General features: G+C 44.4%; 2 protein-coding genes across 3 annotated transcripts in view; both read right to left on the minus strand.

Moving 5' to 3' along the window:
- COX20 (cytochrome c oxidase assembly factor COX20) overlaps nt 1–7,198 on the minus strand; it is an 11,305-nt gene extending 4,107 nt beyond the window's left edge. The window contains exons 1-3 of the mRNA XM_088474364.1: nt 6,993–7,198; nt 2,985–3,099; nt 1,957–2,020 (exon numbers count right to left, since the gene is read on the minus strand). Coding sequence (XP_088330490.1) covers nt 1,957–2,020; nt 2,985–3,099; nt 6,993–7,028 — 215 coding nt within the window. The 5' untranslated portion in view covers nt 7,029–7,198. The remainder of the gene's footprint in view (nt 1–1,956; nt 2,021–2,984; nt 3,100–6,992) is intronic.
- Nucleotides 7,199–21,975: 14,777 nt separating this feature from the next.
- On the minus strand, nt 21,976–81,101 carry DESI2 (desumoylating isopeptidase 2). Of its 2 annotated transcripts, none has more exons than XM_088474477.1 (5): nt 58,437–58,524; nt 49,051–49,123; nt 47,026–47,119; nt 38,115–38,256; nt 21,976–23,053 (listed from the first exon to the last, which is right to left on the minus strand). In XM_088474477.1, exons 1-5 carry the CDS (start codon nt 58,461–58,463, stop codon nt 22,823–22,825), a joined length of 567 nt encoding a protein of 188 aa, XP_088330603.1. In that variant the 5' UTR covers nt 58,464–58,524; the 3' UTR covers nt 21,976–22,822. The 2 variants fall into 2 exon arrangements, with proteins under 2 accessions (XP_088330603.1, XP_088330602.1); XM_088474476.1 differs by lacking the exon at nt 58,437–58,524 and adding an exon at nt 80,645–81,101 and having other exon boundaries at nt 21,977–23,053.
- Between the last annotated feature and the right edge of the window lie 63,078 nt (nt 81,102–144,179).

Genomic DNA, 144,179 nt, shown 5'->3' on the forward strand with positions numbered 1-144,179 from the left:
GGATTGGCTGCAAGTTAGCCCAAAGTACAGGGTTTCCTTAGTCGAAAGTTTAGAAAAGAGCTAAAATGTGCAAAACGTATATAAAGAACAAACTGAAGAGAAATAGACTTAGACTGTACTCCACCCATAAAAGACCAAACCCATCACTGAGAAACCTGTTAATCCAGAGATTCCCCAACTTGGTCCTCAAAGCACCCTAACAGTACAGCTTTTAAAGGATATCCATGCTTGATCACAGGTGATCACCTGAGTCAATTTGATTTAACCACCTGTGCTCAACTATGGATATCTGTAAAACCTGAACTGTTGGGGTGCCTTGAGGGCCGTGTTTGGGGAACTCTGTGTTAATCCATTTCCTGGGGGCAAACAAGGAATCCAGATTAAAAGGGTAATACATTTAATGGAAGTTACAAACATGCACCATAAGGGGAGTCCTTATAGTCCCATGTAAAATTAAATGTTCAAGATAAACAGGTGAGGTGTTCGGTTTTACTTTATATTTGTATATATTTATTATGTTGTTGCCATTTGGTGTTGCTCTCTACATCTGAACATGGCCACTGTACAATTTTACAGGAATATATTCAAATATACAAAGACAGTTAACGCAAAGAACGATTCCCATCTAAAATGGTTAAAAAAAGGATTACATTTTGCTTCTAGCACTGATCAAAGTCCATTTGAATTATTTATAGAGCTCAACTATTATAGTGGTACATTGGGCAGAAAATATTATCTTGTATGTAATCAAGTAGTTAGAATGTACACAAGTAACTCATAAATAAGATTTGATGTGCCTTTCTAAAGTAGAATCATTGTGAAAATTGCTTCTTAGCGGCTATGAATGAATTAAATCCAATCTTTCATATACACTGTCCATTACATCCAATCTTTCATATACACTGTCCATTACATCCAATCTTTCATATACACTGTCCATTACATCCAATCTTTCATATACACTGTCCATTACATCCAATCTTTCATATACACTGTCCATTACATCCAATCTTTCATATACACTGTCCATTACATCCAATCTTTCATATACACTGTCCATTACATCCAATCTTTCATATACTCTGTCCATTACATCCAATCTTTCATATACACTGTCCATTACATCCAATCTTTCATATACACTGTCCATTACATCCAATCTTTCATATACACTGTCCATTACATCCAATCTTTCATATACTCTGTCCATTACATCCAATCTTTCATATACACTGTCCATTACATCCAATCTTTCATATACACTGTCCATTACATCCAATCTTTCATATACTCTGTCCATTACATCCAATCTTTCATATACTCTGTCCATTACATCCAATCTTTCATATACACTGTCCATTACATCCAATCTTTCATATACACTGTCCATTACATCCAATCTTTCATATACACTGTCCATTACATCCAATCTTTCATATACACTGTCCATTACATCCAATCTTTCATATACACTGTCCATTACATCCAATCTTTCATATACTCTGTCCATTACATCCAATCTTTCATATACACTGTCCATTACATCCAATCTTTCATATACACTGTCCATTACATCCAATCTTTCATATACACTGTCCATTACATCCAATCTTTCATATACACTGTCCATTACATCCAATCTTTCATATACACTGTCCATTACATCCAATCTTTCATATACACTGTGCATTACACAATTTAGGTGCTACTAATGTAATAAAAGATGTATTGTCCCTTTTATTCACATGCCCCATCTATACGATTCCCACATGCTGAAAGGAACACTTACAATAATATACACAAGATGGAGCAGATCTAGCCAGGATTAAAACCAAGTGATGAGAGATTTTCTTGCATAAAGGCAAGAAAAAAAAAAAAAAAGCCTTTTTGGCTTACACTATGAAGTACCTGTTTTCTATGGATTTCTATTTAAAATAACATTTGTTCTCATCTTACCAACTGCCCAATGTACTAAGAATGAATCCTCCAAATGCCCAGTCACAAGAACGTTTGACTCTGCCTGTAAGCGAGAGAAAAGTATCCTGAACGGTATAGAATAAATTTAATAAAAATTACCAAAAGTATACAGAATTGGAAAAGGAAACACTTTTAATAAGTTATGAGTACAAGATACAGGTGAAGGGCAGGCTATAACTGGTGCATTAACAATTAACTGGAGAAAAATAAGTCCTATGAGAGTTCTATGAATATGCCTTCCTACACCCGGAAAATATATCATCACATTTTGAGTCTAAGAGGTCTATTTACTAAGCAGTGTTAGGAGACAGAGTGAAAAGGGATAAGAAAGGGATAAGGTACCAGCCAATCAGCTCCCATATCTTGCAGGCTGTGTTTGAAAAATGACAGTTGGGAGCTGATTGGCTGGCACCTTATCACTTTTCACTCTGTCTCCTAACACTGCTTAGTAACTAGACCCCTAAGTACATTAAAAAAACAGAAACCCAGTCTTGCTATGAGATGACCACATACCTAAAACCACTACACATTTACGGTTCAATTGAAATGTACTCGCTCCGCAAGCCTGTACGCCTATATGCCACACTTACAGTAGCCCTGGACTTGCCGATTTTTATTCACAGCTTAAATTAGCCACAAGTCAAGGCTATGAGGGGAGAGAGATGAGGTGCCATTGCTGGTGTTTACACGCCAGTGCAACTCGCCCCCTAGTGGCTAATTGAATCAACCCCACAAGGGGAGAGTGAAAAGATTCCCTTTTTTTTTTATTAATTGCTCATAAAATTGGAAACAGAACTTTTTTTAAAAAAAAATGCAGTCCGATTAGTAGCTTTCATCTCCATTTGAAACTACAAAATTGCTTTTAAAGTGGATCTGTAATTACTTAATCTTTATGAAAATAGCATGGGCAAGCTTATTTGTTATTCCATTTCTACATTTCTGCAATATCAGCAAAGAAAAGTGAGCAGGCCAAAGAAAATATAAGATTTTCACATACGATCACTTACTTGTTGCAAGAAAATGGCTAACACCAATCAGTAATGAGCCAACAGACCCGTAAAGAACAGATTCTCGTGCACATGGCGTCTTTTTCACGTCAAGAATCCATAACAACCTGAAAGACTAAAGGACCAAACAACAGCAATTTTTCTAGCAAAAAATCTAAATCCTGCATATCTGTATTAGAGATGAGCAGTTTGGTTCTACTCTGTTCTTTTCGCCAAATTTGGATTTATCTTATTCGCTATCGAAAACGTATAGCCAAGATGCTGTTTTAAGATCCGAATGTAACAGAGTAGATTCAAACCACTCATCTCTAATCTATAGATTATTATACACAAAATAACACTTTAATATGTAAGACCTTAATATAAAAACAACCTTCATAATGTGATATTTTTTATTGTATTTTAAGTTTAGTGGTATTTTATCTATAATATAATCTCCTTAGAGGTCTGTCTCTACAGTAGAGCTAAGGGGAGGCCACACCGACCTCACAGCTCTCTACGGCTGCTGCTAGGCACTGAGAAGGCTGGAAGCTGCAGTGAAAGTAGAATGAAGGTTTCTAAGGGATCTATTTATCATTAAATAATTGCGGCATATTCTATATGTGGTACCTCCATTTCCGACAGCAGCAGCAACCCCCATAGGTTTTTATGAATCAGTCCGATTTGGCTGCTGCAGCTTACGCCATCTGTATGCAGTCTCTTTACTACAAGCACATCGCAGGGACAGGCTCCTGTCAGCGCCCCTGTCCCTGCATGTGCTAGCTAATACATTCAGGAGGCATTATTGCATACTGCTATTCGATCATGGGTGCTAATATCGCAGATCTCATTGAGTATGTGACTTGATAAATGGGCCCCTAAGTAACCGGTCATGACCCACAATCGACACGCCAAACGACGTCCCCATCTTCCCCCCAGAAATCATGGTAAGAAGCAGGGCATTTTAAAAGAGGAGGGGGCCTGTGTGCAAACTCAGTGCAGGCCCCCCCCTCCCTCTCTGGCGGTGCTGCGGCGGCTGCCGGTGCAGTAGATTTTGGAAGTGCCAGAATCTACTGCGTATGCGCAGGTTTCAGGGAAAAGTTTTCCCGGGGAAAGCAGTACTGCGCCTGCGCGAGTCACTGGGAAAATGGCCGCCGCCATTTTCCCAGTGATTTTTGCTGCTCTTCCGAGCAGCACTCTGGAAACAACGGACAGGTAAATATAAAGACTATAATGGGTGCAGGGTGTGTGTCCCTGGACCCAGGGGCCCGTGTGGACTGCACACCCTGCATCCATTATAGAAACGCCCCCCCTGGTAAGAAGAGACACCAAGATGACACAGGTGGGAGGCAGACAGAGATAAAAGGTGATAGACTAGGGGGGTGTAGAGGTGAGCTAGATACAGGTGGGGGGGACAGATGAGAGATGCAGATTGGGAAGGAGGAGACAGATATGAGAGATGAGAGGAAAGTGGAATACAGGTGAGACAGATATAGAGGATGGAGGGAGCAGATGAGAGAGAGACACGCAGATTGGGGGGGGGGTTGGTATGCAGAGATGAGACAGAGCTCGTGGTCTAGCGATTGATGGATCCAAATTAGCAGTCATTACATTTTGTACTTACAATTAATATGAGTAAAGGGGTTTCTATCCCTCATCCTTTGGGACCTTCCAATAGTGGAAATGATTATATTAACACCTAGGAAGCAGCATATGAACACTAAACGGTTCAGATCCCTAATTATAGCTATAATGTAACAAATACGACAGGTCTACCTGTTCTAATGTGATTTTCCTGTCTCTGTAAAACACTGTAATGCATGTGTGGGCAATAAGCGGCCCCCCAGCTGTTTATTTTTACCCGTTATTTATATAGCGCACACATATTCTGCAGTGCTTTAGAGACTATTTGGCCAATCACATCAGTCCCTGCCCCAGTGAAGCTTGCAATCTATATTCCCTATCACATACACACTAGGGTTAATTTGTTGTTGGGAGTCAATTAGCCTACTAGTATATTTTTGGAATGTGGGAGGAATTCGGAGTACCCGGAGGAAACCCACGCAAGCACAGTGAGAATATACAAACTCCACACAGTTAGGGCCGTTGTGGGAATTGAAACTACCTCAGTTTTGTGAGGCAATAATGCTAACCATTACACAGTCCGTGCTGCCAGCTGTTTTAGAACTACACATCCCAGCATGCCTTGCAACAGATTTGATATTTGCCCATGCTAAGATGGGTGCAGGGCATGTTGGGATGTGTAGTTCAACAACAGCTGGAGGACCTCTTATTGTCACCCCTGCTGTAATGTCATATAAGCACAATGTAGCTAAACCAAGCAAAACTGAAAGCACCATCTCAGTGATGCAGCATCTTGTGAATGCACAAAAAAAGTTGTTATACCAATTCCACCTTTCAGTGACAAACACCACTCTGTTTTGTATTATACTGATATATACACCTAAGGCCCCTACACAATGGACAATATTTTGAACAATTTGGCCTATTCCCGACGCATTGGAACAAATCGTCCAGCATGTACGCACTATGCGCGCTCCTGCGGCATCATTCGTTGCATCTTTAGATCTTTTGTACATGCAGGAAGATCTGTCAATCTCGTTAGTGATTTGCCGCAGATCGTGCAGTGTGTATGCACTGCTGAACGACCAGGCAATAAGGTTATATTATATAGTTAACGATGTAACCACCAAACGATGCACAATATATTGTTTGGTCGTATGTTGTGTATGCACTAGATCATTTGCCTGGGTGTTCAGGGGAAATCGTTGATGACATTGCATCGTTTGCAAGTTGTTTAATATGTACCAACTTTAGACTAGGCCCGTATTCAATTAGAAGCAAAAAGCAGAGATCCGCAAAATAGTATTGCCGATTGCGACTTTTTGCCAGGCGGAAACTTATCTCCGTATTCAATCCATTCGCTTTTCACGTACGCGGAAAGTCAATGCAATGTAAATAGGCAAAAAAGATTCGCCTATGAATAGCAGGAGAAAAGTAGTGCATTTTTTTTTTATTTTGGGGTGCAAAGGTGGGGAAACTACTCAGAACCCTTGGGACAGCACTCCAAAGGATAACTGCGTCAAAAAATCCCTAAAAATAGTGAGGGACACCCCAAAAAAGTACTTTGAAAATGGGGGTACAAGCTTTAAAAGTAGCTAAATAGACTTTTGGGGAGGTCTGCAAGTAGTGGTGAGGTGTTTTTTGATTGCAGGTGCTTGCTTAAGGTGCATTTTTTACATTTACTTTAGCGACTTTAAACCATGCTTGCACCCATTTTCAAGTACCCAAAATTTGACAGGACTACTTATTTTCACCCCAAAAAACCTGCTTAATGCTATTCTTCACCACTTGTGCAAAGACGCTAATTAGAAGAAATTGACACACCTGAAATACCCCAAATACCTTTATTAAGGCTGTTCGGGGCATGTACATTGATCCCCAATGTTAGTACATCTTTGGGGAGTGTCTGGCTGATTTCCCCAATTCTGTCAGCACTTTTTACCTTGCTTGCATTCGCCGGGTCACGTTTTCGCATCTTTTGGAATTGAATAGGGCAAATCGCGGGCACACACACGCGAGTTTCCGCAGCTAAAATACGCAATGTAGGTGAAAAGTCCGGCAGGTGAAAAAGTATTGCGGGTGTAAAACTAATTGAATACGGGCGTAAGTATGCAATGCTATTAATGCTATCTAGCTGTCCAGGAACTACAAGTCCCATCATGCCATGCAAGCATACTGCAATATGTAAACTGGAGGAGAAAGGCACAGGCTGCAGCACACTGGAGTATATTTTCTGGTAGTAGATAGACCCCCTTCAGCATTTGTACCCTGACGTCATTCCTCACTATCCACGTTAATACACAGCAGCATTGCAGCACTGACCCTCACATACAGGATATACCCTGCAAAACTAAATCATATTACACGAGAACCACAGGCAAAACATTCAACGCATACAGTCTATTTATAAAATCTTTACACAATAATAATAATAGCTCATATCACCTCATCCTTTGCTGCATCTCCTTCCCCGTCCGCCATGTTGGTTGGCGCGATGCAATCGACCTTCAGCAACTAAACCAGCTAAGTACAACAGAGCGGACTAAAATGAATCCAGAGCGCCCCTGCGTGCAGTACTCTCTAGAAAGTGCTGTCAATCCTCGCTGGTCAGTACAAGGAGAACGGGAGGGCGTGTACTGCCGGCGCCATGTTAGGGCTTTGTAGGGTGGGTGATGTAGACTGCAATGACATTATAAAATGGGTGATTTCACCTAATAGCACTTTCCATTCAAATGAAACGTGAAAGTATCCGGCTTATATCTGTGCTGTATTAGTAGTCACTATGCGCTGTTACTCCTGTCTCATACATAGTTGCTACTCAACAGTAACGAATATTCAAAGTAATTGTATAATGTATGTACCTGACACTGGAACTTTGGGTCCCATTTATCAAAGTGAATTTGAGGTAAATTCCCCGAAAACACCTGTTTTCGGGGGTTTACCTCAAATACTAACGGGTATTCAATATGAAACGTTAACTTCACTGTCGAAGTTTATGTTTCATATCGGAGTTTTTTTCTGCGTTAAAGTATCGGGCGCGCTCCCGCGTATCCCCGTATTCAATTTGAAATAGTCGAAAACGGGAACCTCCGAAGTTGGATTTGCGTAAAGTTACGATTTTTTCCATAAAAAATTTGTAAGACCCCCCCCTAAAGTTGTAAAATCATGGGGGATCACTATGGGTACCACCGTTTTAGCCTTTAAATGAAAGTCGGGGATTTAAATAGCTGCAGCAGGTGTTTTTTTCCCGACATTGAAGAAGTGATGCAGAAGAGCACTTAGGTTATTTTTTTTCGTTTTTTAAGTGGTCCCATCAAATTTGGGGTACATGAAAATGGGTACTAGCATATTTTTAAGTCCCTAAAGTAAGTTTTTAAAAATTCTGCATTTGTGCACCTGCCGCTATAATTCTATTCTAGAAAACACCTGCCGCATACTTGCAGAATAGCCCTGAACCTATTTCCCTATTGTTAAACAATTTTTTCCCATTTTTTTCTTTTTTCACCCCAATTTCTAAATTAATTTTTTGGGGTGTCCCTATTTTTTTTTAAAACCCAAATTTGTTTTTTTATGGGTGTCCCGATTTTTTGTAGGACATTTCCTTTTAAGGGGACATTCCCAAAACTACAGGCTATTTTTTATAAGCCTACACCCCCAAACCCCTATTCTGCTTTTTTTTTCACTTGCTATAGTGCTTAGAAAAATTATACCTGTTTTTCAAAAAATGACCCTTGAGCCCATTTAAGGAAAAAAACGGGAATTTTCGGGAAATATGCCTGGGACCCCCCTAAAGATGTCCTGACATGCTGTATCACTATGGGTAACCCCGTTTTTGCCTGCTTATGCTGAAGCCTGGGGCTCTTCCCCATACCCCTTGCTTGGTGGGTATGGGGGTAATAGGGGGGCCAAATAATGTAAAACTATTGTACTTTACAGTGGAACTACAAGTGCCAGCATGCCTGCCATTTTGCACTTGTGGAACTACAAGTGCCAGCAGACATGCGGCACCTGTAATTTCACTGTAAAATAGTTAAAAAAGACAAAACACACACATCGTGCCCAGTATAAGTTTATTACATACAACTACCCATTCACACATACTTACCTATACCAGAAGTTTCTGTCCCCTTGTCCAGTAGTGATCCATGGTAGCTGGCCCTGCAACTGATTGGCTGATGGGACTGCAATGCCCCGTGAAGTCCCGGCAGCGGCCATTCGGGAGCTATGTGTATGTGTGACAACACACATACACATAGCTTGTATCGTGGATCGGGTAACTCGTTTTTTTGTTTTAAAACACCCATGGATTACTGCGGAGACCAGCGCTGGATGTAGGTGAGTATGAAATCTTTCTTGCAGGGCCAGCTACCATGGATCTCTACTTGACAAGGGGACCGAACATCTGGTATAGGTATGTGTGAATGGGTAGGTGTGTGTAATAAACTTATACTGGGCACGGTGTGTGTGTATTGTCTTTTTTTAACTATTTATTTTACAGTGAAATTACAGGTGCCGCATGTCTGCTGGCACTTGTAGTTCCACAAGTGCAAAATGACAGGCATGCTGGCACTTGTAGTTCCACTGTAAAGTACAATAGTTTTACATTATTTGGCCCCCCTATTACCCCCATACCCACCGCTCCAGGGGTATGGGGAAGAGCCCCAGGCTTCAGCGTAAGCCTGTGGTGCTCGGGAGAGGGGGGACCCTTTTTTTACAGCGCCGGACCCATGCACAGATGTGGGACTTCGAAGAGGTAAGTAATATTATGGGTGCAGGGCCCCCCTGGACACAGGGCTCCCGTGTTCCCCGCACACCGTGCACCAATTATAGATACGCCCCTGTCATGCACCATGTGTATATTTATTCCATGCAACTAATTTGCAGGGATGTAGCTAGAACTTCATGGGCCCCATAGCAAATTTTTTTCTGCCGAGGGCCATTTTGATATATTTATAACATTATTCGTGGGCCCAGTGCAGGCCACACCCCCTCCATGTGACATCATGTGGGGGCAGGGACACATCCTTGTAATGTAAGCTCTTGCAAGCAGGGCACTCTACCCTCTTGTGCTTCTCTGTACCTTATTTTAGTCTACTTCTTACTCCCCACTAGGGCACCTAACACTTGGCTGCTTATGCTGTGTTGCTTATTTGGGTGTTATGGTCACCAATGTAGCAATGTATATTAGGAGAGAGATAGATTCCCTTCCGTAGATATACGATGATGTCATCTGCCAGTGTCCAACGTCATTCCCTACCATCCAAGTGGGCATAGAGGGGGAATATATCCATGTGGCGAGCAAAGCGAGCCTGCAAGGGGCCAACTTTCTTATTTTCGTGGAATGTGAGAGCAGAAACCTCCACTTCTGCCCTCACTCACATCACTTCCAGCTACGGCTACTGAAGGGGTTTTATGCTTTGCCATGTATATTATACCTGTCCTTGTCCTCCATTGTATTTGTAGTGTACTGTTAGTCACTTTTTTGGTCCTTTGTAAGGTGCTGCAGAACACTTGTGGCGCCATATAAATAAACGATAATAATCATAAGGATGCTACAGGGAGCTGTATTGCAGCGGTATGACCGTCTCTACAGTTAGCAGCCGCTAATTGGCTGGCGGCTCCTGACAGTTCACACTGATCAGTCAGGAGCCGGTTAGCGATGCATGTGGTACTGCTAATGTAAGTATATGGTTCGGGTACCAGTTTGTTTCTTTTGCCAAGAGCCGTGGATGCTACAGAGACCAGCTCTAGGATGGAGGTAAGTAGATCTTTTTATTCAGGTACTCCAAACGGGATCTACAGGGACAAGTGGACATGAACATCTGGCAGTAGGTATGTGTGAGTGAGGTAGGTGTGTAAGAAAGCTGTCCTATATACGGTGTGTGTGTTCTGTTTTTTTCAAAACTTTTGTATTTCACAGTGGGGGTACAGGTACTGGCCGCCTGCTTGCACTTGTAGTTCCACAAGTGCCAAAGGGCAGGCATGCTGGCACTTTCAGTTCCACTGTAAAATACAATAGTTCTCTACTATTTTACACTTTATTACCTGTGTACTCACAGCCCAGGGGTGCGGGGAAGAGCCCCAGGCTTCAGACCAAGCCTGAGGTTTCAGGAAAGGGGGGACCCCTATTTTGGGGGGTCCCCTCTTCCCCTAAGATCCCCAGCTTGGGGTGAGAATGCTTTGGCCATAGAGACCCGGTAATAGGGTCTCCTGGCTGTGGCATTACACCCCGGTCGGTTTAGGTCTGGAGCTGGTTTTAAGTCTAGGGGGACCCCTACGCATTTTTCCCCCCTATATTTAAAACCAGCACTTGCCCTGGTTCCTAAATTACAGGGGAACCCTACTCGTTTTGTTCCCCATAATTTTTGGAACCAGAACTGGCTGACCAGTCCAGGGCTGGTTATGGCCCAGAAACATACACTGATCTGTGTATGTTTTTGGCAATCTCGCAGGTCAGGATGGTGAGTGTGTTTGAAACTTCAGTTTCTCTGCGAGTTTGCTGTAATCTCACCCAGGATTGAAATCTCGAATCTTAATATATTTGCAAACTGCATCTTTTTCATGAAAAATACTTCAGAGTTTGCCCGATGGTGAGAAGATTCGAGTTTGCAATCTCATCCAAGTTTTACGAGTGAGATTAAAGAACTCTCACCCAAACTCACCAGTTTGCCTTTAGTAAATTTGCGAGATGAAAAACATGCTTAAACTCACCCGAGATTGCAATCTCGTCCAAACTCTAATCTTAGTAAATTTACCCCAAAGTGTGGGATACATCAAGCATCACATTTTGAATGCAATACATCCTGCCACTGATCACATGCATAGCGGCGTTTAGTAACACCTCATGCATGTAGATATATTCAAATGACAGCTCTACTGATAAGAGCTATCCTTTGCGTTGTAAGGACTGCCAGGTTTATGACATGCGCAAGCTGTGGGGGGAGGAGAGATCCTTCTGGATCCCTCTTTGGAAAGTCTCTGCAAAGAAACCAATAGGCTTCTATTAGGTAATGCCGTCTGTAGATGCCGTTGTCTATTGGGAACAAGCTCTGGAAAGTTTTGCTTTCCGGAGCTTGATTAATATAGGAAATTCAGTGATACCTCCGAAAACTGCATTTTTGGAGGTTTGACCATCTTTTTTAAGGATAGCATATCCCATCCTCAGTCTCTCTCCCCCAACCAAACAGCATTATTCCCGAGCTCTCCTTTGTCACATGTGCTCTGTCCTCCATCCTTTACCTCCTGCTCTTTCCCTTCTTTATCTTTCTGTTCTCTCCCTCTTTTGTCTTCCTCATTGCTCAACCCCCCGTCCCCATCAGCTAACTCTCACTGTTCTTTTGGCTGTAACCACTATGCTGCTGCCTTTCCTTCCCCCAGCTACCCCTCTCTCTCTTCTCTTGTAATGCTGGTTACAATTGAACAGCCAATATATTGTGGGCACGTCAGCGGCTGTGTACGAACGATAGGTCTGTAAATTACGTTGTTCACAGACATATTGCTGGTACACAGCCACCGACACGCCCACGTCGGCTGTGCAGCACAGCCGATGGCCGATATATCTGCACATCGTGCTGTATGGGCGGTTGCAGATGCTGCTAGTGACTGACATCACAACTGGGCGGGCACATGTAAATGCCTGCCCATTTGTGACGTCAGGAATGACACATCAGGCTGACGATTGGGAAGTGTGTATGCACTTACCAATCGTGAGATAGGATGCTGGATCGGCAATCCGTCGTCCTAGTGTGTACCCAGCTCAAGTCCCCTGCTGCTGCTGCTGTCCTTCCTATGCCCCTACAACAGCTAACCCTCTCTCTCCTCCTGTAACCCTGGCCCCAACAACTACTTTAATGCAGCCCGCACTTACCTTCCTTCTGGTCATTTCATTCTCTTCGTTCTCTCCTTGTGCGCCGCGCCTGGCGTCATGGTGCATAACAGGCAGAGACAACCTGTAAATGGGGGCTTCTTGAGAGATGGGACACATGCCCGTTCCCCCTTGATCTGGCACTGCTGGGGGAAGAGGCGTGGACGTCCCAGCAGAACAGGCAGCATCGCAGCAGCTGGATCTGTTTTGAATGAGAAAGCCTGTGCCGTGCAGTGTGACTCAGTGCAGGGGGAGCGGCAGCCTATACCCCATAGCAGCCGCACCCCCTGCACCAACGGTAGTTACACCTATTCTAATTTGTTTCTTTAATGTAACCCGGAATGTATACATATTTATTCCATGTATTACTAATTTGTGGATGTTTAATGTAACCCACAATGTGAATTTATTTCAAGTCCCATACAATGTGAACTGTATATTTATTCCAGGTACAACAAAATGGGTATGTTAACCAATACATGTTTTGAAATGTATTCAAGAATAATAATTCTAACTAGTATTTTGGAGTTTATTGTATATTTTACAGTGCACAGCAGCTCTATTCAAAAATAATACTAGTTTATACACAATAATTGAAAACAATACTACAAATAAAAGTACAAACCATATTTATCTTTATCCTTGTCTCCCAACACATTGCAATCTTCTTTCCATGCAAGGGACTTCAACACACCACCTTACAGTATATACCACAGTCAGACACAAACTATTTGCACCTGAATAGGAAGCTTTTACTTCTAGTTGGAACCGTTCGTTTAAACCAGTGGTTCCCAAAGTCAGTCCTCAAGGCACCCTACAGTCCAGATTTTAAAGATATCCATGCATGATTATAGGCGACTTAATTAGTACTACAGTCAATTTGATTTAACCATTTGTGCTCAACCACAGATAGCTCTAAAACCTGACCTGTTGCAGTGCCTTGAGGACAGTGTTTTGGAACCTCTGGACTAGGCTATTTAGTTACCCAACTGTAGTTAATAGTTTAAGAAAGTTTTCTTCTCACTATAAGGTTATCTTCACTTTCCAGAAAGAAAAAGGTAAGGTTTTGGGGCAACCAAGGTCAATTCATCCTTTAGCAGTGTTCTCAAAATCAGTCCTTAGGACCCCAAACAGTACATGCTTTCCTGGTCTTCTCATAGAATCACAAACTAAATAATTAGCACCACCTGTGAAACTTTTAAAAGGTGTCAGTAATGACTACAGACTACACTTGTGCACCTGCTGGGTGATATGGAAAACATGAACTATGTGGGGTCCTGAGAGCAAAGTTTGAGAACCACTGCTTTAGCAGGAATGCTATTAAGACCATACAGTTAGGGTGCCTTGAGGACAGAATTTTGGAACCTTCAACAGTCCAGGTCTTAAGGATAGTAAGATAACAAGACCTCTCTCATGTGTGTAATGTTCTCCATTTCAATTTCCCACGAAGCCAGAGCAGAGAGACCACTGCTTCCCCTCATGGTCATTAGGCTGCGCCTCATATCAGTCCTAATGTCCTAACCTGGCCAAACACTGAGGTGCGCAGTGTGATGAGTTTCAGCTGCTGATGTGCCATTTAGACGCGGAAATCTGAACGCCAACTTGTTGAGGTGTACTGTGATAATGTCTGGTCACAGAAACAGGTTTGGTGCACTGCCTTTTTACAGCAGTGCAGATGTTCAAAGATGAGCCAGCCAAGCACATCCACCCTTCTGGAGGTACTAGACCATCCTCCCTATAGCCCTGACCTGGCACCAAGTGATTTCCATCTCTTAGGACCATTGAAGAAGCACCTGGGTGAAAGATGATTCACAACAGACTGAAGTTCAGCAAGCAATCATGTCCTGGCTTCAGGCGCTTGAAACCGATTTCTTCTGTCGGGATAGAGGCCTTGGTGTACTGTTGGAACAAATGCTTAGACAGGTATGGGGACTATGTGGAAAAATAAAATGTACAAAGGCAATACTATTGATTTATACAATGAGAGGTCTTGTTACGTACATTAAAGTGATATTTAGAACAGGTATTGCAAGATATAAGGAGAGAGCTGGAACTAACACTCCAACCATAATCTTGTTTACACAGCTTCAATTTCACTCTATAAGAATTTGAGCCCCAAATGAGAATGTGCACAGCTGTTTATCTCCAGGTCTACTTTTCTAATAACATAGGATTGTTAATTTGTATTTATGTGTGGAAATAGGTGTCGTTACCACCAAGATATTGATGGGCTACAATAATATTCCACGGAAAGATAACAGATGTGCTAACATTTGTGCATGCAATTCTCCTCAAATACTAGATTTGAAAATGAAGACACTAGATTTGAAAATGTAATGGAAATATCACAATCACCATTTCTAGTCAGGTCTCCAAAACACTGGGGAAGATGTATGAATGCCCGAATCGGTATCAGCGTATGTTATGTGCGCTGATACCGCTTCTCCCCCATGTATTATTGGGGGGCTGTCATTATTGGCGTTGCTATCTACAAGATAGCAGCGCCGATAAGCTGGGCAATGTATGAATGGTCAGTTTGCCTGACCGTCCCCGTCAGCTGCAGCTATCGATATCGACAGACAGCTGCAGCTGACGTCGCCCTAACATCACAGCAGGGACAGCACTGTCCCTACTGCGGTGGCTGCACGCGGGATCTGGCCCATGTCTAGTGGAGCCGGCTGGGAGTGAGACAGCGCATCAGCAATAGGATGGGATCCCCGGAGGGGGGCACTAGCGATGAGATGTATAAACATCTCATCTGCCCCCATTCCGGCAGAGGAGATGTTTATACATCTCGTTAGTGCTTCCTGCTTCGCCTTGATAAAGAGGCGAAGCAGGAAGAGTTATAGCGGCACGTTATGTGCTGCTATAAATACATCATCCCTACTATTTGCTATACTTTAGAAAGCTCTGAATTGGATGAATTAAGAAAAGAGACAAAAGCTTTGGTTAATTCTGTTCAAATGTATTTATTTAACCAACACATTTATTTAAAAAAATACAGTTTTATTTTCTCTTCTGGTGGAAAAAAGCCAGTTAAGGACAGTTTCTGCACCATATTATCAAAAAAGTTATTTGTTAAATTTAAATAAAACCATAAAAAGGGCTAACAGGTGATAAAGCTGTGACTTGGAAAACAGCAAAAAAATCTCAATAGATATGAAATAAAATGACAAAGTAGCTAAAACATTGTAAAACACAGTATTCTTATGGATGAACTACCACGTGTCAGTTTAACGTAAAAGAAACTGTAACCTAATTTTGCAAAGGTCTGATGTAGATGATGCCTAGTGTATCAAACAATATAGACTAGTTGTAAACATAGCTTTTACCATCACTAAGGCCTGTTTGTTAAAAAACATTTCAACTGCCAAATATAAAGAGATAACAATTCATCAGCACACTGAAATATAAATGTAGCAATCTGTACAGCACATGCAGTCAGTCTATCAGATCAGGTTCTTTTTCATAGTAATATGCAAAATTACTAATATGTCTCTTCCAAAGTATAATGAAAAAAATACTACAATAGTAAATGGAAATAATCATGTGACTGTGAAAATGGGATACATTAAATTGTATAGAGTCGGTATGCTGCTTTTAAAAGTGTAACGATTGTAAACCTGCTGCAGCTTAATACATATAAACACAAAGTTATGGCAGTGTATTGGAGCGTACACACGGTCAGATTTGTCAGATGAACGATTGAACGATCTGAACGATTTTACCAAAGTTTTGAACGATCTGAACGATTTGAACGATTGAACGATTTTTGACTGCATTAAAATGAATGGAATCGTCCAAGTCTGACTGCAAACCCATCAGATGTCAGATATCGTTATCTGACAAACGGGAACGCGCATCGTTGATCGTCCAGGCATGTCAGATATGAACGATTTTCCTTCAGATATGAACGACTGAACGATATTTAAATCGTTATCGTTCATATCTGAAGGAAAAATCTGATCGTGTGTATGCACCATATTTTCTGTCACCTAAGAACCCAAATATGTCCTAAAATAAGTTTCCATCAGGAGCTAAGCTAGCGTATGCTCAAGGGAAGTCTAACTGCATTAATGCGATAACATACATGTAATGGACTGTCCAACACTTCATTTTATTGTTAGAGAACAATAATACTGCAAACATTTGACTTTAATAACTTAGCGAAAAATAAAAATAAATGGCTTCAAGACTAGGAAAAATTGTTACATCCGATTGTCTAAGTAGCAAGCAAAAACTCTAGAATTTATATTGCACCATATAATTTCTACCTAAAGAAACTCGCAGTCACTTAGGCAGCACCCAAAGACATTCATCATTCTGAAATTATCAGAAACACAATGATATTTCACATTTCCAAATTCCAAACATCCAACTGTCCATACCCATTTACCCAGTTTGTGACAGTTATGTAACAAAGTAAAGGAACATTAGGACATTATAAAACCTGGAAACCAAAACACCTAACTGTAAAGCTAGCTGGATGGTGACTCAAAGAACAAACCTTAAATCCCCCCTCTATAAAATAGGAAAGATTGTCAAAAGGTTAAGAATTTAACCCCAGAAAATCAGCAGCAGGATCAAAATTTCAAGGCAGGGTTTATACATTTAAAACATGAACGTTCTTACTGGCAATCATTACTATTCCATAACATACCAAATGAAAAATCCACATAAAATCATGAGAAAACTACCTCATGATCTTTAGTTTCTGACGACTGTCCAAAGAGATCAATATGGCATCAGACAGACGTTACGGGGCCAATTCAACTAGACGCAAGGGGGAGAGTGGTCATAGTAATGGCGTTTAAACAGCATAATTCTACAACTGGAGCAACATTATATACCGTATTACTCACAGAACACACTAGGGTTCTTATTCACAGTTAGGTGTAAAAGCCAAAAACGGAATAAACCATGTTACAATGACTGGGGTGCAAATGCATTATTTTTTTTGCATGCAGTGAAAATATTGATGGCGTTTACATGCATTGAACAAATACTGGGCAGCTTTGTTTTTTTTACACTGCAATGTAAAATTAAGCTAGGATATGCCATTCCCAACTATAAATCTCTCCTTATGTGCTCCACCTGCAGTGCAAAGATGTTTTTTCCTCTCTCTGCTCTTATGGCCCCTACACACTAGACCATATTTTGAACAATAGGGCCAATTCAAATGCATCGGAATGACAAATCGCTCAAATCAAGCGTGTATGAACTATGCGCGCTCCCACTGCGTCGTTAGTCGCATCTTCAGATCTTTTGTACAGGCAGGAAGAGCTGTCAATCTCGTTAACTATTCCCCTCAGATCATGCAGTGTGTACACACTACCAGACGACCAGGCAATATGGTTACATTATCTAGTTAACGATCTAACCACCAAACGATGCACGATACATAGTTTGGTCATTTGTGAGATTGCACAGTGTGTATGCACTAGATAGTTTGTCTGGGAGTTCAGGGGAAATCATTGACAACATTGCATCATTTGCAAGTTGTCTAGTGTGTACCTAGCTTACCGCCAGCTCTGAATGAAGGCCTTAAGGGAGGGGACTTACATGCATGTTTCTGGCCCATCTTGGCAAATCTTTCATTCCATGCAATTAATCATGGCAAGAGAAAATAATCCACGGTTTGTAATTCCTTCAAACAAGGTTTAGATGCTAAAAATGAATACAGATCTGCCAAACTGGGGTAGAACATCTCTAGTTTGAAAACTGCCATGTGGAAAAGATACAAGGAGAGAAAAAATAAATAAATCACTTGAATATGAAGGCTAAAGCGGTATTACAAGTATGAAATAAATAGGTGCTACATGTCTGGTCACCAACCAAAAAAAACAGGTTGATCAAACTAAGCGAATCCCAATACTCATTTAAAAAGAGAAGGCCATGGCTGAGCAGTGCAAACAGAAGCAAGTTAGGCAATGATTAACACAATACAAAAGCACATTAGAGTAGGTGTCAGAGACCCCATGTAGCTAATGTGAACTGCTGAGGATACCGTAAGTGTAATAGAAGCTGGCAGAGCTATATTCAGTCATTAAAGGTTAACACATCCAAAATCTCATTTGGTTCCCTTCGCCTTTAACAAGTGGCAAGAACTACACTTATCTATTCCCCCCATCATTAGAACGCACACAGGTTCTGGCTTTGAGGAAGAGCAACATTAAAGTCTTCAGCATGCTCACTGGCCATCCCATATAACTGCTACATTGATGGCACATTTTCCACTCTAAATAGTTTTATAAATGTAGATCATAGTGAGTCAGGTAAGGAAGCACAATGAAGACAGGTGCATCTAACCTAATTGGGGACAAGCATAGACCGCTTAAGCTGGTGTAAATAAAATGTACATCTTCAGCAAATCTGGTTTTACCATAGAAAAAAGTAACACGTGACTGCATATATCGGAGGCAGCTTATGACTGTGCTCTTAGGTGTTTGCTGACATATTAGTAAAGAAGGCAAAAGTATGGATGTTTATTAAACACAGATGATGAAAATGTGGAGGAGAGGAAATAAAATGACTGTTATATGGTTTGAAGTGTCCCTCTACCAATTACCTCCACCCTATACAGTCCACACATAACCTCATATTTTCCCTTTCTTCACTTTCCTCCTAACCCTAGGCCAACATTCCTGTGATTGCAGAGGTTCTTGGTGGGGTGTATGATCCAATCTAGCTGGACCAATATGCAATAGGTAGCACCTATCCTTGTGTATCAATGCCTATTTCACTAAAGATTGCAAGCAGGGCCCTCATACCTCTAGGTCTGTTATTACCCAATCTTGTTTCATTACGGTTTGTTCCCAATTGTAAAGCACAAAGGCATATGCTGACGCTATACAAGTAACTTAATAAGTCAGATGATGACCTGCTGAAGTAATGGTTCACAAGGTTTATGAGGCACATTGTATGAAATTATGGAGAAATGTGGGGAAGACAAATAATCAGTGGGATGATCTCACATTACAGCAGTCACTTCCACTCACAGTGCAAAAGGTATAAACGCCCAGACTCAACACTCTCTCTAGGTCATTCATAAAGCTTATCCAATAGCTTCCCCTTACAGTTTTCAAGTGTTGTACTGACCCAAACAAATCAGAATATGCAGAATGGCTTCTGGAATTAAAAAAAAATAAAAATATCCCAGAAAAGAAAATCTTTCAATCAAAGGGATAATGCAGAATATGTTAAGTATTTAAAAGATAAATAATACTAAAACACATGGCCCTGTAATAAATGATCATACCAGTCTGCAATGGTGCAAATATGCCCAATGATTATGTTCAAACAGGTTTAATGCAGCAAGAGAGGAGTAATAGGCTACTGCTGGAGTATGCAAATGTGGATTTATTACATACTTTCTTACCAGGGAACACCTTATGGCTGCAAGTTTACTCTACACCCACTTGTATAAATTATTAGTCGCCTGTTTTTGAATTACGGTATATTCTGATAAATTTAAATCCACCAACTAAGTACAACAGGCTGAAGTATCCCTGCTGCAGCCCTGGGCATCACAGTGACAATTAGGGACAGCCGGTATCCTGCCCCTTTTAGCACCAAAAATTATGGCAACAGGAAAAACTGCACTTTGTAGTGAAATATATATGTATATATGCGCCTATTTTTATCCTACATATTGTTACAGTTATAGGAAAACCAAAATATTTTTTATTTATTTTTTTTTCATTCAGGATTCATAATCTCAGTCATATCCTAATGCGGTGGTGCGCAACCTGTTATTAGCCTGGAAGTGTGAATGTGCCATTGTCAGAGCCCCAAACCAAAATCAAGGATTCTTAATAAAATGTATAGTGTATCTGACTGCCAGGCACCATACAAGTTTCACATATCCACTGCAACGAATACTAGGTGCCAGTGACCATATCTGTGCTAAGGGTCTTCCATATTTTAAAACATTTTAAGTGAGGTTATAGTAAGAATTCCCCATTTTATTATATGCAAAACAAACAAATGTTTGTATATCTTTACCCCAGAGGATAAGAAGCTGGAGGGGAATATAAATAAACATCTAGAGTAAGCAGTGACCCTGTATGCCATGTAGTAATTTATTCACATGTCCCATGCTCGTAAACTATGGTTACAAGAGAGATTTAAATAGGGACATCAGTGATCTGCACATCTGTTTAATTCAGACAGCAATAAAGATTGTTTCAATTCATTGTAGAGATGAGCGGTTCAGTTTTGACTGTTCTTTTCGCCAAATTAGCTCAGATTTATCTTATTGACTATCTAAAACACGTGAGAGCTGGATAGCCAATATGATGCAGTTTTTGAGATCCAAAACATAACCAAGTAAAACCGAACCACTCATCTCTAATTCATTGTAGTTTCTTTTTTGTCGATCATGTATACACACACTGATGGGAGTGGCTATATTGAGAACATGAAACAAGCTCATAACGTAACCTGTCACAAGTATAGTCAGGGGAAGAACTTGGCACAGCCATAGCAAGATTGGTGGAGCTCACCGCTTGGCTCCTTGAAGTATGGTTCGGGACCAGCATATAAGCAAAAAAGCCGAGAAGAAGCCTTGGGAGGGTGACCCAGCATTACAGACCCTATAGTTAATGATAGGATCCTCTGCAGTAGCAGTAGTTCTGCCATTGGTCACATTTCCATTCTCCCCAAAAAAAAATTGGGGTCACAGAGTAAATACATCCACCTGGATTACACTGACTACACTCAGTCTCAGGCTGGCCTGTCAGCTGTTTAAAACTGTCCCAATATGGTCAGCGTAAAAGCTGAAGAACCGTTATCTGCAAGAAGTGAGGACAGCATGGCAGATAATAGCTACACTTCACAATGTGTATCCAGACTTTATGTATCTCACACAAACATTTACCACCTTATCAGACCAAGCACAGATTTGTGAATGCCGAAGTGCACATCCCATATAATCTTACTGTAGTTTTCTGCGCTGAATATGAGACAATACAAGAAATAAGCCCAAATAATATACACATTCCCATCCTTCCATACAGGTATATGTTCTGTGCTATTTGCATTAATCTATAAATATGCATAACATGCTTACTAATGGTCGTTGTAGCCAATGACATGAAATACATAACTGCATCTGTAAGGGGGTGGGGAGAAAAACAATTATGCATGTCATTATACCAATTGTGTACACATCACAAAACTGGGCAAATGTCATGTAATTGACCAGTATCTGCTTAGAAAGAGTAACTGTAGTGTCACGTGATTACTTTACTAGTAAATCATGATTTATCTGGAGAGACTGGCATATATGTTATCAGGCCAGTAAATCTACACAAATCATTAGAAAAAAAAAAAAAATTCTATAAAAAAAACATCATGTAACAAGACCTTGGTGTAAAATTCCATTCAAAATCCCTGATCTAATAGAAGGTGAACAGTACTTGCTGGTAGACTTCACTCAACCACTTGTAGTTGTAACAAAGCATCTCTGCCATGTCAAGTAATAACACCTGCAAAGAAGAGACACGGCAACTACATAGGTTTTGCACCACAACACCTGAACGGTGATGTTAGTAGGACAGAGGCAAGAACCAAAGACTGTTCCGTCCATTAGTGGCCATAAACCACAAGACCATCTACTTGTACAAACATATGTACTACAGCAGCTCCTTCAATAAGTTAAATGGTCATCTATATATTACCCTAAAAAAACATATGAACACAAGACATTTAATAAAGCTGGTGGAGTCTCAATTCAACATCATCATTCAGGTATAATTGGTTTACACATGATGGTTTCCATTCTTGTCAGTTAACAGATGGGAAACCAAAAAGTTTACACTGTATCAATACAAAGGGGGTCAGTGGCTATAAAGAATGTAAACAACCGAAGTGCAACATGTCATTTTACTGTCACGTTACAGATGACCAAGTCTTCTTGCACCGAGGAAAAGCCCTAGAACCCCCCCATAAAATGTATGTACTTGTATGAAAAACACGTGAAGACTCCTGAGGAGTATGTGCTGCATATAGGTGCTACTGGATTGCACAGTTGAGGTAAAGGACCATACCATTCAGTCTAGTGATGAAGGGAGTAATAGTCCTTTGTCGGTAGCAGGCAAGAAACAGTTTGTAAACCAGGGAGAAGGAAAAATAAGAATAATATAGAAATGTATGCAAGACATGGTTAGAAAGTAATCAGCAGTGGCAGCTAGATGTGAGTGTACAGGTAACTGTATCATACTATCATGTGGATTCTTCAGAATACAACCATGATCCTGAGTTGGAAATACTTGAATAGAAAGTGGGCTCTTGTGTCCCAATGTGGAAAGTAGGTCCACTGTTGAACAGAAGAGTGTCGGTTGCTGGAGATCAAATATAAATACTTATTTGAAAACAAATGCATTTAATTAAAGTTCTCCTTAAATATTTCTTATAGCTTGGTGTGTCGCCCAGGTCTGGGCATTGCTGTTGTGGAGCAGGAGGCTGTAGCAGCTGCATCTTCGGCTTCTTCCAGCTCTTCTTGCAGCTCCTGGCTTACACTGGACTGGAGGGCAGCAGGCGTCAACCATTCCCTAGGTAGACAGCTTTGTAGAAAAGGTACACAGGAACTAAAGTATGCTAACCGGTTCACCCAACGTGGGATCTCCTTCCCGCAGAGGATCTGCACAACAAATGAAAAGATCTGGTTACAAAAGGCTGGGTGTATAATGAAGGCCGGATGAAGCGTTGCACCAAAGTCTGTATTTTTGCACTGCACATGCACCGTAGCCGAGCGCACACATATACAGGCGATGTCAAATCACATCTACCCTTGCAACTGAAGGGTGTAAATAGTGGTAAAGGGGAATTTGCACGTAGGCCAAACTTACAATGGGTGTGTAGGCAGAATCACAGGCTAAGCCAAATTGTGCATACTCAGATCCATCCGATTTCATACAGATTTCTTACACCAATGATCGGGCAGGTGTGCCAAGATACTGATGACTGCTATGAAACCAAGCATATGCATATGGGAGGTGCGAGCGCATATATGGGTACATCTCTGCATTTGGGCGAGTAAGCCTATTTAGTTCCATTGACGCAGTGCAAGGCAAGTTATGACCGACTGGGATGAAACTCTAAATTGCCCACCAATTGCTATTAGAGCTACTTTTTATTTTTATTACAACTAGGCTCTACATTAAAACAATGAATAGAATATTTGGTCCACATACTGCAATGCACGCTAAGTTGAGCAACTCACACAAAAGTCATTCCCGCTTTTTTTTAATGCAGAGAACATTTGTAACTAACTATAATATACCTTAATAATGTGACCAAGAAAAAAAAAAAAAAAACACAAAAAGAACAAGATATGGTAGGAACTTACCTTAGTTAGCTCTGTTTCTACGAAGTCCCTAGGGACCACAGGGATACCTTGGGGGTATAGGCATGGGCACCACACAATAAAGCTGTCATCCCAGGATGCACCGGGACCCCTCCTATACCCCGTCCCCAGGCCACGGCACCTCAGTTTTGGTAGCAAGCCAGAGGAGGAGAATAAAAGGAAGAAGAAAGTCTGGAACACACAAGGATCACATCCTCACAGAAAAGGAGACAGAAACTGGTGACCAGAATAACACCCTACAGAAGCACAGGGCGGGCGCCCTGTGGTCCCTAAGGACTTCGTAGAAACAGAGACAACAAAAGGTAAGTTTTTACCATATCTCTTGTTTTCTACTCCAGGGTCCTTAGGGATCCACAGGGATACCTTGGGAATGTCCCAAAGCAGTATCCTTCAAGGGTGGGGACGCTCCTGTGCCGAAAGGAGAACCCGCCACCCGAAGGAAGCATCCTGAGAAGCAAATGTGTCAAAGGTTACGCCTTTGACACATTTGACAAAATGTGGACAGAGGACCACGTAGCCGCCTTGCAAAGCTGAACAGCCGAGGCGCCACGGCGAGCTGCCCACAGAACTCGTAGAATGCATCTTCACAGAGGGTGGCACTGGAAGACCCTCATGAGCGTAAGCCTCAAAGATCACCAGGCAAATCCACCGCGCCAAAGTCTGCTTATTAGCAGGCCAACCCCTCTTTTGAAAGCCATACAGGACAAACAAGGAGTCCGATTTTTGTAAAGAAATTGTACGGTCCACATAAATTCGCAGCGCCCGTACCACATCCAAGGAGGCCTCACCAGCCAAGAGATCCGAGGAATTAAAGGCCGAGACCACAATTTCCTCATTAATATGAAACTAGACACCACCTTAGGAAGGTAGTCAGGTCGGGTCTGAAGAACCGCCTGGTCCGAATGAAAAAATTCAGGAAGGGAGGGCGACAGGAGAGAGCCCCCAGATCCGACACTCTTCTGGCCGAGGCAATAGCCAGAAGGAACATTGTCATTGACCTTGGAGCACCCTCAGAACCACAGCCAAATGCCAAGGAGCCACTGGGGGAACAAAGGGAGGCTGGATGCGAAGGACGCCCTGCATAAAAGGTGCAGATATCAGCGTAGCAATCCTATGCTGAAACCAAACTGACAGGGCAGGGATATGCACCTTCAGTGAGGCGAGGCGCAGACCAAAATCCAAGCCCGCCTGTAGAAAAGCCAGCACCCTGGATATCCGAAACTCCTGAGGATCCTACTCTCTAGGGCAACACCACTCAAAATAAGAATGCCACACCCTGTGGTAAATTCTAGCCGAAGGTGGTTTCCGAGCTCGTAGCATGGTATTCACCACAGATCTGGAGAAACCCTTAGCCCTCAAGAGGGAAGTCTCAAGAGCCACGCCGTCAAAGACACGACTCAGGTCCAGGTAGAGGCAAAGACCCAGAGACAACAGGTCCGGGCGCTGAGGCAACAGTAATGGAGCGTCGATGGACAGACACTGAATATCCGAGTACCAATGTCGTCTGGGCCACGCAGGAGCCACCAGCAGGATCTTTCGAAGTACTCGAGGCAGAATTGAGAACGGAGGGAACAGGTACGCGAACCAGAAAGTCCACCGTACAGACAGAGCATCCACCAGGAGAGCCTCTGCGTCCCGAGGGGCCGTAGAAAGGTCAAACGGTAGAGCCTGAACTGGTAATGGTGATCCGACACCGCAAATCTGAGATAACACTGATGAGCCCTGGCAATGGGGATATGCAGGTAGGCATCCTGAATATCCAGGGACACCATTAAATCCCCAGGCTGCATAGCTAAAACAATAGAACGTAGAGTCTCCATTCGGAACCGAAGGACCCTTAAAAACCTGTTCAGGGACTTGAGGTGGAGGCTAGGTCGGTATGATCCAATTGGTTTCTGAACCAGAAAGAGGTTGGAGTAATACCCCGTCCCCCTTAGGGGTAACGGAAGAGGCACTATGACTCCCATATGGAGCATAGAGCGCACCACCTCCTGGATCGCTAGAGCCTTCGTTGGATCTGAAGGAAGGCCTGTTGCAGGAGGCCGTCTGCCGAAGGAGAGGGCATATCCCTGAGATACCACCTTCCTTTAGTGTCTGTGATGGTCTGATAGCAGCACTGGGCATATTGCAGAAGCCGGCCTCCCACCCTGGGGTTCCCCAAGGGGAGGCCCAGCCCGTCAGGCTGAGGGTTTGTCGTCTGGCTGGACATCTTGTAGTCCAAGGTTGTTTCTTGGGCTTGGCGGTCTTTTTGGGACCGGAAGGTCTCGGAAAGGACTGCATCTTAGATTTGCCCTAAGAGTCGAAAGGACGGGTTCTTAGACCCTGTCTGAGTCGGAGCCGAAGGCAGACATGCAGATTTGGCTGCCGCCAGCGTGTCCACAATTTTGTCCAAAGCAGGCCCGAACAGGACCTGACCATTATAAGGTAAGCATTCCAAACCCTTCTTCGATTCAGCATCCGCCCTCCAGGAACGTAACCACAAGAAGCGGCGAGCCGACAGTCAGAAGAATAAGGTCCAAGGCCATTTGTTAATGTACGTAGCAGAATCCCAGAGATTACCCACTAACACCACCTGTTTACTGTAACCTCCGAAGCAAACGATGCTTCCAATGCGTCTGCCCATCTTTCCATGGCCTGGGCCACCCAGCGGACTGCCACAGCTGGCCTGGATGCTCCCCCTGCAAGGGAATAGATAGATTTAAGACACCTTCCACCTTACAGTCTGTAGCATTCATCAGAGAAGACATTGACGGCATAGGCAGAGTCGCGCTCTTTACTAAGCGCATCACATGAGAATCCACCTGAGGGGGACTCTCCCATTTAGTGAAATAATCCTCCGCAAAGGGGTATGCACGTGCCACACCTTTTTGAGGCTGAAACCTCTTACCCGGAGATTTCCACGCCTCCTCCAAGTGATCCACTAGCTGACCAGATAGGGGAAAAACCGCTGCAGCACCTTTAACATCTTTAAAATAAGCATTTGTAGGTGTTGAAGGTAGCATGTCGTCAGTAATCACCATGGCCATACGGACTGCCCGTATGAGACCTGGAATATATATTTTGGACTTAACTTCCGCCCCTAACTGAGGAGTGTCAGTGTCAGACATATCCAGAATCTCTCCATCATCAGACAACCAGTCATCATCATCAAACTCTGTAGATGGAAATTACAGTAGGGGTCTTTTAGCAGGTATTGGATCCTATTCTGCGCCGTAGCGGACACAGACTGCGCCCAAACAGGTTCTACCGGAGGAAGAACCTGCTGAGGGGGACACGGTGCCACCATCATCTGTCCAGGAACCCCTAATACGGGGGAAGGGACAACAGCCTGCTGTGCGAACCCTAATTGGGGAAACACGGGGGGGGGGCTGTTAACCTATTCACAAGGATATTCCAGGCTTGTGCATGGGAAAGCCCGTGGGGGTTCCTGTGAGGTGCTGGGTACAGCAGAGGTACCAGGAAGGGTCACCCCCACACTTGCCTTGCACCTAGAGCAGGAAAACAGGAGAGGTGCTCCCATAGACACAGAGTCCTCAATGGACATATTTGGTATGTGACCTTCCCACAGTAATAAACACTTAAAAGTGTGAGACAAATTCCCACCCTGACAGTACTGCACAGAGAGGGCTGAACAGGGAAAAATAGGGATAGTAAAATGGCTGACAGGAGAAGAATCAGACACACAGCGCTAGCATAATAGTCACATACAATGCAGAAAATTGCCTGCACTAATTGCAACTACACAGACCAGCAGCCCGGTAGTAATAGCGCTACATACACTGACCAGAAATTATGGAGGAGCGCTTCCATAACGCTCCAGCCCCATATCCCTGGTGGTCTAGTGTGAGCGCAGGCTCAGTGCCTGGCTCCACTATACTGCCGTCGCCAGGGAGCCCCCAGCCCTGGGGACATTGGTCTGTGTGACAGCGGTCACCTACCGCAGATGGCCGCTGCTTACCTTGCTGTTCCTCGTAGATCCGGCCACATTCCCAGACTACCGGGGGTTCCGCCAGCTGGAACCCCCAAGAGCCCGTCGAGTTCCCCGGATCGGTACCAGTGGTCGGCGCCGGCGGGGGTATCGGAGCGGTAGCGCAGACGTCCTCTGGACTGTCCTTGCTGCCGCTCTAATACTGTTAAGTTCTTCAGGGGCTGTGAACACACAGACCCCCTGTGTGGTGACCCAGCTCCAGCCGGGCACCTACTGAAACTGAGGTGCCATAGCCTGGGAGCAGGGTATAGGAGGGGGCCTGATGCATCCTTGGATGACAGCTTTAACTGTGTGGTGCCCATGGACAAGCCCATGTCTATACCTCCAAGGTATCCCTGTGGATCCCTAAGGACCCTGGAGTAGAAAGACTAAAAATTTACCCCCACACTCTGCAATGGACCAGCAAAAGAGACATGCCTCCTAGATAATAGAATGCAGAGGACTCAGTTGCATACATTTGCAAATACATAAGCAACCACTCACGTCAAGGTGTGTCTGCTCATGTGTTTCTAAATTTGAAAACCCACTCACCTGGAGGCAACATAAGATCCTACCGCCATGGTAGGATGTATGTAGTGTATGACAAACCAGAAAGGTGAAGCACTACTGACCTGCGCCAACAATAGAAACAGCTCTCTAACATTTCTTGTGCAAGTCATTAACACTGCTTATTAGGAATAAGAACATTTGCAGTGCATTCCACCTTTAATATGGACTACTACTTCCAGCAGGATGGGTACAGGATGCCGGTGTTCGGGATACCAGCAGTCAAAATCCGGACTCCGGCATCCCAACAGGGTTAGGATACTGACACCAGTAGGTAGGTATCCTAACCCTCCCCCCTCTCCCTACCCAATGCCTGAACCTAGCTTCCCCTAGTGCCTAAACCTAACCCCCCCAAATGCCTAACCCTAACTCTTCCCCCAACCCAGCTACTTACCTTCGTGATTGTGGCGCCGTGTTTCTGACAGGTGTCGGGATTCCAGCGACGTTATTCTAAGTGCCGGCATCCCCATGCCGGGAAACTTAGCAGCATGAGGATACAAAGGATATATCTACCATCTTGCTATATACCATTTGGACAATTTATTTGGAGACACTAAAAGCCCTATTCCAATTTTTTACAGAAGGTTAGGAATGGTAACCATCCCGACTTAGTCAGGTGATTTGATCAATATAAACTTTTCCTCTTGGAATAATTGGAAGTTGGGTAGTCCTAATATTAAGTAGGTACCTTATATGCGGAGTATATGTCTGATGCTTATTTATAAGCCTTGTCTATGTATTTTTGTATGTTCATGAAATTGTAATTTGTTTTTAATGCATGTATTTTGTAATATTCTAGTCAACCTAATGCCGGATACACACTAGGCCAGGAATGGGGAACCTCAGGCCCAGGGGCCGTATAAGGCCCTCGGAATAATTTGGTCTGGCCCTCTGAGCTTTTTTCTGCTAGCCTCATCTACAACAAGACTCTATGCAGCAGTGCTGTCTGGAGCGTCCTTAGGACGCTTCAGAGGGTCACACCACGGCCTTTATAACTCCCGAGAGCTTTGTAGTAATCACCGCCAATTATGGCACCGCCCCAGTGTGAAGTCACGCGAAGGGGGCGTGGCCTGCAAATAATGTTGTAAACATCAAAATGGCCTTCGGCAGAAAAAAAAAAAAAAAAGGTTCCCCACCCCAGCACTAATGTCGTCCGATCCATATTGTCCACATCAGGCAGTGTGTCCGGCTACGTCGCGGAAGATGCGCGCTTCCGTGCGTCGTCAGCGGCATTGCCCGTTGGAACTGGATATCGGCAGCGGGGTCCATTCTGCCAAATGCAGCATGGCCCCCACTGTTGCTCCTGGCACCCCGCCGCACGACACATTGCGCTGAGTTCACATCGTTTAGCGTGTACCAGCATTAGCCTGTACATCAAGTGACATTTCTTATGTTAGTATACCTTTCTCATGATATTGAATGATGGTTAATGCACTTTTACTTTGTTTTAAGTGAGCTAAATTATAAAATTCATACAGATTTATTAGGGCAGCAGCCAAAGGTGATTTCAGTACCACCTGGGAATAGCGCCCTAGGTCTTTTCTTTGAAGAGAAAAACAAGAGATATGGTAAGAACTTACCTTTGTTATCTCTGTTTCTACGAAGTCCATAGGGTCCACAGGGTTGACCTTGGGGTTATAGCTGGAACAGGATCCATGGGCACCACACAGTTAAGCTTTTAGCTCCCAGGATGCACTTGGGTCCTCCTCTATACCCCGCCCCCGAGCCACAGGCACCTCAGTTGGTAAGCAGCCTAGGCCGGAGGAGAATATGGAACAGAGAGAAGGAAGACTGGAACACACAAGAAACCATACTCACAGCAATAGGAGACGGAAAACCGGTGACCAGCCACACAGCCCATTTGAAGCCAGGTGCGTCAGGGCGGGCGCCCTGTGGACCCTATGGACTTCGTAGAAACAGAGATAACAAAGGTAAGTTCTTACCATATCTCTTGTTTTCTACTTCAGGGTCCATAGGGGGTCCACAGGGTTGACCTTGGGGATGTCCCAAAGCAGTACAACTAAGGGCGGGGACGCTCCTGTGCTGAAAGGAGTACCCGGCGCCCAAAGGATGCATCCTGAGAGGCAAAGGTGTCAAACGCATAGAACCTCAAAAACGTTTGAATTGAAGACCAAGTGGCCGCCTTACACAGCTGAACAGCAGAAGCGCCACGTCTAGCAGCCCAAGAGGGACCCACAGAACGAGTGGAATGAGCCTTAACAGAGGCTGGCACAGGTAAGCCCTCCTGTGCATAAGCCTCACAAATAACGGAACGAAGCCAACGGGCTAACGTTTGTTTGTTGGCAGGCCAACCCCTCTTGTGAAAACCAAAGAGGATAAACAAGGAATCAGACTTCCTAACCGAAGCCGTCCGGTCTACATAAATTCTAAGCGCCCGGACCACATCTAAGGAAGTCTCACCAGCTGAAAGATCAGGGGACTGAAAAGCTGGCACAACAAGTTCCTGATTAATATGGAACTTCGAGACCACTTTGGGCAAAAACTCAGGACGAGTGCGGAGCACCGCTCTGTCCTGGTGAAAAATCAGGAAAGGAGGGCGACAGGAAAGCGCCCCCAATTCAGACACCCTCCTGGCCGAAGCAATTGCCAGGAGAAAAACCGTCTTAAATGTCAGCCACTTGAGCTCCACCGCCTCAAGAGGCTCAAACGGAGGACCCTGCAGGACCCGTAGCACCACCGCCAAGTCCCAAGGAGCCACAGGAGGCACAAAGGGAGGCTGGATCCTGAGAACACCTTGGAAAAAGGTGTGAACGTCTGGTAGTATTGCAATCCGTCGTTGAAACCACACGGACAAGGCGGACACATGAACCTTCAGAGATGCAAGGCGCAAGCCGAGATCCAATCCTGACTGAAGAAATTCCAAGATCCTAGAAACTCGGAACACCTGAGGATCATAAAGTCTGGACTCACACCACTGAAAGTAAGTGTGCCACACTCTGTGATAAATCCGTGCTGAAGCAGGCTTGCGTGCCCTGAGCATCGTACCAATAACCGAACTGGAGAAGCCCCGAGACCTCAAGACGGCTGTCTCAAGAGCCACGCCGTCAAAGACAGCCGACCCAGATCCGGGTAAAGGCAGGGCCCCTGAGACAACAGGTCCCGACGTTGAGGAAGAAGGTACGGAGCGTCGATGGAGAGGCTCCTCAGATCGGAGTACCAAGGACGTCTGGGCCACGCCGGAGCTACCAGCACGAGCATGCCGCCGTCCTGCTTGAATTTCCGCAGAACCCGAGGAAGCAGGGATATCGGAGGAAACAGATACGCCAGGTGAAACGTCCATGTCACCGACAGCGCGTCCACCAGACTTGCACCTGCGTCTCTTGTCCTTGACCCGTAAACGGGCAACTTGTGATTGTGACGGGAGGCCATCAAGTCCAGCTCCGGCAGTCCCCACCTGTCCACGAGTAGCTGAAACACCTCTGGGTGAAGCGACCATTCCCCGGGATGCACGTCGTGACGGCTGAGGAAGTCCGCCTCCCAATTGAGGACTCCGGGGATGAAGACCACCGAGATCGCTGGAATGTGACCCTCCGCCCAAGACAGGATATGAGACACCTCCGACATCGCTGCCTGACTGCGAGTTCCGCCTTAGTGATTGATATACGCCACCGTGGTGGCGTTGTCGGACTGCACCTGTACCGCCCTTCCGTGAAGAGCGGGGCCGGACGACTGCAGGGCCTTGTATACTGCCCGCAGTTCCAGGATGTTGATGGGGAGAAGTGCTTCTTCCGCTGACCAACGACCCTGAAGCGACAAAGAGCCGGTCACTGCCCCCCAACCCCGGAGACTGGCATCCGTCGTGAGCAGGACCCAGTCCGGGATCCAAAATGGGCGCCCCTCGACCAGATGAGCTGTCTGAAGCCACCAAGCCAAAGATAGCCGAACGTCCGGAGACAACACCAGCACCTGAGAGCGGATCCGGTGAGGTAACCCGTTCCATTCTGATAGAATCAGCCCCTGCAGGGGCCGGGAATGGAACTGGGCAAATTCCACCATGTCGAATGTCGACACCATGGACCCCAGAACTCTCATAGCCGAATGGACCGACAGGCGGCAACGGCTCAGGCAACTGCGTATCCGCAGCTGTAGTGAGGCGACCTTCTCCGGAGTCAGGAAGATCCTTTGCTGACGCGAATCCAGCAGGGCTCCCAAATGAACCATCCGCTGTGATGGAATCAGAGAGGACTTTTTCCAATTTATCAACCACCCGTGTGCTTGCAGGCAAGCGATCGTCAGGTGGAGATGTTGAAGCAGTACCTCCGGGGAGCTCGCCAGCAACAGGAGGTCGTCCAGGTACGGCAGCAGCCGTACATTCTGGTTCCGAAGATGTGCGGCCATGACCGCCATAATCTTCGTGAACACCCTCGGTGCCGTGGAGAGACCAAAGGGTAGCGCCCGGAACTGATAGTGGTGTTGAAGGATAGCGAACCTCAGATACCGCTGGTGTGAAGATGCTATCGGAACATGGAGGTAGGCGTCCTGGATGTCCAGGGACACCATGTAATCCCCCGGTTCCATCGCCAGAATGATGGAACGTAACGTTTCCATCCTGAACTTGGGAACTCTGAGGAATTTGTTCAGAGACTTCAAGTTGAGGATAGGGCGATGAGAACCATTGGGTTTCTGCACCAGAAACAGACGAATAATACCCCGTCCCTCGTTGTGATAGAGGAACGGGAACAATGACCCCTGCTTTCAGCAAGGACTCTATAGCCTCCTGAACCTGTAACGCCTTGGTCTTGTTCTGAGAAGGACTTGTGCAGAAAAACTGGTGGGGTGGTCTGTGCCGAAAAGACAGGGCGTACCCCTGGGAGACCACTTCTCGAACCCAGGCATCCGTGGTGGTATTGTGCCAGCACTGGGCAAATAGAAGAAGTCGGCCTCCCACTCTGAGGTCCCCCAGAGGGAGGCCCGCCCCATCAGGCCGCAGGTTTATCTTCCTGCTTGGAAGAAGGGCGCCGAGCACTCCAGGCTTGCTTCTTGGGTTTAGAGGCCGTCTTACTTGCAGACTGTCTCGGGAAGGACTGACCTTTCGCCTTACCCTGAACCCGAAAGGAACGAAAAGCCGAACTCCGAACCTTAGCAGGCAGTGCCGCCGAAGGAAGGAAGGCCGACTTGGACAAAATAGTGGACACCCTGGCTAAATCCAAGTCCGGACCAAATAGTAATTCCCCATTGAAAGGTAAGGCCTCCAGACCTTTCTTTGAATCAGAGTCCGCTCTCCAGGACCGCAACCATAAGGATCAGCGGGCAGACACCGCTGCAGCCGATACCCGCGAGGTCAGCAGACTAGCATCTAAAGAAGATTCTCCAATGTAAGAAACGACGTCCCTCATTTGTCCCAACAACGCCCGCTGGACATCCGGAGCGTCGTCCGGGAAGGTATCTTCCAATGCATTGGACCCCCCCTCAATGGCCTTGGCCACCCAGGAAATGGCCATGGACGGTCGGGCCACCGCCCCGGAGAGGGAGTAAATAGACTTTAAGCAAGTCTCAACTTTCCTGTCCGTGGGATCCTTCAGCGAGGATATCGACGGTAATGGTAAGGTGGCGCCCCGAGTTAAACGGGTGACATGGGAATCCACCGCCGGTGGAGTTTCCCATTTTTTACAATGTGCCTCAGGGAAGGGGTAATTAGAAGCCAACCGCTTCTGAGGAAGGAATCTCTTACTGGGCGCCTGCCAAGCTACCGCCATATGATCCGTCAACTGATCCGACAGGGGAAACACCGCAGAAGCCACCTTAGTTTTTTTGAAACTAGGAAACTTCGACCTAGGAACCGGTGCCTCATCCTCTATAAGAAGAATAGCTCGCACCACCCTAACTAGTGCTCGCACATTAATGGACGACTTGGTATCCATTTCCTGGACCGAGGCGTCCGAGTCAGTGTCATCAGGGACCTCCCCATCATCTGAGGAACCCTCTGAGTCCGATACCTGAGCAGCCCGTGTCATGAGTGGGCGTTTAGAAATCCTAGAAGGCATGTCAGTCTGCAACATTGACTGAAAAGCCGAGGAAGCGGCGGCCAAATTTTGCACGGAGTTGGAGAGCACATCCACCCATGGTGGAGGCGTCGCCATAGGGGCCTGAAAAGGTACCACAGGCTGCTGCGGCACAGGGGAAGCCTGTATATACATAGGCAACCCCGCATAGGGACCAACTGATTGAGACCCAGGAGGACTCCGCAATAACTGCGGGACACCCGGGGAATGGGGGATGGTCGGCTGGGGCACCGCCCTAGTAGGGAGAGCAGTCGGGACCGACAGACGGTCCGCAATAGACACCAGCACTTGAGAAAACATCGCCCACGGTGGTTCCTGCGCCAGAGAAGGTCTGGATGGGCCAGGAGCCACCTGGCATCGACTACACAGGCCATCCTGTGACAAATCCTCCCTATCTACTCCTGCAGAACAGCGTCCGCAGGAGGCCAACACCGGAGCCACTGAGCGCTCAACCTCCTCGTCTGACATGACAGAATATATTATATATCTGGCACCAGGGTAGAAGTGAAACGCACTCACCGGTGTGCTGAACAACAGCCCACAATATGGCACTGAGTAGCACACAACTGTATGTGACGGACCTCACAAATACGTGATCAATATAAGTGAGGTCAGTAGAAACGCCCCTCCCCCACACACCTGCAGGGCTTGTAGGAGAAGTAAAGGGATAGGTATAAGCTGACAGTAAGCGGAAAATAAGCACAGACAGGCAGCACTAGCAAAAAGTCACATACCATGCAGGAAGATATACTCACTGCACCTTTCCACTACAATCAACCTGCCCAGATTCAGTGTCTGGGAGGGCTATAGTGCTGTGTACGCTGTCCTTAATCAGGGGAGAGGTACACAGGGGGACTGGTCCGCATGCTCCCTGAGATCTGCGCTGCCACTGTGGGAAAATGGCCGCTGGAGACCTCAGAGGAGGAGTGGCCGTGTAACTGCAGCTCAGCGACGCCAGACTGCGTGCTGAAAGGCGCGCTGAGCTGAGGGGAGGAGCCGCTGACAGGGAAGGCTTCCTCCCCTGGCTGGCCATAACCCCAGGGATGCTGGCTTCCCGCTTGCCGGTTATCCCTGGTGGTCTAGTGGTCCCACGGGTTATGGGGGGGGCCCGCCGCCACTGCCAGCAGCCTCCGGTCTGTCCCCAGGACCGGAGGCTAAAGGACTGCATTTAAGGCATTCCGCGCGCCGCCGCTAGCCAGCGACGCGCGGCTTACCTGAATCCCCGGCGACTCCGGCAGCAGTCCTGGGAGGTAGACAGAGTCCGGCTAGTACGGACTCTGCCCTCCCGCCGCGATCCCCAGATCAGTACTGGCGTCGCGGCGCCAGTCGGGGATCAGAGCGGCAGCGTGGGCGTCTGTACAGACAGCCCTTCGCTGCCGTCTGTAGTAAAAATAGATTAAAAATAAATAAAATTTAACTTAAAATAAAAAGCTTCTGGGGGCTGCTCCTGCAGCCCCCCTGCGCGGTGACCGACTCCGGCCGGGCACCAGCTTACACTGAGGTGCCTGTGGCTCGGGGGCGGGGTATAGAGGAGGACCCAAGTGCATCCTGGGAGCTAAAAGCTTAACTGTGTGGTGCCCATGGATCCTGTTCCAGCTATAACCCCAAGGTCAACCCTGTGGACCCCCTATGGATCCTGAAGTAGAAACAACAAATTCAAACCTACATTTGCTCACACATTACCCTAGAAACCCATGCCTGATCGATGTAGACTGTATTACAGATCTTTTTTGTAGGCTCTGGTTCAGAAATAGGTGTTTTACAAGTTACAGTAATTCTCTTCTTTAGAGACAATGCAGTCTTACCTTGATGTAGATGTAAGGAAAGTGAAGGTAAAATGCTGCACGCATTGGGATCTTTAATTACTATACTGTTATACATATGGTGTTTACACAGATAGCAGCGAAAAAACACCACAAAAGTCGCAGCTCAGGTTTTGGGGACTATGTACCGAAATGGGTATGTCATGCCGGCTGACGGGATGCCTCCTGTCAGAAAACAGACAGCGGCATCCCGATGGTTGGTATCCAAACAGGGGTTGGCTCAGTATACTAACCCTCCCCCCCTCCAACCTTCTCTTCTTACATGTAGCCTAACCCTCCCCACCCTGCACCCGAACCCTCCCAGTTAGTGCCTGACCCTAACCCCCCCCGCACCCCCAAAACCCGCTATGCTGCCTAAACCGAATCCTCCCCTCCCCCTGTGGCTAACGCTAAGGGTGCCCCGGACTTACCTCGTTCGGGCTGGCGTTTTTCGGCTTCGGGATTAAGATGGGCGTCGGTATTTTGACGCCCATCTTAAGTCCCTTGTCGGGATTTCGATGTAGGTATTGAGACCGGCGGCATTGCAGCCACCGGTCTCATAACTACATCCCTATGTACCAAGTTTCTGAGAGAGATAAAGTGGATGGAGATAGGTACCAACCAATCAGCTCCAAAAGGTGCGTATCCACTTGCCGATAGAGGAACGACAGTACGATTACAGCATTGTAATTGTACAGACATTCCTCATCCTGTAAAGGTGTGTATCCACTAGGCAATTAAAATGAGTGATTGAACAATATTGTTCAATCGCTCATTAATCGCTCACAAATCGGGCATTAAAATGTCGAAAACGACCCTCTCATCCCCAAACATTCACAATCTGTCATTATCCGCAGATTGACATGCATGTTCAGGCGATGATTGATGTCAAAAACGACCAGCGGGAGCGCGCATCGCTGGTCGCTTTCGACATTTTAATGCCAAATTTGTTAATGATTAATGAGCGATTGAACGATAACTATATCGTTAAATCGTTCATTTAATCACCTAGTGGATACGCACCTTTACCGTCACTGTAAAATGACAGAAGCCGATTGGTTGATAGTTTATTTCCATCCACTTTCTCTCTCTCCAAGGGGTAAATTTAAAGCCCATAGCAACCAATCAGATTCTACTTAACATTTACATAGCACCTTCTAAAAGATAATAGCTATAATCTGATTGGTTGCTATGGGCAACATCTGCCATTCTAAAAACTCTCACTTTAGTAAACTTACTCCCAAGGCTTAGCACATAGGGCCAAATTCAATTCAGTGCGATGATGAATAGCCGCGGGAGGGAGCTGCTATTCAATACAACGCGCTGCTTGCCTGGTCGGGAATTGGTTAAGTCAGAGAACGCCGGTTCCTGTGACTTAACCTGGTTGTTAAAGCGCGGTAACCGGCATTCTCTGACTAAAGTGCCGGGCGCGCGGCTATTAGCGCCGCGCTAAGCCGGCAAGCAGCTGCGCGCCTGGCACTTTTGACGGATTTCTCCTCGCATCCCCAGGGGTGTGCGAGAATAAATCCTTTAACCGCCCAAACAGCGCACTGTATTGAATAGCTTCTGGAGCTCCCTCCCGCGGCTATTCATCATCGCGCTGAACTGAATTCAGCCCATAGACCTCTGTCTCTTGACTTTCACGTTTTAGCAGTGCATAGGTTATATTTTATTTCTGGGTGTATAATGAAGGACTCTGTAATATTAAGTACCATTTGAACGCACAATATTGCTAGAATAAAGATCAGCGTGGTCGCCTGCATGATTTGTCTCTATGCATTAATTACTTGAAATTTAGTGGTCTCTACATCCAGAAAAGAAATACGCTTTTGAACCCAGCAGGTGATATACATATCTGTAGCTGCATACATTAGGGTCCTGAAAAGCATTCATTTATAGACAACACAACAATGACAAAAAGTAACAATCTGAAAGATTTACTGCTGCAAAGTTGGCTAAGCAGGAGAATAATTTACCTCTGATAAAGCTGAGGAAAAGTGGTTACAGTTTTTGTGCATGAGATGATAGGCATTCCCTTTGAACTCCTTCCCAAGCTCTTCCACAATCTTTTCTATGTCATTCTCTGTGAAATCCGTGCTCCCTAATGCGATCGCTTCCCTGAGAAGCAATAAACAAATCATTAGATGAAATGGGGAAAAAAAATAAATAACAGCTGTATTGCTAGAGTGATTTGTAGGGAATTTCTAGACTCAATCAGGGTCAGGGCCAATACAAATATTAAAGAGCTCCCTGTGGGGGAAGACATGTTGTGCCATGTAGTGCAACATTAAGCATGCAGGAACCACTGCCACATATTAAGGCAACAAAACTATTGGTCATGAGGGGCCTCAGTAATATCACTAGATTGTAGTGTATCATGAGGATAAATGCACATGAAGCTTGTGTGAGTGTGGGTGACAAGTGCTCTAATGAAAACTAACACATAAGTCATTTCATTTTGAAATTGCACACACTCAAATACACAGCTACAAGGACCAGGCTCTTATTCTTGTTGCAATTACAGTAAATGCACAATTTTTTGGCAGACAACTGGTCAGCGGCTGATGGGAATTATGGAAGAACATATGATCATGGTCACATACATAAAATACTCTGTATCATAGCGTTACAGTTACTTGATCTTGAAAAGGATTCAGCCTTAGGTTTAGAAGCGCATTAAAAAAAAAACTGTCACCTTCAGAAATTATTATACAGAGTGCAACAAGGGTCTGCAGTGCCTTATAAAATGCATATACAGAGTAACAATTTGTATTTAAATTACAGTTCAAACAAAATAGAGCTTAGCATGATACTAAAGAATATATACAAAACAATAATTGCATTCAAATACATACATAATAGCAATAAAATCAGCACTGGCTAAACCTGAACCCTAGGGTTCATAGGTTCTCAAACTCGGTCCTTAGGACTCCAAACAGTGCATGTTTTCCAGGTCTCCTCACAGCAGCACAAGTGAAATAATTAGCTCCAGCTGTTGATCCTTAAAATGTGTCAGTGAGTAATTAGTACACACATGCACTTGCTAGGTGACCTGTGTGGGACCCTGAGGACAGAGCTTGCGAACCACTGCCCTAGTTAATGTCCACAGCAAGGGGGAGGGGGAATAATAGCATAATCCAATCACATTTTATACCATCTATGAAATTTCTCAAAAAGGTGGAACCACTATTCTACACTAAATAGCATCATAAGGGGCAAGCAACAAACAGATGCATACTATAACCATGTATACACATCATGTGTTGCCTATATAGTCAGATCCAGAAAATGACATCTCACAATGAAATCTGGTACACAAAATGCTAGTGATAGCAGGGCGACTTACTGGTGACAAGTGAGACAAATGATCAGGGCCCATGACAGATCCATTTAGGGTGGTTTCAAGCATCCCACATTCTAAATAAATGTAAAAGGCCTTTTCTAGACAAATGCGATATACAGCTGTTAAATTAGCGAGGAGAGCAGCAGCTCCTATACCACATACAGGCTCAGACTATACTAGGCTTTTATATTTAGCTGAACAAAGAACGGTAAGAACTGGCTCTACAAAGACAAAACAGCAAGTGGTGCACACATAATTATACCCCGGATTGGAACATGTAGTGAGGTGTAGGCATTAAATCCATTTCTAGCACAATGATCAGTCCTTTTACATTACATTTTGTGAAAAGGAATAAAAAAAAAAATCAAATAAAAAGAAAACAAAAAAAAAAAAACAGTTTTTAGAGCCATTGTACACGGCTGTTAACACTTCCATATTTGACACAATATTCTACACTTTTATGATATTTTATACTACATGACCAGCCCAAATGTGTGTGCTGATAACGTTTCTGTACCAGTGCCATTGGACAGAAGTGCACCTTCTCTCATCAGAGTGACTTCTGCTGCCAGAAGGGAGGTTTCCGAAGTCCTTCCACAAGGTAGATGTGTCATAATAGTAATAAGTTACTTTATTCTCACCAATAGTGGTCTTGTTCATCCCAATATTCAGTGGAGATCATGTAATTATATCTTAGCTTGTTTACAATTAGTGGTGACACTCTCTCACCTTTTGCCTTGCAAAATAAACTGAACATGAATCGGCTGAACTACAGACTGCGCTAATACAACCAGTTACTGTGATATGGCAGAACACAGGGACGGCTCTGGAGCAGCGACTGTTTTATACATGTGTATGGATTCTGCCATATCACAGTAACTGGTTGTATTAGCGCAGTCTGTAGTTCAATAGAATTTCGTGTGTTTTATGGGTATTCACAAATCCCATGTTTTAAGACTTGCCGCTATAAGTCAATAGATTTACTAATATTTTTGTACCAATAGAGCAATGTCTGATACGTTTTTTCAATAAGCGACAAGATCATTAGCTTGCTACGTGTTAACATGAATCGGTGCTGAAAATGGGATTTGGTATCATATTTCAGAGATGTACAAGACCTCTCTCAATGGTGTATTGGGAAAGAGAAAACCAAAATGTTCCACGTGTAGATATTAATTGCTCACCTCTTTAGTCCTTTCAGTAACCACAGCTGGAGGACTCGGAGGAGGACACTCAGCAGCTGCAGTCTGAGGAGCACTACATGTATGGAGTTTCTGACTGCAGCGGACCAATTTGAAACGATTATGCTGGGTACACACTTAATGTGTACCTAGCCGAAGTGCCGCGTGGTGGGTACCGGCATTGGCAAGTGGGTACACACTTGCCGGGAGCAAAAGCGGGGGCCCCGCTGACTATGCGGGAGCGCGCATAGCGGGTACACACTGCCCGATGTGGACGATATGTTGTCTTGTGCAGGGGTTACCAACCACGGTCCTCAAGGCACACTAACGGTCCATGTTTTAAGGATAGCCACTCTTGAGCACAGGTGACTCAATTAGTACCTCAGTTATTTTGATTTAACCACCTGTGCTGAAACATGGATATCACTAAAACCAGGACTGTTAGTGTGCCTTGAGGACCGAGGTTGGGAATCACTGGTCTAGTGTGTATCCGGCTTTACTGTACGTTATCACATTACTTCAGATTTTGCTATTGGAATTTGGGGGGGGGAGGGGGGGGGGTGGTTACTGGGAACAATAAATGATTGAAAGATTAAAAAAAAAAAAAAAAAAAAGGGAGGTGAGCACCCATCAATTTTGTGCTCTGGCACTGTCTCAATTACATATGCTGGATACTAGAACCAGAGTGCGACCTCCGATCTGATAAGGTCGCCGCTGGGCTACTGCACATGGTCACCTGGTGCCATCTTTACTGTGTAGTGTCACAGTACTTATCTCCTGCGGGGGAGACGACTAAATACCGCAGTTAACCACTGCAATGCCTCTATTCTGCTTACCTCCGATAGCTGGTTTTATTGACATCAACAGGGTAAGGACTCTCTGTGTGGCCTAACAGTCACTTTCACATTCCGCCCGACACCTATTGTGACTACCACCCAATCTGCTATATCAACAGAACTCAATAATATCAACACACAGGGTACACACTATGTGGTTTAGAATGATCACATAGTACCTGGAAGCCCTGTCACCGATGATGGGCATCACAGCATTAATAGAGAGAATCCCTAAACCCAGCGCAAGTGTCCAATTTTGCCATATTTAGACCCCATGTCTGTCTCCACTTTCCCAAATCAGCGGTGAAAGAGGTCTTAAACACTCCTGAAAAAAGGAGATCCCATCCTATTTCAGCACCAATTCATATAAAGTTCAGTTTTACAAGACAAAACTGATCATATTTCACCACATATTTAAAATAAATCTGATTTATTACACTATGGCCCAAATGTATAAGCCTGCAATTTGCGCTCACCATTGCGATTTCAGAGATATAAACACTAGATTTAAAGTGGTAATTAGTTTTAGAGCAAAACCAGATTGCCATTTGGGCCTATGACTGTATATTTTTATTTGCTTGATAATCTTCACTGATAACTGGATTAAACCATATTGATGCGATCATAGGTCACAATATGTTAGCTGTTCTATACGGGATTTAGTAAGTATGCCAGCGGATGGGATGCCAGACGACGGAAGCCCGACCTGGGACGAAAGATAGGCGTCGAAATCCCGACACTGGAATCTCGACAGCCGCCATCCCAAACAAAACTACACTGGATCGTCTTTAGCGGTTGGCCGCTCGGTATCCCTGTCGGGATACTGAGCATTGGGACGGCACTATCGACATTTTGACAGCAGGTATTTCATACCCAACCCGTTCTATACAATCTACATTGTTTATGTAGGTTATATACAATTATGGAAGGTACAGACTTTTTTTCCCGAAACCCGACGCTGAGGGATTTGAATTCTATCCAGTCCAAAGGGCACCCTTTTGCCATGAACTGATTAAGGTGATAACTGTAAATGCTTTGTGTAGCAAAGTAAAAATGTACACTTATACGCCACCATTTGTCTCTATCACAGCAAGGTACATAAAAAACAAAAAAACACCTTCCATTTAGAATAGTAACACTCAAATATAGTTATAGAATTTTATTTATTTTTCCATAATTTCAAGTTTTTCTTTTGTAATTTATAAAGTCACTTTTCACTACTATTGCATTTGAGTTTTGTTTTACTCTGATTTTATTAAGTGAGTAAACACCCCAAAACAGGGCGAACTGAGTTTTCAGCGAGCTTCAGTAGTGCCGGAAGACTAGCGACACCAGTATTAAACTATCTGCAAAACTAGACATCAGCTAATATATTCATTGAGAAATTTATGAATCATATTGTACATCGGGCTTTCTGTTGGTATTTCTTGGAATATATTCATTAAAAGCTTAAAGCACCAAAATAATATATAATGGAAAATTGCACATTTTGGCTTTGGGGACAAACATTTCACAGTGGCTTTTAGGTCTCCATACAGAAAGTCCTACAATATTATTAGCACCCAAATATTACTTCTAGAACACTAGATAAAAGTATTCATCTGGGGCGGAGTTTCCCAAACTCTGCCATTACATTCCAAGTTTTAAGGAAATCCATGCTTTAGCCCAGATGGTTAAATCAAATTGACTGAGGTACCGTATATACTCGAGTATAAAAAATGTGCTGAAAAAGTACCCCCTCGGCTTATACTCGAGTCAAGTGTAGCGCTGACCGGACGGAGTTCGGTCAGCGCTACACACTGCCAAACACACAGCCGCCGGAGCCGGCAGCTGCGTGTTTGGTGTAATCAGCGGCCGCTGAGAGTCTGTCAGACTCTCAGCGGCTGCTGCTGCTCCCACTGCGGGAGCCATCTTCCGGCTCCCGCAGCAGTGGGTGATGGGAGACACGTCGTCATGACGATGTCTCTCCCATGCAAAGCGGCCGGAGGAGCGGACAGCGGCGGGAGTTTCAGGTAAGTGATTTTTTTTTTTTATTCTCGTCACGTCTCTCTCTACTGGGGGGGGGGGGGGCGATTACTATAGGGGGCACTAAAGGGGGGGGGGGGATTACCACTGGGGGAACTACCAGGGGGGGGGGGGATTACTACAGGGGGCACTACCAGGGGGGGATTACTACAGGGGGCACTGAAAGGGGGGATTACCACTGTGGGCACAACCAAGGGGAATTACTACTGGGGGCACTACCAGCTGCTGCCATTTTCCACCCTAGGCTTATACTCGAGTCAATAAGTTTTCCCAGTTTTTTGTGGTAAAAGTAGGTACATCGGCTTATATTCGGGTCGGCTTATACTAGAGTATATACGGTACTAATTACTCGCCTGTGCTTAAGCAGGGATACCCTTAAAACCTGGACTGCAATGGCAGAGTTTGGGAAGCTCTGATCTAGAGGGGTATTCAATATGAAACGTTAACTTCACTGTCGAAGTTAACGTTTCATATCGGAGTTTTTTCCTGCGTTAAAGTCTGGTGCGCGCTCCCGAAGTTGGATTTGCGTAAAGTTACGAATTTTTCCTTAAATTAATTGTAAGACCCCCCCTAAAGTTGTAAAAACATGGGGGAACACTATGGGTACCCCCGTTTTAGCCTTTAATTGAAAGTCGGGGATTTAAATAGCCGCAGCAGGTGTTTTTTTCCCGACATTGAAGAAGTGATGCAGAAGAGCACTTAGGTTATTTTTTTCGTTTTTTTAAGTGGTCCCATCAAATTTGGGGTACATGAAAATGGGTACTAGCATATTTTGGTGTCCCTAAAGTATTTTTTTTTAAATTCTGCATTTGTGCACCTGCCGCTATAATTCTATTCTAGAAAACACCTGCCGCATCCTTGCAGAATAGCCCTGAACCTATTTCCCTATTGTTTAACAATTTTTTCCCAATTTTTTTTTTTTGCACCCCAATTTTTACTTTACTTTTTTTGACAGTTCTTTTTTAAATGTCACTCTCAGGGGTGCAGGCTATTTTTTTTAAGCCTGCACCCCTAAACCACAATTCTGCACTTTTTTTCGACACCTATTCAATGGTGAAAAATCACCATTTTTTATCAAAGACTTGTCAAACTGCGATAAGTCTTTGAAATTGAATAGGGTGTAAAAGTAATGGTGCATACACACGATCAGATTTTTTCTTCAGATATGGACGATAACGATTTAAAAATCGTTCAGTCGTTCATATCTGATGAAAAATCGTTCATATCTGACATGCCTGAACGATGGACGATCAACGATGCGCGTTCCCGTTTGTCAGATAACGATATCTGACATCTGATGGGTTTGCAGTCAGACTTGGACGATTCCATTCATTTTAATGCAGTCAAAAATCGTTCAATCGTTCAAATCGTTCAAAACTTTGGTCAAATCGTCCAAATCGTTTAATCGTTCAGTCGTTCATCTGACAAATCTGACAAGTCTGATAAATCTGACCGTGTGTACGCTCCATAACTGCGATAATGACGTCATAATTGCGATATTAACGCAAAAACGATGTTATCACACCCATATTGAATACCCCTGCTAATGTGTTTAGAAAACTGTGAAAACTGCATTTTGCAGAGTATATTCAACAATCTCTCACATACCTGTGCTTTGCTGGCTGGCTATGTTCAGGAGATCATTGCTATAACTTCTCTTATACTCATGTTATAGGACACCTGCACAATTCACTAGTTAATTTCTCTTTTACTAGCTAATATTTGAGATATTAAACACATTTCTGCTTAAGGATGCATTCTAGGTTTATCTTTTAATATTTTTTTTTCTCACAGTTGAAAGTCAGTTTTAAGTACCATGTTTTATATTGTTTATCCAAACTTTTCTAGGGTGCTGATTTTTGTTTTTAATATGACTTAGGAAAGGTGGGAAGTTAAACATTTTTATTTATTTTGTCCACTAGAGTTTGTGTTTTATATAGAAAAAACAACACAAAACAAAACCAGTAGACCACATAAAACCCTGCCTATGTTTTCTGTTGATCATTTTGTTTTAACAAGGCAAACTGTAGGATCAAGTCCTCATAGGCTTCTGCTGAATTACAGATGTGTTCAAATAGTCCTGTATATCATGCAACAGATTTTGCTTCTTAAGGTGCATATCCACTACACGATAAAAAATGATTGAACGATTACGACATAGTTATCGTTCCTTAATTGTGCAGTGAATATGCCGGCAGTGACCCGCTGGTCGTTGTTGGCATCTGTCATCGCCTGAACATGCAGGCCAACCTGCCGATAACGATAGGTTGTGCATGTTCGGGGATGAGGGAGGGTGCCTGCACTGAACGACATATCGCTCAGTGTGGGCACAGTATCCACTGCACAGTATGATGAATGATTACGATTTTGTAATCGTATAGTCATTCTACACTCGTGTAGTGGATACGCACCTTTACTCGCAACCACAACACTAATCCTAAATACCTAGTAAACTATTTGCAAATTAAGAAGAAAAGTTGAGTAAAAAGTAGCAGGAAAAAGTACAAAAGGCAGGTGTGACCCTAGTCGTGCAGAATTAGGATTAATCTTTTACCAATTACTTAGAGACCAAAAAAATCCTAATTCTAAGTGCCTAGTACACCATTTACCAACACAAGATTGAGGAAAGAGTACGTAGCACGGGAATAACACCCTATAGCGCAATAGATATAGGTGTATGAGGACACATCTGTAAATAGTTATTTATCTTTAAAGCTGCATACACACACACACACACACACAACGATTTAGTAAATGAATTATTTTAGTAAACGATTTCCGTTCATTTTTTCAAGGGAAAAATGAACAAAAGTAGTTTACTAAAATCGTTCATTTACTAAATGTAATGAACGATTTTTTTTTTAACTACAAACGATTTTTGCATTTTCCCTTACTGAAAATCGTTGAGTTGGTCAGTCTGACTGAACTACAAACGTGAATGCGCCATGAACGATAATCGTTTTAACTCGGGAAATGAACAATTTTTTCAACGATTAGCGATATCGTTATCGATAATCGTTCAAAAAAATCGTTGTTTGTGTATGCACCTTAAGATGCAGGTCTAATTATCTATAGATTTGGCAACACCCCCAAAAAAAACATGGCTGTCCCTATTGGAAGTCATGTGTGATAGTTGGAAATGGTGCCTAAAGCTGGGTACACACTGACAGATATATCTGTCCAATCTGTCTGGTGGAAAGGAAAATCTGGTCTGTCTTTCAGGGTTTTGGAGCAAATTTATATTGGTATTTGCTCTCATACATTACCAGATTTTCCTTCCCACCAGACAGATTGGACTGATATATCCTGTCAGTGTGTACCCAGCTTAACTCTAACCCTCCCCCTAAAACTAACCCTAGTGCCTAACTCTAACCTCAGTACTTACCATCGGGATGCTGGCACCGGAATTCCGGCAGCCGGCATTTCATACATCTCCTACAGGTCTATTTATGTATAATCACTAAAAATATATATTTTTTAAATGACTTAAGTGTCTACTTACTTAAACTTAAAGGTGTCTCCCAGTTCTGTAGAATCCCCGGGTGAAATTTCAAAGACTCCAGAGAAGGGATACGGGTGACCACCATAAGCAAATTCTTAAGAAAAAAAAAAAATATGATGATTAAGCATTTCCACTACTGACGCAGACACTGAAACACAACAGCTGTTTTAAGCCTTAAATAAGCAGGTCTCCTAATAGCGTGTATATTATATGTATACACTATACAACACTCCAAATAACACAAAATATCCTATACTGCACAATTAGAGATTTTTACATAATCGTTTCAGAGCTACAAATCCCTTACGAAGTGCACTGCAGAATTGTTATGGTCAGCCACAAGATACAAAAATAAATAAAAACAATACAACTTTATGCAGAAGTTCCTATTCACTTCAGATCCAGTATCCCTTCCCATTTCTGATTAATCTAGCTGCTCAAGAACAACATTTCACTTAAGCTCAGTGAGACTACACAGAAAATGAGCATAATGCTATAACCAACTATCACTGATATGCACCTTCCCCAAAGCCCTGGGAGCTAATCCATTCAACAGTTTTTGTGAGCCCCCTAGTTCACCTTCCATCTATGTGCAAAAGTTTAGACGCCTACTGATGCACTTGGATAGTGAGGACGAGGGGGCTGTGAAGCACTCCATGCTATGGATAAAAAACATGGCTGTGCGAGACTGCGGCATCCAACTGGTTCCCCCACCTCATATCCCCCCCAGTCATTTTGAAGTGGCAAGCGTAAATTTCTGCCTCTTTCTTAGTAATGAAACTTTAATATACACTAATAAAAAGGGAAAATATATTGAATAAGTAGGTAATATGCACAAAAATATTAATTTTAACTGGCTATTTATCTCCTTCACAGCAAGTGGTGCTCGGCCCTGTGCTGAGGCTATTTTTTACGTTTGCGCTGGTCACATTACAACATCAAATATCGCTGATTATTTTCATACAGTAACCAAACACAAATTATACCTTGTATGTGTTCAGAAGACATTGTAAAATACTAATAGTCTTATTGCTCTAAGATGTCAAAAAAAAAAAAAAAATAGCCACAAATGTGTATTTATTTAATTGAAATTTCAGTTAAGTGATGCAAAATTATTATTATTATTTTTTTTTCAAATATAAACACCAGAAGACATACTTTGTGGCTCTTGCTTTGGCATTAATACACTTTTCCAAAATAGCAAAAAATAAAATTATGCATGTAGGTTTTCAAACAAAACAATAAAAAATAATAATCTGCATTCATTTTATTATTTTAGTTTTATATATCTTTGTTGCTCCTCATCTATAGATTTTTTTTTCCTTAACACTGGTTTATATAGCCTGGCGATCACCAGACTAGAGCTGCCAAGGGGCCAAATCCTTTGAAAAATGGGAACTTCCTCATTTTTTATGGTGGTGCCCGAAAATATACAGGTGCAATTACCACCCATATACCGAAAACGGCTATTTTCCGTAGAATAGGGCAATTTTGCCTAGTAATAACCAGACAATAGCCAATAGGGGCACCACATTTGGAAGAGGGGATCCCCCTTTTTCAAACGTGGATGCTCCTGAATTTTTGGAAGCCAGCTTGGAGAATGTCCCCTATGTTTGAACCATTATTTTTTGGTAACGAATATGGCTTGGTGATCATAGGATCATCAGGCAAAACGCATCTATGGGAGCACCCTCTCAAACAAAGGTGCCCCCATCTTTCTAACTTTCTAACTGTCAGGCTTGGAGAGATAAAAGGTACTTAAATAAAGGGAATGGGTGGAGGGAATTTAACTAAAGTGATGTTGTCATGCATGTGTATGACTACATAATTTGCGATCGTCCCTGGCCAGTCCCCACTCATGACAACTGGTAATTCTGTGCATCTCCCTACACCTGTTGCTATGGTATGTATGTATGCATACACACACATATACATTATATATATATATATATATATATATATATATCTCTTTATTTTTTACTGAGTAAAACTGAGCAAGGTAATTGAAAAAAGAATCTAACATACCTCTGCCGTACACCTGAATACCAGAGTGGAAGACACCAATTCCTATGGATGACGTGTACTCATTGATCCAATACTAGAAAGAAACATAAATGTACATAAATACAATGACAAAAACAGAGAAGCAGTACGCATTGATATAATATTGTATAGACACAGGTTGAAACACAACATACAGAGTGAAGAGGAAAGGTTTCATACCCATTTGACATTAAAATGATAAAATATGCAAGATCGCTTACACTCCGAAGAATTTAGCCTGGGCTAGCTTCATAAAATATATTAAATATAATATATATATATATATATATTATTTTATTTTTTTTAAACTACATACACCATCGTCAAAAGTCTGAGAACACCCATTTTCAAGTTTATATCGAAATTTACGCAGATTAATGTCTCAATGTACTTAAAGCCTTGAATAAATGAACAATTGCAAATTTTACACATACAACAGAACACACTTGTGGCATTCTACACTGGAAAGTTGTTCGGGAAGTTCTACCCAATATTTTTGCAGAAGTTCCTAAAAATGTGCTGCACTTGTAGGTGAAGTTGCTTTCACCCTTCTGTCCAGTTCATCCCAAACCTGCTCAATAGGATGTAAGTCTGGAGACTGTGCTGGCCATTCTAGGATTTTAAACCTACTGTTTTTTCCTTGAAGGTAGTTCTAACATAGCCTGGAGGAATGTTTTGAGTCATTTTCTTGCTGTAGGGTGAACCTTGGCCAACTAGGCGCAGACTGATGATATTACACGGCAATGTAATACCCTCTTGCCTGCGCCTAGCTGGCCAAGGTTCACTCTACAGCAAGATAATACTGTGGTATTTTGTGGTGAAGGGTGCCAGTAATTTTGTGAAAGTCAATGAATTGGTATCCAAGAGCCTCAGACTATGACCCTTCCTCCTCCAGGTTTGATAGTCAGTGTCACACACTGAAGAACAATCCTTTTGCCTTCTTGATGACATGCACAAATCTTGAATGATGAACTAAAGAGTTAAAATTTTGATTAGTCGCCCTATAAGACCTTCTACCAGTCTTCATTAGTCCACTAGCCCAGGCAAGCCTCTTTTTATCATTTTGCCATCTTAAGGGCCGTACACACTGAACGATAACGTTCAAATGATATTGTTCATATCGTCCAGTGTGTATGCCCTGAACGATCAACGATGAGTGCTCCCACGGGTCATAAACGATATCTCTAGTCTGCTGTACATGCAGCCAAATCTCTGGATATCATTAACAATGCCATGCTGCCAAATGCAGCATGGCCCCACTCCAGACTTACCGATATCTGCACCCCCGCCAGGCCCACCGCTGCCGATATCGGCTCATACACACATCGGCTAGTGTGTATGAGCCTTTAGCAATTGCTTTCTTACAGTCACTAAACCTGCCAAACATGCAGCTCAAAGTCTTCTCTTCACAGTTGAAACAGAATTGCTCACTTCGGCCACTGCTAAGCTGTGCTTGAAAAACTGTTGTCCTGTAAGCCGCCTATCACAGAAGCTGTTGACTTTCAGAAACTGGTCTTCTAAATATGTTGTGGCTTCGTGTCTGCCAGACCTCTTCCCATTCTCAAGTGCCTTTTGATGGTGTAAGAAACAAACTTTACTCACTAAAACTTGGGTTTACTTTGCAATTTCTCAAGGAAAGACCTGCACTTGTAAAGGGGGTTGCATACGGTATGCTGGCGCTCAGGATCCCGATGGTCAGAATCCCGACGCCGGCATCTTGACAGGGTTAGGATATCGACAAATATCCTAACCCTCCTCCCCTAGGGCCTAAACCAAACCCTCCTCCCCTAGGGCCTAAACCAAACCCTCCTCGCCTAGGGCCTAAACCAAACCCTCCTCGCCTAGGGCCTAAACCTAACTACATACAATCGGGATGCTGGTGCCGGGATTCAGACTGGTGTCAGGTTTCCGGTGTCAGCATTCTGAGTGCCGGCATCCTGACAGCCGGGATAATAACTACAACCCTTTTAAAAGGTTATAAAGGTCCGTCTATTTTCCTTTGTTAATTGCCTTTACTTGCTATTAGGATAGCAAATTATTAGTTCCTGCAGTGAAATATTATCCATACACTGCTTTAGAACAAATTGTGGTAGGGCATGCTGGGGATACGTAGTCGTACAACAGCTGGTGGGACCGCATGTTGAACACACCCGGCTATATAGGGTGTAATGATAGTCTCTTCTAAACACTGCTTTTCTACAGACAGGGGGTTGTAATTAGGCACTCAGACGTTGGGACAACTGTAGGAATTGTTTGAATCAACTTTCCACTTTATTCCATTGTTGCAAAATAGCTGTAAGTTCTTAACCCATTACTTTTTCACTACAAAAAATATGAGATATGGTAAGAACTTACCCTTGTTATCTCTATTTCTACGAAGTCCATAGGGTTCCACAGGATACCTTGGGGTATAGGTGTGACGTCAGTCGCAGGGCACCAAAGAGTTAAGCTTTCAGCCTCCCAGGATGCACTAGGTCCCCCTCCTATACCCCGCCCCCAGGCCAAGGCACCTCAGTTAGTTACCAAGCCATAGGCCGGAGGAGGAGAAGGAAGAGAGAGAACAAAGATCTGGACACATACAAGAATCACATTCTCACCAGAGGGAGACGGAAAACCGGTGACCAGAGCAAAGCCCATCTGCAGCACAGGTGCGACAGGGCGGGAGTCCTGTGGAACCCTATGGACTTCGTAGAAATAGAGATAACAAGGGTAAGTTCTTACCATATCTCATATTTTCTACTTCAGGGTCCATAGGGTATCCACAGGATACCTTGGGGATGTCCCAAAGCAGTATCCTTTAAGGGTGGGGACGCTCCTGTGCAGAAAGGAGAATCCGCCGCCCGAAGGAAGCATCCTGAGAGGCGAAGGTGTCAAACCTGTAATACCTCACGAAGGTATGGACAGAAGACCACGTAGCAGCCTTGCAGATCTGAACTGCCGAGGCACCACGTCAAGCTGCCCACGAAGGACCCACAGACCTAGTGGAATGAGCCTTCAGAGAAGGAGGGACCGGTAGGCCCTCATGAAGATAAGCTTCAGAAATAGCCATACGGATCCAGGCTGCCAAAGTTTGCTTTGAAGCAGGCCAACCCTTTTTACAGAAGCCATAGAGGACAACAAAGCGTCCGACTTCCTAAACAAAGAAGTGCGGTCCACATAAGTCCTTAAGGCCCGCACAACATCCAAAGAGGCCTCACCCACGGAAAGACCCGGTGAGTTAAAGGCCGGAACAACTATTTCCTCGTTAACCTGAAACTGGGAAACAACTTTGGGGAGAAACTCGGGCCGAGTGCGGAGCACTGCCCTGTTCCCATGAAAAAACCAAGAAAGGGGGTCTACAAGAAAGAGCCCCTAACTCAGAAACACGTCTGGCTGAAGCAACGGCCAGAAGGAAAACAGTCTTAGCTGTTAGCCATTTAATATCCACTGAGCCCAGTGGTTCAAACGGCGGTCCTTGGAGAGTCCTCAGGACCACAGCCAAATCCCAAGGCGCCACAGGTGGAACAAAGGGCGGCTGAATACGGAGAACACCTTGCATAAAGGTGCGCACATCCGGGATTGTAGCAATCCTACGGTGAAACCAGACAGATAGGGCCGAAACCTGTACCTTCAAAGAAGCAAGGCGAAGCCCATGATCTAGTCCCGCTTGCAGGAAGGCGAGAATCCGAGACAGACGAAACTCCCGCGGTGCATAACCTCTCGGTCGACACCACTGGAAGAACGTATGCCACACGCGATGGTATATCCTCGCGGAAGACGGTTTCCGAGCTCGTAACATGGTACACACCACAGAGCTGGCAAACCCCCAGGACCTCAGCATGGCCGTCTCAACAGCCACGCCGCCAAAAACAGCCGAGTCAGGTCCGGGTGAAGACAAGGACCCTGAGACAGAAGGTCCGGTCGTAGCGGCAACCGCAGAGGACTGTCCACGGACAGACCCTGAAGGTCTGAGAACCAGTGCCGTCTGGGCCACGTGGGAGCTATCAACAGGAGCGTCCCTCCTTCCTGTTTGAATTTCCGGATTACCCGTGGAAGAAGGGAGACCGGAGGGAACAGGTATGCGAACCTGAACGTCCACCGGACGGACAGAGCATCCACCAGAGACGCCCCTTCGTCTCTTGTGCGAGACCCGTACACCGGCAACTTGTTGTTGTGCCGGGACGCCATGAGGTCGATTTCTGGAAGACCCCACCTGTCCACCAGTAGTTGAAAAACGTCCGGGTGCAGGGACCATTCCCCTGGATGAACGTCCTGGCGACTTAGAAAGTCCGCCTCCCAATTTAGCACTCCCGGGATGAAGACCGCTGATATGGCCGGAAGATTGCGCTCCGCCCAAACCAGGATCCGAGAGACCTCCACGAGAGCCGCCCGACTGCGAGTTCCTCCTTGCCTGTTTATGTAGGCCACGGTGGTAGCATTGTCCGACTGGACCCGCACCGGGTGACCCTGGAGAAACCGCTGTGCCTGCAGGAGAGCATTGAAGACCGCACGGAGTTCCAAGATATTTATTGGAAGCTCCGCTTCTGTCGGTGTCCACCTGCCCTGGAACAAGTGTGGACCCGAAACTGCTCCCCAGCCCCGAAGACTGGCGTCCGTTGTCAACAGGACCCAATTTGGAACCCAGAACGGACGTCCCTTGTTGAGGTGGGTCATCTTTAACCACCACGCAAGGGACAGGCGAACCTCCGGGGTGAGCACAATCGTCTGGAACTTCAGAGACTGAGGCAGCCCGTTCCACTTGGACAGGATCAGGTGCTGCAGAGGTCTAGAGTGAAACTGGGCGTATTCCACCATGTCGAACACCGACACCATGGAGCCCAGTAACCTCATCGCCGAGTGTAAGGACACCCGGCGGCTGTGCAGACAACTGCGCACCCTTGACTGTAAAGCAGAGATCTTGTCCTCCGTCACGAAGATCCTTTGCTGTCCCGAGTCCAATAAGGCTCCAAGATGCAGAATCCTCCGAGACGGGATTAGAGTGGACTTCTGCCAGTTAATTAGCCAGCCGTGCCGTTGCAGCAGTGCAATGGTCAGGTCCACGTGGTGTAACAGGAGCTCTGGAGATCCTGCCACCAATAACAGGTCGTCCAAGTACGGCAACATGCGGACTCCTTGCAGCCGCAGAGAAGCCGCCATGACCGCCATAGCGTCCTGTATGTCCAATGACACCATGTAGTCCCCAGGTTCCAGCGCCAGAATGATGGACCGTAGGGTCTCCATCCGAAACTTCGGGACCCGCAAAGACTTGTTGAGTGCTTTGAGGTTGAGAATCGGACGATATGACCCATTGGGTTTCTGTACCAAAAATAGATTTGAATAGAAACCCTGGCCCCTCTGGGAGAATGGAACAGGCCCTATAACTCCAGCCTGGAGCATAGTGTGCAATACCTTCCGCAGCTCCGTAGCCTTGTTTCGGTCTGATGGTAGACCCGTGGTGAAGAATCGAGCCGGGGGTCTGTGCCGGAAGGAGAGGGCGTACCCGTGAGAGACCACCTCCAGAACCCAAGTGTCTGTCGTAGTGAACGACCAACACCGGGAGAACTGCAGCAGGCGGCCTCCCACCCTGGGATCCCCCAAGGGGAGACCCGGACCGTCAGGCCGCAGGCTTGTCATCTGGCTTGGGGGCCGGACGTCTGGTACTCCATGCCTGTTTCCGGGGCTTGACCGATTTCTTAGGGCCAGCCTGTCGAGGAAACGACTGTGGTTTGGGCCTGCCCTGGGCCCTAGATGACCGAAAGGACGATGGTCCAGAACCAGAAGGAGCAGCGGCCGACGGGAGACAAGCAGATGTGGCTGCCGCCAGCGTGGCCACAATCTTATCCAGATCCGGACCGAAGAGAACTTCTCCGGTAAACGGCAACGCTTCCAGACCTTTCTTGGATCTGCGTCCGCCTTCCAGGATCGCAGCCACAAGGTGCGACGAGCAGCTACCGCTGCTGAAGAAATTCTAGACACCAGAGTACTAATGTCTAGAGCCGCCTCGTTGATGTAGGTGGCCGAATCACGGAGATTGCCAATCAACTCCGCTTGTTCGGCCGGACAGTCGGATTCAAAAGAAGCCTCTAATGAATCCGCCCAGCGCTCCATCGCTCTGGCAACCCAGCAAATGGCCATAGCCGGCCGTGCTGCCCCCCCTGCAAGGGAATAAGCGGACTTCAGGCAGATTTCTACCTTGCGGTCCGTAGCATCCTTAAGGGAGGACATGGATGGCATCGGCAATGTGGCACTACGGACAAGACGGGTCACGTGAGAATCCACCTGTGGAGGGGATTCACACTTAGCAAAATAATTATCCGCGAACGGATAAGACACCGCCAGGCGTCTCTGCAGCTGGTATCTTTTGCCAGGTTGTTTCCACGCCTCCTCTAAATGGTCCACCAACTGACCCGAAAGAGGAAAGACTGTGGCATCGCCCTTCACATCTTTGAAAAAGGCATACTTAGATTTAGCCGCTGGGGGAACTTCGTCCTCAATCACCAAGGCTGTGCGGACCGCCCGAATAAGTCCAGGAATATATACTTTGGACTTAGCATCAGCGTCCTTAGTATGGAAAGGTTCCTGATCGTAAGGATCCAGAATCTCCCCATCATCAGACGTCCCTTCGTCATCCTCATAAGGAGCGGACAGAGACGCCACCGGCCTTTTATGAGGCCGCATCACAGACTCCCCTTGCAATACATCCGACAAGTGCTGTAAAGAACTCGTCAGGGAGTTAACCCACGCTGGCTCCTGAGAACCCGGGAGCGGGGAAATAGGGAGACTGTGGGGTACCACCAATTGTCGTGGGAACCCCTGCATGGGTGACGACACCACAGACTGCTGGGACAAACCCATCGGAGTAAACGCGGGCTGCGGAGCTAACTGGCCCACTAAAGCTGTTAACGCCTGAGCGAAACAAGCCCAGGGCGGCTCCTGTACCGGTGCTGTAACCGTAATAGGCCGCGCCATGGACAACACTGCCGGCAAAGGCCCTCCGCGCTACCCTCCCCCTCCGCTAACGGTACTTTGCACGTGGTACACTGTAGCCGGAGGGGAAAATCACTTTCAGACATGATGGCACCACGTATGTGACCTCTCTCACCAATTAAGTATTAAATAGGCGAGAGACCACCCTGCAGCACCGCACCGCAAGGGCTTTAGCAGAAAGAACAGGGACAGTAATAAAGCTGACAGTTTAGTGAAGAATAGTTACAGGCAGCGCTAGCACAGTCACATACAATGCAGAGAAATAACAATTCCTGCACTAACAGCGCTGATCACTCAACTACACAGACACAGGGCCTGGTAGGACACAGCGCTGCATACACAGACCTGAGCCACAGCGGAGGAGAGGTATGCGGGGGGACCCAGACCACGATGCTTCCTTCCAGACTTCCAGCAGCGTTCACCATGCGTTGCAGAGAAGATGGCCGCCGAGGAGCAGTGAGAAGCTGGCCTGGGGGAGGAGCGCTGACACAGGGCCAGTCAGCACAGTGCAGAGAGGGCTGTGTGCAGCGGGGGAGGCGCCGGCTGTGAGACAGGGAAGGCGCGCTCCCCTGGCATGCATTTAACCCCTGGGACGCCGCAGCGCTACCGCTCTGCTGCGGTCCGCTGTCCCAGGGGGTAGTGGAAGCGCAGGTTGGTCGCCTGGCTCCACGCTGCAGCCAGTCCCCAGGGAGCCCCCTGCCTGGGGACTTAGGACCATGTGATCAGCGGGGACCCACCGCGGGACCCCGCTGCTTACCTCTGTCCCCCTTGAATCCGGCCATGGTCCGGAGCATCTGGGGTCACCGCTAGCTGTGACCCCAGACGCCCACCAGCATCCCCGGATCAGTACCAGCGTTCTGGTACCGGCGGGGTGTAGGGAAGACAGCATGGACGTCAGGACTGACTGTCCATGCTGTTCATCCAGATGTGCAGCCACAGCTGCATGAAGAAAAAGCTTCAGGGGCTCTTCTAGCCCCCACTCCAACAGGTGCACCCGACTCCGGCCGGGCACCAAACTAAACTGAGGTGCCTTGGCCTGGGGGCGGGGTATAGGAGGGGGACCTAGTGCATCCTGGGAGGCTGAAAGCTTAACTCTTTGGTGCCCTGCGACTGACGTCACACCTATACCCCAAGGTATCCTGTGGATACCCTATGGACCCTGAAGTAGAAAATGGCTTTTTTAATTTTTTTAATAACTGCAGAATTTACATTATTGTTCAGTTTTAGCTAGCCTTAACTGTTTATCATTCAACCTCTAGCAGTTTACGGCTTACCTTTGTACCATTTGGGTATAATTACTGGACTTGAATTACCTAAGTTTCAATTAAAAAAAAATAAATGGGAGAAATGGGGTTCAGTGATTGCGGTGAGCGAAAAAAATTGTGGGTCCAGGGGACCCCTCGCTTTGAAAAATTGAGGTCCTACTCCACAGTTTCTGGGTCCCATCACATATTATGGGAGCTGAGGGCAGGCATTGTGTGGGACAATGCTGTGAGGCATGTAGCATTTGGAATAGAGGGGGTTAAGAGCAAGCAGCAGTTGAGGTAGAGCTGGCGGTAAAGACGGGGTAGTTGGGGTAGAGCTGGGGTTAGAGGGCAGGCAGTGCTGGCGTAGGGAGGGGGTAAGGGAAGATACTAACTGGCGCATTACTGGGGCAAGGAGGTGGGTAAAGACAGGCAGTGCTGGCATTAAGGAGGAAGGATAGATAGCAGCTGGGGCAAGGAGGAGGCTGGGAGCAGGCAGTGTTGGGGGTAAGGAGGGTGTAAGGGTAAATGGCAGCTGGTACAGTGCTGGGGGACAAGGAGGGGGGTTGGATAGACAGTATTGGGGGTAGGGAGATTAGGGTAGATGGCAGCTGGTGCAGTACTGAGGGGCAAGGAGGGGGTTAGGGGCAGGCAGTGCTAGGGGTAAGGAGGGGGTGAGGGTAGATAGAAGGGCAGCTTTAAGTAGCAGCAGCTGGCCCATCCCACCCCTTACCTTCACTACCACTATTGTTTGCCAAATGGCAGTACCACCCCTTCTAGCCACTCATCTGTCACTCTTTACTGTTAACAGCAGCCACGGGAAGTTACCCACAACCCCTCTCTACCCGCCACAGCACCATACAGCCACCTGTTAACCGCAGCACCCAAACCTGCCACCGCACCAAACCAATCCCCACCCTCTTATTAACTTTACTTCAATAATCCTCCGGGTGCTGGGGCCGTCTGTCCCTGTAGTGCCAGCTATGAGAAGCCTGCTGTTTTGAAAGTGCCACTCCCCCGCCGTGTGCCCGGACCTACTCTCCCGCCGACTGCTGGGACCTGCCCTCCCGCCGGGTGCAGGGACGTCCTCATGCTGTGTCTCGGACCTGCGCTCACGCCGGGTGCCGGGACAGGCGTGTGTCGCGCCTGCGCTCCTACCGGGTGCTGGGGCCGTCCTCTTGCCATGTGCTGGACCTGCTCTCCCACTGGGTGCAGGGGTCACCTGACTTGTCCCTGTAGTACCGGGTTCTGCATCAAACACAGGCGCTAAGGTATAGTCCTCCCTGGCCGGGCCGGGTAGAACTCACTCATTTGTAGGAGCCAGGGGATTGGCCATGACAGAACGCGTCCCCGTGGACCCACCCACTCTCAAAAATGAGTCCCCGGTGCTCATTTTCGGGTAAAATACGCACTATAGCGCGTATTTGCGATCACTGGGGTTGTTCTAAAACTTGACAGCGTTTATAAATGCACTCTGACATGGAAGCAGAAGTTCAGTTTGATAATCCTGAAAAGGCTATGAAAACTCCCATCTAACACATCTGGATAATGAGACAAAGTCCTGAACAACTAAACACTTTTTTATTAATAATAATAATAATAATAATAATAATAGAAAAACAGGTTTGCCCATGTATAAACAAAAACACAAATGGCTATTTTTGTGCCATTAGGGTACATACACAATTGCTAAAATTCTACAATTGTATTTCGAACACGAGGCAAGCACCAGAGCCATAACTAGACTTTTTGGTGTCCTGTGCCAGAGAGAGCACATGTAAATGGATAAGAAAATAAAATCATTGTATAAAGTTTACACAGGAGCTAATTTTTTTTTAAAAAGTAAGAACTGCAATTAAAGTTAAGAAAGTGATTACATAAGCATATCTATATGTGCTTTGCTTGAATAAGATGGCTTATTGTTTTGTCACAGACACAGATGGAATGCATTTACATAAGGCAGCCTGGCTGTAAAATAAATATGGGAAATCTGCATCAAATAGACACTGCTGTATATTGCCAGCATCTTCTATGTGAACTCAGCTTAATGTTAGTACACCACACACAGCAGGACTGATCTTAGTAAGGGTCTCCTTTCTTTCCAGCCAGCTGATGACCCCACACATCCAGCAATATGATATATGGCTGCCCAGATTGTCCAACACATAAAAGGACAGTCAATATGGATGGCCAAAACTGTAAATGAATGTTGAGCATTAGAGATATGGAACAGTTTGCTGGATAAAGATTGCACATTGAGATTGTTTTGTATTTTATATAAGACATCTATGAGTAATGTACATAGAGAAGCACAAGCATTGGCATTCAGCAGCCGTGAGAGGTTAGGTTTATCGCTGCAGTGCCTCAGTGATGTTATTGTAGTGACAGATGATAGATTCCAGGAATAAAACCTTCCACGCTTACTGTTAGGTCAGTAATCAATGCGCTCTCCCCACTGCTTGGCGCTCCATCTATAAGTTATGAAGTGTGCTGCACATTGATTAGCTGCCAAAACACAGCCTCTGCACATTAGGTCTATATCCTCAGGCTGCAGTTATTGGTCAGGTAGGAGGACAGTAACCTCAGAAGGGCTGGGTCAGCACACGCTCTGTGTAGTTGTTCACACACTAGTAGCAGTGTTTGCAAATGCACCAATTTTATTTTTTCTACCTGTAGTTTGGACTGTAGCAACAAACATTTCTAGAAACGTATTTGTATATCGATTCGTAAATTCTACAGATATTAAATACAGAATAGTCATCTTATTGCCTTTTTAATAATATTTACAAAACTAAAATAATGCCACAAAGCACTCTGTAAAATAGCAGAAGAAAAAAAAGAAACCTCACGTGAAGATTTTCACACAAGTAACTAAGAATGAATTTATAAAGCGGTTTACTCTTTCTTCTGGAGCTTGATCCAATACTACCCTGAGGGGGTGGATGGATGCTGGTTGTAAAGACTAGACATGTGACACAACATTAACGCTGATTCACATTTCACCACCAGCAGCAGCAGAACAGCATCTAATTTACCAAGTAATGCTTCCTTCTGGCTGCCGAAAGCATTAAAAAGAGTTAGAGCACTACAGCCACAAAATCTGCTAGTAAAAGTACACGAAGAATAAACATTAACTGAAAACAACAGACTAGACTGACTGACCTAAGGACATAGATAAACGGGAAATCCACTAAACTCTGCATCAATAAACACGCCACACTGCTCGCAGATTTTCCAAGTTTCATTTTCAATGACACAATCATAACATTTTCACATAACTGTATATAAAAACAAATTTAACTGCCCAATGCGCTTTGTAAACATTCTTTCATTCTGCACACCTATAAGTTCCATGGGGTTTATGATCCCAGTTCCCACCCCCCCCCCCCCCCCGCTCTGCATAAGTAAGAAGAAGTATTAGCCATAAAACTCAGGACACGGAATCCTAGTAGGTAATAGCATCATGTTCCAGCAGAAGAGATTTCCATTATGAGAGTACACAGGTTACGTTCTGAAATCAAACAATTGCCTGGGATTCATTATTAGTCATATAGGGCAAGAGATTTCAGTAAATGCCCTTCCTGGATAATAAAATAATGTTTACTCCTAGAGGTTGCTGATTGAGGCCATGTACATATGAAACTCTTGGCCTAATTCAGACCCGCTCGCGAGTGCTGAGCGCTCGCAAGTGGGTTGATGTTGGCCCAGTGCGCATGCGCACGAGGGAGCCAGCTCCGTCGTGCGCATGACCCGGATAGCGACAGGCAAGCCGTCGCTATGGGTCTCGCTACAAAGGGGGCGTGCTGTCGATGGTGAGTGACAGCACACCCCCTTTGGTGGGCGTGCCGGGGGCGTGGCTGGCCAGACGGAGGCGTTCCCATGGGAACGCCTACCGTCTGGGGCCGGCCCCATTGACATCACAAGTGATGTCAGAGGGAGTGCTCTCGGCTCCGATAGAGCCGAAAGCACTCCAAGGCTTGCGGCAACGAGACCCTACCACAGGGGTCTCGTCGCAAGCCCGATGGTCGCGATGGTCTTGACCATCGCGACCATCTATTTGGCCACTCGCTATAGCTGTGGGTGGTCACCCACAGCTATGCAAGCGGCCAGGAGGCGCCTAAAAAAAAAAAAAAAAAAAAAGAGGGACGGCCCTGATTCAGAGCAAGCGCTCTGTCAGAGCGTCCGGCTCTGAATCAGGGCCTCTTCCCACTAGCTTCAGTATATTGCCCTATAACCTGCAGTTTATGCTAGATTACAAATCAACTGGAGAAATCACACATGGATAAGGAGAGACTTCAAAACCTGAAAAATATATGATCCAAACCCTTCCTAACTACATGCACTAAAAAGGGGTAGACTAGAACACATGAGTATCTCTCTGTTTGAAGGTTGGTGTCTGCCACATGTAAGGAAAGGGTGTGACTTCTCCAGAAGAATGCGAGAACCTCGCCCAGTCCTCACACTAGGTAGATTCAGGCGCTTCTTGACGCACAGCAGGAGATGAAGGAAGGACTGCAGAATACGGTGCCAGTGTAAGCACTGCTTATATTGTACATCAGTTCTTCACCCCCATCCATCACCTTCCTGCATTCGCGATGTAGTCAGCATCCAGGAGTGCGGGATGCAGAGGGGCGAAGTACCGGCGCCGAAATCCCGACAGCGTCGGGATCTTGTCACCAGAACACCGACCCGACCGACGGCATCCCGAAGGTAAGTATCGGGAGTTAGGGGGGAGGAATTTGGGTGTTGGGAGGGGGGAGGATAGGTTTATGGACTGGGAGGCGGGTGGGCATTCTGACTGTCGAGATGCCGCTGTTGGTATTCTGACCAGCAGCATCCTGACCGCTGGGAGCTCATACCTAACCCCCTGCATTCGGGAGTCTTGCATTTTGATTTTATAAACCTGATGTAGACAAATTTGCCTCCTCAGACCAGACATAACACTTGCCCTATACACTACTATACCAGCAGAGAACAGTCACCATAAATCTGCACAATGGAAGCTAAAGAATGCTGCACTGACCTGCTGGGCATGCGCTAGTGCCTAATGCATTGAATGTGGATGTGAGTGAGCCCATAACGCTTGTCTGTCAGCACGAACAATTCTGGCCAGACACCGTTGGTCACGATCATTAAGCACCCATAGTCAGCCACTGCGCTGTGCACGGTGGGTGGTAAGGCCTTCCATGATGTATTTCCGATACACAACACCATAGATCGAGGAATGTTGACTGTCGGCATAACTTCGCAAATGGAATGTCCCATCTGTTGGGCACCCAGGATCATGCCCTGTTCAAACTCTGATAATTCACAATGCTTTGCCATGAGCAGTCTAGCCGGTGTTCAAACTGACCCATCTGCTGTCAGATTACAACTGAAGCAGGTGTGGGCATTTCCAAGATGTCACATACTCTTCCTGACTCATGGGGTAATCTTTGTTCAGCTGAGATTTACACAATTGGAAGGTATATTAGACACCACCTAAGTCCCTTTTTCTTAAGTGATCTTTCAGTGTTTCTGAAATACTGTTAGAAACAGGGAAGAGAATTATTGAGGTTTTCATGGAGTTCTTCAAAGAAACCAATTTATCAGGTAAGCATAAATAGCTTATTTGTTTCTCAGACTCCATGTGCAGACCTGGCTCATGGGATATATGTAAGCAATCAAGGGGTCTATTCACCAAGCCTTTGAGAGAGAAAATGGAGAAGAATAAGTTCCAGCTCCTGTCATTTTTTCAAACAGTCTGTATACTAAAAGGTGGGTACACACTGCAAAGATATATCTGCAGATCGAATGATCTGCAGATGATGGTCGTTCATACACACTGTTCGACCATCATCCTCCTGCCAGCCACGGCTCCTGCTGGCCGTGGTTCGAGCCGCTAACCCATCCCCGCGGGTGATCGCCTGTACACACTCTGCAGATATATCGGTCCATCGACTGGGCAGCACAGCCGACGCGATATGTCTGAACGACATTGTTCACAGACATATCTCTGGTACACACTGGCCGACGGGCACCAGATATATTGGCCGATCAATTGATCGGCCAATATATCTGTCAGTGTGTACCCAGCTTAACAGTTAGGAGCCGATTGCCTGGAACTTATCTTTCTCCATTTTATCTCTCTCCAAAGCTTAGTGAATAGACCCCCAAATGACGTGTGGAGAGGTCAAACAAGTAAGTCAATCAACAATCAATAGATGCACAGGAAAAAACATTTTTGATCAGCTACATAAAGAATCTTCAACCTGGCACCAGAGGGGAGGGAGATGTTGAAAGTGGGAAAGTTTGGGATTAGGAGATATGACTCCATAATGCTGCAGCCTGTAATACCAAATAAAAGCACAATACCCATGTAAGATGATGGGGCAGGTTTAAGATTCAAATTACAACATACTGCAAGGGCTGTAATGAAATAATGTTGTTGATTCCTCCTTTCGCATTCAACAGCTGATCAGATGAGGGCCAATAGAAAAATCTGGGAGGAGGGGCCACACATGTGCACAGCAAAAAGCTGTGACTACAAAGTGAACAACAGAAGTAAATGGCTGCGAGTTGCAGCAATATATCAACAGGCAGCACACGGCCAATGTCTCATGGCCCCCTGCTCAGCAGGACTCACAGCTTGTAGAAGGGTAAAACAGGGAAAGGGCAGGACCCAAATTTCTAGCAGGCCATAATTTGCCCAGCCCTGGGCTTCAGGGAAAGTGCCATGGAGTATAATAGTGGTAGCGCAGCAGACAAACATTGCATTTTTAATCTGTGGATGAAAAAGAATATAAAAAGAAAAAAAAAAAAAAAACATTCTGCAAATAAAGTAAAAAAATAAATAAATTGCTGTTACTTATAGCAACCAGACTCTTGCTGTCAAATAGCCCAACGCATACCTGGCCACACTCCTGTTAAGGGACAACCCTGATTTTCAATCTGGCTTCTCCTGTTACTACTACCACTTTGGGTAGATGCAGGCTTTAATTTTGACCTCTTTGGCTAGGTACACACTAGACTATATGTTGTCCGATATGGCAGATCGGACATACATACAGTCTAGTGATGTGTATGGACTACTGCACGCTCCCGCAGGTCGTTCATCGCACCTTCTGGTCTGCCTGCAGTACAGATTGATCAGAAGATATCTTGAACGACACCATGTACCTGGATTTGGCCACGAACGATATATTGTGCAGTCACACAAGATATCGCTTAGTGCGTATGGCCGACAGACATATCAATATGTCGGTCGAACGATGACGGTCATGTCGTCAGCCACGATCCTGTAGTGTGTACCCAAATTTGACAGGGGATCCTGGCTTGCCTTCGAGGCCTTACAGAATTTTTCCTCTCAACATTCAACTTCTTTTTCTAAATATACGCCACTAAAAGACATGTTTTGGGCTCCCGTACTGAGTTTGAAAAGCTCTCTATACACATTATAGTATGTTTATAGTATGTTACTAAACAATGTACTGGGGTCTAAGGCCAAAGTCACCAATGACCTGCTTGCAGCCAAATCCAGGGGCCACTTCTCTCTGCTCATCCTCCTGAACCTCTCTGCAGCCTTCAACACCGTGGATCATACTCTCCTCCTCAGCACCCTTCAGACCTCTGGCATCTCTAACACCGTCCATGCCTGGTTCACCTCTTACCTCACCAACCGCTCCTTCTCTGTGTCTGCCTCTGGCTCCACCTCCCCCTCTTCCACCCTTCCCGTTGGTGTCCCACAGGGTTCTGTCCTGGGCCTGCTGCTCTTCTCCCTGTACACTTCTACACTAGGAGAACTCATCAGCTCCTTCGGCCTCCAATACCACCTCTATGCCGATGACACGCAACTATACCTCTCCTGAACTCTCCCCCTTCTGTCCACTCTCAAGTATCCAGCTGCCAACTTCGCTGTTTGGGTGTCACCCTTGACTCCACCCTCTCCTTCACATCCCACATTCAATCTCTGGCTCAATCCTGTTGGTTCCAGCTACACAACATCGCTCGCATTAGGCCTTTCCTCTCCCAGAATGCTACCAAACTATTTATTAAATCCCTAATCATTTCTCGGCTTGACTACTGCAACTTTCTCCTTACTGGCCTCCCACATTGCCATCTTGTCCCCTCCAGTCAATGCTGCATCTAGATTTATCTTCCTCTCATGCCATTCCACTTCTGCTGCTCCCCTCTGCCAAAACCAGCACTGGTGTCCCATTCCCTACAGAATCCTCTTCAAACTCCTCAAATTCACATACAAGGCCCTTTCTAACTCCACTGCTCCCTACATCTCCAACCTCATGTCCTTACATACACCCTCCCGCCCACTCTGGTCTGCCAATAACGGTTGCCTCTCCTCCACCCTGGTTACTTCATCTCATGCTCGTATCCAAGATTTTGCCCATGCAGCCACCCTACACTGGAGTGAGACCACCTCCAGATGAGGACTGCTGAGAAATAATGACAACAGACTACAGCTAGCTCAATTTCAACTCTCATTAAGCAGAACGCCTATAAAAAAAAGTTTACTATAGGTGGTACTACTCTCCTCGAAAAGCTGTCAGTCGTCATGTTGGTGTCCCTCCACATCCCTAGATTGCTGGAGGGAATTGGTAAGATTTACATGCGTCCGGCGGTTGGAATCCCGACACCAGCATCCCGGTAGCAGTGGAAATCCTGATCGTCCTCAGGTAAGTATTAGCTAACCTAATTCTACCCCCTAACCCTCCCTTAGGGGTGCCTAACCCTAATCCCCCCTCTAAGTGCCTAAACCTAACCCCCCCTTCCCCGCTGCCTAAACCCAAGTCTAACCCTAAACTCACCACAACCACCCTCCCGCGGCTATCCGCGTTCCTTCCGGACATGCCCAAGATCTCTGCATATTGGGTCATGGTCCAGGAGCTTTTGGCCTCGCTCCTTCTGTGCCTTGTTGTCAAAGATCCTGGACCTTCCTCTTCTGCTATCCAATTCTAGATTTGGATAGCTAAATTGGCCTCCCATGTGAGGGCAGCAGCAAAATGCCTCACCGGCAAGCCCTGGTAACAAGACCCACTCTTATGTCTGTCGAAGCTGGATAATTGGCTAAGACAAGATCAGTTTAAATTGGATCGCAGCGACGCCATCTTGGAAATGAGATCGCAAGACGCCATTTTGCGAATGGCCGCCCAAGCGCCATTTTAGATAAACTCACAGTTTAGTACATGTAGCGATATTACTATTAGCATCATGCGATTGTATCTTTCACCATTTCTCATACACACATTAATACGCACAATTGCGCTGTTATCTAGTCGAATATTAGCGAATGCATAAGATCCTGTATGAAAACGCTAAATATTAACTTCATGCACACGCGCATCTGCCCCAAGTTAACTAGCGTCTTTACATCAAACCCCACATACTCACACGTTACATATTTACATACAAGGTTCCATAAGCTTTAAGGTATGATTCAAGCATGCACATTTATTATAATTGCTATGAAATAAAGATTATTTCATAACTAAGGTTTTATATGTGATAAGTAAGCCATGTCTGGTATTGTTCTGATGCGTACTCTATCAATAGTATTCCGGTAATATCGATGGAGAGATCGCAACATGCATTCTCAGCTTATGGACCGCAGAGACTTCAAGCAACAAAATGTACATTATATGAACAACTGTTAGGATTTGCATGAGGCGGGAAACCAGAGACCACCAGTTCTTAGAGGCTGGACTGTGTCTATTTGAACCAACCTGTTAAATGCCTTGTAACATATGCCCTCTCCTTTAGGACCAATGGTATTAGCAACAAACTTCTCTATTGTGTCGTTTATTTCTGGGGGGTATAAATGTGTGCTCTGACCCTGGGTTGGGAGTCTTCGTGCTGAATGCTGATTCACGAGGGGTTTCTTGCTGATGCCTACATCTGGTCCAGAGCGCTGCGTATGTATACTGTACTTGGGTCTGTATAATTTCTTTGCGTTAAATTGTACTTAGATCATAGCGTGTAACTGACTGTACTTTTACTTGAATAATACTTTGTGCTTTGGAACCACAGGTACTAGGTCTGGAGTCTTTATTTACTGTATGACTGCGTACGCAAAATTAGCGTCATCCTTAGAGGTTTATAGGCAGGATATTATAAGGTATAGGCAGGAGTGTATAGAGGTTCAAATATAGATTCCTTAGGTCTTATATCTGGTATATAACGCATGTGAAATTGCGCACATACCAAAAACACAAATTAACCACCTTCACTCAGATATGGGTCCCATGACTCTTTTCATAAAGTCAATCTGCTTGGCTTTGCACACCAAACTTGGTACCACTAACTTCCGACCCATTTTACAACACTAGGCAGGCGGTCGGTCTCTCTCGTCCCCATTTCTAGACCCAGACTAAGTCACTGCTCCTCGCTTTTTTGTTTCACCCACTTTAAGGTAATAAAAACTTGAATGCTATTGAATTTTACAATTTAATTCTATTTGCTTTTGCATTGTGTCTAATAAATTTAAAAGTATAAAAACAATGACTAATTTTCTTAGGAATGGCTTGTACAGTAATAGATTAATAAAATAAAAAAAAATAAAAATCAAGTAATATAAAAGAATGGTATTTAATATGGCATTATTATTACATCTTTCTCTGTCTGCTATTACAGTCTCTTTTTATTAGTTGGTCCCAATTGAAAAATGCAACAGAATATACTGGTGCTGGGTGTGATACAAAACCTCGACAATAAAAAGGTTGACAATTTTGTTGGCACCAAAAAGGTGGACAGGTACAAAAGGTTGACATGGAAATTGTCGACAATTGTTTTTTCTAACACTAATCTTCACCCTAACCCTCCCCTTGGTACCTAGCCCTGATCATCAGGGTATGTGCCTAACACTACAATTTTTTTGTTCTAAAAACGTGTCACCCATTTCCATGTCGACCAAATCATTGTCAAACTTTTGTATGGAACCCACTGGTGCTATATAAATGTTAATAAATAGTAATAACAGAAAAAAAAACAAATAGGAAGGGAGGAGAGAAAATAAAAAAAATTGTAAATTAACTTTGTAAATTTATTTTATAATTGTTAATTATAATATATATATATAAAAAAAAAAAAAAAAAAAAAGAGGCTCTGCATCAGCCTCCTGGCCACACCATGGAAAAATCACCTACATGTTTTATAAGCCCAAATTATATTGTTTTATACTCCATTTTATTTCTATGCATTCTTATTCAAAGAGGTGAAAAATAGTTTCAAATAGTTAGTGGTGCACTGGGCCTGAACAATAAACAATTGATTAAAATCTTACATTTTTAATTTTTTTTATTAAATTGTTAAACAGGACGATGTAATTTCGACATTTTTATATAGTGAAGTGATTTTTAAGAATCTTTCAATTACTAAAGAAAAAGTTAAATATTTAAAGAATTGATAGATTAGTAAAAGGTAAAGAAAACTCATTAATATTTGAAGTTCATCGAGAATCTCACAAGGTGGACATTGGATATGTGCATTGTAATATTATATATGCAAAGAGGTGGGTGGAAGGCGTATAAAAGTATTTTTTAAGTGATTAACGATCATCTCCTCATGTGAACTCCTGTATCGGTTATTCTATTTCCTAAAAGCACATAGCATGCTGTAATCTTATGTTTTTGTCTATATATTTATATTATCGAGACTGTAGCAAAACCGTACATCGCCTTGTAACTCCTGCCCCCCACTTCCCTATTTATTCACTTATAGGGGCCCATTCATTATTAGCTGCAATTGGTCCAATAAATTCAAGGATTACTGAGAGTTGTGGCGGCAGATCTAAATCAATTCAGTATTGCTCCAATGCAGAGACAGCTGCTCCGAAAACCAGCTGTCCAGCAAGTACTACCATAAACTACTTTCACCACTAATTAGTAGCGATAAAAGTTTATACTGCTGGTTCCTCCCAGCAGTGTTAATGCACGTGTGAACAGAGTTGGAATGGAATGCTCTTCGAAACTGGATTTCCTTCCAATAAATTGTTAGCGAGGCTCAGCGGGCGGTCTGAAAAAAAAAATTAAAGTTACATCCCCATATTAGCATATCCAACTCTGCATATTGGCAACTATCCACATTATTACCTGTGCACGCTATGTACGAGCAAAAACGTGTAACTTGAGATCAACTCACTTGTATATCTCAATTATTATATATGGGGGTATATAACCCTCTCGGATTCTTATGAACAGGAGGAGTCTCCCATATCCAAAATGCTTGGGACCAGGGGGTATATTGGATATCGTAAAAGTCCATATTTTGGAATATTTGCACACCATAATGAAATATCTTGGGAATGGGACCCAAATCTAAACACAGAATGCATTTATGTATCATATACACCTTATACACAGAGCCTGCAAGTAATTTTATACAATATTTTCAATTAAGTTTGTTGCTCAAACAAAGTTTGTGTACATATATGAAACAAATTAATTTCTTGTTTCATATACACAAAGCCTAAAGGTCATTTTATATAATATTTTGAATAATGTTGTGCCTTAAACAAAGTTTGTATACATGAACCATCAGAAAGCAAAGGTTTCACCATCTGAGACGTGCTAAAAATATTCAGTATTTCAGAATATTCCATATTTTGGAATATTTGGATATGGGAGACTCAACCTGCATAATCTTTGATGTATCCCATTTCAAAGCCATTCTTTTACGAATAACTAGTGGTTATACTTTACTTAAATCTGCCTTCTAGTAATGTTCACACGTCCAAAAAAATGTTCCAGATCTGTAATCAAATAGATTATTTTTATTCTCAAATTCAAAGAGCAGCAATGTCATTCCTCTGATATCCAGTGATATAATTCGTCAGACTATATACTGGTATGAATATTGTTGATGTTGCAGCGTCTTAATGGCCTATGTATCAAGCTAATTTTTTTACAGAAAATTATGCAAAAACTGCAGTTTCTACATATTTTTATGTATCGTTCCTATGAACTAATAGCCCCCGGCCGGCTCCGGAAGCTGACGTTGTGCGCATGCGCAGTGTGAGCTTCCCATGGGGAAGTCTTTCACTTCTGTGAAAGAAGTCTCCAAAATACCAGGGATATAACTCACGAGGACAGCGGTTACCGCAACCGTTGTCCCTGTGAGTTCCCAGTAGTACATAAATCGGGATATTTTCATTTAAAGTTTAAATATTCCCAGCTAGATGAATGTAAATAACTGCAGCAGTGACACAATTATGAATACATAGGCCCCTAAGGCCCTATATGCTTCTAAAGTCAGTCATTCACACTGGATAAAAATGGAAAAAAATGTTTATTCAATCAACAAAGCGTATGGATAATAGTCTGTTAATTAAAAATGTAGGACTGAAAGTGGCACAAATAAAGTATGTCTTTATCTGTTTAGGGATCACCACAGCTGGAGCCCGAACCATTCTGTGAGGGGGGGGGGTACGGAAAGGGTGAATTAGGATTAGGCACCACTAGGATGGGGTTGGGCACCCCCCCAGAAGTGTTAGCTCTAGGGTGCAGGAACGGGGGGTTAGGGTGTGGGAGGTTAGGGATAGACGGGGGGGGGGGGGGGTGTTAGGAGAGGTTAGGATTAGACACCACTAAGGGAGGGTTCGTGTCCTTACCAGCCCCAGTCAGGATTTGCCTCCTTCGGTTTTCTGGTGTCGGGAACCAATAGGTCTTTAAAATGTTTATAATCAGTGATCGCGCTGAGTGACAAAATATGTGGGTCCCAGGGACCCTCCACTTTAAAAAAAATAAATAAAAATCAGGCCCTACCTGACCATTTATGGATCCCATTATAATTTATACATTAGAGCTCCCCATATGCCCCTCAGACCTCCCCACCACACATCCCCCTAAAATGCTCATTTGATAACCCCCAACAGGATCAGAACTCCCCACATGCCCCTTAAATGCATGTTTAATGCTTCCATGATCCTACATGTGGTATGACTTACACAAACCCCATAGTGAATAAGGCATTAGGTAATAAGAGGCATATTCATCAATGAATATGTGCATTATATCCCAGATAACAACCAGTTTCGGAGGTGGTACGTAAATATTTAGCATGTACAGTGGACCACAGAAGATATTCTAGACATCTGCTGCAATCCCATAGTCTTCACATTAGGGCAGGCAGGGTGCCTTTCAGAAAGAAACACTTCAGTGCGCACCGAAGGTGCTCGCCCGAAAAAGGGGCATGGTCACTCAGAAAAGTGGGCGTATCCTAGAGATGCACCCCCTTTTCATCACTGTAGGGGACATGCCCAACACTCACGGAGATGCTGGGCTGCCCCCAAGCTCGCCCTGTAGTGTGAAATAGATACCGTGCCCACGGGTGGGGATGTCCTTTTTAGCTTTTCTCTGTATAGTAGGCCTGATTCAGCAATGAATGCACGGATTCAGACACACGCACCCAAACACTGCGAGAATATGCTAATGAATGCATATGCACGGCAATCGCAGCAGAATAAGCAGACGCCCAGCACTACATAATACTACCACCCACTTCCCTTTACTTGCGTCCTCTATACCTGGCAAGACAGCAGAAACATCGAGAACCATCGAACCCATATGCACAATAGTGGTTGACCTGACCCTCCCGCAGACATAGCGAGACTTCCTGTGTGCAACTAGACCTCAGGCTGCGGCCGCCGCAAGGGCTTAATTATGCACGCCCCTGAAACGCCGTCCAAACACACAGGCACGGCTGCATTTACCCAACCACTCGCATGTCACCACCCACAAACGGCTCTTCCTATCACTTGTCCCTGGGGCTGCGGACTCCCTGCGTACGCATACTCCATCGCGCTGGCCGGTTCGCACACTGCGATGTATACGCATGCACCGAGCAAAACCATTGACCGATTGCGTGAGTCTGCATCTGTGCGTTCCTTGCTGAATCAGGCCAAGTGTCCCTTATTCACCTTACTTTACACACAGTAATGCCAAGCCTTTACACACTATGGCATGCAGTAATACCCGGCCTTTACATATTATTCCACACAGTAATGCCCAACCTTTACACATTATGCCATGCCATAAAAATCAATTCCAGCAGATAGAAAACGCTCTCCATATAATTGCAAGTGTGAAGGGAAGAATTGATTGCATGCAAAAAGTCCTCAGCAGTATTAATACAAGCAGAATTATCTTGCATGCATGAAATCCCCAGCAGTAATGTCTATTTTCAAGCAGCTAGCCGGTCTTAGAAAGCAGTTAAATCTGTCATTGTGGATATTCAGTGTCAATAGTGTTGTGAATTACCGGCATCTGTTCTGTGAATGCATCTGGAGCCGAGGCAACCCCCTCTTGCCGTTGAAGGTGGAAGCCCGGGGATAGCACTGCAATGCAGCCCTTCAAGATAGTGCCACGTGGCCGCTGTCATTCAAATCTAAGCCAGCCACGAGCCAATCAGAGCTCGCGGACCGGAAGCTGCTGCAGATTGGCTGCTGGTATGCGAGCTCAGACTGGCTCGCGAACAGCACCTATTTGAATGACAGCACTATCTTTTTTCTCTGCAGGGCGGCTATGCCGGATACCCAGGGACTCACTGGGCTGCAGCTAATCCCTGACAGGTTGTCAGGGATCATCCACAGCACAGTGCGTTTCCCCGGGGACCCGGACACATTTTAAAAGGGAGTCCCCGGTCTGCAATACCGGGTAAAATACACACTATAGCGAGCTTTTGCAATCACTAATAATATGTAGTAGTTAAACCATCTGGACCTGGGGGTGGATTACAGAATTTAAATTTGAGTATGGCCAAATTCAGTTCCTCATAGTGAATGTGTTCATCAAGCAGGATACGGTCATATGCATATTCTGACCAGACTGGTAGAATCCTTGTCATATCAAAAAGTAGAATAGCAATTCTCAATATGTTAAGGCCTTAATATAGTTTAGATTTAAAAAAAAAAAAAAAAAAAAAGTTGAGATTCCTGGAATATATAGTAAAAAAAGGGTGAGATAAAAACCGCGCAGGACAAAAATAAAAAAAAAGGTGGAGGAGGGTGGTGACGGCTATTGAAATGGTGAATGTCATATACCCATTTCTCTTTTAACTAACTATAAATTGATCGATATCTTCAAGTAACCCAACAATACCTTATAACCCGAGTTTTCTGGGTAGTGCACTTGGTTAGTCAGTGGCGCTCCCCAGAGTCCTGTATACTATCAATTCATAAAGGAAGACAAAAAGAAAAGTACTCTGCGTGGGGGCACACTTTCAAAAGAGATGGGTCTAGTAAAATATACATTTTAATCAGATACTTTAAAAAAGGTAGGAGAAATAATAAATCAGTATTCTATCAACCAATAACATTACATATGTCAAAGGAAATAGTAAAAATATTATATGATAAAAACGTAATCAAACAGCTTGTCGCTGTAATATAAATGCTTGTTTGAATCACTACCTGCACTTATGCATACATCATGTCAATTAAAACAGATATCAATATGTCAACATAATAAAATGATATCACAATTCTGCATTTCAATATATCAACATTGTTTTCCAAGATAAGGTTAGATCATAATTCCTGGATTATTTGTAAGGTTTCCCATTGTAGAATTGTTAAAATAGCCAACACATTAGGGACAGAGTCGAAAGTAACTTTGCACATGGACAAACCATATTGTAATGCACTGGGTGCAAATACATTTATTTCTGTTTTTGCATGCAGGGTTAATACAGACCGCTTTTGTATTAAGCCCACAATGATTGGCAGCTTTATTTTTTTACACTGCAATTTAGATGTGTTCTCAAGTTAGAGCTGAGCGGTTCGGTTTTGGCTCAGATCTTCCTGCCAAATTCGGATGTCAGAATGTCTGGGCAGAGATGTCCGTGAAGATGACGTTTTACCTTGTTCTGAGATCCGATATTGATCTGAGCAGCTCATCTTTATCTCCAATCTGAATCTCTCTGCACACTTTAAATCTGCCCCACCTGCAGCAGAGCATGGTTTTACTAAGGTGCACAGTTACTTGCTTTTTTTTTTTTTTTTTTAGCTTTGCACTCAACTCTGAACCAGCCCCATAGTATTCAACTTCCTAGTCAAAAGCACATCTGGTTTGTTGCAGGTACTGTAGAAAAGGTAGTTATAGCACCTTATGCCCGCATACATGCAAAACTTTTATTTTAATCTGCTTTTCTTCCAACATGAATCACCTTGTATAAGTGAATATTGAATTTCTACTTTGTGCAGCCAATGCCATTGAGGGAAGTCCCGTGATTAGCATGCGTTTAAAGATATAACATTTATGTTGGAGAATCTAATACAGGTTGAGCCTCCCATATCCAGAATGCTTGGGACCAGGGGTATTTTGGATATCGGGATAGTCCATATTTTGGAATATTTGCATACCATAATGAAATATCTTGGGAATGGAACCCAAATCTAAACACAGAATGCTTTTATGTTTTATATACACCATATACACACAGCCTACAGGTAATTTTATACAATATTTTTAATAATTTTGTGCATCAAAAAAGGTTGTGTACATACATGAAATTCATTTATGTTTCATATACACCTTATAAACATAGCCTGAAGGTTATTTATACAATATTTTTAATAATTTAGTGACTTAAATGTTTGTGTACATTGAACCATCAGAAAGCAAAAGGTTTCACTATCTGTCATGCTAAAAATATTCCGTATTTCAGGAATATTTGGATATGGGAGACTCAACATGTAGTAACATCTTGTAGTAGGGATGTAAGGCACCATGCGTGGTTGAGGAAAATCTGATTGCTGCAAAACAATACCAAACATAGTGAGGCGCAAACAGGTGATTGAATGTATAGGTGCCAAGTAGAAGATAAAATACTTCCTTAGGATGAGGATATGCCAGGAGTAAAACAGTATAGGAGTAAGTTTTCAGAAAATCTACAGTGATGATAGATTGCAGGCAGCAGTATAATTAGAAAAGTTACCCATAGTAATGACCTTTGTGATGGTAACCTCTCCGGACATCACTAGGTGACATTTTAGACAGCAAGTCAACCTTGACTAATAGTTCCCTGTAGAAAGCAGAAAAAGCGCGACGGGACCATAAGCGTTGACTAGAGTGGTAGGTGATCCATTCAATATCCCCATGAAGAGAAATGCCTAGACGAACTGTACATTGAGACTGAAGCTTAGGGCCATATTCAATTTGGCTGCAAAAAGTTGGATCGGCGTGACGTCATTTTCGCATGTTTGGATTATCCCCATATTCAATTTCAAAGACTTTTCGCCGGTGCGAAAACTCTTTGAAAAAAAAACGGGGATACGTTTTCACAATGTTATTACATGGCGAAAAAAAAAGTGCAGGATTGGGGTTTAGGGGTGCAGGCTTAAAAAAAAATAAAAAAAAAATGTTTAAGCCTGCACCCCTGGGAATAGCCACTAAAAATGAACTGTGTCAAAATAAATAAATAAATAAAATAGGGACAAATTTAATTTGGGGGTAAAAAAATATGGGGAACACATTTTTAAATAATGAAATTAATTCAGGGGTATGCGGCAGGTGTTTAAATAAAAATGCAAGTGGTAGCTGCAGGTGCATTTTTGAAGAATTTTCATTAATGCACTTTAGGGACTTAAAAATATGCTTACCCCCATTTTCATGTACCCCAAATTTGATAGATTTTTTTTGGGGGGGAAAATAACTTCCTAAGTGCTATTCTTCACCACTTCTTCATAGCAGCAAATATGCACCTGCCGAGGCTATTACAAACCCTGACTACCTTCAGCAGGCAAAAATGGGGTTATCCATAGTGAACCCCCATGTCTGCACATCTTTAGGGGGGTCCCAAGCACATTTCCCGAAAATTTCAATTTTTTTTTCGCAGATCCAGGTTTCGCCAAGTCCCGTTTTCGCTCCTTTTAAATTGAATAGGGGGATAAGCGGGCATGCGCCCGATACTTTATCCCTACTCTAACCTCCAATGTGGAGCGAAAAGTCCAGCACAGACTTCGCTCCCATATTGAATATGGCCCTTTAAGTGAAGTAGATGGGCTCTTCTATATTGGGATTAGTCATGGAATCAGTAATAAACCAGGCTCGATACAAATAACAGTCATTCATTCGAAAAAAAAAAACAGGAGATGGAGGAATCCCCTGATAAGAATCTACCAAAAGCAAATTGCATAAAACACACAACAAACAGAGGTTTTCAACTACAATATACAAGTACACCAAACAGGTCACATTTTCAGGATTTCTTTAATCAAGTACAGGAGTTAATCTACATTGCCTAATCATTAATTATCTCACCTGTTTCCACAGATAGAAATCCTGGAAACATGACATGTTGGAATTACTCGGTTTGGATACCAAAATGCTCTAGAATGTAAGCCATTGCTAGCAGGGCCCTCTCTTACTTGTTGTTACTACTTAATCTGTGGATTTAATTCTGTATATCCGAGACTTGTGCTCCTGTACTGAACAAATCTGGCTGTAGATCCTTGTACTTTGTACAGTGCTGCTGAATCCTTGTGGCGATTAATAAACAAAAGATAATATACAAGAAATAAGATGTTATATATCACTTGGGTAAATCATTGGACCTTGAAGGGGGTGGTTAAATACAGACAAACACTCATGCGACTTGTCCTAGGGGAATGTGCTCTCCACAAAGACAGAGTGAATGCAAGCAACAACATACTTGCTTTGAAATGATAGAAGATTAAATAAATATTTCATAGGTACACTCCAAATAATTCACCAATATGTAGTAAGTTTAAGGCTAAAGTGTTAGGGAAAAAACAAAACAAAAAGGAATACAGCGTATCATTAGAGAAAAGGTAATGGAAGGAGGAGAAAGTGGAACACGGAATGTATTAGGTAAATAAACACAAGAAGAGGAGTATACATGAAGGAAGGATAAAAATGTAAATATTTAAGAGACTATGCGAATACTTCATTTACCATGTTCCCATAACGAATGTATTGAAGGCTCACTTATAGAAAGCAAACATCACAATTACAACTGTCTGGTCACAAGATCGGTATGCGTTTGGCATCCCGGCGGTCTGGATGCTGACGTTTCTATCACCAGCGCCGAAAGCCTGGCACAGTCATCCCGACCGCTGGGATACCGAAAGTATCGGGTGTTAGGATTAGGGTGCGGGGTTAGATTAGGCACTAAGGGGTAGGGTTAGGCACTTGGAATTAGACACCAAACAGGGAGGGTTAGGGTAGGGAGAGGGGAAGGGTTAGCATACCGACCAACAACTCTCGGTATGTTAACCCTTTCGAGATGCTGTAGACGAGATTTCAACAGCCGGCAATTCATACTGATTCCACAAGATCAATAGGCAAGGATCCTGTACACCTTCAGAAAATTATTAATAAAATTGATAGTTAAAAGAAAGGTTCACAGACCTCAGAAAGTAGAACAGAAACAACTACCGTCCCAAATGACAGGCAAGTGACCGTAATAAACTAATCCAAGATTAATAGCATCATCAGAAATGGTATTCTGAAGATAAAAAAGTAGAGTAGAGTTCAAGTATCGATACACAAATCAGTATCCAAGTCATTCTATACAGTGGACCATTGTGAGCTAGGCACACACACACACACAAACCTTCAACTGTGGCAATAAGAGGACAGACCATGTTCTCCAAGTTTTTTAATTAAGCCAGCGACAATGCTCCAGTGAGTTTAAGAGAAAATCTCTGTTCCTCAAATTCAAAAAGAGGTGCTCTGAGAACAGACAGAGGTCCCAAACTTCTGGCCGACAGATGAAAGGACAAGAAAAACTTGTAGCCCTCATATATAAAAGATAAGCCACGTCATGCAAACCATAATGATAATTTTACAGCTGTGTAATGCTGTGGCAAACATCATTAGACTATCCGACTAATGCAGTGTACAGTACTGGTTATCTCCATTTGCTGTATATACGAATATAAAAGTACTACACATACTGGGTCTGATTTTGAGTCATACGCATAGTGGCTGTAGTTGCAGTCAACCACGGAAGCCGGATTTACCATCTTCTGCCATTAAGAGAATGCGTAGGATGTGCATCTACAAGAGGAACCCCGCACCACCCATTGATTTTATACCTGCCGCAACCCTTATCTTCAGTATCGGCACTTTTACCTGCCCTATGCTAGGTGCAAGACAGCAGCCATGAACAGGCTTCCCATCATCATGCGTGCAACACAGAATCACACAAAGCTTTAGCTGCATGCCCACGACACTCAAAGTAGTAAGGGCGGGTCCATACAATTGCATTGTTGCCACCCAAAACGCCCACTTTCACGGAAAGATAGATCCGGCCAAATTACAACTGAATAGGAGGAAGATACAAAAATTGTGTAAATTTGTATATGTGCCGAAAATCGCCATCTGTGTCCACGCACAGAGATCCTTCTACTCAGAATCAGACCCAATAGCTTCATACTGGTGGATAATAGATGGCATATCATAAGCCAATATTACAGCTTTGATTATTAAAGCCCCAGAGATATCTTAACTGAGCACGCAACAGTATTTTGAAATAAATGGCATCTGGTCAGATATCGTGCAGTCGCTCATTAAAATCGCCTAATGGATACGCGGCTTAAGACAGAGGTTCCCAAATGCGGTCCTGAAGGCACCCCAACAGTTCAGGTTTTAGAGATATCCATGGTTGAGCACAGGTGGTTAGATCAAATTGACAGATACTAATTCAGTCACCTGTGGTCAAGCATGGATAGCCTTAAAACCTGGACTGCTGGTGTGCCTTGAGGACAGAGTTTGGGAACCTCTGTGCCAAGAACTGCATAATATGAGAAAAGAAGAGAAAAGCCACCACTAGGGAAAGTCTTTGGTATAGTAGTGAAAATCATTGTCACCATTGTAATTTTTGAAAGTGCCACAAAACCCCAAGGTGCTGGATAGAGAGAGAGATAGATATAGACATATATATTTATTTACAGTTTCTTATATAGCGCAGCAAATACAGTTGCGCTTTACAATTTGAATCAACATTAACATTATACTGAGTTGTAAAAGACATACATACGTACATACATGACATACATAAGGGTAAGAGGGCCCTGCTCGCAAGCTTACAATCTATAGGGAAATAGGTGTTGATACACAAGGAGAGGTGCTACATATCGCAAATTGGTCCAGCCCAATCGCAGATGTTCTTGGTGGGCTGTATAATCCAATCACACTGGAAAGTTGGCCTAGGGTTAGGAGGATGTTAAATTGTATATACACACAAAGAACAAACACATATAAATTGAATGAAGGAGGTACAGGTCTACTGGAGAGGGAAGACTGGGCCCTGCACATTGTAGAGGGTAAATTAAGGTTAATACAAAATTAAATTATATTAATACAAAATAAAGAACCAGTAAACAGCAAAACACAGGAACAGGGAAGCCTTTAGACAAGAGAAATCTATACACGATAATCTGTATATTTTTATCCACAGGAACTCCCAACCCCCTCCTCGTAAGCCATCCCTCAACCGGATATATCCCCAAATATGTATCTTACATTCACTACTCTGAAAAATCTTTACTTTCTAAAATGTCAGCAAGTGTACAATAAATTCCAGGTTTTAGTTCATTTCCCATCGGATCTAGAGGAGAGATTTAATACTAATGGATGCAAAGTGCCTGCAACACCCCCATAGAAGTGTGCAGGAAAACTATCTTTGTTAATCCAAATAAATTAATCTCCACCTTACAGTGGGGATCTCACCATTTCTTTAAAAAAAATGCACAGTGTCATTGGAAACAAAGGGACAGACAGCTGCCAGCATAAGCAAGTCACTAAGCAAGGTGACTGATAGCTGAAACATTCTGCCCAAACTTTACAAGACTGATATTCACTTTAATTAAATACAAGCAGGTGCCTTCTACTAATGACTACAACCCTTGTAAGCAAGTCTATCTTCTGCCTGTAGCCTCACCATCTTCTTCTGACCTAAACAGACTCAATAGTAAATGAGAAGCCTGAAATAACCTAATTGCTCATCACTGGTGCTTACAGTAGCTTACCTTATAGAATCACTTCTTCAGCTCTAATTTGGTATAAGAAACAAAAAATAAAACTAATCAGGGAACAGGATGAGAACCAATGATGTGCCAGGAAGTGATGAATGGGAACAATGACAAGGTAACAGCACAGTACAAAGAGCCTGCATATAAAGTGTTATAGGGAAGCAGATAGATAGTAACTAGACAGAGGGGTGGGTGTAATATCAACCGGTGGGGGGTTGGTTGATCATGTGTGTCTCCCCTATAACACAAAATTAGGTGCCAAGACGTGATGAATGGGAACATAACATAATATCAGCACAATACAAAGAGGATGCATTATTAGTAAAGCAGGAGTGAGGAGGGGGGGGTTCATGTGCTACCTCCCCCCATATAACACACTCACCATGTCATACACATTGAGGATCACAGGCTGGTTGGCCATCTCTCGCTCTCTCCTCATTTAACCCTGGGACCGACCTCTTCCTCCTGCTGCTGTAGCACAGGGCAGGTCTCAGCCAGAGAGCAGGTCTCAGCCGTATCCCTTACACCCTATCACCTGGCACTGCGTGCGGCCGGGTAGTACGCCGCGTCTGTCAGTTACTCTCGGGCGGAAAATGAGCAGATGGCGGGGCGGAAGGGGGTTACAAGGATGGCGGGGGGTGATGGAGGAGGGGAGGTGGCCGTGTGTACCCGAGTGCACGCCGCATCCTCTCCGAACTCGTTGACAGCCCAGCTCAGCGCTGCTGCTTCCCGTTATAGTAACATGTCTGGGATTAAACAATGACTACGTCAATGTAGTTCCGGTGCAGCCGCTGCCCCTTCTTCCGCCGCTAACCGGCGCTACTGTCTACTGAAAACACTGTGTGACTGTACATACATACAGTATATCAGCCGTGCTCACTGACGGAAGCCGCCGAGGCACATTAGGGCTCAGAGAGCATACAGCTGGTACATGTCCATGCTGGGACAGCTGCACAGTGCACACGTCACCAACAACAAGGCGAGATCCCAACTAAAATAAATCACGCAAAATATAAAGTTCCAGCGCTTCCTTCTAGGTTAATATCCTTAAATTCTTAAAACAACATCACTTCCATCTTCTTTGGTAGTGTCATGTGTGAAGCAAGCTGTGTAGATCTTCTCTTAAGGTGCCCATACATGGGGGTAGATGTATTATAGCGGCACTTAACGTGCCGCAATAACGCTTCCCGCTTCGCCTCTTTACCGAGACGAAGCAGGAAGCACTACCGATGAGATGTATAAACATCTCATCGGCCGGAGAGGGGGAGCGTTAACGCCCCCCTCCGGCGCTACCTGCTAGTACTAGGCTGATGCGCTGCTGTCTCTGTCCCAGCCGGCTCCACTGAGTATGCGCGGGATCTCGCAAGTATCGCGAGATCCCCGCGTGGAGCCGGCAGCCGCCGCAGCAGGGACAGCGCTGTCCCTGCTGTGGAGATAGAGCAGCACCAGGTTGTAGCTGTCGATAACGACAGCTACAGCCGGCCGAACGGTCATGCGTTATGACCGTTCGTACATGGCCCTGCCGTCGGCGCTGCTATCTTGTAGATAGCAGCGCCGGTAATGAAGGGCGCATAGCGCCCCTGTCATTTACCGCCCAGACCCCCGATCATACATCGGGGAGAAGCGGTATCAGCGCACATAACGTGCGCTGATACCGCTTCTGGGCTTCGTACATCTCCCCCAGTGTGTGATAAAGCAGCCGATCCAATGTATTGGTACGATTTGGCTGCTATATCGTACTGTGTATCAGCATGAAATCGGCCAGTGCCCGCACCCGTGGGGTTGGACTTCGCACCTCCATATCTTACTGCAGGTTCGGTTGATCTGGGGATGCGATGTGCGATCCCATGCAGCACTATGAGGGTGGGGGAGAGGGGTGCCTGTATATGAGGCTGTCAGCCACCCGATCGCACAGTGTGTGGGGACTGCCCAATATGTTGGCTGTCAGAACCCCCGTCGCATCGTAAGGTGCATATAGCACCATGTATGGGCGGCTTAAATCTCCACAAGGGCATAGAATAAATGTGGACCAATTGTACATAAGGAGAGAAAGATCAAATATAGTGAAGTACAGCTTTTATTTCCAAACATAAAAACAATATATCCACCAATCCAGGGACACAAGCAGCGTACCAGCTATGGAGTGTCGAAGCTGGATAATTGGCTGAGACAAGATCAGCTTAAAATTAGATCATAAAGACGCCATCTTGCGACTGGCCCGCAAGACGCCATTTTAGAAAATGAGATCGCAAGACGCCATTTTGCGAATGGCCGCCCAAGCGCCATTTTAGGTAAACTCACACTTAAGTACATATGGCGACATTACTATTAGCATCATGCGATTGCATCTTTCACCATTTCTCATACACACATTAATACGCACAATTGCGCTGTTAACTAGTCGCATATTAGCGAATGCATAAGATCCTGTATGAAAACGCTGTTTATTAGCTTCATGCGCACGCATCTGTCCCAAGTTAACTAGCGTCCTTATATCAAACCCCAAATACTTACACAGTACATATTCACATAAAAGGTCTCATAAGCTTTAAAGTATAAGATTCAAGTTTGTTCATTTATTATATTTGCTATGAAATAAAGGTTATTTGGTAGCTAAGGTTTAATACATGATAAGTAAGTCATGTTTGATATTATACTGATCAGCACTCTTTCAACAGCATTCAGGTATCGTCAGTGTGAAGATCGCAACATGCATTCTCAACTTATGGACCGCAGAAACTTAAAGCACCGAAATGTACATTATATGACCAACTGTTAGGATGTGCATGTGGCAGGAAACCAGTGACAACCAGTTGTTAGAGGCTGGACTGTGTCTATTTGAATCAACCTGTTAAATGCTCTGCAACAGATGCATCCTCCTTGGGAACCATTGGCATCAGCAACAAGCCTCTCTATTGTGTTGTCTGTTTCTGTGAGAGTATAAACGTGTGTGTTGTGACCCCAGTCTGAGGCTTCTTGCTGAATGCTGATAGACGGGGGTTTCTTGCTGAAGCCTACATCTGGCCCAGAGTGCTGCGTATGTATAACTGTACTTGGGTCTGTATATTCTTTGCGCTAAATTTTACTTAGATCATAGCGTGTAACTGACTGTACTTTTACTTGAAATATCACTTTGTGCTTTTGGAACCACAGGTTCAAGGTCTGGAGTCTTTATTTACTATATGACTGCATACGCAAAATAGCGTCATCCTTAGAAGTTTATAGGCAGGATATTAGAAGGTATAGCAGGATATTAGAAGGTATAGAGAGGAGTGTATAGAGGTTCTAATTCAATATCCTTAGTTGGGGGCTCATAGTGAAGTCACGTAGCTACTCACACGGCACATACGGTTATCGATATCTCACCAAAGGGTGGAGTGGCCACATGCAGGGTTTACCTGCAACCGCTCGGTGCTGAGAAATCGCTACCCGTTTTCGTGTGAGTCAGGGATGCTGACTAGAATCAAGGGACAAGAGAGGAAAAAGTTTGTTTTCCTTTGTTGATAGAACCTTACGTTTAAAGGGGTGGCGCAGTATTGAGCACGCGGCTGAGTCGCAGTTGTGCACAGAGTCAAGACGCACTTTTGTGTACGCAGCTAAAGGTTGTCATACGGTTGTGTGGTAGTCGCATTATTGTGTATGCGACTGGTTGCACAATAGCGTATACATACTTCCAGCTGTGCTGCCACGTGTTTAAACAAAGCCGTTGAGGTTTACATTTTTCAATTGTTATCAATATCTGGGTTAACGTGTATTTTTCTGCGAAGATCCTTGAAAAAGGCAGCCACTATCGGCCGAAACGCGTTGGAGACACGTACACTGACCCCCCATACACATCAACTCCTGTTGAACCTGGGATCAAAGAACCATTTGCGACGCACGCATACTGCCATGAGCTGCCGGAGTTAGCTGTTGAGGATCCCTGCCAGCGGCGCCACACCATCGCTTCAGCCGGTAAGCACATCCCCCCTCCATCTCTAGGCGACCGGCGTTAACCTGCCCGGCTGTCACTGAGGCTTGCACCCTCGGCCGTGGCGGTGTCAGGCGCACCTGGTTACCTCACACACACGGGGGACATAGCAAGCTAGGGAGCTCACCTCACCGTCGGCAGGCTTACCATCCCAGGCCGGGTGTTGGTGAGTTGCCCCCGCTCGTTTGCCACAGGCTGACCATTTGCGCTACTGCCGGGGAACATCTAGCACTTATCCGGACAGCAGTGAAGCAGATTGTGCGGGCCTTGGCTGCTGCAGAGCCAGGGTCACCCCATATCCCTTCCCTACAGATCAGGCCATCAAGAGTGAAGTGCCTCTCAAGACTGACATTGATTTGCTCAATATATTATAATATTCATCTTAGCATGATATACAGTCAGGTCCATAAATATTGGGACATTGACAGAATTTTCAGATTTTGACCTCTATTCACCACCACAATGGTTTTGAAATGAAACAAACAAGATGTGCTTTAACTGCAGACTTTTCAGATTTAATTTGAGGGTAATTACATCCAAATTGGGTGAACGGTGTAGGAATTACAACAGTTTCAATATGTGCCTCCCACTTTTTAAGGGACCAAAAGTAATGGGACTATCAACTCAAAAGCTATTTCATGGAGAGGTGTGAGCTATTCCCTCATTATTTCATTATCAATTAAGCAGGTAAAAGGTCTGGAGTTGATTCTAGGTGTGACATTTGCATTTGGAATCAGTTGCTATCAACTCTCAATATGAGATCCAAAGAGCTGTCACTATCAGTGAAGCAAGCCATCATGAGGCTGAAAAATCAAAACAAACCCATCAGAGAGATAGCAAAAACTTTAGGTGTGGCCAAATCAACTGTTTGGAACATTCTTAAAAAGAAAGAACGCACCGGAGAGCTCAGCAACACCAAAAGACCCGGAAGACCACGGAAAACAACAGTGGTGGATGACAAAATAATTTCCCTGGTGAAGGAAAACCCCTTCACAACAGTTGGACAAATCAAGAACACTCTCCAGGAGGTAGATGTATATGTGTCAAAGTCAACAATCAAGAGAAGACTTCACAAGAGTGAATATAGAGGGTTCACCCATTGGTGAGCCACAAAAACAGGAAGACCAGATTAGAGTTTGCCAAACAACATCTAAAAAAGCCATTACAGTTCTGGAACAACATCCTATGGACAGATGAGACAAAGATCAACTTGTACCAGAGTGATGGGAAGAGAAGAGAAGTAAAGGAACTGCTCATGATCCAAAACATACCACCTAATCAGTGAAGCATGATGGTGGTAGTGTCATGGCGTGGGCATGTATGGCTGCCAATGGAACTGGTTCCCTTGTATTTATTGATGATGTGACTGCTGACAAATGCAGCAGAAATAATTCTGAAGTGTTTTGGGCAATATTATATGCTCATATTCAGTCAAATATTTCAGAACTCATTGGACGGCGCTTCACAGTGCAGATGGACAATGACCCGAAGCATACTGCAAAAGCAAACAAAGTTTTTTAAGGCTAAAAAGTGGAATGTTATGCAATGGCCAAGTCAATCCCCTGACCTGAATCTGATTGAGCATGCATTTCACTTGATGAAGACAAAACTGAAGGGAAAATGCCCCAAGAACAAGCAGGAACTGAAGACATTTGCAGTAGAGGCCTGGCAGAGCATCACCAGGGATGAAACCCAGCGTCTGGTAATGTCTATGCGTTCCAGACTTCAGGCTGTAATTGCCTGCAAAGGATTTGCAACAAAGTATTAAAAAGTGAAAGTTAGATTTAGGATTGTTTAGTTTGTCCCATTACTTTTGGCCCCTTAAAAAGTGGGAGGCACATATAGAAACCGTTGTAATTTCTACACAGTTCACCTGATTTGGATGTAATTACCCTCAAATTAAATCTGAAAGTCTGCAGTTAAAGCACATCTTGTTTGTTTCATTTCAAAGCCATTGTGGTGGTGAATAGAGGCCAAAATATGAAAATTCTGTCAATGTCCCAATATTTATGGACCTGACTGTATATAGGACACGACCAACTCATGGTGCATCAAGAATAATGTACCACTACATCTTTACTTTCAAGCTCTAAAGGTTTATCATCCCTTTTTCTACAAGACTCTGCCATTTTGACTTTAACAACCATTTGCCAAGCGATTGGAACATTCAATATTTGGTACTTTAAGAACCAAGTACCATTACAGCACTTACTTTTGAGTTATATGGTCGACCATCCTTTTACCACAAGACTCGGGTATTATCTATATTAACAACCATTTCCAATCAATTAAGAATACCCATACACCCCCTCTGTTGATACATATACATTGTATCATCCTCACTTGTCCACTTCCCTTCCCCTTCCTTATGTGTCACATACAAGTGTCTGTTTATTGTACCTATATTTATTGATATAGCGCATATAGTATGTCCTACCAGGATCAGTTTAACTGAGGTAGTGGATTACGTCAGATGAATTTATTCTAGGCGATACTTATTTATTGTTCATTCATTGTGGATATTGCATATTTTAATTTTGTTTAGTTCATTTTATTTATTAATTTTAATCAGTGTACATTTGGACTGTTCTGTCTGAATTCTATTTAAATTAAAATGCCATTTTATGCTCTTGAATGACCAGTTATCCTCATTTTATATATCTCATTCATTTCACTAATGGTTTCTCATTGATTGATGTGGGGAACCGTGACATGTATATGTTTGTATTGTGTACAGTAATATTTAGTTAATTGTTTGTGAGCGCTTGTTGGTCTAAGCTTTATGCTTGCTTATGTATATGTGTATTTTTCTGCACAGGAAAAAAGTGTGTAACAGTGAGTATTTGTTGGTAGGGGTAACTTGTTCCCTAAAGTTAGAGGTACCGTTTGACCTTTAAGGGCTAAGTGCTAGCCGCTCGGTAAGCAGCTTACCGTTCTATACACAGTAGCAGGTGTACATGTTGTCTTTGTTGTAGAGAGGTGCGTGGAAGTAGCCGACTTAAACTTCCATAGGTGTGGAATTTGCCTTCTTAAATCTTATCCGGGTGTGTGGGGTAGCCTTCTTCAAATCTTCACAGGTGTGTGGGCGCTGCCGTTTAAATCGTCCACAGGTAAGTGAAAGTATCTTGACTGTCTTTCACCAGTTTAAATCTTTATTGAAAAATGTAGGAGTTGTCTCAGAATGGAAACCATGCAAACAATGGAGATGTTAGACAATGATGTGCTGCTAATGGAAGCGCCGCTTGGATCGGCCCGTCGTATTATGCATACTAAGTATGGTACTTATGCAATAAGGTATTGTGATGTATGGTTTAAAATGACGATGAAGAGTGTTAGACCGTTTCCCAGAATTGGTAGTTTTGATAAAGATGTATTAGATAATGTCTGGGACCACATCAGTCTGATGCACTCCCGAGAGAAAAAGGTAAAATATTATGAATGTTTAAAGTTGTGACAGCATGAGGGGGATGCGTGGCTTAAAAATGTGCAAGCGACGCAAACTAGCATTGCGAGCGCATTGCCAGAGAATACATCCGCGCCGCTAAATTGCAATGCGGGCGAGCCGCAAAATGGCAGCAAGGTAGCGTTGTGGAAAGTATTGATAGCAGTTCACGCGCACCACCTTCACCTTATGTGGATGGAGGTGCAAGTACAGTTATTAAAAATACCCATAAAAATGTAACAAGCAATTTGTACCCTCTCTTAAGCAACCATAAAGAAAATGTTCATGATGTGGATGATGAGCCTATTGTAATGTCTGCCATTTCCCATGCTGTACAGATGATAGATGCTGCACCACAACAATCACGAGTGGTGCCTCCATCTTCATCGGTAATAGCAAGGGAAGTGCTAACACCCTCTGCACCCGTGGAGGAAGTTGTTAATACCATACGTACCCAGCCAGGTAACAAGGTCAAAGGTAGCAGCGCTACCGGTCTGCATCCCATTCGGACAATCACTGTTCCGAATGGAAATGCAGATGCTAACGGTGTAGTGCCCACGAGGGAAGTGGTAATGCATTGTCCCTGGACAAGAGCAGAACTAAATTCCATCATAAATGATTTCCCCGATCCCGAAAAGGAACTAGCCAAATGTCAAAGATTTTTGAGGAATTTGGGTAGTTCTCATGAACCAACTAATAAAGATTGACGTGTGGTGTTAAGGGCCTGTCTACCACACAATACCGACGTGACAAAATTTATCACGGATTGTGTATTGGATGGTGATGTTCCCTTAACAGACCAAGTAAACCAAAGTAACATTTCCCGCATTGTAACTCAATTGGGTTTATATTTTGCAGTAGTAGTTAACTGGAACAAAATTTTCACCATAAAGCAAAAGGAGAGTGAATCTGCAGAAGATTATTGCGACCGGGCTCTGCAGGCTATCACCTAGTACACTGGGTTAGAGTATATTAAAGATAGCACTCACCACAGGGGAATGATAGTCACGGTACTCATGGACGGTCTTAAAGAGAACTTAAAGACCCGGGTTCAGACCTCACAACCTGGCTGGAGAGGAGTCACAATAGATACACTCATGGAATCTGCCATAGAACATGATACAACATCTCAAAGAAGAGAGACCCAGAGCGAAAAACTAATGGCTGTCAGTATCCAAGCTCTGGAAGGAATGACGGTAACATCACAGCCAACAGACACACTTGCATCTACACACACACTTACACCTGAACCGGTATACGCCCTCACTAGCCCCACGCAACAGCAAACACAGCTCTATTCTACTAACCCTACACAACCACAGGTCCCATACTACTCACAAACTTCATATCCCCCACAATACCCTTATCCTCCATATCCCTACCCATATCCACCACCTTTTCCCCCTGCTCAAATCTCACAACAACCCGTGTCTTCATCCGATCCACGAACATGTTTTAATTGTAACCAGCCAGGACATTTAAGTAGAATCTGCAGAGTAAAAAGGGTAAGACCCCCAAACCAGAGAGTACTTGGATATCCCCATAAGGGATATGCACAGAGACCAGCAAATGTCCAGCAGGCACCAGCTCCAATTGTGGCCGTTAATGCTTTATTGGAGAATGGTAGCCAACACTAGGGGACAGGTCATACCTGTAGTCTACAGATAGTCAGGTTAACGGGAAGTACTAGGGAAGAACCGGTCATGATGGTTGATGTAACTGGTACTAAATATCCTTTTCTTGTAGACACAGGGACAACCAGGTCAGTGATAAAATCTCCCATTAATTTACAGGTGACCAACGAGACAGTACCAACAATGGGTGTAACAGGTAAAGTGGAACATTATCCTTTAACATAATCCACGGGGGTTACTATCGGGCCGCTGCATACCAGGCATTCTTTCCTTCTGGCTGCTGCGGCTTCTACTAACCTGCTGGGTAGAGATTTGTTATGTAAGATGGGATATGTCATATATTGCACCCCTGATGGTGTATTTCTAGATATCCCAGAGAGAGTTGTGCACGAGGTGCGGGATATGTTGGACACTCCCCAAAGGATAATGTATCACTCTACCAGTTTAAGTGAAAATCCATCTCAGGTAGATCAAATGTCCCAAATTCCAGATTCCCTTTGGACTAAGGATGGACAGGACACTGGATTAATGGCAAACGTAAGCCCCGTAATGGTAAATTTAAAAGGCGGTAGGCAAGCTCCAAAAATTCCCCAGTACCCACTAAAACAGGAGGTAGAATTAGGGGTTTTTCCAATAATTGAGCAATTATTGCAACAGGGAATTTTAGTTCGTACAGCTAGTGTAGTCAACAGTCCCATCTTTCCGGTGAAGAAGAGTGGTGGGAGGGGTTATAGGCTGGTACAAGACCTTAGAGGTGTTAATAAGGTAGTAGAGAGCCAATTCCCCGTAGTGCCAAATCCAGCTGTCATTCTTATGCAGATCCCACCAAATGCAACCCATTTCACTGTCATTGACCTCTGTTCTGCTTTCTTCTCTGTGCCTCTCCACCATGACTGTCAGGTGTACAATATACATGGACACGATTGCCCCAAGGTTTCATAGACAGCCCCAGTATCTTTTCCCAGGCATTGCATGACTGTTTACAATCTTTTCAACCTGCCAATGGATCTGTTCTAATTCAATATGTGGACGATTTATTGCTATGTTCTGATTCGTTTATGTCATGTTTGAATGATACTAAACTTTTGTTGCTTCATCTCTCGCATACAGGACACAAGGTGGCTAAGGACAAACTACAGCCGTGCCAATCCAGAGTAAAATATTTGGGACACTGCCTAACCCACGACATCTCACAAATGATAGAATCCAGGCCATACAGAACATGACACTGCTGCAGAATCAACAGCAAATTCGTACCTTTTTGGGAATGTGTGGATACTGTAGAATGTGGATCCCAGGTTTTTCTATTTTGGCCTTGCCTTTGCAGGACTTAGGCCCTGATTCAGAGCCGGATGCTCTGACAGAGCGCTTGCTCTGAATCAGGGCCGTCCCTCCTCCTTTTTGGAGTGGCCTCCTGGCCGCTCGCATAGCTGTGGTTGACCTCCCACAGCTATAGCGAGCGGCCAAAATGATGGTCGTGATGGTCAAGACCATCGCGACCATCGGGCTTGCGACGAGACCCTGCGGTAGGTTCTCGCTGCCGCAAGCCCAGGAGTGCTTTTGGCTCTGTCTGCACTAGTGATGTCAGTGGGGCTGGACCCAGACCATCGACCATCGACAGCACGCCCCCTTTGGTGCGAGACCCCTTACAACGGCTTGGCCGTCGTTATTCAGGTCTCGCGCATGCGCACAACGGATGCGCCTCAGACGTGCGCATGCGCACTTGGGCACCATCGACCCGCTTGCGAGTACTCAGCGCTCGTGAGTGGGTCAGAATCAGGCCCTTAGTCTCTTCCTCAAAGCCCAATCGTGTCATACACATAGAGGAATCAGAGCAGGCTTTCCTTAATCTTAAGGATAGTCTGACAAAAGCACCTGCATTGGGAATACCTGATTATGAAAAACCTTTTGCTTTGTATTGTACGGAAGCCGATGGTTGTGCTGCAGGTGTCCTCACACAAAAGCATGGTGATGCCAGTAGGCCCGTAGCATACTACAGTGCCCAATTGGACACTGTGGCAAGATCACTCCCCACCTGTTTGAGAAGTGTAGCAGCTACAGCTCTATTGGTGAGTAAAAGTGAGGACGTAGTATTGGGTCAAGATTATGATTGTCTATACTCCCCACGCTGTATCTGCTCTGCTGAACTCTGCTCAAACCAGACACGTCTCTTCAGCTAGGTTTACCAAATGGGAACTAGCTCTAATCGCATCTGCAAACATCACTGTTAAAAGTTGCAGCATGCTGAACCCAGCAACGTATTTACCATATGTACAACATATGGTGCAAAGGGTGGAAGGGGACAAGTTGCTGGCGGGAGGTGAGTTCAGCGGACATAATGATGCACACGATTGTATGGAATATCTGAATCAGACCTTTACTGCTAGACCTGACATACGTGATACACCTTTAGAGAATGTGGATGTGACATTTTACACGGACGGGAGTTGTCATAGACAAACAGACATAGGTGAATTATGTACAGGTTATGCTGTTGTAAATGACACAGACATCATAGAAGCTAAACCTCTTGGTCCTCCTCACTCAGCCCAGGTGGCAGAGTTAGTAGCACTAACTAGAGCATGTGAACTGGCAGCAGGCAAATCTGCTAACATTTACACTGACTCGAGGTACGCGTTCGGGGTGGTGCATGATTTCGGGGCTCTATGGCATCTGAGAAATTTTATGACAGCAGCAGGCACACCAGTTGCACATTCCCGACACATAAAACATCTTTTAAAAGCAATCCAACTGCCCAAAGCGGTGGCAGTAATTAAGTGTAAAGCCCATACATGTGAGGATGATCCGGTATGTCACTGGGCAACAACAAAGCCGATGAAGCTGCAAAATGGGCAGCAGGTTTAAAAATGTTTTCTCCAACTGAAAAAATTATGTCTTTTCAAACAATTGATATGCTGAAATTAATTGAGATGCAAAATTTGTGTTCAATCTAGGAAAAGTCCATCTGGAAGTCTAAGGGATGTGGGCAAGAGTCCTCTGGGCTCTAGAGGGACAGACAAGGTAAACCAGTAGCCCCCAAGGCATATTACACCAGCCTGGCTGAGGCAGCACATGGTCTGACTCATCTGGGAAAGCAAGGTATGTGCAAATTGGTAAGAGCATACTGGTGTGCACCAGGTTTTACTTCACAAGCAGAAAAGAGAGCAATGTCCTGTCTGACCTGCTTGAGTAAGAACATAGGGAAAGCGATCCCTACCGAACCATCCCACATTCCACCGACTGATGGACCTTTCCAGGTAATACAAATTGATTTCATCCAATTACCACCCTGCAGGAACCTTAAATATGTGTTAGTGTGCACTGACGTATTTTCCAACTGGGTTTAGACCTACCCAGCGGCCACTAATACTGCTGCGTTTACTGCCAAGAAAATAGTTCAGGAATATGTAGCCCTAAAATCATCGAGAGTGACAGGGGTACTCATTTCACAGGTGATGTTTTTCAAAATATGTGTAAGCTGATGGGTATTAATAGCCAACTTCACACCCCCTACCGACCGCAAGCCAGTGCCAAGGTAGAGAGGATGAACGGGACTATTAAAAATAAGTTAAGTAAAATCATGGAAGAGACTGGACTAGGTTGGCCAATAGCATTACCGTTGGTCCTGCATAGTATCATGACCACTCCCAGACCACCTGTAAATCTGTCTCCCTTTGAAATACTGTTCGGTAGACAACCTCATTTGATTATAAGTCCACAGGAAGACTTGAAAGGTAACAACAAGGTAACTGTAAGGTATCTTATATCAGTTATATCATCTTATAGCAGTTAAAACAGCAACAGCAGAAACTGAAATTGTTGTCCAATGATATGCCTGAAACTAACTGTCGTGATGTTGTACCAGGAGAATATGTTATGATCAGAAATTTCTTGCGTTCAGGTTGTTTGACTGATCGGTGGGAAGGTACGTACCAGGTGCTGCTGACAAGTACTACATCTTTGAATGTGGCTGAGAGAGATACCTGGGTCCATTCCACTCACTGCAAAAAGTTCAATCGACCGGTGGAGAAACAAGTCGAGGACAAGGCTGATAGCGTGGACCTGTCGATCGCGAACTTGTTCCGGGAGGATTGAAAAGGTCATAGTGAGATACCTGAACTAAAAGAAAATTGCAGGTCTTGTTGTGGCAATGGACGGGCGTGCTGTGTTCATTTTCATATCCTCTTTTAGAGTGTTCACCATTTTGGTTGGTTCTGGGATATCCGATTTATGTGATCAATTGAGGAGATGGGAGCTGATGGCAGTGCTGATGGAGTGGAATCAGGAGGAGTGCTATGCCAATCAGAGGAGTGTCTGACCAATCTTAGTACTGTTATTGTTAAGAGATCTGTTATTCCAGATACTCGGGGACGGTGTGGAAGTTTATCGTCTGAAGATTCCTGTATTTGTGAGCTTTGTGGGTCCCTAGTTGATGAGAACTGTATTCAACGGTGCCAACCTAAATATAACCCGTACTGGGGAGGGTATCCTTTAGAGGATTATCATAGCATGGTAGGCAAAGTATTAAATCAAACTGATTGCTGGGTGTGTTCACATGTGCCACAGGGACAGCATAATGTAGGGTTGGTGCCATTTCCACTGAATATCACGGAAATTTTAGAATTGCAAAAAGGGAAAAATTGGATGGAAAATTCCTCTCATCCAAACCACCTCACTTCAAACTCTATCAATTCCAAGTAGATAGATCACTTTTGTGTTTGAACATAACCAACCCCAATAAACCCGGGAGTTGGGAAGTGACAGGGAATAATCAGATGATGACCTTTTCACAGAGAGCTGATAATGAGTCCGTAAATCATGATCTGTTACGTTCAAATAAATCTACTGGGAAACATTTTAGGTATCGGTATACATTGAGTTCCACCAAATAAATTATTGGTAAGGTACCAGATGGTTATTGTGCTAAAATAATACAACCAGAAACTTGCATATACCAGATGGAAGAGCCTAAGATAGGATTGTTTACAAGGGAAATGTGTTTAATGATAATGATGCATACCATCCCTTATGTTCTCTCCGATAATGTGTATTTTCTATGTGAAAGAAAGGCATATAAGTGGCTCTCCCCGAGTTCCGTAGGTTTGTGTTACCTGGGAAGTGTAGTCCCAGAAGTTAAGACCCTCACACATGTTGAAATGCTTGGTATCCATAAAAACACACCATCACCATATCTTCACACGCAGTATGAACACAGAGGCAAAAGAAATATGATACCTGGTGACATGCATAAAGCCACTCAGTTAATTAGTGAGACAACTGGCTTCCAGGTTTTAGTCGCACTGGATCCCACCAGGATCGCTCGGGGTACATTAAATTTTGGATATATTCAGGAACTTGCTAAATTGATAGATAATATCACCGAGATGTATGATGACACATTCAGGTATACAGGGAGAGAATTGCAAGTGTACAAGAAAGAACAGTTGCAACACAGGCTAGTGTTAAATTATTTAACTGCTGTTACTGGAGGGTACTGCGTAACTTTGGCCACCAAATTTGGAGTAAAATGTTGCACCTATGTCACCAACGATACCAGCGACCCCAAGGAGGTGATAGACCGGAAGATGGATGAAATTCTGCAGCTAAAATGGGAACCATAGAACCATAATGCTTCAGCGGCTGAAGTAGGGGAAAAGATAGAAGGATGGGTCTCATGGTTGAACCCAGTGAAATGGTTCTCAGGCCTAGGGAAATGGGTCCAGGAAGTGATCGCCAGCATAGGCAAATTCTTGATCCTTATACTGATTGTCATCATAATAATTGGCCTATGTGTCCGGTGTGTTCCTATTGTGTTGAAGTGTGGAAAATGTAAAAATAGAGTAAAACGAAAGAACGAAATTATGATGGTGGTCAGTAATGACAATATGAATACTGAGGTAAATATAGAACTGCATTACAACCCTGAACTAGGAAATACCATCATTTAATGTATTATATTCAGACATGCATAGAATGTATTATTGAAATGTTATTTTTAAAACACCTCAGATAATGTAAAGTCTCAAATTCCCCTTCAAGACTGCCTTTATAGGACTGGTGTATCCCCACACCTTTCACATGATCTTCCAAGATCTGCGGTGTGCGTATAATAGTATTTTTTTATGTCCCCACTCAGAGACACATTATTGATGGATTAAGAACCACCTTGTGCCATCCCATAATAACACTAAATAATATGTAAATGTAAGCCTAAATTAATTTTTAAAATCAGATTGTGATAGCATGTTGTTCACTATCAAAGGGTGGACTGTCGAAGCTGGATAATTGGCTGAGACAAGATCAGCTTAAAATTAGATCGTAAAGATGCCATCTTGCGACTGGCCGCAAGACGCCATTTTAGAAAATGAGATCGCAAGACGCCATTTTGCGAATGGCCGCCCAAGTGCCATTTTAGGTAAACTCACACTTAAGTACATATGGCGACATTACTATTAGCATCATGCGATTGCATCTTTCACCATTTCTCATACACACATTAATACGCACAATTGCACTGTTAACTAGTCGCATATCAGCGAATGCATAAGATCCTGTATGAAAACGCTGTTTATTAGCTTCATGCGCACGCATCTGTCCCAAGTTAACTAGCGTCCTTAACCCCAAATACTTACACAGTACATATTCACATAAAAGGTCTCATAAGCTTTAAAGTATAAGATTCAAGTTTGTTCATTTATTATAATTGCTGTGAAATAAAGGTTATTTGGTAGCTAAGGTACATGATAAGTAAGTCATGTTTGATATTATACTGATCGGCACTCTTTCAACAGCATTCTGGTATCGTCAGTGTGAAGATTGCAACATGCATTCTCAACTTATGGACCGCAGAGACTTAAAGCACTGAAATGTACATTATATGACCAACTGTTAGGATGTGCATGTGGCAGGAAACCAGAGACAACCAGTTGTTAGAGGCTGGACTGTGTCTATTTGAATCAACCTGTTAAATGCTCTGCAACAGATGCATCCTCCTTGGGAACCAATGGCATCAGCGACAAGCCTCTCTATTGTGTTGTCTGTTTCTGTGAGAGTATAAACGTGTGTGTTGTGACCCCAGTCTGAGGCTTCTTGCTGAATGCTGATAGACGGGGGTTTCTTGCTGAAGCCTACATCTGGCCCAGAGCGCTGCGTATGTATAACTGTACTTGGGTCTGTATAATTCTTTGCGCTAAATTGTACTTAGATCATAGCGTGTAACTGACTGTACTTTTACTTGAAATATCACTTTGTGCTTTGGAACCACAGGTTTAAGGTCTTGAGTCTTTATTTACTATATGACTGCATACGCAAAATAGCGTCATCCTTAGAGGTTTATAGGCAGGATATTAGAAGGTATAGCAGGATATTAGAAGGTATAGGCAGGAGTGTATAGAGGTTCTAAATCAATATCCTTAGGAGGTATATATATACTGTACTGTATATATTTACGTACACCAGCAAACACTTATGACAACAAGTGATTATCCCGGGCAGTGGCGGGCTGGGCCGGGGGGGCAGGGTGCCATGTGCCCCCCAGGCCGCAGCGTCATGCGGGCCGCGGGCAGTCTGTGTCACTGTGACACAGACTGCACCGCGTGTGTAGCTCTGACCGGACGGAGTTCGGTGACAAACACACAGCCACCAGCTCCGGCAGCTGTGTGTTTGTTGTGATCAGCAGCCAATGAGAGTCTGACAGACTCTCATCGGCTGCTGCTCCCACTGCCAGAGTCGGATATCTTCCGGCTCCCGCAGTGGGTAATGGGAGTGATGCGTCACTCCCATGACGCGTCACTCCCATAATGCAAAGCGGCAGACGGAGGAGCTGATCTCGGCGGCGGGAGCAGGAGCGGTTGTCAGGTAAGTGTTTTTTTTTTATATATATTATGTGTCTACTGCGGGGGGTCTGGCACTATAAGGAGGAGACTACTACTGGGGGCACTACAAGGGGGGTACTACTACTGGGGGGGACTACTACTAGGGGCACTACAAGGGGACTACTAGGGGCATTGCATAGGGGGAGGGGACTACTACTATGGGCACTGCATCGAGGGATTACCACTGGGGGCACTGCATCGAGGGACCACTGCTGGGGGCTCTATATAAAGGGCAATAGTGGGGGTACTGCATAGGGGGAAGACTACAACTGGGGCCACTATTTAAGGGGCACTGCATAAGGGTTACCACTACTGGGGGCACTATATAAGGGGCTTACTACTGGGGGCACTGCATAGGGGGGATCACTACTGGGGGCACTACTCGAGACCTGCATAAGGGTGTCCTCTCCTGAGGGGGGGGGCGCCATAGCACGCATGTTCTTTCAGGCACCAAGGATACACGCTACTCCTCTGCCAGGGCTGCCTGCATGCATTTGCCCCCCAGGCTAAAAGTTGCCAGCCAGCCCCTGATCCCGGGTGTAGCACCTGCAGTCACATCCACTGATGTAGTAGTAATTGCTCTAAACCAGATGTTCTACGGTAAGTTTGCTCACTCCCTCTGTCCACCAACGCGTTTCAACTTTACCAGCCTTTTTCAAGGTGTGCTATGGTGGTGGATCAAGAGACTTAATATATCTTGCACTCCTCTGTCATTGGTTGGTGACATGTAGTGGTACCAATTATATATGTACATACATACCAACTTAATTAAAATAATAACTTTATCAAGGGCACAGTACCTTATATTAATACTCCCCCTTCTCATCTGTTTAGACAAGGGTAGCGTTATCCAGGGGCTGGCTGGCAACTTTTAGCCTAGGGGGCAAATGCATGCAGGCAGCCCTGGCAGAGGAGTAGCTTGTGTGTCCGAAGAATATGCGTGCTATGGCACACCCCCCCTCCAGTGTTCCAGGGAGGAGGCGGGTCCATAAGGTAAAAATAAAGATTAGGGCAGCCCCCTGTCGTAGTGCCCATATGCAGTGCCCCCGTGTGCCACAGGAGAGAACACCCTTATGCAGGCCTCCAGTAGTGCCCCCAGTAGTAGTCACCCCCATTGTAGTGCCCCCAGTAGTAGTAGTCCCCCCCTTTGTAGTGCCCCCAGTAGTAGTAGTCCCCCCATTTTACAGTGCCCCAGTAGTAGTAGTCCCCCCCTTTGTAGTGCCCCCATTAGTAGTAGTCCCCCCCTTGTAGTGCCCCCAGTAGTAGTCCCCCCCTTGTAGTGTCCCCAGCAGTAGTAGTCCCCCCCTTGTAGTGTCCCCAGTAGTAGTAGTCCCCAGTAGTAGTAGTCCCCCACCCCCCTTGTAGTGCCCCCAGTAGTAGTAGTACTAGTAGTCCCCTTATACTGGCCCCAGTAGCAGTAGTCCCCAGTAGTAGTAGTCCCCTCCCCCTTGTAGTGCCCCAGCAGTAGTCCCCACTTGTAGTGCTGCCAGTAGTAGTAGTCCCCCCCTTGTAGTGCCCCCAGTAGTTGTAGTCCCCCACCCCCCTTGTAATGCCCCCAGTAGTAGTAGTCCCCCCCTGTAGTGCCCCCAGTAGTAGTCCCCCCCTTGTAGTGTCCCCAGTAGTAGTAGTCCCCAGTAGTAGTAGTCCCCCACCCCCCTTGTAGTGCCCCCAGTAGTAGTAGTAGTAGTCCCCTTATAGTGCCCCCAGTAGTAGTAGTCCCCAGTAGTAGTAGTCCCCTCTCCCTTGTAGTGCCCCCAGCAGTAGTCCCCACTTGTAGTGCCCCCAGTAGTAGTAGTCCCCCCCTTGTAGTGCCCCCAGTAGTTGTAGTCCCCCATCCCCCTTGTAATGCCCCCAGTAGTAGTAGTTCCCCCTTTGTAGTGCCCCCAGTAGTGCCAGACACCCCCCCCAGTAGACACATGTAATATAAAAAACAAAATAAAAAAAACCCACTTACCTGAATCCCCGCTCCCGCCGCCGCCATCTGCTCCTCCGTCTGTCCTCCTGGGCTGGGCCGCTCTGCATTATGGGAGAGACGTCATATGACATCATGACGTCTCTCCCATTGCCCACTGCAGGAGCCGGAAGATGGAGCTGCTCCCGAAGTGGGCGCAGCAGCAGCTAATGAGAGTCTGATAGACTCTCATTGGCTGCTGCTTACAACAAACACAGAGCTCCGGCGGCTGTGTGTTTGTCAGTGTAGAACTCCGTCCGGTCAGCGCTACACACGCGGTGCAGTCTGTGTCACAGTGACACAGACTGCACCGGCCCGCAGCCCGCATGATGCTGCGGCCTGGGGGGCACATGGCACCCTGCCCCCCGGCCCAGCCCGCCACTGGCGTTATCTCAGAGTCAGGAAAACTAAGGAAATATCTCTAACAAAGCTCCTCATCATCTTCCTAATAATGAACCTGCCATATAGCTCCTGCAATGCACTGCACGAGGTACTGGTGTGGTTATTCCAGCATTTTGAGAGTTTAAAAATTCCAGATTTAAATATATTTTCTATATAGATGTAAAGACCATGGTGTTTTAGGAATACTCAACCCTTCAAATATTAGCAGGTCGCGGCAGCTGAAGAAGAGCAATTTACATCCATGCTCAAATCCTGCTTGGTGAACCTCTTTAGTATTTGTGGCTTGTGTACAGTGCTGAATTAAGACAGATGTTCCCAAACTCCGCCATTACCATTCACGTTTTCAGGATATACCCAGTGGCGTAACTACTGCCCCCGCAGCCCCCGCGGTGGCTTGGAGGCGCCGGGTAGCTTGGGGGTGACGGGGGCAGTGGTTACGCCACTGCAACTGTGAGCGCTGGCCTCTGAAATGATCAGAGGCTAAGGAAGCCTCCGATCACTTCAGAGGCCAGCGTTCCCAGTAATGCACTGCGTGGGTGACGTCATGACGTCACCCGCGACCTGGGGAACCTGCGCGGCCGCGTCTGCTGGATCTATTTAGATCCAGTCAGCGCGGCAGCGGGAGAGACAACGCGGATGACAGCGTGCAAAGTCACGTAAGTGAGGGAGGGGGGGGGGAGGGGAGAGAGAGAGGTTTGGGGAGTCCACAACTAGAGGAGAGGCCACAACTACAGTGGTCACTACTAAAAGGGGCATAATTACAGAGGGCACTTCTAGAAGGGGCACAACTACCGAGGGCACTACTAGAAGGGGCACAACTACAGGGGGCACTACTAAAAGAGGCACTACTAGAAGGGGCACAACTACAGGGGGCATTACTAAAAGGGGCACAACTACAGGGGGCACTACTTTAATGGGCACAACTACAGGGGGCCCTGCATAATTGGCACTACTACAGGGGGCATTACATAATGGGCACTATTACAGGGGGCATTGCATAAGGGGCACTTGCTACAGGGGGCATTGCATATGGGGCACAACTACAGGGGGCACTACTTTACTGGGCACAACTACAGGGGGCCCTGCATAATGGGCACAACTACAGGGGGCCCTGCATAATGGGCACTACTACAGGGGGCATTGCATAAGGGGCACTATTACAGGGGACATTACATAAGGGCACTAGTATAGGGGGCATTGCATATGGGGCACAACTACAGGGGGCACTACTTTAATGGGCACAACTACAGGGGGCATTGCATAAGGGGCACAATTACAGGGGGGCATTGCATAAGGGGCACTAACTTGATACACGCAGTTTACAGGTTATAAACTATGTTTCCAATAATCTGGTTCTACACGGACATCTGTGCAACCTGTCTTGAGCTGAGGTGACAGACTGGCAGGAGCAGAGAGGAGGGTTGGTGAAGTAGATCTGTCAGGGTGGGATGTAATGGGCATTACTGTTTGGCATAATGTGTATTTGGCATTACTGTGTGCACAATGTGCTATTAGGGGCATTACTGTGTGGCATAATGTGTTGTATGTGGCATTACAGTGTGGCATAATGTGAAATAGGGGCATTACAGCGTGGCATAAATTTTTTATAAGGGCATTACTGTATGTCATTATGTGTTATACGTGGCATTATTGTGTGACATGTGTAAGGGGCATTGCTGTGTGGCATAATGTGTTGTAAGGGGCATTCCGGTGTGGCATACTGTGTTATAAGTGGCATTACTTAGTGTGTCATAATGTGTATGGCACATTACTGTATCATGTAACCACACACCTTAAATGTCGTCTTTGGGTGTGTTTGATCTTTGGGCGGGGAAGGGGGGGGGGAGGGGGCGCCTGAAACTTTTTTGGCATGTGGGAGCAAAATTTATAGTTACGCCACTGGATATAACCATGCTTGAGCACAGGTGACTTAATTAGTGACTCAGTCAATTTGATTTAACCATCTGGACTCAAGCAAGGATATTCTTAAAACCTGGAATGTAATAGCGAAGTATGGGAACCACTGGATTAAGGTTACTTCAGACTATAGGCCTGATTCAACTAGAGTGCCTCGGGACACTTGCAGGGGTGCCTCAGGTTGGTGTTCCAGCACCAAATCAAATTTTAATGTAATGTAAATATGTGGACAAACAGAAGTGTAAGCCTTTCCACCAAAACATAACTGAACCTAAGGATTACAGGTAGCACAATTTACTTCACTTTACTACATTACTAGATTGTTTTCTGAATCTCTCAATGACAAATTTAAACTTAAGGGTGACATGAAAACAATGCTGTTACTCTAGGACGCCGTAGATTCAAAAAAGTTTGGGAACCACTGTAGGGAGGGGGGTTAGGGTTAGGCTGTGGTCTAGACTGCGAGAAAGGTGGGTTAGGGGGAGGGGTTAGGCTACTTTCAGGCGCCTGGATTCTGACTGTCGGGATGCTGCTAGTTGTAAATTAAATAAAGGGGCAATAATATTGTTATGTTAATTGGGTCCAGCAGCGGCTCCTACTGTCTTGGATAAGGGGGGCTGCTGCTGCCCGAGAAGGAGACAGTCCCATCTGGCCAGATTCCGGCACCTGCGCAATAGATCTGGCAGGCATTGGAACCGGAGAAAAGATCATTAAATAGCTTGGTGAAGTGGACCAATAAAACAAATTATATTTTATGAGAATCTTCAATTAAATATTTTTTCTTCATTAGATCACGATAGTTATATAAGCGGTGAAATACACACAGATGTCAGTGACAAGAGTATGTTGGACACTGTGTAATCATAGAAATGGTGAGAGGTCTGATGATGATGGTTATGGATCACGTTATATCAGAGGCTGGCTGGCAAATTTGAGCCTTGGGGTCAAGCCCCAGAGCCCTGGCCCATAAGTTGCTGCCCATCCTTAACCACTTAACTGGCGCGATCGTATGTGTGACGATGGCAGCCAGTAGTGCTTAGGCTGACCTGGTCGTCACACATATGAACACTCCGCCTAGCTCCTTGCCCTGGATGTAGAAAAGGAGATCCGTACCTATTCCTTACCTCTATAAACTGCGGTCTATCTCATTTTAGTAGTTCTTTTATCCGGTGTCCAATGCACAAAGTAAGACACCAGACAGCAGAAACTAAATGTGAGTAATGTCCCGGTTAGTCTGTTGTTTCCAAGGGCAAACTGCTCTCTAGAAATCACTCACTCCTCATAGATAGCATTGGCATAGGTGAGGAGCAGCAGAATTAAGAGTGGCAGTCTTTCACCCTGACTTTCATGATCTTATTGACCCACTGAACTGTATTACACATTCACACGAAGGGTACAAATTTGATGTATAATTATTCTGCTATTTGAAACCTTATGTGAGAAATGAATGTGATTTGATATTTTACCTTACAAGGAGGAGACACACAGATCTCAAGATTCGTGAAATGGTTAATTGTGACCAGTATGAACTAATTTCTGTGATAATAGAGACTGCGGTCTTGCCTGTTAATTAGAAATTACAGTGATTGATTTATTTCTTACATATATTATCTGGTAATCTTCATACCAAAGTTCTATATATCCAATCTTCATTGTGAGTTTTATTGTTTCATTATTCTGCCAGATGATATAGGGCATCCTTATTATTTTAGAGTATAAATAAGAGTGCTTTTTCTTCTTTTTCTTGTACACTATACCTAACTTTAGTGAGCACCGCCACTGCCTATTATATCCTTTTAATAACATTATTTCCCCCTTATTACATTAATAGTAAGGGAATGGTGGCCTAATAAATTAATGGTTTAAATTTTCATTTTTGCCTGTGCAACGTCATCCTCTTCCCCATTCCCTGTTGCATCAACTTTGCTATATAAATTACATATAGGTGCATGGACTGTGAGACCTCTACCTCATAGTGGGGAACTACAGATAATTTTAATATATAAAAGAGGACTTCCTTTCATTCAGTTTTTCTTGCACAGGCACTTTATATTATAGATATTTTTTTATCTGCATATATTCTATATGGAAACAAGAGTTTTTCCTGCTGTGCACAGCATTTTATTTCATTGTATTTGCTCAAGTATTAACTATAACTATAAATATAATACTGTTATGTGCTTTAACTGTTTAAGATATATATCTATTCTTATATGATAATATAATTTTGGTGTGGGAAAATTGAAATACCGAGAAAAAAATGTCTCTAAAAGCATGATAGAAATTAGTGTTCACGGCAGCCCGGGGGGTAGGGCAGGGCACTTAGCTGGGAATAGTGCTTCCTTGCACGCGTGTGCTCCCCAAAAGGGGGCGAGGATGATTGGCACATCACCAATTCGTCACTTTTGGAGGCGTGCCAAGAACTATATTTATAGATATAGCTATATAGTAAAGTTGTTAGGTTATATTATAAGTTTACATACTGTATGTTTACATATGTTAGGTTAGTGTGCCCCATGATCTACATAAAATACATTGAAAAAGCCTGTTCCACATAAAATACATTGCAGGCTACAGTGATCCGGGGGACAGCCCTGTAAGCCCGTCCTTTGATCCGCCCCTTAATATTATTCAGCATAAGTTCTGTCTTTCCCCAATTGTAGCTTTTTACATCTAATTCACCATCTGTCATTCTAAGGTGTTCTGAACTAAGGAGAATACAGCTCTACAGGACAGGACAACAGAAGCAAATGACTCCCTCAAGCCTCCCTCAAGCTGCTACCCAGCGGTGCAGCTGGTGCATTGCACAGGGGCCCGCTGCAATATAGGGGTCCACACTGCCCGGCGCCGTTTGTAAATGGCAGGCTGCAGTGCAGCTGCTTGCCGGGCAGTCATCAAGGCTGTGACTGAGCGGGCCGGCAGCTACACGCAGAGAGGACTAGGGCACAGTGCAGTCAGGCTCAGCACTGCAGTGCACTACTGGGTAATGAATCCCAGTAGTCCCTGCAGTGGGGACAGAGGAGCATGTGCTGAGCTCTCATTGGAGGAGCCCATCACATGCTCCTCTTACCTGGAGTTTAGCAGCAGCGCAGCCTCATGGGTGTGGCTCACTGTGCGACTGTGACTGCTGCTCTGCCCGCTGCCTGAGGATGCTGCTGGTGAGTACACTGTGTTGGCACTACAGGTGGCATAATGTGTGGGGACTACAGTGTGGCATAATGTGTGGGCAATACAGGTGGCATAATGTGTGGGCACTACAGGTGGCATAATGTGTGAGCATTAGAGATGGCATAATGTGTGGGCACTAGAGGTAGCATAATGTGTGGGCACTACAGTGTAGCATAATCTGTGAGCACTACAGTGTAGCATAATGTGTGGGCACTACAGGTGGCATAATGTGTGGGGACTACAGTGTAGCATAATGTGTGGGCACTACAGGTGGCATAATGTGTGGGGACTACAGTGTAGTATAATGTGTGGGCACTATAAGTGGCATAATGTGTGGTGACTACAGTGTGGCATACTGAGTGGGCACTAGAGATGGCATAATGTGTGTGCACTACAGGTGGCATAATGTGTGGGCACTACAGGGTAGAATAATGTGTGGACATTAGAGGTGGTAAAATGTGTGGGCACTAGAAGTGGCATAATGTTTGGGCACTACAGTGCAGCATAATGTGCGGGCACTATAGGCAGCATAATGTGTGGGCACTAAAGTGCAGCATAATGTGTGGGCACTACTGGTGGCATAATGTGTGGTGACTCCATTGTAGCATAATGTGTGGGCACAAGAGGTGGTATAATGTGTGGTGTTCTCAGTGGAACGAGATAAGATTCTTGGATACAAAGACGTTAATCAAGCCACACAAACAAATATCAGTTAAAAAATCATTTATTACAAAGTAAAAGAAAAAGTAAATTATTAACACTGAACTTGCTTGTCAGATCATCTATTCAGAACATAAATGGTTTCCTTCCCAGGAGCCCCTCCAACACCTTGGAGCTGGAATCTCATACATCGAGCAATAGGCTGATTCTATACTGACAAATTACAGCTTCTATAGGAGAAAAACTCCTACATAAGCATTTAACAAGTATAAAGGTCATGTTTGGAAATATACATAAATATTAATAGACAATAGGGGGCACTGTTGCCTCAATTATGAATGTTGGAAATCTCAACAACTATGGTGTATGTACTCAGGTAAGACTATGTTGACTTAGGATTAAGTATGTCTGGTCACATAACTAAACAGTGACCTTTTGTCAGGATGTGCCCTGGGATCGGCCGCTACTCACCTCCGCGCCGGCGTCCTTGGGCTTAGGTGTTCAGTCACTGGGAGTGGAAGGTGAGTGGTGTATGAGTATTCTCCCTGGGGTCTGCTAGGACTTCCGTGCATGCGTCCTGGTTTCTGGGGTGCCGGGCATGGGCACAGTCATGTTGGTCCATATCACCTGACTAGTCTCTCCCATTGGTAGTCCTGTGGTCACTCAGCTAATCCTCTAATCCAGTGACCAGCTACCCAGGGGTATTTAAGTCTGACTCCAGGAACAGGAAACTGCTATTCAACTTTGCTGTTCCAGTGATTGTTTGCTCTCCAGTGTTTTCCACGTTATATCCTCAGTGTGTTGTTTCAGCCCTCATGCTGAACTCTCCAGTGTCACTTGTATTAGCTTCCATACTAATTCTCAGCATGTTACTTCTGCTTTCTCACAGAACTCCAGTGTCTCATGTAACAGTTCCTGTGTTATTTATTAGTGTGCTGCTCAGCTCCCAAGCTGACTGTGTTACAAGTGCCAGGCTTCAAGCTAATTACTAATTCAGCTGTCAACCTGCATTCCTGTGATTACTTCTCCTAAATTTCTCAGTTCATCTCCTGTGTTCAAGTTTTCAGTTCAAATCCTGTGTTCAAGTTTTCAGTTCATCTTCTGTGTTCAAGTATTCAGTTCATCTTCTGTGTTCTATTCAGTTCATCTCCTGTGTTCAAGTATTCAGTTCATCTCCTGTGTACAAGTATTACAGTGTCATTCCTTAGTTTCCTTGTCTCTTCCAGGTACCTAGCCATGGGACCGCGACCTGCTCACTTGGTGCTGCGAAACCCACATCCCAATTGGAGTGGCCACTGGTGAAAACCACCTTGTGGGTTAGACTCCGTGCCTCTGGGTAGGTCTTGCCAACACCTGGGTTTGACCTTTATTAAGGGAACTAGGACTGTCACTTCCCTAGCCATCCTAACCCCCCAGCTCACTGTCCTCCACAGAGGAACTCTTGCATCAAATTGTGACACCTTTCTCCTTTTCTTAGCTTCTTTCTGCTAAAAACACTTTATGCAATGTCTGACCACCTACTAATGTCTGAACATTATTTAATGCCTGATACATTTATAAAATCACTGCACAAAACATGGCTTTCAGCAACCATTTTCTGCACTCCCATTACAATCCACCCTTGGTTTTACGATGTAGAAGGCATTTATCACCTTTCTACCACTGAGGTAATACACATTATCAGGTAACATATAACAAATCCCTGTGTGTATTCTGTTGAGTGTAAACACCCTTGTGTTAACATTCCATTACCATTACATTATTTAACCATTCTTCGGCTTTTACATATTGAGTCCTTGATGGTATCTGAAATTGTCCTGAGATTACACCACATTCCAGTTGTAAAAGTCTCATGTAAAGTCATTATCTCCCCATCCTGCTCTGCGGGTGATGCCATGCAATTTAACAGTCTTCCCCTGTTGTCAACGGGCACTATCTCTGATATAGTAGACAAGAAAGCTCTGGTATCACAAACCCAGGATAAACATAAGGGACATCATCTTTCTTGTAATATCTAATCTATATATAATATTGAACTTTCAGTTCCCTAAATAAATCATTCACACTGGCAGTTTTGTGGATAGTAAGAAATGCAAATAATCATCCAGTGTACTCCGTGCTGTGTTTGTTTAAAGTTTTTCAATGTCTCAAAGATGTTTGTCTTGGTCAAATGTGACAGTTTTCTGCATTGTCTCTGGCCATCATTAAGAATAATGCTGGAATGTAACATCAGCTCCTTCATAGTTCACAAGTCTTTGCACAGTCAGTGCTGCGTCTGCGATGAATTTCACACAATTCAGGCTATGGGCATGTGTATTAGCATTGTCGAAGCCGGATGGTTGGCTGAGACCTAAATTGTAACAATAATATCTGCACAACATCATTTTGTGTTGTCCACACGACACCATTTTGCGTTGTCTACACGATACCCCGTGTATAGCGCTGTTATGATTATTAGCATCGTGCGTCTGCCACTGCCCCAATTAATAGTCCTCATTATACAAATACATACATTTATTACTACATATAATATGAACAACCCAGCAAAGCATGTACCATGGTGTACTCCACAAACACGTAGACGCACAACGCATACTAGCGTCTTTTCTTAATATCCCCACACCAACACACTGCATACTTACACATAAAGGTTCCCTAGCATTAAGGTTAATATTAAAGGTTTTACTTGTTATCATTTATGTTGTGAAATGCAGGTATTTGATATCTAGGGTTTAGTACATGATAAGCAGACCGTGTTTGGTGCTATTCTAAAACACTGTTTATTTGCAGATCTCCGGTTCCATCGGCAAGGAGATCACAACATGCGTCTGCGAATTATGGATCATAGAGAGATAGGCATTGAAATGTACTCTGTAATGTAATGTTTATTAGCCAATTTAGACTTGTTCTTCGGCGGGAAAACACACACAAAGAGCCGTTGGAGGGCTGAACCATTACTGTACAAACTGACCTATGAACTGTATCATAACAGAAGAACCAGGAGGCAGAACCAATGGGATTATACCAACTCGTTCTATTGTATTGCTTATCTCTGTAAGGGTATATATGCAAGCACTCTATATCTGGTAGTTAGTCATCTCTTTCTTTCTGTTGGCGGAGGTTTCACATTTGATGCCGGGAAATCTGGATCCAGAGCGCATGCGTATGTATCGACTTTACCTTGTTTATGTATAACCTTTTGTGCTAAACTGTGTTTATATCAAGGCGTATAAATGAATTCTTTTTATATAATAATATCTTTTTGTGCTTTTAAACCACAATCAAAGTTTGGAAATCAATTATTTCTTGTGCGACTTACAACGCTAAATAGCGACATTTGGGTACAAAGATTAATAGGAATTCATAGTTGGGGGCTCGTCGAGTGAGGTCACGCTACCAACTTACACGGTAACACATGTTTATCGGTCCCTCACCAAAGGGTGGAGGCGCCATACGCAGGAAAGAACACACTGCCTTCGAAAACCTGCTACCACTTGATGCTGAGAGACTGCTATCCGTTATTGTGTGAGTTAAAGGAGCGCTGACTAGGATCTAGGGACAAGGAAGGAAGAGGTGTTTTCTTTCATTGGTAAAATTTTGTTTTAGAGGGTAAGTTGTACAATAGCATACATATATATCCTGTATTGCTGCCACGTGTTAAAACGGTCATTGTATGCATAGCGTGATTGCTTGTTAAACCTCTGAAATATACTCCTATATTAAGGGAAAAGGTTTTATTTGTTTTCTGCACAGAAAAGGTGTATGTAATTGAAACGTGTGATTGCGAACGGAGGCTACTGTCTGGTTAAGCCTAAGTGTAAAGTGGAGGCTACTGTCTGTTAAGCCTAATTGAAATTCGGATCACCGATGGCAAACCTGTTAAAGTACCACCCAATTCGAAAATTCTCATTTGGGGAAAAGGACCCAGTGGACCCACTAGAGAAAAATATGAAGCCATAGTAGAGCCTAGTATGATGTTGAACCGGGGAGAAGTGGTAGTTGCTCATGCTGTGGTTACAGTAGACCAAGGACGAGTACCCATCAGAATATTGAACCCGCATAACTAAACAGTGAAGCTGTACCGGCATCAGTCTGTGGATAAACTTGTGTGGACAACTTTCCAGGATGTCTACAGTCTGGGAATCAACACGAAAAAGATTTCAGAAAATACTGCATCAGAGGTGTTGCCTTGGTGAGAAGTACATATTGGGGGTAAGGACACATCACCAGCCCAGAAGGAAGGAGCTCTGAAGGTGGTGAAGGAAAATGATGAAGCTTTTAGCAAGCATCCGGCAGATTTTGGGACGGTAACCGACATTCAACACTGCATTGTGACCGGTGATGCACCACCCATAAAAGAGAGACATCGTCCCCTAGCACCGGTATTATACCAACCTGTCCGCCAGATGTTGAAGGACATGACAGCCGCAGGAGTGATAAGGGAAAGTCATAGTCCTTGGGCGGTGCCCATAGTGCTGGTAAAGAAAAAGAGGGGCCAGCTGTGACTCTGTGTTGATTACAGATTACACATCGTGATGCTTACCCGTTACCCCGAATAGAGGAGTCCTTAGCAGCCCTGAAGTCAGCACAATAGTTTTCCACATTAGACCTTACCAGTGGATACTGGTAAATTCAGGTGACTCCTGAAGACTAAGAGAAGACCGCCTTTACGACCCCAACGAGTTTACATGAGTTCAATCGAATGCCATTCGGATTGTGCAATGCTCCTGCTACTTTTCAAAGGGTTATGGAGCATTGTTTAGGACACCTTAATTATGAACTAGTGCTCCTATATATCTGACATCATTATATTCTCACAAACCTACGAGGAACACTTAAAACAGTGCCATACCAAATATGGACTTAAACTCAACCCTGCGAAGTGTCATTTACTGAAACCTGAAGTCAAATATCTGGGGCACGTGGTGAGTTCCAAAGGAGTGACCCCTGATACGGATAAGATCCAAGTGGTTTGAGAGTGGCCTGTCCCACGGACTGTTAAGGATGTAAGGCGCTTCTTAGGATTTGAAGGATATTATCGCAGATTCATCAAAGACTTCGCCAAAATAGCTTGCCCTTTGCCAGAGCTTCTCCGGGGATTGCTGAAATTAGGAAGAAACACAACTACTGGAGTACAGTGGTCTGCACGACAGCAAGAGGCATTTGAACGATTGAGACAAGAGTTGATACAGGCCTCCGTCTTGGCCTACCCCGATTATAGCCATCCTTGCTTCCTGTACACAGACGCTAGCAGACAGGGGTTGGGTGCAGTACTTGCACAGAAGCAGGATGGTGATGATAGAGTCATAGCTTATGCCAGCAGAGGATTAAGAAGAACAGAAAGGAATGACTACAACTATAGCGCCTTCAAGTTGGAATTTTTGGCGCTGGTGCGGCCGTAACTGAGAAGTTTAAGGACTACTTGACTATGACACCTTTTACAGCGTACACAGATTGTAACCCATTAGCCCATTTGCAGACCGCTCAATTAGGAGCTTTGGAGCAACACTGGTATTCTCGCATGGCCAACTTCCAATTCACTATCACTTACCGGGCTGTAAAAACGCAGATGCATTATATCGGCTACCCAGCAAAGAAGGGCCAGAGCAGGAAGATCGATGGGAAACCATAGAAATCCCGGCTTTCATCCAGAATTTCAAACCAGAGGAAAAGAAGGTTGTCTCTTCATGCACTTATATTAATTACGAAGCCATTGATATGGGGCCTTCAGGAGAGTGGCAAAAGTGGCAGCAAGAGTCTCCTCTGATCCGACAACTGAAAACTATGGTGCAGATAGGAAAAAGACTGAAGAAACAAGCGTTGCCTGAGGAGTTAACAAAACTTTGACGGCAAAGGGACAGATTGATTGTACAGGAAGGGGTCATCATGAGACAGAGTGTAAACCAAAAAACACATCTGTCCCACAGTCAAATTCTGATCCCAAGAGAGTAGACTGCAGAGTTGCTACGAGCATATCACGACCGATCAGGTAATTTTGGTAATCAAAAAACAGAAGCCAACCTCAGACAAAGATTCTACTGGGTCAGTCTACGATCAGATGTAGAAGAGTGGTGCCGGCTCTGTGTTAGCTGTAATTGAGAAAACCCCTGCTGGGTACTCAAAAGGCCCCGCTTCATCCCTTCAACAGCTCCAATCCATTAGAACTGGTTACGTTAGATCACGTAAAGTTAGAGAAAAGTCGTACTGGATATGAATACGCACTCACTATCGTTGATAATTTATACCAAATTTGCAGTGGTAGTGCTGGTGAAAGACTTGGCGGCAAAGAGTACAGCCGAAGTTTTCTGGAGAGCCTTTGTATGCCCTTACAGTTATCTGATGAAAATATTGATGGACCAAGGGCTGGCATTTACTGCAAAACTATTCCAGGAAATGTGCGCCCTATATGGATGTCAAAAACTGCAGACGACCGCTTACCACCCACAAGGGAATGGTCTATATGAACAAACTATTCAGACTTTAATACATATGCTTAGATCATTATCTGAACAAGAACGACAGGAATGGCCCATGATGGTAGTGGAAATTGTGTATTTATACAATAACACCACACACAGCTCAACCGAATATACACCATATTATTTACTATTTGGGAGAACAGGACAGCTACCCGAGGATGTTCGACTGCAAGTACCTCTCAGTGAATGGCGAGAAGCTGTCCCAACAACTAATTGGGTAACGGAACATCAACAAAGATTAAAAACAACTCAAGAAATCGTAAAATGGCACATGGAAGTTGCACAGGAAAGACAGAAAGAGAATTACGATCTGTCAGCTTGTGCTGAACCATTAAAAGTAGGGGACTGAGTCTTAAGGAGAAATAATCAGAGACACAGTAAACTTGACCCGTGGTGGGAACCCACACCTTACGTGATATTGGAATCATCGAGTACAGAGTTGGATATATATAAAGTACGAAAGTAAGATGGAAGTCGTACCATAGTGATCCATAGACCCCCAACTGAAATTATATCCTAACCAACTAAATAATGTTTGAGAGAGGGAGGATCATCCTAACAGTACGCCGAAAAAGTCAGATACTCGGAACTTAGATGAATTTATGAATATTGTAATGAGTACATACTGGCCAGTACTGTTATCCTCAAATCTTTCAAGAACTGAAACTCTGGAAGAGAATGCTGCAGTAGCCCAAATGGAAACAGAAGAAAGAGATGTCAGTTGAGACGTTCCGAAAGAAGCACTAGAGGAACGTTACCTCATAGATATCGTGAATAGAGATAATAGTTGTAGTAACTGTCATTGAATGTTCAAAGTAAAGTCATTTGTATATATTACTGTCAATGGATGCGTGAGGAAACGCATGTTTAAGTGGGGAGGAATGTGATACCCCAAAATTAGGGGACCCCACTTCTGTGTAAAACTATGCCAGTAACTTAGTCATAAATGTCCCTAAGATGTTTATGTATATAAAAATGTATTTTATTGAAGGGAGAGTATTTTTAAACATAATGTTGTCAGAATAGTCTGGTATGAACTGCCCCCCATAATGGTGAAGCTATGGTGCCGTCCGGGCAATGTGACCCTGTGCAACTTGGGGTTCCACGAGGCCAGGACTATACCAAGGGATCTTAACTAGGGGAGAAATATCCCTGTTGGACATGGGGGAATAGGAAGAGTCAGCGCGTGAAGAGTCAGCGCGCGGGAAGGCCATTGAGAGTGATCGCGAGGGAGAGGGGATAAATAAAAAGCCTGGATGCGAGACATTTGTGCAGTTCCCGGTGGTGACAGTGGAGAGGAGAGACCTTAGTGTGTACGACAGATACCTGAGGTGTTGTACACCTACAAAGACTTAGCTCTACCGGTATTTAGGGACATTTCATTATCTGGCCAGTGAAACTTAGTTAAAGGTTAAAGTATAGGATAATTAGTTATATATGGTTCTCATTATCACATTTATGGGTAGACTGTTATTGTTGCATGCATTGATACGGATAAAATTGTTTAGCGTACTTGTAATAAATTGTTGCTTTTAAAGTATTGCATGCATTAATATTTTGACACCAGCAGTAGGAGAGAAATATTTCTCGATTGCAAGGAGGCTGTGAAAATAGGAATAATAAAATTTGTTCCTTTGTTTATTTTTGTGAATTGTAATTGTAATTGAACTTGTGATTCCCATTGCAAATTGACCTGATATGATTTCTTCGGTGTAATAAAATACCAGCTATAATCGTCTAAAGTCTGTTTACTCACCTCTTCACCTCTCTGTATATAAGGAAGAACCCAGAAACCCCATTCTTTCATTACATATACCCAGGGTTTGGGGTGTTACACAGAGAGCATCGCAGTGACTGACATATCACACTGAGAGCATTGCAGTGACTGACATATTATACTGAGAGCATCGCAGTGAAAGACATATCATACCGAGAGCATCGCAGTGACCGACATATCACACAGAGAGCATCGCAGTGACTAACATATCATATGGAGAGCATTGCAGTGACTGCACAGTTCTGAAATATAATGGAAGGCATATAAACTGTGATGTACAGTATGGGGGTATAACGAGTGATAAAATCCCTGGGCTGCACCATACAATACAAGAAACAAAGGTTGGGCACAATGCTGCTCTATAGGGGCGTTTTACAGTACAAGAGGAAACAATGAGGCTCAATGTGGACCCTATATAATAGATGGTGGTTGGATGTGATGTCTGGGGGGTGAGTGGGCATGTCATCTGATGACTAGAGATTTGGATCAACTTGTGGGACACAGCAGTGGGCGGTCTAGGAGTGGCTCTTAGCATGGCAGGAGGCAGAGCTTAGCGCGGTCGGGGTGGAGCTTTGGACTGCATGAAGGCAGAGATTTGGGCGGCCCCCAATGGGGAAAAGGGTGGGGGGCTTCAGATCTGCCAGCCGGAAGGTGAATGGGCAGGGCATTAAAATGCTGTTGGAAGCCATAGGAGAAAACATCCAGAAGGGGAGGTGGAGCCGTGGGTGGGACAGCCCAGAGGTGGGTTAAAGAGGAGGAGATCCAAGCAGCAGCTGCAATATGGACCAGTCAAGGAGCTGCATGACGGACCAGGGGGCAGGATGGAGCAGAGGACGGAGAGACAGCAGCTGCACACACTGTACAACAGCACTGGCCAGCGGGTGATGGTGTGGCACCCCCAAATCTGCTGGACTGCTGCAGATCCTAGGGCACATGCCCCTCTTGCCTCCCCCTATCCTTCTATAGCAGGTAGTGCAGTCCTACTTTGCACTGCAGCTGTGATTAAATGATTAAGATGAGAGGGGGGCCTGGGGTAACTTGTCCCCTTTGCCCCCTCTTAATCTGGCTCTGCCCAGTGTGCTCACTGACCATCCCACAGTAGTGCAATATAACACCAGCCCAGGGTTTAAATACCCCCTGCCCATCCCTGACCCACCCTATGCTGATGAGGAAATCATCTTCCATTTGCAATTGATGACCCACTACCCTGTGTATGGCTGTATCTCTCTGTTATACACAACAGTATACTGACTGCATTATTGTCACATAAATGTTTAATAGGGTTGGGAACACATGTATTTTACATGTGCATGCAACTCTGCATAATAAATGTTACATTGTTCACTTTTTTGTCCCCATAAGGAGGGAGTGGTGTAACTAGGGGGGTCGAGCAGGGCACGTGCCCTAGGCACCGTGGCAGGCCCGGTCAGGGTATTCAGAAGGTGCCGTTATAGAACAACGTCCTTCAGCAATGTAGCTCCTGCTCTCTGTGTCTGATCACTTGGCCTCCCCTTCACATTTTAAAATACAGTCATAATTGGTAATCAAACCTATCACTTCATGCTTTGCAGTCAGCTTACCAATGAACCATCTGTTACAAGGGAAGAGGGTGAATTCATTTCTAACTATATCAAGCTACTTCACTTATTAATCTAAAATATAGTCATATCTAGGAATCAAACTTAGCATCTGACACTTTGCAGTCAGTTATCTTACCAATGGAGTCACCTACTACTACAGTAAAAACCTGTGAATTGTAACTATATCAAGCTACTTCACATATTAATCTAAAATATAGTCATATCTAGGAATCAAACTTAAAACCTCACATGTTGCAGTCAGTCACCTTACCAATAGAGCCACCTGCTATTACAGTGAAAGCCAGTGAATTCTAACTATATAAAGCTACTTCACATTCTCATTCATTTAAAATACAGTCATAGTTTGGAATCACACCAGTTACTTCATGCTTTGCAGTCAGACAGCTTACCAATAAGCCATCTGCATTTACAAGGGAAGAGTGTGAATTTTAACTATATCAAGCTACTTCAATTTCTTATTTATCTAAAATACAGCCATATCTAAGATTCTAACTTAGAACCTCACTTTTTGCAGTCAGTCACCTTACCAATGGAGCCACCTACTACCACAATGAAAGCCTGTGATTTCTAACTAGATGAAGCTACTTCACATTCTCCATAATCTAAAATATTATAAAATATTAGAAAATTCCCAGATTGATGAGAAACAGTGGTGTCATGTTGACATGCCCCCATTTCCCAGTGGCCACGCACCCTTGTTGCATGTGGCTATGCCCATTTCTGGCACGTGCACACAGTTAGAGGGTGCCATTTTTCATCTTGCCCTGGGCGCCAAATACCCTAGTTATGCCTCTGATGTTCAGGAAGGAGCTCCTGGAGATACAGCCTCTATCTACATCAAGAGGCTGTACTTCCACTTTCAGCGTGGCCAGGGCAGTTTTGGGAAGGTAAGTCATGTGACCGTGGCTATAAAACACAACTCAGATAACAACTGTGTGACTCAGAAATTGTAGTAGTGGAGGAATCATGAACATATGAGACAACATGGGTGAGGATCATTAGGTCTACAATAAAAAGGTAGACAATGTTTGGGTACACATTACAAGTTAGACAGGCAATAGATCGACAGGGTCTGTAAGTCTACAGGGTCTGAAGGTCAACACACTAAAGGTCAACTGGTAAGAAGGTTGACAGGGACAGGAGGTTGACAGGGTCATTAGGTCAACAGACAAATGGTCAACATGTTTTTTTCTAGCCCTAATCTTCACCCTAACCCTTCCCTTGGTGCCTAACCCTAACTCTCCCTCCTGGTACCTAACCCTAACTGTCAAAGTAGGTGCCTGACCCTAACCGTCCCTTATAGTGCCTATACCACACCCTCCGGTAAGTGCTTATCCCTAACCCTCCCTCCTCGGGCCTCACCCTAACTTTCAGGATAAGTGCCTAACCCTAACTGTTAGAGCAAGTGCCTAACCCTAACCCTCCAGTAAGTTCCTAACCCTAACTATTGGAGCAAGTGCCTAACCCTAACAAAAAACATATGTTGACCATTTCTATGTTGGCCATTTGTATGTTGACCTAATGGCCTTGTCGACCTTCTGTCTCTGTTAACCTTCTTACTAGTTGACCTTTTTGTGTCGACCTTCAGACCCTGTCAACCTATTGCCTATCTAACTTGTATTGTCTACCTAAACATTGTCTACCTTTTTACTGTAGACATAATGACCAGATACCAGACAAAATTGGGTATCTGGTCATTAGGTCTACATTGTCTAGATAGACAATGTTTGGGTAGACAATGGAAGATAGACAGGCAATAGGTTGACAAGGGCTGAAGGTTGACAGGGTCTGAAGGTTGACACACTAAAGGTCGACTAGTAACAAGGTCAACATGTACTGAAGGTCGACATGGTCATTAGGTCAACACTCATATGTAATTGGGTGCAAAAATAAACAAAGCATCATAACTGATGATACTTGGCTAATAAGAAATACTCTGTACCGTGGTCTGGAAGGCAAGATGACCATGGATGAGAAAAGTGCTAGCAGATGCAACTTCTAGCAACCTGCGCTCCATCAACACCTGCTCCCTGTCCTCCAACAGCAGATCTCTCTTCCAGATGATCTTCTCTGCCAGTCACTAACCAACAGGACCTAGGAGATAGAGACATACACAATTGATAGTTGTACACACACTAGCCTACTCTTCCGTAATAGCGGGGAGGCTCCCAAAAATCATCTGGCGTTCCCAGTCACCTGGAAAAGTGGACAAGTCTCCTAGCTGGCAGCCATCTGCCCACATTTCCTGGGACCCCTTCTCCCCCGCACCCCTACACACACACACATGCAGTGGGGGGGCGTTGATGCAAAGTTATGCTGAATTGCATTATCGTGGCCCCACCCCCTGTTTCACAATGCCAGTTGTCTCAACATTGTGTAACAAGGTGGGACCACGATGACACAATTACATGGCCATGCCCCCTTTTGCAGCCCCAATGCTGCATTATGTCCCTGCCATGCTTCCCTTATGCCGTGCCCCTCACGGTACTGACCTTGCTACCCCCATCTGGAAAGGAAGCTAGAATGTTGGTAAGTATGGTTGTACTTAGTGACGGTTCTAGGGGCGGGCTAACAGGGACGTCGCCCAGAGCACTGGCTCCTAGAGGGCGCCACTGAGTCCCCAGAAGAAAAAAAAATCCCAAGAGAAATTAAACAACCCAGCGCCGGTCTCCCCTGCTAGCCACCACAGGGAGGCTCCATTTGTCGGGTGCCCACTGAGATTTGTTACAAGCGGACACCCGACCCACTCTATGCAGCAGCAGCCGAAAGCCCAAGCTCACTCCTGAGCTCCGGCTCCCGCAGAGAGCACTGTGGGAGGGACGTCATGATGTCTCTCCCATAGATCCGTGGAGCCATGGTCGGACCGGATGGCAGCAGACGCAGGAACGGGGCTTAAGGTAAGTATTGTTTGTATTTTGATTGTATTTTTTTTTCAGAACTACCAGCACTGGGGGCAGGATTATATAGGGGGCATTACTACTGGGGGGATTACAATAGGGGGCATTACTACTGGGGGGATTACTATAGGGAGCATTACTACTGGGGGCACGACTATAGGGGGCACTACTAACGGGGGCATTACAATTGTGGGCACTACTAATGGGGGTATTACTAATGGGGGCACTACTATAGGAGGTTTCATCTCTTGGGTAAAGGTTTTATCTCTTGGGTAATAATGTTACTATGAGCCAGTATGCTCACTCAAAGTTGTTGCCAGGTTCTCCTAAGAGTATGTATTATATGACTATTGTGTGTGTCCAATCAAACAGAGCCACCTATTTCTGGGCTTGGAATATGCAAGCGGTGGGGACTTCTACCAGTTCCTGTGAGGAAAGGCTGCTTGGACATCATCAGCGTAACGTAAGGACCTCACATAGAATAGACATGTTCTGAGATGGATTTTATAATTTGTGCAGAGGCAGGGACAATAGAAGGGTTGTAATATTGCCTACAACCACATATAGGGCCTGATTCAATAGTGCACGCTAGTGCACTGCTGAACGCAGATTCCCGTTGTTTGGAAATCTGCGCCAGCGCAAGACCCATTCTGCAAGTGTGCAGAATGGGTCTTGCTAACAGCCTGCTGCCGTTTGTGGGTGGGGAGGGGGCAGCGATGCCCTCCGTTTCCCAAAACGTGTCATCGCCGTTGCAAGGGAGGAAGAAGCCAGGATCTCCATCGGCTGATGGAGAGATTTCCTGGCCTCTTCCTCTAAATTGCGGCCGCTGGCTGCGGGACCCCATGTGTCACCACAGCCGGCTGATGGTACACAGATTATCTGATGCTGCATTGGACAACGCAGCTCGGATAAGTAATGCAAAGGAGGCGTGATGCCTCCTGCTGCATTACCATATCTGCAAGGGTCACAATTGCAAAGCTGCCTGCATCCAGCTTTGCAATTATAATCCTAGCAAAATCAGGCCCATAGTGAATGCCCAAAGTGGGACACTAGATGGCGCCACAGCAATCCTCGACCATCCGAGCTTGTTTGAGCTTGTGATACAGAGCAATAAGCTACAGAAGTTCTGTAATGAGTGGAGTTGACATTAAATTCTGAATTGGACTCTTAAAATGAGATGCAAGTAAATTGATTGTGCAAGGCTTCAGGTAAAGGGGAGCACAATTTATAGTGAATTGGGCATATCGAAAAGTAGATTGCTTCTTTAATAATAAAATTGGCAAGTATTGCATGATGAAGTCTAGTAAAGCAAGAACTGGCACATATTCAGGGTAATATGCTTGGGCTGCTTGTCAATTTGTGCTCACGTGCGGGTTTGCGATTCTGTGCATGTGCACAAGCCAGTTGCAGGGACGCCGAGAGCTGCAATTGGCCTGGGTACTGAGGGGGCATGGTCAAATCCAGGGGAGAAGTGGCCACACACCCTCCAAAAATTTTCCTGCAGCAACCACATATTGGGTGCTGGTGGCCGCACAGGTGGACATTTGTCCCTCTTAGCAGCTGACCTGAGCCTGTACCAGGCCCTTCCAACAAGCCCGAGCCCAGGTAATTATTACCTGCTCCCCACCTCCTGGCGCTCCTGATTTTAGTCTGGCAGAGCAGCAGACTACCAGAGAGGTACAGGTTGGAGCTGTGGCTGCTGGTAACTGTATATATTTCTCACTAGACAAAAATAATCACTTTTATTTTAAATCGTTCTATTGAGAGACCTAAAACCAGAGAGCATCTGAATGCAAAGTCTGGTAATCTAAGAGTCGCTGACTTTGGTGTAGCAATTGACAACATGCTTGGTGACCAGACTACCACAGAATACGCTGGAACTCCTGGATTTATTGCCACAGAGGTAAGGGTTAAAATTTATAGATGAGCAGTTTGGATTCTGTGGAATCCGAGCTGCTCCGAACACCGGGGCTCGGGTGTTCCCGTCTGACTTGGGTCCCACTTCGAGGCTGAACGTTATCTTCCCAACGTCGGATTCTCGCTATAGTTGGCTTCTATATCAAGCGCCGCGGCCATGACTTAGCACCATTTCACTCGCACGCTGCTAAATGCTGCTCACTGCACTGCTGTCCAGACTCACAACAAGTGGCTGGTTGTGCTGTTAAGTGACTGTGTATGGGGCACGCTGCTGCATGCTGTGCTATACTCTGCTGTATTGGCTGGCTGTGCTGTGTCCAGAGTCAAAAGTGGCTGGCTGTGCTGTTAAAGTGACTGTGTATAGGGGTATACTGCACGCTGAAGTATGCTGCGCTATACTCTGCTGATTAAAGTGGCTGTGTCCAGACTTACAAGTGGCTGTGTGTACAAGGCATGCTGATGTATGCTGCGCTGTACTCATACCCATCTGCTCCAGTGTAAAAAAAGTTAAATAATAGTTTAAAAAAGTAAAAAAAAAAAAAAAAAGTAAACAAAAAACTTTCAAGAAAGTTAAAAGTTGTTTTCTTTTTGGTGTGTATACACCACCGTGACTCCTTGGGCCATAGCCCACTGTGTATACAAGTACTGTGACTCTGTTGGCCTTAACCAACTGCGTATACAAGCACTGTGACACGTTGGCCGTAACCCACTGTGTATACAAGCACTGTGACTCTGTTGGCCGTAACCCACTGTGTATACAAGCACTGTGACTTTGCTGGCCATACCCCACTGGGTGGGTGGGAGGGCCCGGGTGGGAGGGCCCAAGGACAATTCCATCTTGCACTACCTTTCATTTCTGCCACTGCTGTGTGGCAATGTGTCATAGATGTGCTTTAAACTGCTGTGTCTGTGCCACTGCTCTGTCGCTTAGTAACCAGCCAGCTCACTGCAGCCTTTGGCCATAATGGTGGAAACAATATTGTGAGCTGTGAGGTGGTCTAAATTGACTGTAAATGACTGGAAATTAATTTTATTGAGGTTAATAATACTCAATGAACAAAAAAAGCCAAATTATGTGATTTTAGCTTTTTTGTCAATTTTTGTAAAAAATCCAAATCGAAATCTAGTCACGACGGTTTGGCAAATCAAAATCAAAATCCTAAGCTGGACGAAAAATCAGAGCCAAATCCAAATCCAGCAAAAATGGTCCGGTTCACATCTCTACTTAAAATATATTATTACTGATTTCAAAGCACATAATATACTTAGAGGATGTGTTTAATAGATCTGAGAAAATCTTCAAGGAGCTTTTAACTTTGCATCAGCATTTAGTAGATATAAAACTGAACACATTTCTACTAAATTTCATGTAAAATTTTCTGTGCATGTACAATAATAACAAATAAGTAATGTCATTGACTTACATCAGTTATAAAAGCTCAGCCTACACTGACATTAGAGCCATACATGCCTAAATGGGGGGAGCGGGAGCCAGGGAGTGACTCGCCTCTCCCAAACATTAGAGAGGCACCCGTCAATGTACTGGGTATCAGGATAACCCCTCTTTCTGGCTGCTCCACCTCCTTCCTCCCCACAATCTTTCCCTGCCCTCCTCCACCTAACTCCGACCCTACAGGGTGTAGCTAGTAACTGTGGGCTGGCCCCTCCTCTGCGGCCTGCCCTGTGCCTTTCACCCCCCCTTGTGGCACCGCCTCCCCCTCCCCCTCATGACACCCTTCCTTCACAGCACCTCTGACACCCCCTCACAGCATTTATATAGGGGCACCAAAATTAAATTATATCTTGGCCCCCAAATCGAAGAACGCTGGTGCTCCTGCTTACATCTGCTGGTGGTATTAGGGTTACCACCTGTCTGGAAATACTCCAGACAGTCTTGAAGTCAGAACACCTGTCCCCAGATGGACAGTGTCTGGAAATGTAAAAATATATTGCCCACTCCAGCCTGCTGGTGAGGGGACTGACTAGCCCTAGTCACGCTCACTAACATGCACTATACATTGTTGCCAGCAGGGTAATTATTCTCTCAGGACTATGAGATGGGGTTTTCAAAAAGATCCAGTAATAGAATCTTAAAATTATTGCAGAATAAGCAGCTATTCTGACAGTCACATTATCTCCATTATTACTATAAAATGCTAATGTAGAGTTGGTCACCAAATGGGTGCAATTTACACTAAAAATGAGCATATTCCTGTATATCTGCTGAGCCCTAAAGCTCTGTGTCAGCAGCATATGTGCCTGGTTTTTGCCTGGCATATTTCACATATACTTAATACATTTTTAACCAATGTTTTTTCCAATTTGCCTTGGTTGTGAAATATGCATTTACTATTAAGGCCCGTATTCAATTAGATGCAAAAAGATGTTTTCGGCGAAAAAGTTTCGCCGTTGACGTCATTTCGCTAGGCGAAAACTTATCCCTGTATTCAATTATGGTGTGTTTTCGCCGGTGCGGAAACTCAATGTATTGGTATAGGCGAAAAAGATTTGCCTATGGCAGAAAAAAGTGCAGAATTGTGGTTTTAGGGTGCAAAGGTGGTAAACCACCCTGCACCTTAGGTTAGGTCCCCAAAGGTAAACTGCATCAAAAAAATGAAACAGAACGAGGTACCATTCCGTTGTTTATTAACTCATTCTGAAGTGTATGCATGATCGATATGTCGGGCCAACATATTGGCTCGGTACACATAGCTCAGTGTGTACCCAGATTTAGGGCTCATGTCTATTGCTCATAAATCATGTAACTGATCCTGAAGATAATATTGAAGTGTAATATTTGCCTGCCTTTATCATTTTAATAAGCCTTGTAGTAATTGTTGCCTAGAGTTTTTACTGTCTGCGCCTCTGTGAATGTTTCTTAATCACTAGAGTCACAAACAGCCATGGTGCTCATACTATAAGGTAATAGTGAGCCTTCTAAACAGGAAAAGTAGAGGTGTTGCCCATAGCAGCCAATCAGATTATAGCTATCTTTTATTTAGTACATTGTATAGCATTATAGCTAGAATCTGATTGGTTGGTAATCTGATTGTATGGCTGACCTCTGGGAAACCCTTAGAGGGTAGTGTCAGGCATTGTATGGGAAGTTCTTCAGGAGAAAACAAAAGCCAGGGTGTTAGGGTGGCTAGGGAATGACCAGGTGAGTGACAATACTAGATCTCCATATTGCGGTCAAACCCAGGTTTGGCTAGACCTGCCCAGAGGTGCGGAATCTAACTCACTTGGTGGTCTTTACCAGTGACCCCTTCAGTTGGGATATGGGGTTTCCTGCACCAAGTGAGCAGGTTGTGGCCCTCTGGACAGGTAACTGGGAGTGGCAGGAAGACCGATAACTATATTCATGAGAGTTAACACTGGAAACCCTAGGAATGTAATAACACTAATAAACACTAGAAGCCAGCATAAGAACTGAATACCTGAACACAGGAGATCAGCGTATGAACTGAATACTTGAACACCTAAGATCAGCGAATGAACTGAATACTTGAATACTGGAGAACAATATATATGAACTGAATACTTGAACACAGGAGATCAGCATACGAACTGAATACTTGAACATAGGAGATCAGCGTATGAACTGAATACTTGAACATAGGAATTGCTAGAGATCCAACTGAGAGCTAACTAGTAATTAGCATGAAAGCTGACACCATAGTAACACAGAGAGGCAGTTGGGGAACCGAACAGCACAATAATAACAACACAAAAGCTGTAAAGTAAAGAACTGGAGTTCAGTGAGATAACTGAAATGACACACTAGAAAGTCAGAATGGGAGCTGATATAAATAACACTGCAGGTCAGCGAGAAGGATCAAGCAACACACTTAGGGCCTGATTCAGAGCCGCTCGCAAAAAGTGAGTGCTCGCTCTGAATCAGGGCGGCTGCATGTTTTTTTTAAATCTGGCCTCCTAGCCACTCGCATGGCTGTGGGTGACCACCAACAGCTTTTGCGAGCGACCAGGTGATGGTCGCGATGGTCGCGACCATCGGGCTTGTGATGAGACCTTTGTGGTAGGGTCTCGTTCCAGCATGCCCCAGTGAGCTTCTGGCTGTAATAGAGCCAGAAGCTCACCACTGACATCACTCGTGATGACAGTGGGGCCACTCCCAAATGGCAGGCGTTCCTTCGGGATCGCCTCCACATGGCAAGCCACCCTCCCCTGACCCACCTACCAAACAGAGCAAGCTGTCGATCAACATCAACAGCCGCCTCTTTTCGATACAACCGTTGGAGGGAGTGATTTCTCATCGCTCCAGGGCTCGCACTGCACAGCCATCGACCTGCTTGCAATCGCATAGTGCTTGCAAGCGGGTCTGAATCAGGCCCTTAACATGGAGAAATACTGGTCAGTATCACAGTCACTGGAACAGCAAAGTTGAACAGCAGTTTCCTGTTGCTGGAGCCAGACTTAAATACCCCTAGGCAGTTGGTCATTGGATCAGGAGATCAGCTGAGAGACCGCATGCCCATGCCCACTACCACGGGAACCAGGATGCATGCACGGAAGCCCTAGCAGACCCCAGGGAGAATACTCAGTCACCAATCACCTCCACTCCCAGTGACTGAACACCTAAGTCCAAGGACACCAGAGCGGAGGTGAGTAGCGGCCGATCCCAGGCCGCATCCTGACAGGTAGGTGCAAGCTAGATTCTTTATTCAGAGGTGAGGCGAGATGATGTGCATCATTAAGCACTAACACTGGTAGCACAGTTCAGTGTATCATATCATCACACAGTGGGGGCAAAATGTATTGGCACTATTCACCCCAAATCTTATCATCAAGCCCCCCGCCTGGGAGTTTGGTCTACTCTCTTGCAAGTCTTGGAAAATTTGTGTCTCATTCCAAGAAAGTAGGCAAGTAGGCCCTACTGCTGCATTGACTGACAGCATATTACTATTGTTACTAAAATATGCTGCCGGGACACTTGTCCACTGTTCCGGGTGGCTGGGAGCGCCAAACAATTCTCAGGAGCCTCTCGGCCATTATGGGAGAGTAGGCTAGTATGTGTACAACTATCAATTGTGTATGTCTCTGTCTCCTTTAGGTCCTGTTGGCAGAGAACTCTGAAACTGGTCAGTGGTTGGCAGTGAAGATAATCCGGAAGACTGATTTGCTGTTGGAGAACAGGGAGCAGGTGTTGGCAGAGTGCAGGGTGCTAGAAGTTGCATCTGGTAGCGCCTTCCTAATCCATGGTCATCTTGCCTTCCAGACCACGGTATAACATGCTTGCCTACTTTTTTTTCTCTTCCAGGGAGAAGCCTGGGTAAGAGAAGCAGGAGGGTGGCGATGGGGGGTGGGGCCTGATGATTTTCGTCATTAAGCCCCGCCCCATCAGGGTAAATTTCCGCGATTGTCTTACATTTATATAGGGGGCGGGGCCAAATGACCCAATTCATGAAGAATCGCATCATTAAGCCCCACCCCCTACATGGAGACCCACAATCGCCACGGAAATGCTCCCCATTCTGCCCACTTCACTAGGAAGTGGGCAGAAATGTGGAAGAAATGCCTACCCTTCTGGGGGTGTGGGGGGTTACCAGAAAAGTTGGGAGCCTTCAGTGAATTCCCGGGAGGGTAGGCATGTATGCGGTACAGAGTATTTCTTATTAGCCTAGTATCATCAGTTATGATTCTTTATTTATTTTTACACACAATTACATGTTTCCTCTATTGGGTAATAATGTTACTATAAACAAGTGTGCTCACTTGGAGTTGTTGCCATGTTCTCCTAAGGAAATGTATTATTTGACTATTGCGTGTGGACAATCAAACAGAACCACCTATTTCTGGGCTTGGAATATGCAAGTGCTGGGGACTTCTACCAGTTCCTGCAGAGGAAAGGCTGCTTGGACATCACCAGCGTAACGTAAGGACCTCACATAGAATTGACATGTTCTGAGATGGATTTTATAATTTGTGCAGAGGCAGGGACAATAGAAGGGTTGTAATATTGACTACAACCACATATAGAGCCTGATTCAATAGTGCACGCTAGTGCACTGCTGAACGCAGATTCCCTTTGTTTGGAAATATGCGCCGGCGAAAGACCCATTCTGCAAGTGTGCAGAATGGGTCTTGCTAACAGCCTGCTGCCGTTTGTGGGTGGGGAGGGGGCAGCGATGCCCTCCATTTCCCAAAACGTGTCAACACCGTTGCAAGGGAGGAAGAAGCCAGGATCTCCATCGGCTGATGGAGAGATTTCCTGGCCTCTTCCTCTAAATTGCGGCAGCTGGCTGCGGGACCCCATGTGTAACCATAGCCGGCCGATGGTACACAGATTATCTGATGCTGTATTGGACAACGCAGCTCGGATAAGTAGTGCAAAGGAGGCGTGATCAATAGAGCTTGTTTGAGATTATGATACTGAGCAATGAGCTACAGTAGTTCTGTAATGAGTGGAGTTAACATTAATTTCTGAATCTTACTTAATAAGTCTGATGCACTCTTAAAATGAGGTGAAAGTAAATTGATTGTGCAAGGCTTCAGGTGAAGGGGAGCACAATTTATATTGAGTTGGATATCGAAAAGTGGATTGCTTCTTTAATAATAAAATCAGCAAGTATTGCATGAAGCTGTCTAGTAAAGCAAGTACAGGCACATATGCAGGGTAATCTCTTTATTACGGTATGCCTGGGCTGCTTGTCAATTTGTGCGCATGTGTGGGTTCGCAATTTTGTGCATGTGCACAAGCCAGTTGCAGGGGCGCCGAGAGCTGCAGTGGGCCTGGGTACTGAAGGGGCATGGTCAAATCCAGGGAAGAAGTTGCCACACGCCCTAAAAGAAAAATTCCCTTCTTTTAGGGATGCTGGTGGCTGCACAGGGGGACATTTGTCCATCTTAGCAGCTGATCCGGGCCTGTACCAGGCCCTTCCAACAAGCCTGGGCCCAGGTAATTAGTACCTGCTGACCCGGGCCTGTACCAGCCCCTTCCAACAAGCCTGGGCCCAGGTAATTAGTACCTGCTTTTCCCCTCCTGGCGCTCCTGATTTCAGACCGGCAGAGTGCAGAGCAGCAGATTCCTTAGAGTTACAGGTTGGAGGTGTGGCTGCTGGTATATGTATATATTTCTCACAAGACAAAACCATTCACATTTATTTTAAATTTTTCTATTGAGAGACCTAAAACATGAGAAAATCTTAATGGCAGAGTCTGGTAATCTAAACATTGCTGACTTCGGTCTGGCAATTGATAACATCTTTGGTGACCAGACTGCCACAGACTACGCTGGAACTCCTGGATATATTGCTCCAGAGGTGAGGTGTAATATATGTTATTACTGATTTTTGAGCACATAATATACGTATAGCAATGTGTTTAATAGATCTGAGAAAGTCTTCACGGAGCTTTTAACTTTGCATAAGCATTTAGTATATATAAAACTGAACACATTTCTACTAAATTTCATGTAGAATTCACTGTGCATATATAATAATAACAAATAAGTGATGTCATTGACTTACCTCAGTTATACAATCTCAGCCTGTGCTGACCCTTAGGGCCATAGATGCCCGAATGGGGGTGGGAGGGGAGGGGGGGTGCGATTCATCCCACAGAAACATTAGAGAGGCACCCATCAATGTGCTGGGTATCAGGATAATCCCCTTTCCGGCTGCTCCACCTCCTCCCTCCCCACAACCTTTCTCCACCCTCCTCCTACCTCTACCTAACTCCAACCCTTACAGTGTGTGGCTAGTAACTGTTGACTGGCCCCTCCTCTGGGACCAACTCTGTGCCTTTCACCCCCCCCCTTTTGTGGCACCCCTGATCCCCCTCCCTCACGACACCCTTTGCAGCACCTCTGACACCTACTCTTGCAGTATATATATAGGGGTGCCAAAATGTAATTATATTTTGGCCCCACAAACCTAAGAATGCTGGTGCTCCTGCTTATAGCTGCTGGTGGTATTAGGGTTACCACCTGTCTGGAAATACTCCAGACAGTCTGGAATTCAGAACACCTGTCCCCAGATGGGCAGTGTCTGGAAATGCACAAATATATAGCTCACTCCAGCCTGCTGGTGAGGGGACTGGCTAGCCCTAGTCACGCTCACTAACATGCACTATACATTGTTGCCAGCAGGGGTCATTGTTTTCTCAGCACTATGAGATGGGTTTTCAAAAAAATCCAGTAATAGAATCTTAAAATTATTGCAGAATAAGCAGCTATTCTGACAGTCACATTATCTCCATTATTACTATAAAATGCTAATGCAGAGTTGGTCTCCAAATGGGTGCAATTTACACTAAAAATGAGCATATTCCTGTATATCTGCTGAGCCCTAAAGCTCTGTGTCAGCAGCATATGTGCCTGGTTTTGCCTGGCATATTTCACATATACTTAATACATTTTTATGTTTTATACAATTTGCCTTGGTTGTGAAATATGCATTTACTATTAAGGGCTGTAATCAATTAGGTGCAAAAAGATGTTTTCGGTGAAAAAGTTTCGCCATTGACATCATTTTGCTAGGCGAAAACTTATCCCTGTATTCATTTGTGGTGTCTTTTCGCCGGTGCGGAAACTCAATGTATTGGTATAGGCGAAAAAGATTTGCCTATGGCAGAAAAAAGTGCAGAATTGTGGTTTTAGGGTGCAAAGGTGGTAAACCACCCTGCACCCTTAGGTTAAGTCCCCAAAGGTAAACTGCATAAAAAAAATGAAACAGAACGAGGTATCGTTCCGTCGTTTATTAACTCATTCTGAAGTGTACCCATGATCGATATGTCGGGCCAACATATTGGCTGGGTACACATAGCTCAGTGTGTACCCAGATTTAGGGCTCATGTTTATTGCTCAATAAATCATGTAACTGATCCTGAAGATAATATTGAAGTGTAATATGTGCCTGCCTTTATCATTTTAATAAGCCTTGTAGTAATTGTTGCCTTGAGTTTTTACTGTCTGCACCTCTGTGAATGTTTCTTAATCACTAGTCACACACAGCCATGGTGCTCATACTATAAGGTAATAGTGAGCCTTCTAAACAGGAAAAGTAGAGGTGTTGCCCATAGCAGCCAATCAGATTATAGCTATCTTTTATTTAGTACATTGTATAGCATTATAGCTAGAATCTGATTGGTTGGTAATCTTATTGTATGGCTGACCTCTGGGAAACCCTTAGAGGGTAGTGTCAGACACTGTATGGGAAGTTCTTCAGGAGAAAACAAAAGCCAGGGGGTTAGGGTGGCTAGGGAATGACCAGGTGAGCGACAATACTAGATCTCCCTATTGCGGCCAAACCCAAGTTTGGCTAGACCTGCCCAGAGGCGCGGAATCTAACTCACTTGGTGGTCTTCACCAGTGACCCCTCCAGTTGGGATATGGGGTTTGCTGCACCAAGTGAGCAGGTTGTGGCCCTCTGGACAGGTACCTGGGAGTGGCAGGAAGACCGGTAACTATATTCATGAGAGTTAACACTGGAAACCCTAGGAATATAATAACACTAAAAAACATTAGAGGCCAGCATATGAACTGAATACTTGAACACAGGAGATCAGCATACGAACTGAATACTTGAACACAGGAGATCAGCGTATGAACTGAATACTTGAACACAGGAGATCGGAGTATGAACTGAATACTTGAACATAGGAAAATGTAACACAGTATGTACTGGGAATTGCTAGAGATCTAGCTGAGAGCTGACTAGGAATTATCATGAAAGCTGACACCACAGTAACACAGAGGCAGTTGGGGAACTGAACAGCACAATAACTGGAGTTCAGTGAGATAACTGAAATGACACACTAGAAAGTCAGCATGGGAGCTGATATAAATAACACTGGAGGACAGCAAGAAGGCTCAAGCAACACACTGAGGACTTAGGGCCTGATTCAGAGCTGCTCGCAAAAAGCGAGTGCTCGCTCTGAATCAGGGCGGCCACATGATTTTTTTAAAAATCCGGCCTCCTGGCCGCTTGCATAGCTGTGGGTGACCGCCAACAGTTTTTGTGAGCGGCCAGGTGATGATCGTGATGGTCGCGACCATTGGGCTTGTGACGAAACCCTTGTGGTAGGATCTCATTCCCGCATGCCCCAGTGAACTTCTGGCTTTAATAGAGCCGGAAGTTCATCACTGACATCACTCATGATGTCAGTGGGGCCGCCCGCAAAGGGCAGGCATTCCTTCGGGAACACCTCTGTGTGGCAAGCTACCCTCCCCCCGACCCGCCTACCAAACGGAGCGAGTTGTCGATCAACATCGACAGCCGCCCCTTTTGGATGCGAGCACTGGAGTGAGTGATTTCTCGCTCGCTTCGGGGCTCGTGCACGCACAGTCTGCTTGCAATTGCATAGCACTTATGAGCGGGTCTGAATCAAGCCCTTAACACGGGGAAACACTGGTGAGTATCACAGTCACTGGAACAACGAAGCTGAACAGCAGTTTCCTGTTCCTGGAGCCAGACTTAAATACCCCTAGGCAGTTGGTCATTGGATCAGGAGATCAGCTGAGAGACTGCATGCCCATGCCCACTATCACGGGAACCAGGATGCATGCACGGAAGCCCTAGCAGACCCCAGGGAGAATACTCAGTCACCAATCACCTCCATTTCCAGTGACTGAACACCTAAGTCCAAGGACACCAGCGCAGAGGTGATTAGCGCTCGATCCCAGGCCGCATCCTGACAGGTAGGTGCAAGCAAGATTCTTTATTCGGAGGTGAGGCGAGATGATGTGTATCATTAAGCACTAACACTGGTAGCACAGTTCAGTGTATCATATCATCACACAGTATGGGCAAAATGTATTGACACTATTCACCCCAAATCTTATCATCAAGCCCCCCGCCTGGGAGTTTGGTCTACTCTCTTGCAAGCCTTGGAAAATTTGTGTCTCATTCCAAGAAAGTAGGCAAGTAGGCCCTACTGCTCCATTGACTGACAGCATATTACTATTGTTACTAAAATATGCTGCCGGGACACTTGTCCACTGTTCCGGGCGGCTGGGAGCGCCAGACAATTCTCAGGAGCCTCTCGGCCATTATGGGAGAGTAGGCTAGTATGTGTACAACTATCAATTGTGTATGTCTCTGTCTCCTTTAGGTCCTGTTGGCAGAGAACTCTGAAACTGGTCAGTGGTTGGCAGTGAAGATCATCCGGAAGACTGATCTGCCATTGGAGGATAGGGAGCAGGTGTTGGTGGAGCGCAGGGTGCTAGAAGTTGCATCTGATAGTGCCTTCCTCATCCATGGTCATCTTGCCTTCCAGACCATGGTACCGCATACTTGCCTAATTTTTTTTCTATTCCCGGGAGAAGCCTGGGTAAGAGAAGCAGGAGGGTGGTGATGGGGGGCGGGGCCTGATTATTTGCGCTATTAGGCCCTGCCCCCTCTGGGTAAATTTCTGCGATTGGCTCAAATTTATATAGTAGGCGGGCCAAATGAAGCGATTCATGAAGAATCCCTGTCCCCTACACGGAGATCGCCATGGAAATGCTCTCCATTCTGCCCACTTCACTAGGAAGTGGGCAGAAATGCAGGAGAAATGCCTACCCTTCCAGGGGTCTGGGGGGTTACCCAAAAAGACAGGAGTCTCCCACGAATTCCGGGAGTATAGGCATGTATGTACAGAGTATTTCTTATTAGCCTAGTATCATCAGTTATGATTCTTTCTTTATTTTTACACACAATTACATGTTTCCTCTATTGGGTAATAATGTTACTATAAGCAAGTTTGCTCACTTGGAGTTGTTGCCATGTTCTCCTAAGGAAATGTATTATGAGACTATTGTGTGTGTGTTCAATCAAACAGAACCACCTATTTCTGGGCTTGGAATATGCAAGTGGTGGGGACTTCTACCAGTTCCTGCAGAGGAAAGGCTGCTTGGACATCATCAGCGTAACATAAGGACCTCAAATATAATATACATCTTCTGAGATTTTATAACTTGTGCAGAGGCAGGGACAGTAGAAGGGTTGTAATATTTCCTACAACCACATATACTAAGTACCCAAAGTGGGACACTAGATGGCGCCACAGCAATCCTTGTCCATCCAATCCTTATCAATAGTGCTTGTTTGAGATAGTGATACTGAGCAATGAGCTACAGTAGTTCTGTAATGAGTGGAGTTAACATTACATTCTGAATTTTACTTAAGTCTGATGCACTCTTAAAATGAGGTGAAAGTAAATTGATTGTGCAAGGCTTCAGGTGAAGGGGAGCACAATTTATATTGCATTGGATATTGAAAAGTGGATTGCTTCTTTAATAATAAAATCAGCAAGTATTGCATGAAGTTGTCTAGTAAAGCAAGTACAGGCACGTATTCAGGGTAATCTCTTTATTACGGTATGCCTGGGCTCCTTGTCAATTTGTGCGCATGTGTGGGTTCACAATTTTGTGCATGTGCACAAGCCAGTTGCAGTGGCCACACCCCCTAAAAGAAAAATTCCCTTATTTTAGGGATGCCGGTGGCTGTACAGGGGGACATTTGTCCACCTTAGCAGCTGACCTGGGCCTGTACCAGGCCCTTCCAACAAGCCTGGGCCCAGGTAATTAGTACCTGCTTTTCCCCTCCTGGCGCTCCTGATTTCAGGCTGGCAGAGTGCAGAGCAGCAGATTCCCCTAGAGTTACAGGTTGGAGCTGTGGCTGCTGGTATATGTATATACTTCTCACAATAAAACGATCCACATTTATTTTAAATCTTTCTATTGAAAGACCTAAAACCTGAGAACATCCTTAATGGCAGAGTCTGGTAATCTAAAAATTGCTGACTTCGGGCTGGCAATTGACAACAGACTGCCACAGAATATGTTGGAACTCCTGGAGTTATTGCTCCAGAGGTGAGGGGTAAAATATATTATTACTGATTTTTTAGAACATAATATACTTATAGCAATGTGTTTAATAGATCTTCAAGGAGCTTTTAACTTTGCATCAGCATTTAGTAGATATAAAACTAAACACATTAAATTTCATGTAGAATTCACTGTGAATGTATAATAAAAACAAATAAGTAATGTCAGAGGTTCATCTGGCATGGAAAGAGACCAAAAATTAGCTTAGTATGACTGCAGCAAACCAAGGCAAATGGTGGGATAGGTTTTCCAGACATACGTAGGTATAATTTGGCAGCCAGGTTGAGATACCTAACTGATTGGATCCATGAAAGTGATATTTACGCAAATACCTCCATTGAAAGAGGTTTTCTGGCTGATGGGAGTTTGCTTGCTTTCCTACACCTCCACAATGAAGAGGTGCCCCAAAATCTAAAAGACAACCCCTTATTGTGGAATACCAGGAGGTTATGGCATATAACTCGGCACCATGCTAGTTTAAATTCTTACAAATCTCTTTTTCTTCCATTCCTGAATAATCCCGAAGAAAGGCTAGCTGGGTACCCATTTACTCTCTGGCAGGTTGGGGGCATTACTAGTATAGGCTGTTTAATTGCTAAAGATACAGACACTGTGGAGAAGTATGCTACATTAACTGGCCATCCCCTGGCTTTTCTTCAGGCCAAGCATTATATTCACAGTGGTCAGGCTTTTCTCTACCAAGGACTGGAACAATCCCTTAGATTCGAAACTGTCACAGCCACCTTTTCTAAAAAAGGCTATCTCCCATTACTATGTCTTTTTTTGTGAAGACATAGACTACTCCAATTCTACTACAGGGATGGCACAGTGGCTTCCACAATTCCCCTTGCTTACGGTGGATGACTTGATGGCTGCGCTTGCAGTTTCCCGTAGGATATTGCCATCGGCCATGTATACCGAAATGTTTCTAAATATCTTTCACCGAGCGTATCTATCTCCACACAGGAGCTTTTTCACACTCTGCTCAAATTGTGTGACTTATATTACCATTTGCTGCAGGTCAGGATTTCTGCCTGACCTTGTTCGAGAACCATACACTGACATCACCAGCATGCACTATGTCAGCTGCTAGCATTCTTCCAGTGTTAGTGCTCCTGCCTCAGCTGTTATGGGCAGCCTATCAGGGACTGGCGGCAGAATCATATCCCCTGTGAAAACTCCCACTGGTGCCAGAGCAAATAGTTACTTCCTAGTGTTAAGTTCTATCCTGTGGCTCCTTTGTGCAGAAAACCATCACTGCTACCTGGCTCTATATCTACAGTTTCTGTGTCCTGATTTGTGTGCTGCTGTATACCAGTTTAGGAATCACAAGCTGTTCCAGTGAACTTACTCAGCAAACATCAGTTGCAGTCTATTATCCAGCTCAGTGCAATCATCAGCTGCACTGATTAGAGGATTCCGGCAATCAGCCTCTGCAAGTCTGTTCCTGATCCTGGCTTGTTTCTGACCTGCATCTGTCTAATCCCTGGTACTGCGTTTGGTAATCTGGTTTGACCTTGGCTATCCTCTGCGACCTGCATACGTCTTCTCCCTGGTACCTTGTTGATCATTTGGTTCTGACTCGGCCTGTTCACTACGTTGAAAGTCTTCTCCGCTCCATCCAGAGTTCACCAACTCTTGTATAGGGGAACCTATTCTGAGGGCCGCGACCTGTGTGTCAGACGCAGCCAAGCCCATGCCCTCTTGCGAGGGTCCCTGGTGAACACCGCCGGCACATTAGACTCAGAAATAGGTCACGCCAATCCCCATATACGGGTTGCGTCAATTTGCCATCCGAGAGTTGTCACAAGCTTCCTTATGGGACGCTCCTCTTCTCACTCATGTTATAGGTGTGGAGAGGATAATACTGATTTGTTCCATTGTTTTTGGCTCTGCCAAGCTAGACGGTTCTGGCTTCAGGTCAAGAGATATGCTGAAGACAATTTACTTAACTATATGCCTGTTACTGCAGAATGGCAGTGCTGGGAATCTTGCCAACCACCACTAGGATTAGTAAGGGAGGAAGGCTCCTAGCTATTAGTGTGGCTGTTCTTAAGGCAATTTTGCAGGAGTGGATTTCCACATCTCCCCCATCATTGTCCCTGGTTAGATCCAAGCTTTTTTATTTGTTCCGCATGGACTGGGTAGAGGTAGCTCTGGACAAGGAGCATAAAGTAGAGCGTTTTTTCAATACGTGGGAAAGCTATATTTCTACACTATCTAGAGAAATGAGACAACAAATTTATCATGGTCTCCGTAATACCTTTTGGTATCTATCACGCATAATAGATAAGGATCCGCCCATTGATCTTGATTCAAATGTTGTTTAAGGGCGATGGGTGTGGGGTTTTTTCTTTATGACCGATCCAAGAATGTTGTACAAATATCTGTGGCTATGGCCATTGTTTATTGTATTTTCACTGTATTGATTTTGTGTCAATGTTGTATTATTTTTGTAATACTTATATGATGCTTCAATATAAACAACTTTAAAAAAAAAAAAGTTATGTCATTGACTTACATCAGTTATACAATCTCAGCCTGTGCTGACCCTTAGGGCCATAGCTGCCCGAATGGGGGGTGGGCGGGGGTGGGGGCAGTGAGAGACTCACCCCACAAAAAAATTAGAGAGGCACCCTTCAATGTACTGGGTATCAGGATAATCCCCTTTCCGGCTAGCTGGGTACGGAGATGCACGCGATAAGCAGAGATGCACGCGATACTGTTTTGAATGGAAAACCAGCGATGACGGCGAAAAATCCGGCATATGAAAAGACCCGGACTTTTCGCACCTAATTGAATACGGTCCTAAGTGTCAATAAAACTTAAAAACCCTCTCTAACATATCAGAAACAACTCCTCATCTTGTGTATGGAGAAAATAAATGGTTAAGACACAGACACAAAAAAAACCCCATTATATGTCCTATCAGCATCAAGGCTGCCATTGCAATCACCCAAGTAGTTCGCTAGTGCTGGCGATTGTCATCATCAGTGAACTAATATGGCTTTCTCAGATGTAAATGTGACTTTTTTCTAGCCTGCATCTGTTCAGAGGCGCGCAAACATGCCCCTATTCTACGCCAAATTAGAGCGTAACTGACCTACATATACAGGAGCAGGGAGGTGTGGCAGAAAAACACATATCTACATCGGCACATATGTGTGCTCCCACTGTTCTGGTCATGTGAGATCAAATTCAAGCACGATAGGTTTTGCAAATTGGCATAGTGCTCATTCTACATTACTCCCAAAGAGAATGAAGGTGTTACCTACTGAAAAATGTTGGATGATAATAGCAGAAAACCAGTGCTAATGAGACACAGACACATGTGATATAATAAATAATCTAATGATAGAGTAACAATATGCTATAATATCTCTTATGGTAGATGCTGGCGGAGAAGGAGTACAATGCTGGAGTGGATTGGTACTCATTTGGTGTCATCATCAACCAAATGATTACCGGAACGTCTCGTTACCATCCCAGAGGGTTCCCCAAGGCGGGAGCTGTGGCTAAAGACATCATTAAGCAGGTAAATAAATAAGACTTGTGAATCCATATTATAGCATTATGTTCTACAATACTCAAATATCAATAGGCTTAGGCACCTAATTATAGTTGGTGTTACAGTGGCAGCATTAGGGGTCTCTGCTTATTGCAGCAAAGCATAATGTAGTTGCGCCTGCATTCATCAATTCATGAGATGCTCCAACGACATCCTCAGTACTATATGGTGGTTTTCTCCCTTTCACCAGCACCCTAATGCTGCTGGCAAAGGGCTCCAGTGGGTGAGGACAGTATGTGCGTAGACTTTTGACCCAGAGGGCACCCAGTGAAGATTTTATGCATAACATCTCCAGATAGCGTTTCCTAGCTTGTTACATTGAGTTAAGCCACTGTCCCCATAGAAGTCTACAGGAGCAGCGGAAAGCAGCAAAAACAGAGATACAGACATTCCTCACTTAATGACCATGTTACGTTCCTACGACTCGGTCATTAAATGAATCGGTCGTTAAGCGAGGATGTATAGTGGCCGGAAAGCAGCAGGACCCGGGCAGAGGGTGACACGTGCCTGTGAGTGCCCCACCTCCTCCTCCAGTGCGCTGCATCCCCGCCCATCTTTTCCGTCATGGGAGGCACGGTCTCCTGTGTGTCCCGCACCACAAACATGCCCCCCTCTCATGGCAGGGTCCGTCTTTTTATGTCAATTGAATTCTGCAAAGTGAAAAATGGGAGGAAATGCAATAATCCACACAAGTATAGTGTAGAAAAATAAATATGTGGTTGATGAGAAAACCCTTATTATTTGATTAAATGTCTTCTGACCGTATACCATATCATTTGCAGAGGGTGCTATCATAGACAATAGTTATAATCATTTTTGTAGGAAGACTAGGAAGGCTAGAACAGGTTGTCTCTTGCTGATGCACAAATTTAAAATATAACTTTTATTATGGTCATTAAAAGTGAGCTACAGTCGGTGAAATATTAAAAAAAGAAAAAAGGAGATATAGATATGTGAAACTTATAGTTAAAGTTTAGAAATAATGTTAAAATTTCCTATGCCAATACGCGTCAGTTTATTCACTATTTAAATGTAAAACATCTCTAAAATCTAGTTACACTTATGAATATTATTGTATATTGTGATCAATAAATATTATTTTCGCAACCTGTATGCTTCAGATCAGTGTTTTGGCTGTTTATGTATAGTAAGTATGTGTCCACTCAATTTGTGTGTTCATCCATAAATTCCCAGCTTGACATCTGTCTCAAAATAATGCTGGATGTGATTTAACAGAATTACAACATATTTGATGTTACTTTGTCCTAATTGAGTCTACATTCAGACATTATTACCAAGTGGCAGTTCACACACTTCTCAGGGAGTCTGACAACTCTCCTATCTAACTAATTCTGCCAATTGTGATACTGGAATCTATATATATTTTTATCTCTGTTCTTATGAAATAATCATTGGTGTTATCTCATGTAGTTGTTTGTTCATTAGTTGTTAAATGAACAGATGTAACACATAATCAATGTTAAATGAACATATACTGTACACATAGGGCCTGATTCAGAGTTGGGAATAGAGAAAGATCTCTCTCTCAACTGATGATCTTGGTGAAACCATGTTGCACTGCAGGTGGGGCAGATTTAAAATGTGCAGAGAGATTTAGATTTGGGAGGAGTGTTTCCAAACTGACATCTAAATTATAGAGGGGTGTGGTAAGTTTTACCGTCCGGTGGTTAAATTCCAGACAGCGGCTGCCCGGCAAGGGTGAAAATCCAGATCGTCCTAAGGTATCGCTAACCTAATTCCCTACCCTAACCCTCCCTTAGGGGGGCCTAACCCTAACCCTAACCTCTCCTCCGCTCTAAGTGCCTAAACCTAACCCCCCCTTCCCTTCTGCCTATGTCCTCCGGGGGGGTGTCTAACCCTAACCTCCCCCAGGGGGTGCCTAACCCTAACCCCCCTTCCCCTAGCCTAGCCCTAACCCTCCCGGGGAGGTGCCTAACCCTAACCCTCCCGGGGAGGTGCCTAACCCTAAGTCCCCCCGGGAGCCCTAAACCTAACCCTCCCCCCCGCGGCTGCCGGCGCTGGCTTACCTTTGTTCGGTATGTCGGGCATCGGTCTTCCAGCATCTGGTTACTGACAGGCGTCGAGTTTTCGACATCTGTCATTAGTACCACACCGGGATTAGAGTGTCTGGAAGCCGGCGGTCGGCATTTAGACCATCGGCTTCCGGACTACATCCCATTGTAGAGTAATAATAAAGCTGTGCAGTATTTGTGGGCTACATGTAAAGCAGCCAGTATTTACCCTACATGTAAAAAAATTTATGTATTTACACCCCTTACATTGCAATATGGTTTATTCAGGTTCACAGTAAGAGAGATATCTCTCTCTATTCCCAAGTCTGAATCAGGCCCATAGTCTTATAATAATGAATGCTTATTAATTATTGAGGATGACTTAACTATTATATATAATCCTGCATTCCACCGATGAAGAGGGGGGTACTGTAGAATTGCTATGTCATTTCTTGTGAACACTTACAGGATACATTACGTACATGTTAAATGCCACTATCTCAATAGTAGTATCTTATTCCCCTTATGGACTTCTATTTGAAATGCCTGTGATTGACGCTGAGCTCATTACAACATATCACTAATTCATGTGGGATATGCGTATTTATATATTAAGATCCTGTTTATCTGTATAGCAGTTCTTCATTTAGTTAGTACTGTTATCCATTAATCGGTACATTTAGATGTTACAACGTGACAAAGGAGATAGGATAGTTTTGTCACTAAATAGCAATGTGTCTGAGGTATATTATATATGTGTCGGCTTGTTTATTAGCAGTAATATTAGTACTTCTCACAAGCTAAGTCCGACTTAAGGTAGTGAGCTAGTTAAGCGGGTGTTGGGGTTATTATATCGTATGTGCATACAAATAATGAAAGTAAGAATTCATGTGTCCAGCGCGTGTTGCAAGCACGTGTCTTCCTGATGAATTGGTGCAATGGACACTAAAAACCAGCAGCATATAATTGGTACTTGTGGAGTATAATTATTATATCTCTGAGTACAATCTCTAGTTACGTACTACCCCTCTCTTGCTAAGCTTACTGGATTGTTGTATGCACACACATATAGTGATAGTGATGATTTATGTGTCCAGCACGTGTATGCATACACGCGTCTTCTTAGTGAACTGGTGCAGTGGACACTAAAAGCCAGCAGCATATGTAATATGCGGGATGTAATTGTTATATCTCTGAACACAATAGCTAATTAAATTCTACCCCTCGCAGGCTAAGCCTACTAAATTACTGCAACTGATCTGAGTGAGACATAACAAGTTTACATTTATCGGACACCGGGCCTGATTCAGACCCGGTCGCAAGCACTGAGCACTCGCAACCGGGTCGATGGTAGGCCAGAGCGCATGCGCACGATGGAGCCGGCTCCGTCGTGCGCATGCGCGAGACCCGGATAGCGATGGGCAATCCGTCGCTCCGGGTCTCGTACCAAAGGGGGCGTCCTGTCGATGTTGAGTGACAGCACGCCCCCTTTGGTGGGCGGGCCAGGGGAGTGGCTGCCCAAACGGAGGCGTTCCCATGGCCTCCGTTTGGGGCCGGCCCCACTGACATCACGAGTGATATCAGTGGGAGAGGTTTCGGCTCTGTTAGAGCCGAAATCTCTCTGGGGCTTGCGGCAACAAGACCCTACCACAAGGGTCTCGTTGCAAGCCCGATGGTCGCGATGGTCTTGACCATCGCGACCATCTTCCTGGCCACTCGCTATAGCTGTGGGTGGTCACCCACAGCTATAGCTGCAGATGCTGGTCACACTGCATCGACCACCCAGTAGGGCCTGCGGTAGACCAGCAACAATAAGTTGGAGGGAGGGGAGGGTAATGGAGAGGAAGGAGTGTCAGAAACATTTTATTGCCCCCCCAACATAAAATCATTCCAGCATCCCTGAAATAAGGGTTGTAGTAATTAAGGTACTGGGTATAGAGGTGAGGAATACTGGCAGGAAGTAACAATGTATGTCAGAAGACTCGTGCATCTACAGTGCAGGGTCACACAGCAACAACAAACAGAATAAGATGCTGTAACCATGGGAGATTTTTTTAAATTGAGCATAGAAAACACATATTAGAGTCTTATTTTTTCTTTTTGTCATTTTAGGCACTTCAAAGTCATGAAGATTAAGAAAAGAAGAAAATATTTTTCTAATAGTAAGTTAAGATAATTTAGATATTATTATTATTATTATTATTATTATTATTATTATTATTATTATTAGCATAATAATGTTATTAGAATAGTGTATAGCTAAAGAACGTATAGTTAGAGGGAGGAGAAATGGAGGTTAGGGGCAGGTGGTGCCTGGCAATTTATTAGTTATGTTAAGTTTTACAGTTTTAGTTTCTATTTATAAATTTATTTAAACTAATAATATTGTGTAGTGACAGCGGTTTAGTGCGGCGAGGGCTAGTGCAGTGAGTACACGGGTGTAAAGTACTCCTCACCCCACCTAGTTCAATCGTTTCCCTCTGATAGATTGTATTTTGGAGGTGAAAAGTTAGAGGCCGATAGGGAAGGAGATTTGGGGCCATATTCAATTTGATGGCGAAAAGTCCGAGGTCTGACTTTTCGCCATCATCGCAGGTTTTTCAGGGATAAAGTATTAGGCACGTGCCCGCTTTATCCCCGTATTCAATTAGGATCCATCGAATACGGGACCTGGCGGAAAGGTAATTATAGAAAAATCCAGGGAATTTTTGGGAAATATTCCTGGCACCCCCCTAAAGATGTCCAGACATGGGGGATCACAAGGGGTACCCCTGTTTTGCCTGTTGAAGGTAATCAGGGTTTTTAAATAGCCACGGCAGGTGCATAAATGCGCCTGTGAAGAAGGGGTGAAGAATAGCACTTAGCTTTTTTTATTTGCAAAAAAATACTACTTCCATCAAATTTGGGGTACATGAAAATGGGTGCAACAATATTTTTAAGTCCGTAAAGTGAATTTTGAAAATTCTTCAAAAAATGCACCTGCCCCTACTATCCGCATTCTTGAAAACACCTGCCGCATACATGGGGACGACCCCTGAATCAGTTTAGCTAGTTTTAAACTTTGTTCCCCTTTTTTTTTCACTCCCAAAATTAAAGTAAATTTTTTGGGGTGTCCGGAGAAATTTTTTTTAGTTTTTTTTTTACACAGATTACTTCTAGAGGACATTAAAAAGGCTGCAGGCTGTTTTTTTTTATTCTGCACCCCTAAACCCGAATTCTGCACATGTATTACATGGTGAAAACTTATCCCCGTTGTTTAACAAAGACATTCCGCACCGGCTTTGAAATTGAATACGGGGATAATTAAAACAGGTGAAAATACCATTATCACCCGTTTCCGCTGCTAATTGAATATGGCCCATAGGAGCAGTAGAGGACAGAGAAGGAGGGACAGAGCTGCGGGGAGTTGGAGGATTTGGAGGAGAAGGGAGAATTGAAGGGCTGTTTGGCAAGTGAGAGGGCAGAAAAATAGTAGAGAAGAAAATCAGTGAGAGAACTAGACTTCCCACACATGCATTTGGCAGTGTTGAAGCATTTGTGGAAGCATTGGGTCAGTTTGAAATGACAGGTTTTGGGGATTGAGTAATCCAGGTTGAGGAAGGTAAGTTCAGAAGATGTAAAATGAGGCAGCTAGGCCAGAAGGGCTGTAGATGAACACATCACAAAGGTGGCATGGGAAGAAGTGGACCTCAAAGAAGGAGAATGCGAGGGAGGGTTTATAACACAGAAGTGCAGAAGAGAAGGATTCCCACACCACCTAGTTGGTTCTTACGCCTCTTTGAGTGGGTGAAAAAGATGTCACCTTAGTAGAGAGCTGGGAGACATGTGTCAGAGGAGAATAGCCAGGTTTCAGTGATGTTGAGGATGGAGATGTAAATGTTATGGATAAGGGGCAGTTTATTAAATATGTTACGTTTAAAATATGTTAGTTTCTATTTATAAATTTCTTAACTAGTAATAATTATAATAATAATAATAATAATAATAATAATTACAATAATAAAAAGATCAAATGAGTGTGTTGGCCGGCTATTTAGGGGAGGTGGAGGCCGGGCTTTAAATAAAACTTAGTATTGTAAAACCAACAGTTTGTGTTTCAGTTATTTTGGACAAATTGATAGCACATATATGTGTTACTAACTAATGTGTGTTCACAAGTAATCTGCATTATGGAAGTCCTACAGAATGACAATATAAAAAGGTTTGGTTTGGCATTGCCTGTTACATTATTTGGTAAGTGGTTATTAGTCCTGCAGCTGAAAACAAGTTGGTGCATTATGACCACATCACCAGTAACCAGCGCCTGGGGATGAAAATGTTCAGGGGCCTATTGTAAGAAGAAGCAGTGCTGTGTGGGTATGGCCTGTGCCATCAGGGTGTGTATAATACAATCCCTACACTATTAGCTTCATTTCTCCCTAAATACGTAAAAATAGAAAAATTACTGAATTTTATGTAAACACTACAAATACAATTTTTATTTTGTAAAACAGCTTTTTATTGAAGCATGACATCATGATACAACTGTGAAAGAAAGGATGACATCAGAAGTTAGAAGGGGATACAAAAATTGCTTGCACGGAAATAGATACACCCAGAAGCAGAGGTAAGAAGTTCAACATATAAAAAGTGTGGCACATATAGATGTTATACATGAAGCAGATGGTAATTGAGAAGACCATAGAAGATAATATCCACAGTCATAGTATTGATAAAAAAGTATATTTTCCGATCCTAACAAACATGACCATCTCTGTGCTAGAGAACAGAGAGGGTCAGGCATATCTTAAATGAATATTAAGAAGAAAAATCAAATATAAATTTACCAAACTGAACAGTGGGTACAAGGGGGAATTCAAAACATTACAGTGGGGGAATCTCAATAACATGGGTAGATTATGAGGAATAGAGACACAAAAAAGAAAAACAATAGAGGAGCAACCAAAACAGAAGAGAAACAATACAGGGTAGGAAAGGGAAAACCAAACGAATAGTAGAATTACAAAGAAATGGATGTGTTTAGGTGAATACAATTGAAAGGCCTCAGCATAAACATAAGCGATATATTAGTACAAATAAAAAACATCAAATTCTAAATAGTGAGAAAAGGTTACAAAGGGACAATTTAGGAGACTGTGACTGAGAGGGCTCAGAAGAAAAGGAGTACAAGTCTGCAATGAGCAGCGGCTCTGTGCATAGGTTTAACAGCATAGGGGATTCATAACATTAGACAAAAACAAAGTTCAAACTATTATGTTGAGTTATGCAGAGACTGAATAGGCAGTTGTGGGTGTGTAACTAAAGGGATTTAGGAGATAAGAAGTTTGTGTTCATAGCATAGCTGGGCACCGTCCTCCTACAATGTAGGGCTGAAACGTTTGGTAAAGTAGAGAGAAAAGAAATAGAAAGAGTCTGCCCCAGAGCATAAGTGGAGACCTCCATGATTCCTAAATTAGCAAATCGAGGAGGGGGTGGTACATTCAGGTACGTAGCTAGTAAATGCTAGGTCTGGGCCAGACTGGAGAACAAAAAAAACCTTCAAATCACTTACCTCCTGATCCCGTGTATCATGGTCAGATAAAGGGGTCAGGACAAGATCAAGGGAGGGTACAGAGAACCTAATTGAAGATGCCATATATGGAACAAGGCTAAAAAGCGGATATCTCAGATGCCCTGTCCACCAGAAGTCTACAAATGGAATTTTGATACTTATGATTAATGGCCGACTATATAGCCAGCTGGGCGGTTGGTCATCATCATGCTGTCATAATAAAAGGCCTATTTTCATGTGGAGTCCGGGA

Source organism: Taudactylus pleione, unplaced genomic scaffold (genome assembly GCF_031769625.1).
Source record: "Taudactylus pleione unplaced genomic scaffold, aTauple2 ptg000154l, whole genome shotgun sequence".
Classification (NCBI taxonomy): Eukaryota; Metazoa; Chordata; class Amphibia; order Anura; family Myobatrachidae; genus Taudactylus; species Taudactylus pleione.

Bases quoted from the DNA above. Each gene is read 5' to 3' on its own strand.
- DESI2 (XM_088474476.1), bottom strand. From the start codon at position 80,701: ATGAGGAGAGAGCGAGAGATGGCCAACCAGCCTGTGATCCTCAATGTG. The intron at 47,120-49,050 runs GTATGTTAGATT...TTTTTTCTTAAG, and splicing joins TATTCAGGTGTACGGCAGAG to AATTTGCTTATGGTGGTCAC. The intron at 38,257-47,025 runs GTAAGTAGACAC...ATTGCTTCTCAG, and splicing joins GGAGACACCTTTAAGTTTAA to GGAAGCGATCGCATTAGGGA.